The sequence below is a fragment of the Paramormyrops kingsleyae genome, chromosome 14, assembly GCF_048594095.1.
Source record: "Paramormyrops kingsleyae isolate MSU_618 chromosome 14, PKINGS_0.4, whole genome shotgun sequence".
In the NCBI taxonomy this organism is placed as follows: Eukaryota; Metazoa; Chordata; class Actinopteri; order Osteoglossiformes; family Mormyridae; genus Paramormyrops; species Paramormyrops kingsleyae.
The window spans coordinates 137,127-260,000 of NC_132810.1; the positions used below are offsets into that span (position 1 = coordinate 137,127).

At 41.2% G+C, this 122,874-nt stretch overlaps 7 protein-coding genes across 24 annotated transcripts in view; 3 read left to right on the forward strand and 4 right to left on the reverse strand.

Moving 5' to 3' along the window:
• LOC111855380 (translocating chain-associated membrane protein 2) overlaps window positions 1–1,619 on the forward strand; it is a 6,233-nt gene extending 4,614 nt beyond the window's left edge. Inside the window, exons 8-11 of the mRNA XM_023834343.2 lie at window positions 1–61; window positions 177–320; window positions 459–616; window positions 713–1,619. The exon at window positions 1–61 is cut by the window's left edge and continues 44 nt beyond it. Coding sequence (XP_023690111.1) covers window positions 1–61; window positions 177–320; window positions 459–616; window positions 713–786 — 437 coding nt within the window. The 3' untranslated portion in view covers window positions 787–1,619. The remainder of the gene's footprint in view (window positions 62–176; window positions 321–458; window positions 617–712) is intronic.
• Window positions 1,620–5,071: 3,452 nt separating this feature from the next.
• Window positions 5,072–10,893, reverse strand: LOC111855369 (histone H3.3A-like). 7 transcript variants are annotated; one of them, XM_023834320.2, is made up of 4 exons: window positions 10,659–10,893; window positions 7,809–7,953; window positions 7,142–7,295; window positions 5,072–5,651 (listed from the first exon to the last, which is right to left on the reverse strand). In XM_023834320.2, the coding sequence occupies exons 2-4, from the start codon at window positions 7,934–7,936 to the stop codon at window positions 5,523–5,525; spliced, it is 411 nt and encodes a 136-aa protein (XP_023690088.1). In that variant the 5' UTR covers window positions 7,937–7,953; window positions 10,659–10,893; the 3' UTR covers window positions 5,072–5,522. The 7 variants fall into 7 exon arrangements, with proteins under 7 accessions (XP_023690088.1, XP_023690086.1, XP_023690091.1 ...); XM_023834318.2 differs by having other exon boundaries at window positions 7,809–7,956; XM_023834323.2 differs by lacking the exon at window positions 10,659–10,893 and adding an exon at window positions 9,831–10,239.
• An 863-nt stretch (window positions 10,894–11,756) lies between these two features.
• Window positions 11,757–34,274, reverse strand: LOC111855368 (protein eva-1 homolog A-like). 5 transcript variants are annotated; one of them, XM_023834311.2, is made up of 6 exons: window positions 33,202–34,267; window positions 32,932–32,974; window positions 26,003–26,263; window positions 16,797–16,916; window positions 13,570–13,724; window positions 11,757–12,889 (listed from the first exon to the last, which is right to left on the reverse strand). In XM_023834311.2, exons 5-6 carry the CDS (start codon window positions 13,640–13,642, stop codon window positions 12,510–12,512), a joined length of 453 nt encoding a protein of 150 aa, XP_023690079.1. In that variant the 5' UTR covers window positions 13,643–13,724; window positions 16,797–16,916; window positions 26,003–26,263; window positions 32,932–32,974; window positions 33,202–34,267; the 3' UTR covers window positions 11,757–12,509. The 5 variants fall into 5 exon arrangements, with proteins under 5 accessions (XP_023690079.1, XP_023690082.1, XP_023690081.1 ...); XM_023834314.2 differs by lacking the exon at window positions 26,003–26,263; XM_023834313.2 differs by lacking the exons at window positions 32,932–32,974; window positions 33,202–34,267 and adding an exon at window positions 28,431–29,523.
• A 7,075-nt stretch (window positions 34,275–41,349) lies between these two features.
• gcfc2 (GC-rich sequence DNA-binding factor 2) lies at window positions 41,350–48,788 on the reverse strand. The gene is made up of 18 exons (XM_023834292.2): window positions 48,322–48,788; window positions 48,086–48,187; window positions 47,856–47,996; window positions 47,412–47,657; window positions 47,086–47,186; window positions 46,042–46,154; window positions 45,600–45,783; window positions 44,566–44,689; window positions 44,322–44,385; window positions 43,990–44,081; window positions 43,671–43,870; window positions 43,011–43,155; window positions 42,769–42,890; window positions 42,578–42,654; window positions 42,207–42,273; window positions 41,971–42,117; window positions 41,677–41,816; window positions 41,350–41,601 (listed from the first exon to the last, which is right to left on the reverse strand). The coding sequence occupies exons 1-18, from the start codon at window positions 48,590–48,592 to the stop codon at window positions 41,505–41,507; spliced, it is 2,433 nt and encodes an 810-aa protein (XP_023690060.1). The 5' UTR covers window positions 48,593–48,788; the 3' UTR covers window positions 41,350–41,504.
• Window positions 48,789–50,020: 1,232 nt separating this feature from the next.
• itsn2b (intersectin 2b) lies at window positions 50,021–92,893 on the forward strand. Of its 3 annotated transcripts, none has more exons than XM_023834326.2 (41): window positions 50,021–50,279; window positions 58,941–58,995; window positions 59,202–59,275; window positions 62,111–62,203; window positions 63,791–63,854; window positions 64,512–64,663; window positions 65,144–65,359; window positions 65,504–65,600; window positions 65,694–65,836; window positions 65,932–65,995; window positions 66,334–66,471; window positions 66,857–66,960; window positions 67,440–67,702; window positions 68,534–68,683; window positions 69,284–69,424; window positions 72,010–72,097; window positions 72,192–72,331; window positions 73,083–73,163; window positions 73,647–73,783; window positions 74,851–75,188; window positions 75,742–75,866; window positions 76,428–76,582; window positions 77,782–77,878; window positions 78,447–78,643; window positions 78,992–79,050; window positions 80,562–80,728; window positions 81,282–81,327; window positions 81,533–81,654; window positions 82,085–82,181; window positions 82,265–82,459; window positions 86,492–86,613; window positions 87,100–87,206; window positions 87,792–87,975; window positions 88,411–88,509; window positions 88,637–88,804; window positions 89,170–89,238; window positions 89,395–89,516; window positions 89,670–89,752; window positions 91,026–91,109; window positions 91,214–91,387; window positions 91,522–92,893. In XM_023834326.2, exons 3-41 carry the CDS (start codon window positions 59,269–59,271, stop codon window positions 91,671–91,673), a joined length of 5,040 nt encoding a protein of 1,679 aa, XP_023690094.2. In that variant the 5' UTR covers window positions 50,021–50,279; window positions 58,941–58,995; window positions 59,202–59,268; the 3' UTR covers window positions 91,674–92,893. The 3 variants fall into 3 exon arrangements, with proteins under 3 accessions (XP_023690094.2, XP_023690092.2, XP_023690095.2); XM_023834324.2 differs by having other exon boundaries at window positions 50,022–50,279; window positions 89,026–89,238; XM_023834327.2 differs by lacking the exon at window positions 73,083–73,163 and having other exon boundaries at window positions 50,022–50,279; window positions 89,026–89,238.
• A 149-nt stretch (window positions 92,894–93,042) lies between these two features.
• pfn4 (profilin family member 4) lies at window positions 93,043–95,656 on the forward strand. The gene is made up of 4 exons (XM_023834333.2): window positions 93,043–93,870; window positions 94,369–94,500; window positions 94,597–94,702; window positions 94,791–95,656. Exons 1-4 carry the CDS (start codon window positions 93,754–93,756, stop codon window positions 94,817–94,819), a joined length of 384 nt encoding a protein of 127 aa, XP_023690101.2. The 5' UTR covers window positions 93,043–93,753; the 3' UTR covers window positions 94,820–95,656.
• lpin1a (lipin 1a) lies at window positions 95,292–121,668 on the reverse strand. Of its 6 annotated transcripts, none has more exons than XM_072698985.1 (21): window positions 121,381–121,668; window positions 115,843–116,043; window positions 115,566–115,661; window positions 113,615–113,907; window positions 112,262–112,378; window positions 111,426–111,533; window positions 110,659–110,779; window positions 109,371–109,650; window positions 109,187–109,280; window positions 108,589–108,776; window positions 108,205–108,298; window positions 108,052–108,121; window positions 107,043–107,135; window positions 106,717–106,781; window positions 100,331–100,469; window positions 99,920–100,068; window positions 99,724–99,810; window positions 99,159–99,311; window positions 98,953–99,067; window positions 98,161–98,264; window positions 95,292–97,885 (listed from the first exon to the last, which is right to left on the reverse strand). In XM_072698985.1, the coding sequence occupies exons 1-21, from the start codon at window positions 121,483–121,485 to the stop codon at window positions 97,708–97,710; spliced, it is 2,850 nt and encodes a 949-aa protein (XP_072555086.1). In that variant the 5' UTR covers window positions 121,486–121,668; the 3' UTR covers window positions 95,292–97,707. The 6 variants fall into 6 exon arrangements, with proteins under 6 accessions (XP_072555086.1, XP_023690096.2, XP_023690098.2 ...); XM_023834328.2 differs by having other exon boundaries at window positions 113,615–113,910; window positions 121,381–121,667; XM_023834330.2 differs by lacking the exon at window positions 121,381–121,668 and adding an exon at window positions 118,424–118,655 and having other exon boundaries at window positions 113,615–113,910.
• Window positions 121,669–122,874: the final 1,206 nt, after the last annotated feature.

Below are 122,874 nucleotides of genomic sequence, written 5' to 3' on the forward strand. Positions count from 1 at the left end.
CCGAGTTAGGCTTCCATGTCTCCCGGCTGTTCTACTTCATCGACGAGAACCATCACAAGCTGTGAGTGACCGACTTGGTGGCTCTGTCTCAGTGTCTTGACCCAGTCGGTACTGACCTGCGGCTTGCCTCTCCTAAAACATTCAGCGAGAGTTTTGTCAAATGATATCGTCAACAGATTTGATGTGTGGGCCGTGAGCTTTGTGTTCACCCGCATGGTGACCCTGACCTTGACGGTTCTGGCGGTGGGTTTCGGGTTGGCGCGGGCGGAAAACCAGGGCTTGGACTTGGAAGCAGGGAATTTCAACACCATTCTAATCAGGTGCGATCCACAGTTACCAGGGCTATCAGAAACCAACACCTCTGTCCATCTTCCTCCTGGCTTCTGACAAATGTTCTGCTTCCTCTTGCCCTTCGGGTTGACATCTCCTTCTCCTTTGCTTGTCTTTTGCTTCTGAAGGCTAACAGTACTCCTGACCGTGTGCTTCACCCAAGCCTGGCTCCTATGGAAGTTCATCCGCTTCCAGCTCCGGCGGTGGCGGGAATATCGGCGGGAGCAGCCAGCGCGCAAACGGCTGGCGCCTAAGCTTCCCCTGCGGACACTCAAGCGGGACGTAGGTAAGCTCCTAGCTAATGATGCAGACCTTTAGCCCCGTAGCTTCCTTGCTAAGTTCGGCTAACCGTCTTACCCTTATGTGTTGCCACACTTGCCAGGACATCACGAAAATGGCATTATCAAGGCGGAGAACGGAGCCTCTCCACGAACCAAAAAGATCAAAGCTCCCTAACTCCTGTCGTCCTGTGCTGGACCCGATTTGTGCCTTATGAATGCAATAGGAGACTGGTTTATCGTTTTAATACCTGCCTGGATGTCTGAAGATGTGGCAGGTGCCAGACCTCTGGGGAATTGAGAGCCATATTGGGAACGGTATCCAATTCCCCCACTCTGACAGATATTTCATTCTCTCATCAGTATTTTTCATGTCAATACGCCTGGCTGTTTTCTAAAGTTCCCTGTAGTCTTTTTTTAAAAATGTTGGTCATACTGTGTTGTCATTTTACCTTTTCAGTACCTTTTTAAAAAAAAAAAAACACAAAAATTTGTATACTATACCTGTAAGCACTTTTTCCGTGTTTCACCCCACATGTCCCAATATTAGTGTGAACCTTTCCAGCTGTAATGGCAAAGCAGGAGAAGAGGGTAGGAATTATGTGCCCATCCCCCACCCCCAAATGTATGCTTTCTTGCAAGTTCTGGTGCTGCCTAGCGTCTGGGTCCAACAAGGGAAGAGGATTGTCAAGCAGAGCAGCCAAGATGCCTTTCAGGTTTAAATGTCAGCTTGGAGAGCGGGCCATTGCGTCGCTTGCAAGACTATGCAACTTCACAGCCCCCCCACCCCACCTCTGGCCAGTTACAGACCTGCAATGAATGAGTCAGTAAAACAGAACATTTACTGTGACTGAAGTCGACGCGTTGAAGCGTTTGTTTTGAGTAAGTGTGCCTTGTGAAAACTCTGGCAGAGTGTGACTGTTTCATCAGGTGTTTTAAGTATCTGATATCTGATCTTAAAATAAGCACCTTTTCATAGCTTCTGGTAATAAATCTTTAAGAAAAAACAAATGCTTATGTCTGTGAACATTTGTTTAATCTTTACTCTCCTGCAAATCAGTCGCACAGGTTGATTTCATTGTAGCCTTTTTTCATTATAGCAAAATGTCAGAAATGCATAACCTTGGACATATCCATCCATCCATTTTCCACCACTTATCCAGGATCGGTTCGTGGGGGCAGCAGTCTAAGCAGGGATGCCCAGACCTCTTTCTCACCAGCCACCTCCTCCAGCTCCAGCGGGGGAATCCCAAGGTGTTCTCAGACCTGCCGAGAGATATAATCTCTCCAGTGTGTCCTGGGTCTGCCCCGGGCTCTCCTCCCGGTTGAACATGCCCAAAACACCTCCACAGGAAGGCATCCTAGATAGATGCCCGAACCACCTCACCTGGTTCTTTTCGATGCAGAGGAACAGTGACTCTCCGCTCCCAAATGCCTGAGCTCCTCATCCTATCTCTAAGGCTAAGCCCAGACAACCTGTGGAGCAAATTCATTTCTGTTGCTTGTATCTGTAATCTCATTTTTTCAGTCACTACCCAAAGCTCATGATCATAGGTGAGGGAAGGAATGTAAACTGGTAAATTGGAAGCTTTGTCTTCCGGCTCAGCTCTTCTTTTACCATCCATATTGCTGTCGATGCTGCACTGATCCGTCTGTTGATCTCCCACTCATGAACAAGAGCCCGAGATACTTAAACTCCTCTTGAGGCAGCAACTCATCCCCCACCACAAGAGGGCAATCTACTCTTTTCTGGTCAAGAAACTTGGCCTCAGATTGGAGGAGCTGATCCTCATCCTGGTCACCTCACATTCAGTTGCAAACCACCCCAGTGCATACTGCAGGTCATAGCCTGACAACACCAACAGAACCATATTATCTGCAAAAAGCAAAGACGTGATCCTGAAGCCCCCCAACCGGACACCCACATGTCCTTGGCTATGCCTAGATATTCTGTCCATAGAAGTTATAAACAGAATAGGTGAAAAAGGGCAGCCCTGCCGGATTCCAGCACTCACCAGAAATGAGTCTGACACTGCTGGGAATGCAAACCAAACTCTTGCTCCAATAAAACAGGGATTCTGTTTTCAGAATCACTTGAGGTGGCTGCTCATCTAGGACCAATTTGCCTCAGAAATGACCCTATGTTATTTCAGTACCAAAATGTCTAATGATGTCGTTGACCAATTTTTTGTTTGATGTAGCATGTTTTTACCCATTGATCCATTAGATCAAGACTGGATATTTAATAAGAGATGTTCTTTTCATGAGAGTTAAATAAGTCATGGTGTAATACTGTATACAAAATTTGCACGTATTGCTGCAACATCACTGTGGTTTAGGCCTAAACTTTTCTTAGGCCAGTTCAGTCATTGGCTTTATTATGACAGGGTCACTGTGAACCTGGAGTTTCTCTAAGACTGGGTCCACTTTGGATGGAGTACCAGTAACAGGACAGACATTTTAAGAACATAAGAACTATACAAATGAGAGGAGGCCATTCGGCCCATCGAGCTCGCTTGGGGAGAACTTAACTAATAGCTCAGAGTTGTTAAAATCTTATCTAGCTCTGATTTAAAGGAACCCAAGGATTCAGCTTGCACTATGTTATCAGGAAGACTATTCCATACTCTGACTACACACTGTGTAAAGAAGTCCTTCCTTAAATCCAGTTTGAAATGTTCTCCCGCTAATTTCCACCTGTTGTCTTCCTTCATTTTCTAGCCATATTACTGAATGAAACAGCTGTGCTTCACCTTCTGAAGGTTAATAGTTTAAATCCCAATTTCAGTGGAGTTGTAGTATAAACAAGCACCTCAGCCCCTACAACTCCAGGATGCTAGATGCTAGCTGACTCCAAAATTGCTCTCACTTGTATATATGTCTGTGTCTCTCTTAGAGAGCAAGATGGGATATGTGAAAACGGGCATTTTCCCCACAGGGATGAATGAATTCTGTCTGGGACCTTATGTAGTAAAGTACTGCGATTACTATGATACTACAATCACCATATGCTTTCAACAGACATAGGCCAGGTAAGCCAACAAATTCCTCTGACACATCAGCTCAAAGAATGTTTTAGAAGTCAAAAAAACATACAGATGCTTTTCGGCAAACTTGTGACGTGTTCGTGTTTTCCGTAGCTTAGCTCTGTCTTGCTATTCTCCAGTATATACTCTTTATATTTTTGCCTTTTGATGGTGGAGACGTGAACAAATCTCTGCTAAGGCAAAATTCCTGGACGTTGTTCTTGGGTACTATTAACTTCACTGTTATTTCTTCACTTGATTTTGTCAGACAGACCTCACCTGGGACCATTTTACTGGCCCTGTCTCTATTTGGAAAATATGGCTTTGACTAGTTTCTTTGGTGCCCCAAAAGCTAAAAATGGCTTGGAATCCTAAGTTGGCTCCCTGACAGCTGTATGCCTATGATGTATTATCTGACTCATTCGTACGTCACTTTGGTCAAAAGAGTCTGCTATATAAATAAGTGTAAATGGAACCCTTTTAAGAGGACTTGGCCTCAATGACTTAATTCCCCCTGCAGGCACCTTTACACATTTTTGTTTGCTTATTTTGTCCTACTAGATGTGCTTTGATTTTCACTTCCAATCAAATCAACCAAAGTCACTCAAATTTATATTAGGGTGGAATAGACGAAATTAGGCCAAAGTCTTCCAACATCTGGACCTAATTATCTTTTATTTGGGCTGATATAAGTCACAGGGGTTACTTTCTCCCCGAAACATTTCATGAAAGCCGACACTTTGCTTTTGGTAAGCAAATGAAAGCAGATGATTTCATGTTTTTTTTTTTCTTGTGATTCCTTCCATATCCCACAACCAATGAATGCATCTTACCAAAGTCTTTGTGAGAAATGTGCCACTGTGATGAAGATCTATTACAACAACATTGTTTTTTTTCCTGAATTCCTGTTGTATTTTTTTAAAAATTGAAAATACTGATTAAATCTTCTGTCTTTGATGGTGATGACATTCCACATATTCCCTGGTGGTGTGGGTTTCAGTTTTTAAGTTCCTAAATGACTATAAAACACTATTTTTAGAATTTCATGTTTTTGGTACATTATGATTTTTAACTTTTGGTGTAGTATCTTACCTACCTTGATGATGCAGTAACATGCCTTTTTTAGAATAATGTCAGCCTATCCTGTCAAGATTTAGATGTCAATAATTAATTTCTTGTTCTACTTACATTTTCAGGTTATTACACAGCTGTTGCATTTCCAGTGTCAGCTATTAAAATGATTTAGACAATTTATAATTATATAATGTAATCCACATATTGTAGGTTTTGTTTGGTGGAAGTCTTGAAGCTGAACTCAAAAATAGTATGGTTTTGACACAGAATGCTGTTTTAGTGTGATGTACCCAAGTTATGTACATCTATATATAGTGATATAATACTCAGTTAAGATGCATCTCAATTAACTATAACCAATAATTTTCTTGAATAATGCTTTACTAGCAAATTTGCATGAAATGTGCAAACATTAAAACCACTATTATATACTTTTTCTCTGGAGCTTAAACATGAAAATGGTTTTAGACCTTGACATTACTTATACAAAATATTTAAATAAAAGCACTTGCTTATTTTAAAATCCAGCTAGTTCATGGTGGTATATTCTGAAAAACATGTCACTGTATTAAACTTCAACAGTTCTCCTAGTTTTTCTTTTTTTGCAAAGCTACACTTTTGTTGGTTACAAAACAGATATCAAAAGGGAAAATAATACACAAATAAAAATGCTACATCACCATTCCAACTTGTTCTCAATTTACCTAAATGTCAGTGTGGTCTTATGAGAGAAATATATCTAACATTCATGGCTACAAAATGAAAGGAAGAATAGATTTTATAAATGTAAACACTGTTGTTGGACGCTAAAGGTTTAGGCCCGTTCACCACGGATACGACGTGCCAGTTGGATGTCTTTGGGCATGATGGTGACGCGTTTCGCGTGGATGGCGCACAGGTTGGTGTCTTCAAAGAGGCCTACCAGGTACGCCTCGCTGGCTTCCTGAAATGCAACAGGCCACACGCTAGCTAGCAAGTCACTGTCACAGAGCCCTGGTGAACATTCTCTCTCAATCGTTTATGTGAAGAAGGACAATAAACTCAATTTTGCCTTATGAATTGGAGCCATTTTTAAAACCCAAAAAAAGCGAAGACAGGGCTGGGGCACCCTGGACAGGATGCGATAACCACGCTATATGCTATATTATTATACTGTATTTTAATGTGGCTCAGACGATAAAACTAGTAACTAGTTCTTTAATCTTTTTAATATATTAACATTTCATGTGGGGTGCCATGGTGGTGCACTGTTGCCTCCCACTGCTGGGACCAGGCTTCGAGTTTCTGCCAGGGTTCCATGTATGTGGAGTTTGCATGTTATTCCCGCGTTATCATGGCTTTGAGTTTCTGCCAGGGCTCCATGTGTGTGGAATTTGCATGTTCTCCCCGAGTTATCATGGCTTCGAGTTTCTGCCAGGGCTCCATGTGTGTGGAGTTTGCATGTTCTTCCCGAGTTATCATGGCTTCGAGTTTCTGCCAGGGCTCCATGTGTGTGGAGTTGCATGTTCTTCCCGTGTTATCATGGCTTCGAGTTTCTGCCAGGGCTCCATGTGTGTGGAGTTTGCATGTTTTCCCCATGTTATCATGGGATTTCCTGTGGGAGTTTGCATGTTCTCCCCATGTTATCATGGGATTTCCTGTGGGAGTTTGCATGTTCTCCCCATGTTATCATGGGATTTCCTGTAATAGTTTGCATGTTCTCCCCGTGTTATCATGGGATTTCCTGTGGGAGTTTGCATGTTCTCCCCATGTCATCATGGGATTTCCTGCGGGTACTTCGGTTTTTCCCCCCACAATCAAAAAACATACAGATGTTAATTGGAGTTGCTATGTGTGTGACGGGTGTGTGAGTGTGAGGGGGTGTACAGTATGTGTGTGACGGGTGTGTGAGTGTAAGGGGGTGTATGTGTGTGATGGGTGTGTGAGTGTGAGGGGAGTGCCCTGTGAGGAGGTGTTTGAGTGTGAGGGGGAGTGCCCTGTGAGGAGGTGTGTGAGTGTGAGGGGTTGGCACCCCATCCTGGGTTGTTCCCTGCCTTGTGCCCATTGGGTCCAGACCCCCTGTGACCCTGAATAGGACAAGTGGTTACAGAAGATAAATGGATGGAATATATTATGTATTTGATCTTTACTCTGGAGGCATGAACAGAGTAAGTCCATGAACAAAGTAATACCATTGTCACCAACTAGAAAACTTTGGTTTGTGTCTGGACTGAAATATAACTGAATACAGACCGTCCAATCAATCCCCTGCTCCTCCTGACTGGTTGAATTTCATTGTTGGAAGACCCCTGGAAGGCAGATTTTTTCAACAAAGGAGACCTTGGCTTTGGGTTGCTGATGGAATTTGGCCCTTGCAGAAAAACAGCCGGGAACCCCTGCCCTAGGATCTGTGGACGTTAAAATTGCTTCTGAGCCTAGATGTTTGGATCTCACCTGCAGGGCACCGATGGCTGCCCCCTGAAAGCGCAGGTCGGTTTTGAAGTCTTGGGCGATCTCACGCACCAGGCGCTGGAATGGCAGCTTGCGGATGAGCAGCTCAGTGGACTTCTGGTACCGCCGGATCTCACGCAGGGCCACGGTACCAGGCCTGGATGTCATGGAGAAGAGGGTTAGTTCATGTGGGCTCCTAGTCGGCTTACCTCTACTCTCTTTTTTGCACAGTTGCAGGAACAGGCCAGATTCTCATTTCATTGTAAGTTGTACCAGTAACACTGTGCATGTGACAAATAAAATCTTGATTCTTGCCACCCCCTGGTTCTTGGGGGCCTTCATTTGAACTAATTATTATGGTAGCTGAACCAACATGACCTACTTGGCGCTAAGGCTGTTTCATTCCTTCAAAATACCTTCACACATGGGTCAAGAGCACTGATGTTACCTCTGAACTGAGTGAATTATAATACTAGATTATGTCAATCAAGTGTGGCAGGAGACTTGTGATTTTTGTAAATATTTTGGATCGGTCCACACCACGTTGTTTTTTTACTCCTGGCTTGGACGGGAATCAATTAGGTCAAAGAGTTGGCACCTTCTCTGTCTACGTTTCACAGTGTAACTAAAACAAGGAACAGGGAGCGAGCTAAAGTTGCTTCCAGCACACCTGTAACGGTGGGGCTTCTTCACCCCTCCAGTAGAGGGCGCACTCTTGCGGGCCGCTTTGGTGGCCAGCTGCTTCCTTGGTGCCTTCCCACCAGTGGACTTACGGGCCGTCTGCTTGGTACGAGCCATACTCCTTCACACTGCAGCTACTGGAACAACGGCAGACACTTTCCACAAAACTAACCCACAAAACATACCCAGAGATGCTATCTATCTATCTATCTATATATATATATATATATATATATAGAGGGCAGCAGGTAAGGTAGTGTGTAAGGTCATGGACAGTCCAACATGATAATGTACCAATCAATTTCTAATTCAAAGGTAAAGACTTTGTGACACAATGTTTCTGCATCACAGAACAGGATTTCTGGCTTATCTGAACAACTTGTCAGATTTAAGGTAGTCTGGGCGGAAGTTTAAGTGAATGAAGATAAAGTACATTTAAACTGGGGGACCTTACATCTGACAAGTTATCCAGCTAAGCAAGAAATCCTGCTTTGTGATACAAGCCCCTGGTGATTCTCATTTATGACTGAACATTCTGAAACTTTACCAGGACTGAGAGTGATAGGAACATTTCATAACCTTCTGCATTTTAACCATTTCATTCTCTGCATATGCAGGCTTAAATTACCGGTACAAATTTTTTTTGAAAAATATTTTCTTGGTGTCAGTTTAAAATTTTTAAATCAATCTTCATCTATTTGTTTTCGAGAATGTTTATCAGGCAAACAGTATACTAATCATTTACCTAGAATGGCAATCAAAATAAACTGTTCATTTTTAGGTATTTGGTATCAGTCAGAAACCAGCTAGACCTTATGTCATAGAAAATATTGTTAGAAATCAAGGTTAGCATCTAAACCTTAGTAAACAAAAAAAGTGTGGCATTTTTCTCTGTTTATGGTTCCACTCCCTTATGTTATATCCGCAGAAATGGTAGCTCTGTCGTGTTTTTTGTATTTGTAGTCACAGATATTTTTGGTTTACTGTGTATATAGAACAGTAAACAGAGTGGATATATTAAATCATATATTGATTAATGTTATACATCGTTTTTCTGATTGTCAACTACCGGGCGTCTACGCACCGAAAAAGTCGGGCAATTGGTTTCGCAGTTAAACGAGCTACGTATTAATAGAAATGGCACATTTCTTCTTATTAATAGAGATGGCACCTTAATAAAATAACACATATTTTCTGTATAACTTGCATTAACAGAAACTCGGCGCGTGTTTATCAGTAACTAAAACTAAAGAAAATAAATTATTTCTACCGTATGCGTCAAATATTTCTGCAGCGACTGTAGCCGATTACTTACGTTTTTGTCGACCGACGCTACTGGGCTACAATATCTACGCAACGCAAATCATAGGGAATTAAAGTAGATTTCCTTTCATTAACTTGTACCCTCGAAGGCACCCGCCAAAACAGTATGTCATATATGCCAACAGTCTAAATGGGCTTTAACGCTATACAAAACACACGTTTATTTAAAGAAAAACAAATATTACTCAAATATGATGTTGTTTTCTGTTGGTTTACAATAACAGATACTGTCCAAGAAAAAGACTGCAGTAAAATTCTGCATATAATTGGGATACACCACCTCCTTACGGCTACAAGGCAAAGCTTTGTAAAATAGGCTGCTGTGATAAGACAAAATGGTGAATACCCCCCAATATCATCACGGAAAACATGAATAACAGACATTATATTTTGATCAATGGCATGTTTCAACTCATGATCCAGTTTAATTGAAGTGTCCATGTCAAGCAGTTTTTTTTATACCATTAGAATAGAAAGTAAACAATAATAAGCTTAACGAAACACGCATCTTTCTTATAAAATGTTACACATTATAACCCCTTGAATTCTCATAAACGTTTCTGCCTAACTTCAGCGTTTAACATTTTAAAAAATACAATTTTAACACAGTCTTCTTAACGTTTTTTTTTTATACGTACCAACAATCTAATATTGCATTTGTGCAAAATCGACCGTCAACAAAACTTACCCCTGGTGTCTCTCTATAAAAGCACTACTTAAAAAAAAAAACCTTACGGCGCAAACACAATTGAAAGATGGCTGCCAGGGGTGATATCCCACTATAAGCTCCTCTTTCGCAGCCAATCGGACCGAGCTAAAATTGTCTTTACAACTCTGTGTACAAACAATGCAGGCATGCTTGGGACCGGAACAAGAGCATCAAGTCCCTGTAAAAACCCAGCTACAGTATGCTGCATTTACATTAAGGACGTACTGTTTCAGTCATTGCACATATAAAATCTGTTCTTCATATGTGCACATAGAAATTCAAGAATATTTTGAATGTAGACGGTGTCACTGTAAACACGGTATTGGCACGATGATGGAAAGATATTGTGCGCACTCCCACTGATTTTTAGAAATGTCTGTACATTTCATTTATATTTAGTATTGTCATTGCATCATTCTTTCACTGAAAATTATGTAAACGTGTACAAAAACAGATGTAGGCCGACCTGGTATACGTAAGTTCGAGTGCCCGAGTTTGTGATTCAATTTACAGAGTATACAGGCATGGTTTTTGGTCAATCCTGAGAGACAGTAAACCATATCGGCTTTGCGCATTATTATTCATTTGCCAGATGAATGTGACCCTGACTGATTCAGTGGTGTGTCTGTCTGTCTCTCTGTCATCTATCTTCCAGAGTCGCTTTCTGCTGATTGTAACTGCCACACAAAGCAAGGAGTGGGGAAATTGTGGGGATAATGGCAGGCAATCCATATGCGCTGGCATAGGGTGTCATCTTCTAGGACTTAAAAAACGGCCAACAAAGTTAAATTCGACGGTGAAATTTACCCGGAGGGCGACAGCGGCGAAGCTTGCCTAGGGCGCCATTTGGCTTCGTTCGGCCCTGAGGAGAAATGCTTTAAAAGTTACGATGTGAACAAATGATTACTATTTTATCAATTAGTGACGTAACACAAGGCTACACCGCGGCTCAGCAGGCAGTGTTCTTATCTTATAGCTTTTCAGCTAGAACTTCACATATAACCGCCGTTCTCCGTGGTTTGCATTCCCGCTGTTAATTTTAACCGAATCTCACCAGCAGATGGCGATACAAATTCATTTTTAGGCGGTAGAGCGCTGTACCCTGGTCTCTAGCGTCACAGTCGCTTGGATGAACTTGTTAGTTCATTTGTTGCCTTTATGGTTACATCTTAAATGTGCTGGTGAACTCACATTTGCCATTAAATGCCACTGCGTTAGATAAAAGACATTAGTGGTATAATTGTGTACTGCTAAATACATATATTGCATGGACAAATTAAGTTACCATTAAATAGACAAAGTACTTTATTTTAGGCTTATGTGTATGTATTTGATCTGCTACCAGCTTTTGTCATATTTGTGACTGAATTTTGGGTCCTTTTCTGGAACAAAAGTTTTCTGAAAAAAAATGGGAAGCATAGTGTAAAATTTCTATGGTAAACTAGGGACCATGGAAACTTGTGACATCTTACTGTGGGGATTTAAAAATCAGGGGTAGTAAAATTGGTTTATTTGAAATCTTAAATATTTTTCCACTTAACCCTTAACATGAAATGCATTTGAGTTCACTGCATTATATGACAGACCTAAAACAAGCAAGCGTGATGAACTGTACCCTAAATCAGGAATATGAGTTACTGGTAAGTCCCCAAATTACAAAATAAACCTCAGGTTATAATCAGATCCATCAATACCCAGCACAACATTATCAGAATCTCTGTGTCAGCTGTTACATCTTTTTAGGGGATATTTTTCTCACCACTTTCCAAGCCACATGTACCATCTTCTTGTGTGCTGATTGGCTATTTTATAGAACCTTCCCTAAAATGTCAATATTTGCTTGTCTTTCATTTTCTTTTCACATCTTCACAAAACCACTGAGTATGGGAAGTTCCAGGGGAAATGTATGGAATATTTTATATTTTATTTTGGGTTGATACTTGACATCTTCACATTATTGTAATATCAATATTTGGATGCATTTTCTATGTCCTCTGTATTCTACCTTGTTTGACAGATAAGGCACACCTTTTTTTTTTTTTTTTTTTTTTAAATTCCCTAAATGCTTTCTCAAAAAGAAAAAAAACCAAATGACTGAAAATACTAGGATGTTATCCCTGAGATGCCAGACAAAACATTGCAGTTCTAAAAAAAAGCATTATATAACAAAATTAAATATTAATATAGATTTCAAGAAGGCTGAGATGAAAATGTTTTTGGTTCATAGTCTGATTCGCACGTAGCGTTTTTCTTTCAAAGGTTATTCGTACACAGATGCCTATCACAGAGGCCTGTGTACAGGAGCCTTATTTGCGTCCAGAGTTTTAAATCTCTCATTTCTGAATCAATATACCTCAAGGGAAGTTCATTCGCATTCAGAGAGGCACATTCAGTCCCATCTTATCTAACATCATAGTCAGCAAACGGCTCTGCGTCCCTACGCAGAATACAGTCACTTGCCACCGCAGAGTTGCTTAAGTTTTCTGCATCTTTAGAGGTCTGTTAAAGGTCGAGAGGTTCTCTATAAATTATTCTGCAATACATGTGCAGACTCCCGACCTTAAGGAACACACTGCAGCTCACGCTGTTAATGGCAAAACGGGGTGGCTCCCTCAAAAGGCACCGAACAGAGGAGTCTTTCAAGATGTCTTCCAAGACTCAGTAGTAGTGGCTGATGCCGAGCGTGCCGGGGACGTCAGGCTGCCCGTTCATCCAGATCTCGCGGATGATGCGCTCCCTCTCCTCCAGCCGCTGCGCGCGTTCCAGCTCCTCTGCTGACACGAAGACATTTGTGCGTAGCGTGCGCTCGAAACGCCGGTGGCGCCGCGCTGACAGGTCCGAGGCCGAGTCTGAATCCGAGTCGGAGTTGCTCCCCTCACTGTCCTCTTTGGCAACCCGTGGGTGTGACCTGGGCTGACGTTTCGGACCGGTCCGACACTCCTTCCGACAAGAGATTTGCACCACCAAAGCGAGGAGTGTGAAGAACAGGCCCAGGCACACCCCGCACATGAAGAAGAGGGCCGCACGCTCCAGGTGGTCTGCGGGGGGGAGATGTGAGGAAAAAACACCGCAGCTGTGATGACCTGTAGCAGGATGTAGCTACTCGTAGATAGCGAACGTGCACAGGAAACCATGCTTATCTATGAACAAAAACAGGTTTTATTATTTTATGCCTGAGGTCTAACGTATTTACACAGATGTATGGGGCTTTAAGTAAGTAAACAAATAAAGAAACAAACAAGATTTTGCAATGATGCCTCTTGCATATCTTCAGTTACTGCATGGTTGTGTCCTAAGAATGGGTGGGGATGTTATTTTAGCAAGGTAGTGAAAAGATAAATAAATAGAGACTTAGGGTGAGATGTGGAGGGTGGTGGTATTGAGAGATCAAATTATATTAAATTAAGTAGCTTCCTCCCGAACAATAAAAGTATACAAATATATTAATATTACATTTGCATTTATTTTATTAGGCAGATGTTTTTTCCCAAAAGTGACATACAAGACAGACAACTAGCACAATTTAGAATTAGAATTTCAAACATATGTCTGTTGAGGAGTGCTTGTTCATGGGCCCAAAGATGACATCATGCCTCCTGGCTGGGTGGGAGCAAAGACGTGGACTGTCTGGCAGGGAGCAAAGACGTGGACTGTGTGGAGGTCCCTGAAGACTGGGTTGGGAAATACTGCGGTAGATTGCTGAGCTGCCAGTCCATACCTGCAATAAAGGTGTAGGCTGCCAGGACATTGCTGATCAGGGCCATCTCCTTGTTCACTGCCCTGGTGTCCATGCTGGATCTTAGCGTCTCGGCTCGTTTCTCATTTATGTTGTGTGACACACTCTTCTAGCCCCCTTTACTTCACTCTTCTTCTCTGTTTATATTGATTAGAGATGATTAATTGTGTTTGAATATATGATGTACATATACATTACACATCTGGCACAGACACAAACACTGGTTTGCTTCTTCTCTTTCATTATTTTTCGCTAACGTACACAGAGCAGTTTTCATTAACAAAAATACACGCCTTGTGGCATCTACCCTTCAGCTTGAAGCTCCTTGACATAAATGTGGCTGATGTTGTTTTTCTGGGGAAAAGAGCAAAGTTTTCAAGAAACCACAGCACCCACACGGAACGGGACAGAGTGTGCTGGGTATGACTATTGTTTTAGTAGCATTGCAGACGTTATGGATCATGGTCACCCTCTGAGCTTTTTTTTCATCCTGAAGTTGAAAAGGCAACATCAATGTTATATGTATTTATTCAGGCCATGCAGACACATGTTGAAAGGTCACTGAAATGGGCCATATATGGGAAAAAACTGAACCATAATCAATGTCAGGTGGCATTTTTGGGCAGTATTGTTGGCTTGTATCCCCAGGGTTTGGGTTTTGAGTCCTGCTTTGGGGGTGGAATTTGCATATTCCCCGCATGTTCTGTTAGTGTTTTTGCTGCAGTGTAAAGAACTTAAAAAAACGTAAAAAAGACTGGCAGCTAAAATTGGTGTGTGTGTGAGATGGGCTAGTATCCTGTCCTGGATGGCATCCTCTGTGCTCTGGGTTAGGCTTCATGCTCGCTGGGACCACTTATTAAATAAGCTGTTCGAAGACTGATTAGTAGTGCACCAATGTGGAAGTTTTGGCTGAGACCAATAACCGGTTGCAATCATCGTCATTATTTTAGTAATCATATCTTTAGCTCTGGTGCTGCTAACTTTGAATATTGCTAAAGCTTAAATATCGGCTGCCAGCATCAGCCAGGACTGACACCTTGGACCGATGCCGATATCTTGACTTTTAATGAACATCGGCCTGTACTGATACGTTCATTGATATGCTGTGCATTTCTAAGACTGATGGATAATCAGCGCTTCGTTTATCTATGCACACTACGATATACTGCCACCCTATGCTGCCTGGAATCTCGTGGCCAGAGCAACAATTTAACCTGGAATCCCTTGAGCAAGGCCCTTAACCCGTCACTATAGGAACTAGCTGAACTGCCTCTCTCTATTGTAAGTCACTTTGGATAAAAAGCATCTGTTAAATAAAAAAATGTAAATGCATGGAGTAGACTCCAGGCCCCTCATGACCCTGATTATGATAAGCAGTTGTAAGATGGGTTAGGGTTAGTCTAAGATGTAAATTAGGGGGTACATGGAGAATCTGACACATTGTCGGTTGGACACAGTCCTGGACAGGAGTTAAGCCCATCGCTGGACTCACCTAACAGGAGCTCTGGTCGAAAGTGGGCAGCCCACTTAGTCTTTGGCATGATAGGACCAGTGACTGAAGGCACTCTCCTTGGGTGCCCCTTCAGGGATGGAGGCGGGGGCAGACTACACAGAGTGTTTATACAGAACCATGGGGCTGAATTTACTTTGGGCAGAAGTCAGATCTGTAGATTTTTTTGACTACAAAATACAGTCTGGATAATTTAAGAAATGTGTCATTATTTGCTTTTGAATTATTTTATGTTCTAAATAAAGCAAAACAAAACTTATCTGAAGTAAAAGAAACAAAAATGACACCTTGTTTTACTGTTATAAATTTCTTTGCCACAACACAAAATATAACCATACACAACATAAAATAACCATAAAGTATCTTGGGGCTTTTTAACACAGTATAAACACTCTGCAGAAGTTTATATTTCTAATGGTATATTACATATGCTGGCTATCAAACGTAGCTCAGGAGGAGACTTTTGCAGTAAAAAACATCGATTTAATATTGTTTTTATTGTTCAGGTAGCTGGTTTTAGTTCATGATATAACTTGCTCTCAGTTTAGTGTCTTTTACTTGGCTGCATATACATCCTCAGTATCGGTACTAATCTGCTCCTCCTTGTCATACTTTACACCTCCCTCAATTACACCGCTGATATACACCACAGGTTGACTTGCTGATCTGCCAGCCATTGATGCCTGCCTTACGCAGAGCAGAGCAGATGACCGATTCTTATTCAGACCCTTTGTTCTAGCAACACTTGCACACACTTCGGAGTTAGATAAGGATAATGTGCCCTGTGAGGTTGGGAGGCCAGATAGTAAGGATCCCCAGAGGTCTTCCATTCTACAACTATCATTGTAGCTTTAGCGTTCTCTCCTTCGTCATCAGCTTTCCCTTAATGTATGACATTAACGGCTGTAACAACTGACCATTACTACTTTTCCATTTACTCTTTGTTAAGTCTATGAATAGTTCCGCACAACTGTCTTGGGTAGGCAGCTATATAAAAATAAAGACAAATGGATCTGAAGTGAACACTTGAGATGACTGAGAAGATTAAAACAGCACAGTCATTATAGGGTGTGGGAGTCTACAGGGAGAACTGTAGTTCAGAGTCATGTACTTAAATAACAAGAAACAAGTAACAAGAGAAACAGTTATTTGGTTTTCTTTTTAGTCTCAAAAGGAATCTCAAAGAACAACATCATTACTTTGCACCCAAACTATTGATGATCATGGAAGGTACTGACTAATGAAGGCAATGAAGAAATCAAAACACGTACAAAGCACATGATTGCTGCAAGGCCTATCTGAGTAAGCATAGAGGAAAACCATTAATCAGACCTTGAAGCAACAGTAAAACACAGAAAATGCTGGAAGCTGACCTATGGGGAGACAGAAAGGGTCAGGGGACGGAGTTTTCCAACGTTTTTAGTCAGCTTTGTTATTGGAAGAGGCCATTCCACCCACATAAAAATGAGTAGGAGGCCATCTGGAGAACAGCACAACTCGAAACCAGGAAAAACAGGTCAACATCCGAGAATCAATGTGTCCATCGGAAAGGATAAAACACAACGGGCTGGATGATGTTATTTGAAAGATAAGATAAGCTATAATACAGGCAAAATCTTTTTGTTGTCAAAGTACATGAGGTGACATCAGCATCATAGGAGAGCCAGAAGTGCTCAGTAGGTTACAGAGATAACTGTACCTTCTGCAGATTCACTATTTATCAGTGTTGCTCCCACAGCAAAAGCGTTGCCTCCTACGATGGCAGGGTTACAGGTATGTAGATAATACAGAGACGAGTAAGAGACCAGCGTTTTTAGACCTGAGGAAGAAAAAAAAGTGGATGAATGACATGATGAGTCACACTAGGAATGAATCACAGACTTTAGGTATCATAGTTAAACCCATCATGTTTCCCCCATGTGTGCAAATGAGTCATACGGGCTGAGATGACTAGAGTCTGTTTCTCATATGTGAGCCATAAATGGTTACTGACTAGCGGAGCAAATATCGGGATTTAAGATCTGTCTAAAAACTAAATCGAGAACTGGGACTTCTGTGCTGCTTAGAAAAAGAGACTTGAGTTTTTTTTGTTTTTCTGTACCACACACAAAGAACACTGAATTAACAAGCAGGCACACAAAGAACACTGAATTAACAAGCAGACACACAAAGAACAGTGAATTAACAAGCACACACAAAGAACACTGAATTAACAAGCACACACAAAGAACACTGAATTAACAAGCAGGCACACAAAGAACACTGAATTAACAAACACACACACAAAGAACACTGAATTAACAAGCAGGCATACAAAGAACACTGAATTAACAAGCAGGCACACAAAGAACACTGAATTAACAAGCAGACACACAAAGAACACTGAATTAACAAGCAGGCACACAAAGAACACTGAATTAACAAACACACACACAAAGAACACTGAATTAACAAACACACACACAAAGAACACTGAATTAACAAGCACACACAAAGAACACTGAATTAACAAGCAGACACAAAGAACACTGAATTAACAAGCAGGCACACAAAGAACACTGAATTAACAAGCAGGCAAACAAAGAACACTGAATTAACAAGCACACACACAAAGAACACTGAATTAACAAGCAGGCATACAAAGAACACTGAATTAACAAGCAGACACACAAAGAACACTGAATTAACAAGCAGACACACAAAGAACACTGAATTAACAAGCAGACACACAAAGAACTCTGAATTAACAAGCAGGCACACAAAGAACACTGAATTAACAAGCAGACACACAAAGAACACTGAATTAACAAGCAGGCACACAAAGAACAGTGAATTAACAAGCAGACACACAAAGAACAGTGAATTAACAAGCAGACACACAAAGAACACTGAATTAACAAGCAGGCACACAAAGAACACTGAATTAACAAGCAGGCCCACAAAGAACACTGAATTAACAAGCAGACACACAAAGAACACTGAATTAACAAGCAGACACACAAAGAACAGTGAATTAACAAGCAGACACACAAAGAACACTGAATTAACAAGCAGGCACACAAAGAACACTGACTTAACAAGCAGACACACAAAGAACACTGAATTAACAAGCAGGCACACAAAGAACACTGAATTAACAAGCAGGCACACAAAGAACACTGAATTAACAAGCAGGCCCACAAAGAACACTGAATTAACAAGCAGACACACAAAGAACACTGAATTAACAAGCAGGCCCACAAAGAACACTGAATTAACAAGCAGACACACAAAGAACACTGAATTAATAAGCAGACACACAAAGAACACTGAATTAACAAGCAGACACACAAAGAACACTGAATTAACAAGCAGACACACAAAGAACACTGAATTAACAAGCAGGCCCACAAAGAACACTGAATTAACAAGCAGGCACACAAAGAACACTGACTTAACAAGCAGACACACAAAGAACAGTGAATTAACAAGCAGACACACAAAGAACACTGAATTAACAAGCAGACACACAAAGAACACTGAATTAACAAGCAGGCACACAAAGAACACTGAATTAACAAGCAGGCCCACAAAGAACACTGAATTAACAAGCAGACACACAAAGAACACTGAATTAACAAGCAGGCCCACAAAGAACACTGAATTAACAAGCAGACACACAAAGAACACTGAATTAACAAGCAGACACACAAAGAACAGTGAATTAACAAGCAGACACACAAAGAACACTGAATTAACAAGCAGGCACACAAAGAACACTGAATTAACAAGCAGGCCCACAAAGAACACTGAATTAACAAGCAGACACACAAAGAACACTGAATTAACAAGCAGGCACACAAAGAACAGTGAATTAACAAGCAGACACACAAAGAACACTGAATTAACAAGCAGGCACACAAAGAACACTGACTTAACAAGCAGACACACAAAGAACACTGAATTAACAAGCAGGCACACAAAGAACACTGAATTAACAAGCAGGCACACAAAGAACACTGAATTAACAAGCAGGCCCACAAAGAACACTGAATTAACAAGCAGACACACAAAGAACACTGAATTAACAAGCAGGCCCACAAAGAACACTGAATTAACAAGCAGACACACAAAGAACACTGAATTAATAAGCAGACACACAAAGAACACTGAATTAACAAGCAGACACACAAAGAACACTGAATTAACAAGCAGACACACAAAGAACACTGAATTAACAAGCAGGCCCACAAAGAACACTGAATTAACAAGCAGGCACACAAAGAACACTGACTTAACAAGCAGACACACAAAGAACAGTGAATTAACAAGCAGACACACAAAGAACACTGAATTAACAAGCAGACACACAAAGAACACTGAATTAACAAGCAGGCACACAAAGAACACTGAATTAACAAGCAGGCCCACAAAGAACACTGAATTAACAAGCAGACACACAAAGAACACTGAATTAACAAGCAGGCCCACAAAGAACACTGAATTAACAAGCAGACACACAAAGAACACTGAATTAATAAGCAGACACACAAAGAACACTGAATTAACAAGCAGGCACACAAAGAACACTGAATTAACAAGCAGACACAAGAACACTTCTGACTGTGTGGCCACGCATGACTCCAACACCATCGTTAAGTTTGCTGGGCCTCATCACCAACAATGATGAGTCGGTCTACACAGACGAAGTGGAGAACCTGGCACTATAGTGTCAGGAAAACTGCCTGCAGCTGAACGTCAACAAGACTAAGGAGCTGGTGGTGGCCTTCAGAAGGAGACAACATGACCACAGACCCCTCACCATCAATGGAGCTCCAGTGGAGAGGGTGAGCAGTTTTAAATACCTGGGCATCCACATCTTGGAGGACCTGACATAGACTGAGCATATCTGTGCTCTGACAAAAAGGGTGAAGCAGCGCCTGTACCATTTGAGGAAGTTTGGGGTTTCCCCTGCTGTCCTTAAGGCTTTCTACTCGGGCAATGCTGAGAGCGTCCTCGCACAGAACATCTCACCCTGGTTTGGGAACAGCTGTGTGCAGGACCGGAAAGCCCACCAGAGAGTGATCCGGGCAGCCGAACGCTGCTGCAGGTTAGCTCTCCCCTCCATGCAGGACATTTACATCAGGAGATGTAAGACCAGGGCAGCTGGGATTATTAAGGACTTGTCTCACCCCAATAACAGACTGTTCAAACTCCTGCATTCAGGCAGAAGGTTCCGCGTCATTATGGCCAGACGGAGAGACTCAGGAGGAGTTTCTATCCCCAGGTGATTCGACTCCTCAACCAAGACATGCCACTCTCCCGGTCATAGTGTTATGGTTATTAGTTCACCTTACACTGCTGTGCTGACACTGCACACTGCATTTTAACTGGCTATCATGCCACTCTCCCGGTCATAGTGTTATGGTTATTAGTTCACCTTACACTGCTGTGCTGACACTGCACACTGCATTTTAACTGGCTATCATGCCACTCTCCCGGTCATAGTGTTATGGTTATTAGTTCACCTTACACTGCTGTGCTGACACTGCACACTGCATTTTAACTGGCTATCATGCCACTCTCCCGGTCATAGTGTTATGGTTATTAGTTCACCTTACACTGCTGTGCTGACACTGCACACTGCATTTTAACTGGCTATCATGCCACTCTCCTGGTCATAGTGTTATGGTTATCAGTTCACCTTACACTGCTGTGCTGACACTGCACACTGCACTTTAACTGGCTATAAGCATTTCTTGCACAGTATTTAATTTCATCCTGTAATTTGTATATACTCTCTTGTAAATTCATAGGTTATTTTTCTTTTTTCTGTTTGCACTCTATATAATTTATTTACAGTCTATTTTACAATTTATTTTCAAGTTCAATTTTCTATTTCAATTTATTTTCTAGTTTCTCTGTTATTTGCACAAAGTATGAGCGGTTCAGGATACATTTCACTGCATGTTGTACCTGTATAACTATGCATGTGACAAATAAATAATCTTGAATCTTGAATTAACAGGCAGACAGATCCTCCACAGATGTTAAGAATTAACATCATGACCAAATTAACACTTATAATAAAAGATCATTCTGGTATTACATGTATTATGTATAAAAATAACTGAATCTCATGTACATGAAATTTCCTCCATAATGATTGTTCATTCATTTACTCTCTAAAGGAGCTAAATATCTTGAATTTAACCAGCAGAACGGGCATCAGTAAATACCAGCGGAGCCCATGTAGCAATACAGATGCTGCCTATTTGCCGTGTAAATTGATTGATGGTGTGTTTTGCTAGGGAAGTGAATCGAAATCGAATACATCTTTTCATTTTCAGTCATACACAGCGCTCACTCTGGCAAACGACACATCTCCATTAGGGTCCAGAAGGTTCCAGAATTGTAGATGGAGAAGGGCCAGGTGAACACAATGACCTTGTACCCTGCATCTCACCAAAAGGCTTAACTGCAGTCATTTGTCACAGCTTGGAGGGAAGAAAGTAAGTAATTTTGCCTGAGCTGTATATATGTGTTTGAGTGATTAAACATGAAATTAAGACCGTTGTTTGATGGCCTTTTAATGAAACAAGAAAGAGAAAGAAAGGGAGAAAGAAAGGAAGATGCATGAAAAGAAAAGAAGGAATGAAAGAAGGGTGGAATGAAAGAAAGAAAGGAGAAACTTTACTGATCCCCTGGGAAATTTAGGAGTGGAAGAAAGACTAACAACTTTCTGTTCAAACTCATACATCTAAACTACAAACAGTGGAAAACATCTGTCTGTCCATCAATCTTTTGACTGCTTATTCTAGCCAGGGTCATGGAGGATAAATTTATTACAGCAGAAAATTTGGACAGCACTACAATGTCAAATGGGCCTTTTACAATATATTTCAATTTTCCATCCACAGGTAATTCTATAGCCTCCAAATTGTTTAAAAGAATATCGCTAAATTGCCAGAAGGCTGATGATGGCAGATCATGGCAGTCACAGGGCAGTAAACAATGACTAATGGCTTCCTGTAAATACGAAAACTGCAGGGAAGCAGTCCGAGGTGCTCCAGACTTGGACACGGAAATATTTCCCAAACTACGGAATGTGGGCAGTACAGAGTGCAAGTTGTTAGCTTTGATCTGCGATTTACTGGAATGGTCGGCAAAAAGTGATTCATATCATTACCATAATCAAACTGATACATTTACAGATTAGAAAACCAGCAGAAATGAGCCATTTTATTTAGCTTGAGATCCTATGATACAGTACGAAAGGTATGCACCCAAACTGAAATGGTCATTTGTTCCTCATCTACCCCTGTGTCTCAGTGATTCCATATTTTATCATTTACTTTTTGTTTTTTCAACTCTTAAACAAGCATACATACAAAGAGAAAGACTACATAAATAGAATACCTGGGGACGTACATACACACTGATATTACATTAAAATCACATTTTAAAGGGTAACAATTCCAAAGTGTATACCATCTTAAATGTCTTCACACCATACCATGCCACACCACACCATCATACCATATCAAGCCATTTCCCAGTTTCCCAAAAACTCTAGGATATTTCGTAAGAAATACTTCTGGTCATTTCAGTCACTCAATGATTCAGTTTTAGTTGATGACATCACCAGTAAAATTCTTCTTTCTGTTTTGGCTTTGACATGTACATGACAGTGACTGTACAGAGCCTACACAGGTATAGAATGAATGGGGCATTGTGTTTGACCATGAACAGGTTATTACTAAATCAAGATAAAAAAAGAAGTATTTCAGTGTTTTGGACTAGGCCAATGTATGATCACTAAGATAAATCTCAAAAAAGTGCCAGGAGATTAATATATATATATGAGGCCGTAACAACCAGACAACATTTCTGGCGGCCCCAGGCAACAGCGCTGGTTTGCCCGTGCATGTGCCCTGCCTTAGTTGTCTTAATTGATAAGCTTTTTGTATTTGTCCCACTGGAGGAAAAGCAGCAAGCCCTGTCCCCTTAATTAAAGAGAACGGGCCAGCCAGCCAAAAGCAGAGCTAAGGAAATGACTGGGTCTCGTGTCTTCTTTCACCGGGAAAGCACAATGCCAGCTTATCTCAATCAGCTGCACGGTGACTCCGAAAGGCCACCGATTCAGGTCTGCACGTTGCCGGTTTCTAATTGCTGCCTTGTCAGCTGCCTGGGAAGTGAGAGGGGATTTGTGCTGAGGGGGCTGAAAGTAAGACTTTAAACTTCAGAGGAGAGAGGAAAAAGCATGCATACATACATAAGAATGCCTTTTTATATATAGCCACACAGCGCAGCTTAGGAATCTCTGTCCGTGTTTGGAAGGCTGCTGGTTTGAATCCCACGGCTGGAAGGATGATAATATTGCTGTTGGGCCACACGGGCGGGGCCCTAACCCTGCAAACTGGGTCAACGTATGTGTAGATTACATGACAAAAAAGATTCCTATGTACGGGAGCATAGCTAAAAATTCTGGGCCCCCTGGCAAAATGAGATTTAGATGAATATTTCACACAGACACCAGCAGTATCTGAGAGTGGCGCACTTTCTAAACTTTTCACATTTGAAAAAATACCTTATAGGACTATATTTAAGCAATGTGAGGTAAAATCTGAATGAAGTTCACTTTCACACCAAAATGAACTTTGCCAAAATACATATTATGTAACTTTGGCACCATGTGTAATTTTAGTTACAGGTTTATACTGAACTCAAGGGCCACAAATTATTATTTAATGGACACATTATATAGGCCCCTAACCTCCACTATCAGTCAACCTTGACTAGAAGCAACCAGGCAACTGCATCAAGAATAAAATTATGCCAGAAGTTTTCATCCTAGGGTATAAAACTTCTGCTCCATTGAACTACGGTGCTGGCCAACCTCCCTGTAAGATCCACATATACGGCTCACTGCGCCATGCCTCCCTATGACAAGTGCGTCTGTTTTGGTTGCTATATTAAACCCAGTGGGAGAAGGTTACTGAGGAATGCACTGCATCATTGGTGTTGTTTGTCTATGACAGTGCAGGAGACTTTCAGACTGCGGACCAATGAGCTTGTCTTTAAAAATTATGTTTCAATAAAGAACTGCTTTACACCAGAAACACAAGATGATGTCACCTCCAGCATAAATAAAGCAGCGAGCGATATTAAACTGGCAGGAGGTAAGATTGAATGGAGTTGTGGTCCACAGAAGTTGCAGTTTCCCATCCTAGTTGGACAATCTACTACATCAACATGGGGCCGATGCTTTGTTGATGATGTCAGCAAGTAATTTGGACCACGATGCCTTCCCACATTCACAAGGCTCCAGTCTGTCTCATATTACTATGTACAGATTGTTCTTCTGTTTATTATTACTGTGATCTGATCATTATCAGCACGTACAGGATGTACTCCTAATATCCACGTGCATAAAACAGCAAAATTTCTCAAAGCACATTATGAAATGAGTGATTGGTTTGTTTCTACATAAGTTTTATATGTATACTATATGTGCCTTTACACCATTGGCAGCTTAGCTAAGGATGTTTTTATAATCCATTTAGTTTGTCTTTAATTTTCAATGTAAAACTCAGGCCTACTCCACGGGTGGAACAGAAATGAACACTGGTTAAAACCCTCTAGCCTTTGGTAGGTTCTGGAATGAGGTGAGAATGGCTGGAGTCTTTGAGATCTTTAAATAAAATAAATATGTTTGATTTCAGCACTCCCTAAAACCTTGGGCTATGCAACAAATTACAAAATCCAATTTTGTAGTTCAGAGGAAAGAACTTTAGACTGAATGTTTTAGTCCAGTTCCAAATGGCAGTAACACTCACATGTTATGAGCTGTAAGCTTGAACCAATGTTGACTGATGGATTGAACATGGTGAAAAAAATAAGTGAAACAAGCTATCAATCCAGTTGAAACTCTATTTTACACGCAAAGTCATAAATTTTAATGTTAAGAAATAACCGTGGCTTGCATAGATTAATAGAAAGTCTTTGTCTTTGCACACTTGAGCGAATCTAGAAAATGCAAAGTCATTTTGTATCATTTTAATGAATTCCATTGCATCTTGAGCTGTCTTCTAAATGCCATTTCCTACCATTTCAGACTCCGCTTGGCTTGACTAACACACGCCTATTCATTGAAAAATCTATGTCATGGCACCAGCCATTCATCTCCCTTTGCCTGCCATTCCAAAAAACTGCATGCTGATGGGGACACAGCGACTGCTGGCTCTCAGCAACAAATTGTGCTTAGGGAGGGGAGAGTCTGTCATTGAAACACATCATAAGCTTAGGGGCCAGGCATCTCTTATGGAGTGTAAACAGGGAACTGGGACAGTGAATGTTCCGTCTGCTTCTGGTGGGACACGTCTGCCCAAACTCAATCAAGTGCTCGACAATAAAACGAGGTGATAAGTGGCCAGAGAAACACCCCCCTCAATAAAAACGTCGAAGGGCTCACCGAATTTATCTGGTTTCATTAAGAAAACTTTCAGCTATCTGATACTTGTCCTCGTAAGAAACTATTAAAAAAATAGTTTAATTTTAGGTACCTTCCATCTGTGATAGCTTGAGATAGCAGCAGACTGTGATTAAGGAAGTGAGCTTGTGACCTAAGGATTGGAGATCCAGGGATTTGCTGTCTTGTAATCTTAAAGAGCAAAATGTAAGATATAAAATGTCTAATTATACAAACCAAGTAGCTGAGCTCTGGTGCAACAAGCTGTAATCCATCTTGTATAAACCACATTGTATTTTGGCTTCTAGTCAAATTGAGTATATATCAGGTCCAAATATACAACCAGTGAATCAAATAACTTCATGCACTTCATGTACATGTCAATTCCATTTCAAGCAGTCCACAGACAACGGTACTCAACAGACAATGTCACAGCAGCAGGTCAAAGAACTTACCACTGTGTCACTGACCAGCCAGGTACCAAGGTGTCACTTCTATCTCAGCATTTCTTCACCTCCTTGGATCCTGCTCTAGTATCAGAATCAGATTTGCAGAAATCCCACATCCGGCCACCAGAGTCGTGGTCGGTCGAGCAGGGAGCAGCATCCAGATACTGACACAGAGCAGCAGCCTGTTACCCACGGTGTGCTGGGAAGGCGTCCACGTCCGCCCACCCCTCTAGGCCTTGAGGAACTTCCGAGCGCAGAAGTTCAGCACTTGGGAAAAGGAGATGGAACGCATGAGAGGGAGAGAGAGAGAGAGAGAGAGAGAGAGGAAACCAGCCTGGAGAGATCTTGAAGAAACACTGGCCACAAAAAGAACACTGAGATAGTTTGGGGGGGGACAAGTGTGGCCAAATCAGACAGATTCCATGCAGGCTGACTATACTAAATTGAAACATTTGGATGGGAATCTGGTTACGACAAAACAGGAGGGAGGACCCACAGGGGGGTGGGAAATGGTTGTGGGGGTGGGGGATGGTCCCAAGGACCGGGAAAAAAGAAAAGGAGGTCATATTTCAGGTGCTGACAGGAGAGAGGGATATGAACATACACAGAGAAGCTTCTGTTATCAAAGGGAGGACAGAGATTCCTGGAGATAACAAACTCAGATCTTATCTCACTGGGATTCTAGCTTCTTTTCTCTTTTTACTTCTCTCTTTGTGTTTTAAGAGACTCCTGGAATTTTATTTCTAAATAAATTTTCAGATTTAGAAAAAGTACTATACAGTGTTTTTACAATTAGTGATAGTTACTTTTTTCCACTGGATTTCTCTTGATCCATGGATTCCTAACTTTCAAGTGGAAAAAAAAAAAAACAGGCTCACTCATAAATTACGCCTCATGAATCTCTCGTGCCGATTCAAAGGGGCAATTAACCCACAAAGCAGTGCTGCAGGCAACAATACTGCTAACTTTAAAGGGGAATATTGATAGTGGTCTAGTTGAACAAACAAAGTTTTGAGAACTCCTGGGACTTAGCAGCACTGAAATAAAACATCAACATTGTTTAATCAAAACAAACGAAGCCACAGCTACCACAACAAACTGCTTTTAGCAAAATTCTAATATTACTTAGAAATTAGCAGTGGTCCCTAAATGCATAGTGAGAAACCTGCCTGAATGGTTGTCAGGTTTGGAGAATAGATGTACTTCTAGAGTGATTTAGCATAGCTTGTATTTTGCATTTAAACTGCAGGTGGTATCTCTCTAGCTATACATTGAAGCAGAAGGCAATAGGGTGATTTGAGAGACAGTGGAGATGATCAGCAAGAGCACTTCTCTCATTTCCTTTTGCCAGTTTCAGCCAAATGCCTCTGCTATCTGGAGACGGTGACAAGTGAACGCTGAACATCCCATTAGACAAATACGGGGGAGAGGTTGGTGAGCGGAACGAATGAACGCAAGCCACACAAGATACAGAATGCAATTAAGAAAGGCATTTATCTCTATTACATGCTAATAAGGTGGGACCACACTTAGGAAAACAGACTGAAAACAAAGGAGGAGTGCCGTCAACTAAAGACAGTTTAATTTTGTGCCTTCCGTGATCTGCATACCTGCCTGCTGCATAGATTACAGCTGCCATGACAGTTTTGTACAGGTTACATGACTACATGTGTGCCACATCACTACCAATAACTGGCAGAGTGATTTTGTGCATTTACATTGAGAGGGCTAAAAAAGCGACGCCGTAGTGGGGGGAATCCGTGCAAATTAGTTTATGGAAATATGATTAAAACCAAATCTGTAAGGACAATAGCTGAGTGACGTGATGAAAGATGCTGGAACTAAAGAACAGTGAAAAGCCTTCCACTGAGAAAACAGGAAAATCCCACATAAATGGCTTTAAGGGGAATTTTCCCTGGATAAACACATTCACACTGGCTGTAATAGTAGATCTTCATTGAAAAAACAGATTTATACAAAGCATTAGTCACTCAATTATCTTACAGACCCACTGATAAAAACAGACTTGCTATTTAAGTTCTATTTACAGTTTATAATTAGTAAGTGCACCACAATTCAAGCCAAACCCACATCTTTCATAATAACTATAACTGAATACCATTACAGCATGCACATTGATGATGTATTGTTTTCAACAAGATAAAACATTGAGTGAATGGCTGTTTTTAAACTCTGTAACTGATGCACAGTTCAGTCAATTAGGTGAGTTACCTTATGCTGCTGAGTAAAAACCAGCCGTGTCCTTGAGCTGTCAGCTGTAAAACACCTCAGTAACTTCTAATCACAAGGTGCTGACAGCACTGTTGCACACCAGTAAGTAAATGTCATTTCATTCGTTCAGAACAAAGCAATGAATAAACATCTAAACAAAATCAATGATGTTCCTGAGTGACTGAATTTAAATTCCTTTTACCTTCATGCCAGGTTAAGAAGATTATCCAGATATGTGCTGACCTTCCAACACCTGAATCAAGACAACCTGCACCCAGGAGATTTATGCCTATCTGTAGGCTACTGTACATGGACCCAAAGTGTTCCCACCCTGTCCTCGGGCTGGCAAAGCTGACGGCCTCAGTTCCCCTGGCCCCTGTGGTAGGATGACAACTCGTGCGGCGGATCTGCTGAATTAGCAGAGTTCAGTTGCACAGCATCAGCACTTCAATGAGGGAGTTACCATCCAGGCCAGACCTCCCCAGCTGGCTGTGGGTATAGGGGTGTCTTGTGACACCAGGGCCAAATGTGTCAGGACTAAGAGGGTGATGGACTGCTGTAACATTTGTGAAAATTTCAATGAGTTCGGGATTCTAGAAGAGCTTTAGGACAGGTTTAGAACTTTGAAATGCTCTCTAAAATGAAGCCCACTCCTTCACCCCTAAACATCCTGAAAATTATTTACATGTATTTTATTTAGCAAACAGTTTTGTCCAGAGAAACATCCAAGTGAGGTAAATAACACATCATGAACATACTGGCAGTCAAGTAGTTGACTAGGCATAAGTGCAGTATCCAGGTACAAGCATAAGCAGTATTTGTGCAAGAGGTACACATCTTCCAAACAAAACAAGAACTTAATAAGACTAATGTTCAACTGGCAGAAAGTGAAACATAAAGAATATTCAGGGAACATGCAGTGGTGTCAGACTAGTGGAGGAACTCGTGGAACAGATGAGTTTCACGACATTGCTTGGAAGTGGATTATAATATAAATAGTAAGGTCTTACCAACTGAGAATGCATGGGCAGTCATTAGTTGTATGTGAGCAATTAGTACGTAATTGGTCACATTCCTATCAGTAGGAACCACAATAAGTTTGTGTCTCGAGTGTGACTAAAAAGCTTGGCACTGCAGGGAGATGCTGTAGGGATTGCGAGATGTACTGTTTACAGATCTGCCCACGCCAGAAATCCACAACCTCCTCTTTCCTTTTCCTGGAATGGTGACAGACATGCGATTCAGAGACTTCAGCTGGAGGCCCTCAACCCTTGGAAGGAATCGGGCTAAACCACCTAGAGCGGAAAGACGGGGTGCGAGGTGGAGATGTGAGGATCCATTCACCAAAGGCAAAGAGCGGCTTTACGCTTACAAACTGTAACATCAGACAGACACTGCTGCCATAATGGCCAGATGCCACCGCGTGCCGGCCTGTAATAAATCGGCCATATAATTTAATCTCGTGTGTTAAAAGCTTGCATAGTTCTCTTGCCCAGATATACTGACTTAAACATCTTAAAGTTTGCCTGAAACCATTCTACTCAGAGTGCTCTATAGTTGAATTCACACTGAACAAAAATTGATGGTTTCATTAGAGAGAGGGGGCCTTTTGAGACATGGACAGCCTCACATAAAATGCTGCCATGTCTTACTTTGCCAGTCAAGCAGCCAAAAGGAAGTAGTCTAAAAATAATAGGATTCCTAACCAACATAAAATGAGAGATCCTCTTTGAGACATCACTCAGAATCCTAGCTCTGTTCCTCGAGGAAACTCTTTTATTCTTGTCTGAAGCAAGCTTTTATTCTGCTTCATTCCCAATAAATAACAGGATGTGAATGATGTCCAAGACTAAATAGACTATTTAAACTGTTTTGTTGCACTTGTACTTTTCACAGTAGGATATAAGGTCTGTGAATGGGGGGCGGGGGGGAGGTGATACTCATTTGTTGCATGTGTGGCTGGACAGAAACAAGAAGGCTATTTATGCTGTTGGAAGTTCATTGTTAATCGCAGATAGCTAATGTGCTACGTCTGTTTTAATTAACCTGCCTGAATTAACTTTGGATCGTAACATGGTGCTATCAGATGTGTTGATAATACACTTTACATGCTGTGCTGAGCATAAGTTGCCATCGGTACCCGTGTATAGGCTACGCAGTGGCCTGACGCTGTAAGCATGTCTGGGCACGTGTGCGTCAGGCTATGGCATATGCTGCAGCGTAGGGTACGTAGCTACAGTACACCATACCTAATGCCCAGTATATATCAGCCTTGCGGCAGTCAAAGACGAGGTTTAAAGTTATTTATTGGGGGTAGGAGTATATCTGTCCAGAAAAAAACATTACCAGGCTCATATTTCACATTTCACACTTCAAATTCAGTAACAATAAAAACTAAAAAACAACTTCTGTTCCCCAAAAAGTCAGTCATATCTTTTTGGCCGACTAGATGAACACCGCTTTGGTTCCCAAACCTCTCCTCAGGGGCACCCCAGTCATTCCATATATACATTAAATCTCACCACCAGCTCAATTTTTTTTTTACTGAATTAGTGAAATAACTCACTGAGGTATTGATTAGTCATTTGAGGTGTGCTAGTGGTCGAGTCAAAAAAAAATGCAAGGGCATTTTGGATGATTACTGCAAAAACTGGGTGATATCAGGAGAGGTTTTGAAATGGCTAAGCTGACACACTTTGACAGACATAATAAAGTTTAGACCGACAGGAAGATCATTTAAACATCATTTTCTTTGACTGCCCAAGACTTTTGAACAGTACACTGTATTATTGATGTTTTTTTCTTTTCATTTGTTATTTACATCCATCCATCCATCCTTCCATCTATCTTCCATAATGCCTATGTGGTACGTGGTTATGTTGAGCCTGAAGCCCATTCCAGGCAGCACAGGTCACACCTTGGACAGGATGCCAGGTCTTCAAATGGCAGTAGCACACTCTATGCACCTGACCGCACAGAAATCCATACATACAGGAAAAAACAGCCAGATTCCATGACCGAGGGGGCTGAATTTGAACCTCCAATCCTAGAGGTATGAGGCAACAGAACTATACATGGAGAATCTGTGCCAACCGCATGCTTTATATGTCTTACCAAAATTATATATTACAAGGAGCTTAAAAAGGTCACATCAGCAGAGAGACCCATTTTAATTCCAGCTATGAAAATGGAAAAAATCCTCATAGTTCACCATCTACATAATGGCTTTCAGACAGCCCAGGATTAGCATTTGTTCCAGTGTTTGTTTGTGCCGTTATCTAGTAACTGCACCTTTAGCTCGTGTCTCAGTGCACTGCAGTCATGTCCCCATCGAGAGGCGCTTTAATGCAATATGACATTTGGAGACCTTCTGGCCATTGTGCACGGTCTAAAACACGGCCACATTGGTCCTGGCCAATCCACAGCCCCGTTCTGACTCTGACTGCATATGGCCTTTATGTTACGAACTGTAATTTACATTTAGAAAATGGTATTGGGGGACATAGAACGCAACTCAGCCTAACACCAAGTACAATTACATTTACAACCCTACATTTAAATGAAAACTTTCAATGGGAAAAAATTATTGAAATATAAGAACCTTGAAGAAAAATTAAAGTACCTCAAGGGAAGTATACAGATGTATAGTCACCGCTGGGGTTTGCGTCCCATATGTCTGTGTGGAGTTTGTGACATTTCGCTGTGCTTGTGTGGGTTTTCTCCAGGTATTTGGGTCTCTTTCCATGCTCCAAAACATGTGATTAGGTGAAATGGTCCTTCTAAAGTGCTTGTAGTGAGATCTTTGGTAAATAAATGCCTTTAGCTAGCAATGCATCTACAGAGGAACCTCGGTTAATGCTGGACTAGATGAAAGTATGAAACTGCCTTTCATAGTACTTGTAAGTACAAGCTGATACTTTCTAATCATATCAGCAAGTCCATTATTTTAGCATATTACTCTGGGTTTTAAATTAATCACAAGGACTGATCACAGCTGCATGCCATATAAAATACTTAAAAACAAACACCAAACTGAATTAAAAATACTCTTCAGGTTAAAAAGACATGTTCCCTCAGAGACATTCTGAACTTTTTCACATTGACCAGGTGTGACTGTGTCATCTACAGATCTATAATAATCATGTGATCATCCCTTCTTTTAATTGTGACAGTTAAATCTTTAGCAATACTAAGGGATATCAATAGATTGTACTGCCATTTCTGGTTGGCACGATATCCCAGAGAGCAGCCGCGTGCATGTTCTCCCCATGTGGGGCTTCCCCCAGTACTCTCATGCCCCCCTGCGATCCAAAAACACACAGTTAGGCTTAATAGCATCCCTAAACTGCCCACGGTAGGATGAGTTTGAGCCCTGTGATGGACTGGTGTAGCGATCGGTGATTCGACCAGAACGGGCACGCAGTAGTAGTTGTGGAAGCCGTAATTTATTTTCGTAAAATGAATCGATCAGCGACGTACAGCCTGTCCTCAGGTTACACAGCGCCAAATCCAAGTGGATTCTGACAGGAATCGTACATCGCGCAACACACGTGTGACAGAAAGAGTAATAATAATAAAAAATATTCATACAGAATGAAATATAAACACAAAACTTCCCTATTAACTTACAACCAAATGGCTAACTTACAGTCAAAACACCATGTTAAACAATAATACCTCTCGAACATAATACATAACCTTACCTAAAATGAACGGCGCAATCAGCGACGTACAGCCTCCCCTCAGCTTACAATAATCGTGGGAAAGGGAAAAGTTTATTACAAATTTTACAAAGGTTTTGTCCAGAAAAAAAACCTTTACAAAGGTTCCTTTTCGATATAGTAATAAATTATAACGTGGGGGGATATAATCAATATTGCTAAAGGAGATTTTATTCTAATAATTTAAACAGAATTTACAAATGATTAATTCTTTGGGTTGAAGTTGGCGGAGAGCTGAATTACATGTCTTACCAGCACCAAATCCAAGTGGATTCTGACAGGAATTGGCGCAAAAAAAAAAATGCGACGCTGACTGCTGCCACACCTACAGCACTCAAGTAGTAACCTTTGTGGCGGAACCAAAAAGTACAAACCAAACCAACGAAATGCAATTTTAAGTACAAACAGTCACAAATAACACGTCATAAATAATAATTACATTTAAAATAAAAAAACAAAGGACTGAAGGAGTTCATAAAATCAATAGCTACACATTAACATGGCTACACTGGCACACCCTGCGGTGTGTTGGCAACTGCCCGGGGTTGGTTCCCACCTGCACCCATTGTTCCCGGGATAGGCTCCAGTCCCCCCCGCGACTCTGTTGGGATTAAGCGGTTTCAGAAAATGGATGGATGGATGTACTGGTATCCTATTCAAGGTGCTCCCCCGCCTTAAGCAGCCCGCAATGGGATGCCCACAACCCTGTTAAGCAGTTAGAAGATGGATGGATGACTTTTCCATTTTTCCTCCTCATATTTCACGGTACATGCCATGCCGAAAATTGCTAGTGTACATGTCTCCTCCCCAAATCCAGATGCAAGCAAGCAGCTTCACTTCTTTCTCATCCTTGGTCTTTAAAAAAAAAATAAAACACCGTCTATAAACACTCCTTATATGGCTGGGAAAGTGGTATCGTGAAGTTAAAGGCAGGCCAAGACCTCACATTCTCTCTCTGGCACTCTGGATGTCTGGGAGCACAAAAAGCCGTGCCCCCCCTTCCGATGAGACGGATTTATACTGTCTAGAGATTACGGCCCCCTCATTTGGTCAGGTTAAAGGGTGAAACCTGTTCATCATCCCCGGGGAGGAGTTTTTCCTTTCTAATTTAAACTTAAGAAACATGATTAACTTTTAGTTTTCCTAAGCAGAACATTTTATGTATGAAAAAAGTAATCCCATAGGAAAATTATGGGTATGTACATCTCTTGAGATGGATATTCTGGGCACTATACAGAATATGCCTGAGATTACATTCAGTCTCCTTAAGTGTTCCCACGGACCTCATAATTTGGCTTTAAAAAGCACCCAACCAGTCATGTCATTAACCGAATGCCCCTTAAAGTACTCATTAACAGCACTGCGGGAAGGATAAAATCATCACAAGCCTTTGCAGACTCAAAGCACATCCCTGCGGTTCCTGTAGGCTTTCTCTGGGGAGCGATGTTTAGACTGAGTTGAGCTTCTGGGTTTTCTGTTTCCCTGTCTGGTTTTCAGGGGATGTTAAACGCGGTCATACTTGGTCACACGTCTTGCTCCCTGGATATTGTAATTCTGGTCTAGAAATACAAAACAAGACTTTAAAAAACACAATAATAAAAGAAATTTACATCAAAATTAATTTTATTATTTCTCTCTATATTTAGTAACACCAATGCAAAACTTATCACTGTTTTAATAAATTAAATTATTTTTATTTATGTATTATGTTGCCTGATAAAATATGGAATTTATCATAGGCATGGCAATCAAACAAATTAAATTATTGTACCATATGATATACAAATGGGATTGTTGTTAATCTCTGAAACCTGAGAAATTAATCTTATGCAGAGATTAAAATCAAATTGTACACTGTGGAGCCCCCTAGTGACAGTATGTGGAAATATTCATCTTTGATCTTTTCTTGGGGACAAAAGAACTCTTTGTGTGGCATTTTCATGTCCTGGTCTGAGGTAGACTGTGAAAGGGATGCAAAGTGACTGAGTGGCTGGCCTTTGTATCACAAACCAAGACCTGGCCAGATGCTTCCTTTACTGACTATTCCTCTATCCCAGTGTTTCCCAATCCAGTTCTCGGGGACCCACAGTCGGTCCACGTTTTTGCTCCTTCCGAGCTCCCAAAAACATTAGCTGTCTCTCAGTTGCCAAGGACCAGAATGGGAAACACTGTTCTATCCTACCTGATGGGTTTCTATCTGTCTGAGATCAGGTGTGGTTCATCAGAGACCGAGTAGGACAGAAAACTTGCTGGATACCAGCACTCCAGGATCAGGGTTGTCTACCCCTGTTCTGTGGCATAAACCAAAGCAAGAACCTAGCGGGCTAGTCCACCCTATGGGCAACACAGGCGATCACCTAGGGTGCCATTTGATTAGGGGGCACAAAAGAGTGAGTGAAAAAAATCAGAAGAAATACCTCTGGTTGCATTCTGTGACATTACAGCTATTTAAACTAGTTTAATATTTCACTATTTTTCTTGCAAACAGACGCGAGCTAGCGGCAGCAGTGAGGGGGGGGCCTCTAGAACAACCAGGGTTGACCCGGACAGCATATCTGTGTTTAATGGAAAAGCAGGCGAATTTCACTCTATGAGCCATAAATACAAAAGTAGGTCCAAACACTACTGATATACATAAGTAACTTCATTGATTAAGTTGAAGACTATAAGTCAGTGAGTTGAAAACAAGCGATAGGCAAACCATCTGGGCGTCTCTCATATCATGGTACTGTAAGTCTCTCAACAAAATATAACTCCAAAAGTAAACCAAGAGTTACTATAATCCAAGCTATGTTTTCACACCATGAAGTCACACCATCAGCAATTTATAGCCAAACAGAAAAATGACATTTCTGGAATACTTCATCCCTAATAAGGAGATCTTTCAGAATTTAAACCCACAGACTACAGACACAATCCATTGAATTTAACTCTGTTGCAACATTTACCCAACTATCTGAGCTCATTTCAGAATCCATTTTGGATACAAGGTGGATCTGTCCAATAGCACCTGTAAAAACAACCTGTAATCTATTTCATGCCTCTGTCACAGATTTTTTTCCACTGGTTTTTCCTAAGATATAATACCTGAAGCTTATTTAGATCTTAATAAGAATTACAATTGCACCTGTATTTTTAGCACAATTTCATTATTTTGGATGAGGTACAACTTTTCTTACTTCTGCCTTCTTCCATAAGTCGAGTAAATCGAGGCCTTATTGCCGCCCTTGAAGAGGCATACAGAGGCCTAGCTTTCCAAAAAATAATCGGCCAAAGACAGCAACGGCATGCAGATAATCCCACTGTTCCCTGCTTGTGTCCCCCGATGAAAATCTTGGGCCCAGCTGTCAATTTTTTTTCTGGTGCCAACACTGTGCACCATACAGATAAAAGGGGTTATAATCATCTGCACTTATGTGCAAATCAGAAAGACAGTGTACAGAACATAAGACTAAAAAAGACTGCAAGGATTAAAAGACAAGACTTGTGCAACAACACACAGTATATTCATATGGAGTATTTTAAGTACAATTATCAACAGTGGAAATACAGAGCAGAAAAATAGACAATGTGTAATTAGATAAACTGTATACCTTAATTTTAGCAGCAACAGAATGCAATTAGCAATAAAATGCATGGGGAGTCTATCGGTCCCCAACGACGCTCTTCCACATAACTGTCCGTATATGTTTATCCTTTGTGTATATTTGCATGTGTCTGTCCTCATTGCCTACAATGTTTGCTTTAACTTAATTGCAATCCCCCCTCCTAACTTGGAGTAAGATAATAAAAATGCTTTTAGACTGTACAGTGCAATGAAATGAACAGCTTGATTAGTCAAGGTGATAATTAGGAGGTGTCTCAACATCTGCACAGCCCATCTGTAGTAAGTCACTGTCAGTGCCTCCGACCTTCCCCACGGGAGAGCAGCCAGTGAAATTGGTCAGTATGTCGTTAATGAAGGAGGGAAACTCTTATCGAACCAGATGCTGATAATTTGACATACCAGTCTTGCAGAAAAAGTGAAATTATTACTAATTTCCTAATTTAATTAATCAATTGATTTATTTTATTTTTAGCACAAAGGCAACAGTATCCTTCTTTCAAAACACCTCCATAAGGCAATGCAGGTCATGATAAGAAAAAATGTCCTGGTATTTAAGCTGGCATTTGTACTACATAATGAGGTATTTGCTGTTGCTGGGACAAGGGTATGTCCTGTGGAGTCAGCCATTGCCAAGGACAAAGAGACTCCTCCTGTCTTGGCCACCTTCCAGAATGTTCCGAGGGACAGAGAATCTGTGCTCTATTTTAGCTTTGCTGAATTAAAACACAATTAAACCATTTGTGATTAGTAATAGCTTTCTCGTTTTATTGTTCTTCATAAAATTTGCATTGCCTAAAATTAGCAAAGCATTAATAATTACCAACCTTTGTCTTTTGAGCATTTTAATAAAACTATCCTTAGACATTTGGCTAATTGTGAGTGAATTCCTCAACACTGAAAGATTTTCATCAATCCAATTTTTTGCTTCATGATGCTGATCCAGTATAAGGATTGTGGTGACATGGGGCCAATCCCACAGGGATAATCTCACGCACAAGATCAGGGACACCCTGGATGGGATGCAAGTCCATTGCAAGGTGCAGGGAAACATTTACTGAACACAATTTATAAACACAGATTCATCTAAGTTCTTGTCTATGTCATAGTCAGTAAGGAATGTTTTACACTCTGTAAGATACGCTTCATACCTAATCCTCCAATCTTACTTATGTTTAGCTCTAAAGCATCTTAACTGCTTAGAAACAAGAACATGTCAGAATGTTCCCTTGTTCACGAGTAAGTATCAAAGGAGCACTCTTTCTTCAGGGACACAATTCAGTGTGTGGTTTAATTAACTTCCTGGATTAATCTTTCTGCACCTCTGACCAAGATAAGCGGTGAGAAGATGGATGTATTAATCTTTGGAAGAGGAGTATGATATTCTACTGAATTTAGAAGGACTGATATCATATCACCAAGATGGCAATGTTTTTGGTTATTTTATTTGCACGTTTTGCTCATTTCACAATAATAACCTGTTTTCTAATGATTAGGTAAAGGGCAGTACTCTGCTGAACATAAGATACAACAGAACCAGACCATTTCCTAAGCTCCCACAGGAACCTTGAGATGCTCCCTTTAAAGAAACAGCAGCTTCTCAAATGTACACATCAATCCACAGAATTTAAAAAAACGAATGCAGCTACTTAATGAACAGAGAAAATACTGTCTGTCTGTGACTGCTACTTGAGTTTGTTCTCTTCACCTTGAGCCTCCTATCCTAAAATAAGTGTTGTCATTTAAGTAAATGCATTAATTTAATGCCCCTCTTATGAATGAAGATCTGATCTAAAAATGTCCCAAAAACAGATGGGTGTCATTTTTAGGCACTTTTTGGAATTACTGTGAGCCTATTGTCTGGTGCCTGATAATTGAAAACAATCTGGCCGTCTTACTTTTTTAGATGCCCACGGAGCTAATGTGCATAGGTTGAACCCCCTGGTAGATGTAACACATTGTTTGTTATAATCTTAGATCCACTTACTGCTCCTGTTGCACTGGGCGTTTTGTCAAATTTGAGATTTGACACTTGGCGGCTGTAGAATAGAAATGAATATACTTCCATTCATGAAAAAGTAGCCCTTGTTTCTCCAAATTCCATCTATCCATCCATTATCCGCCGCTTATCCAGGGTCGGGTCGCGGGGACAGCAGTCAAAGCAGGGATGCCCAGACCTCCCTCTCCCCAGCCACCTCCTCCAGCTCCAGCGGGGGAATCCCAAGGCATTCTCAGGCCAGCCCAGAGATATAATCTCTCCGGCGTGTCCTGGGTCTGCCCCGGGGTCTCTTCCCGGTTGGACTTGCGCAGAGACATGCCCAGGGGGGCATCCTAGATAGGTGCCCGAACCACCTCAACTGGCTCCTTTTGGTCTGGAGGAGCAGCGGCCTGAGTTTGAGCTCCTCACCCAAATGTTTCCAAATTACTTACTGGAACTCTGGTGGTCTTTTCCAGATCCAGGAAACTGTTAAGTTCATTTTGAACTAGAAAATAAATAACTGAACTTTCTCTAGAAAGTACGTTATCTTATTGCACACAGCCAACCCCGAAACGGTCATTTTGATGGACTAAGATGGGGAGCATACACTCCTTATTCCTGCCTCTGCCACATAAAACATCAATTAAGCTGAATAACAATTTTGCATCTTAAGAAAACCTAGGCATTAAATTAGAAAGAAAATTTTAATAGAAATATTAAGTATAAAACTAAGATTTCATGTGTATTAGAAAAAATGAGAAGCTGAGGTAACATTATATTTCATCCCAGATTCCACCCTTACTAGGTCTTCACCTGGATTACATCTATACACATCTCCTGTCTCCTGGCACTCTGCCCAAAGCCTTCCCTACTTCTCACACCACAGTGACCTGGGTGCTGGTGGACTCTCCTTACCTCGCCTCAGACAAAAGCTCCCCAACATCAAGCAAGCTGCCGTAAAGCTCAAAGACCGGCATTGTCTTCACCAGAGCAGCGTTTTAAGGCTCTCGTCTGGGCCTGCAGTCTCAGAGGCTTGGGTTTAATTACACTGTACTGCAGCCCTGCTGTCACGTGATTCTCAGCACGTTACTCAGAAGGTTCTAGATGCAAAAAAGATGATAGTGTTTGTGGGACTCAAAAGTCAACTTCCTGCACGTTTCTCCAGATAAAAGAAAGTGAGCAAAGGCTTCCTGTACCTAAGCCAGTATGGAGTATATAGTAATAAATAAATAAACACATTATTCCATGTAATAATTGGAAATGACTTTCTTCGAAACAGCGATATAATGAATCCTCATTAAACTCATGCGGTCCCACAATTTTAAAAATACTAGGGCCGGTATGCATAGAAATTTCACTCTTAAATGCATCACAATTCTAAGAGTGACGTGATTTTGCTCCTACTCCCAGACTTAAGAATAAGTGGCATGCATAAACATTATTAAGTGTTAAGACTTGGTCTCAGCTCCTAAATTATTTAAGAGAGCTGGAGAGGACCCCTAAGCCAGTTAGGAGTTGAATGACGGCAGCTGCACTACGCGCACCCAGACGGAGACCGCGCACTTTACGTCAACGAAAGGACGTCCTGCAGACGTACGACAATAATGAATTGATGAAAAGGTACAGGCTCGATCATGAGGGCATTCTTTTTGTTAGCAACCTAATTAGGAACCGGATACAATCTCCTACGTCACCTAAAAATGCACTTACAGTTGAACTGAAGGTGATAATGATGCTACGTTTTTGGCAACTGGAAAAATATAATAATAATAATTATTATTATTATCATAATCACCTATTATAGCGAGGGTCATGACAGCAATATAAGTAATGACACAAACCTGTAGCTTGCATGCTTGCTTTATAAACTGTGATTTCTTTTCGCGAGGTCGATAAAACATTATACCACCTTCTTTTTCACATTCCTCTGCTGAACGCCTTGTCCGAGGTGACGCAGCATTTACGGAGCTTGCAATAGCTTCCTAAGCTTTTTTTGTCCGTGCTTGTAACAGCTGGGCCAAACTTTCCTCGCACTACCTCCTTCCATTTAAGCACCAACTGTGCCAAAAAAACCGTTTTGTTTGTCGTCCAGTTTGGCTTTCTGTTAGGATCCAATGTCTTGCTATGAGTTTTGCTTTTGACCCATAATTTATACAACATGTGCATCTATTAGTGGAAATTGATCGGTGATGTGCTAGGTATTTTTCCGTACAACCAATTAAAGGTATGATCACAGAAAGGTATGTTGTATAAAGCTCTACATTAACGGTTTAATGCCACTAATATATTCACCGTGCAGCTCCTCTATTGGTTGAACTAGTATTTGGGGCGGGATTTTATTTGTAGTCCTCATTTCACGACACTTAAATGCTGGCTCCGTCGGCACTTAGGAATTGGGCTTAGACTTGGCTGAAAGTTACTTTTAGCAGCTTTATACAATGCTCTTAGGTCCTACTTTTTGCTAAGATTTTTTTAAACTCTTAAGTGCAAGTGTACGACCATTCTTAGGAAGTTTTATGCATACCGGCCCAGGATTCATTATATCTACTCTTACACACACACACACACACACACACACACACATATACACAGATAAAAGGAGACTCCAGCCCCCATCCTCAGAAACATATGACATCATAGCTGCCCATCAGGATACCGTACTACCCAGGCACCACCTCCAGGCGGGACTGCTCAGCTTATATATACTTAAAGTTATAAATAAATAAAACAATCCACATTTTCAAGAAAAGTCTAGCAGAATTACACACTTTCTTTTGTGCCAAGTAACACATTACAAAAATACTCAAACATTTGGAAATGAAATTTTATATAAAAATGTCATTTTATTAACAAAAAAAAAAGAGTTCAATCTGAAGTCAGTTAAAATAGCAAGATAAAGACAAAAACTATACAACATACTACTTGTCAAAATAAAATATCTATACAGTACATGCATTACAAAAAAGCTGAATTTCATACATCTTTGTAATGGTACTTTTCAGTGATACTGGCAATGCTGTCGAGAGCGTTGAGGTTTCTCAGAACAGTCAAAGCGTCTGCAATGACCTCCCTGCAAGACAAAATACTTCAGTGCCGGAACTATCAAGCCCTGATTCCACTGCAATTAAACCCAGGGCACTGTTACCTTTGGCAGGTGATGTCCGGGTTTCTCTCACAGAGCGAATGTGTCGTCTGGAGGAGGTGACGGGTGAAGTTCTGCAGCTGAGGAATGGAAGAGTGACCTTCTGCATTCACAAACCAGGATTCTGGGAAACATGCCACCACCTATTTCAAAACAAATATTTGCAAGAGAATCATCTCACCATTGTCACACAATGCAGAACCATTTAGCTCTGTAACATGACCCATCAACATATGAAATGGAAATTTCAGTTTAGCTTTAAAATTTTTCTGTCAATCAGGAAAGTTCTCTCGATACCTTTTTGCACTTCTCCAGAGATTCCTGTTCAGGTGCTGCATTTAGAAGAACCATCATCAAGTAGCGATTCAGCAGTTTATCTAGTGCCAATTCCATCAGCACATTTTCTGGGACCAACCCATCCCATAAGGTAATGTTTCCAAGGAGCTAATGGATCACAAAACAAGTTTCTGTTGATCCAATCTATGCAATCAGATCAACTTAGATTTTAAAGTTCAACAAAAAGAAATATATACCTTCACAGCTGACCAAAATTGCCTGTCTTGAAATCTATATGCCTGCCAGGTTTTGTCATCCAAAAACCTGTATGAAATGAAATATACTTAAAAAAAAAATCAGTAGTTGTAACTTTAAAAAAAATCAGTAGTTGTAGCTTAGCCTGTAGCTTGAACACAAGGATATCAATAACGAAATTCAACTTGTTCATCATCAGCCTGCAAGAGGTTTTTTTCATCAAGAAAATAATCTGAGGCTTTTAATATCATCTACATTGCATAATTAACATTCATCACATAAAATTTACCATGAGACTGCAACTGAAAATTAACAAATCAATAAATTAATTGGGTAAATTAGTATCAATGACAAAGAGGCTCCGGTGACTTACTTTTTAGGATAAAGAGGAACAAAAACATCTTCATCCACAGCATTCCTCAGTCTTGTAGTAACAGCCTCCAGAAAAGCCTTGCAAGCAGATTTTAACAGGCTTAGAGCCTCATCAAATCAACTTCAGGAAACAGACCACATGAAAACAGCCATGCTAGGTACATAATCACTGTTAGCCAATAAAATCTCCACCTTAGCATTCTTGTTCTGTTCTCCATCAAATACATGGTAATCATTCTGTAACCTCTGGCAAAGGTCTGTAAGGCAGCGAGACTGTCCCGATGACAGAGGGTCCCAGGTAAGTTCCACAAAACCTGTGAGTGAAATAACAAAAACTGAAATCAGCTTGACAGAATGCTATCAAGACCATTTCAAGAAATTTTGTGTAAACAAATATGGAACTACAGATTGTATAAAGATCTGAGAGAGCTGACCTTCTATTTTCGGTAAGATGGTCTTCTGGATGATCGAAGGCAATGTTTCTTTGTCTGTGTTATCAGATTCCTCATATCCCTCGCCATGGCAGAATTTCTCGACTGCAGAATACCAGGGTAAGGACTCAAAGTCCTCACTGTCAACCTCAAATAAAACATAAAATACATTTTGAAAACTTTGCAGAACATTATAGGAAATAGTCATTGTGTATACATATAAAGAAATCAATGCAGAAATATCCATTTTACAGTAACGCTTTACCTGTTGGGGCACAAATACATAGTAACAATTCAGTTACTACTGAAGCACAAATCATGAAGAAATATAATTACTTTAGATAAATGATTCATTAATGATGAACAAACATGAGTAATTTTCAGTTATTCATTACTTCAGTAGTTCAATAATAGTTCCTTCAGTAGTTCACAAAGGTTTACAAAATGAACAGATATAGTAAAAATAGTAACTGCTTAGTATAAAACATGTCACGATTCATTAATGATGAATTAACATGAGACCAGTATGTAACTAAAACTTAGTTTGTGCTTAATTAATACATAAGTAATAGTATAATATTATACTATCAGTGCACCGTCAAATAAAGTGTTACACATTATACAATGTACAGTACTCTCAATTTTTGTTTAAAGATGAAGTACCATTAATGGGTTCCAGCCAATTAACTGATGTCTGATGAGAGGACCCAGGAGTTTGGGTATACAGAGGCTAATGTAAGCATTGTAGTAGGACTCTGGGAACAAGACTTTCCACTCCGCAAACCGACTGAGAATCTTCTTAACATTTGAGAACTCTTCCTGAACATCAGCAAAGATCTCCTGCGACATCCTCAGTATTTCAGCTGGATGACAAAAGCGACAATTAATTAATAATAAAATAAATAATCACTATGCATAAAACAAACTAAGGTGGACTAAGAGAAACACTGATCGCCATCCAGTACATAAGTGACACTCTTACCTCTCTTTCTGTCCAGTTCCACTTTCTCATGTGTTAGTGGTTCACAGTCTGCCAAGTCACCCTCACAACCTGCTTCAAGGTCACTCTTCTGGCTGACAGCATTAAAATATTAACTCGTGTTATTCATGTGAACTGATATCCAAAGTCCAGTCATACACAAAATAAGTATATAATGACCAATAATTAGGCTGAAAAGAACATATTTAAAAACTGATAACCTTAGATATCTAGAACCTAAAAATACTTCCACAGCTGCACTACTTTAAACCTTTCAATGAGTCGGTCACCTCTGATCTATGACAAACACACTGTTCGTCTGACTTCTTGCTTACCTTTGTTCTGAGATCTCTGTGAGGTTTTTCTCTGCAACTTCAGTGATGACTGGATCTGTGTTATCTAGAGGATCATATAAGAATGACAATGACTGAAACAAGGCTTTGAAATAACAAAAAGTAACAAATTTACCAAGACTATTCTTAATGTTAAACAGAAACATATCAAAACAGTCAAGTTAAATTTCTGTTCAAATGTGCTGCATGCATTGTGGCACAGCCCAAAAACACAAAGCACACTCACAGACCAGCTGCTGGAGGTGAGTGGACTGTATCCTCACTGCTTCTCGCCTACGTGACAACAGCGCCTCAGCCTGGTCAATGAGCAGTGTGTGCATTTCCATCTCTGCTGCATTAATGAGTACTATCTGGAAAAAAGCAGAGTCAAATAGCAACAATCAGCTTGTTTTACATGCAAAACAGATCGATTATTTATTCTACAGGCTGGATAGAAAGACCCCTATCCATGATGCAGAAAACGTAGGCTGCAAAATTCCATTTTTATGCTAAATGAATTATGGTACTACATTATGAATTTAACAAAAGGTCAAGTCACCGCAGTTATTTCATCCTGTCAAATTCAGTCCACAAATGAAAGACCAGTAGGGGGCACTCCTTCCTTATACAGACACAGCTGTACAATAGTCTGTGGTACTTTATTTTGACTTCATGACGGGTATGATTATTCAATAAATTGTATATTCAACAATTTCTTATAAAATGAGTTTTGTGTTGATTTTGCCCAACTGCAGGCTAATGTAAGCATTCAAAACATGTTTACGGTAAACTATAGGCCAGACTATGGTGTTTGTTAGGTTACATGTACTTTATTACATTGCATTTTCCCCTTACGATATTTTCACCTTTAGATAGATTTATTAGAATGCAACCCCATCGTAACCTGGGGACAGTCTATCTGTGCACGCACACACACACACACACACACACACACACCAAACAACATTTGAGGTTCTAAAAGTGCCACTTTAAGATTACAGACAATCACAAAAAACTTACTAAAGGGGAGGACCTGCCCCTGAAAAAGTCTCCGTACGGCACCTTTCCATCCTGCTATCCACTTGCTGCAAAGATGCTTTGACAATAATATCTCCAGCTAAGCACCTCTGACACTGATACGTGGCGAGAGTTTTGATGCTAAACATCTTTAGACTGGAGAAGCATGTCAACTACGGCTGAGTAGACGCCACTGAGAAATCAAGGGTTTCATCAAGCGGTATAGGTGCCTGAAACCTAAGAGCGTTCACTGTGGCAGCCCACCTTCTCTGTAAGACACTCAGTCAGGTTCTGCACGTAGACCCTCATGCCTCTGTAGAACTTGTGCTGTTCGTCGGAGGAGCCGCTCTCCAGCAGCTCCGAGGAGGCCTTGGCACTCTCCATGTCAAGCTGCATTCTCCGGTGCTCTGCCTCATGCGCTCGGTGCACCTCTCTCAATGACTCCAGCCTAGAGGAAGAATCCAGATCATCAAGTGGCATGTCAACCAGCATCACGTAGCCAAGCATCCCTGGTCTCTCCTATGTAGCTGCAAGCCTCTTAAGCCCAGCTGGAGAGCTGCAGATCCCCTGAATAAGTTATTAGCCTACAGGAGAGTTAGTCTTTCTTTGTGAACTCAATCTTGATTAACATTTGGGGTTTCCAAAATATCTGATCTAATGCGCATAATTCAAAGAAATCCGAAATTTGTCAGAGTGTGTCACTTACCTCCCGGTTATTCTCTTTTTTATGACATCAATGCTGACTGCCGGAAGGGATTGGGGAATATCGACTTTCTTCTTCGGCTTGACAGTGTCCCGGGAGTCGCTGCTGTCTGGAAACTGAGCATGTACAGAAACTATGCTGAAAGAAAGCCAGAGAGCTTTCACCTGACACTAAAGACAAGTTATTGAGTAACAGACACCGACATTCTCCCCTAAATTTACACGGCCGAGTCAACCATTCATGTGTTGCTTCATCGAATTAAAGACAAACATTTCTGCAGTGTGGATTTTCTGTGTCATTAACAAGCCTGCAGTAGAAACGCATTACATGACAAAGAAGGTCACCAGCACGGCATTTCCCGTCAGCAAACTAAAGCAGAATCAGGCTGTTTAGCAGATTGGAAAAGCTTGATGTGCAAGTTATGCTTGTTCTTCAACAACTGGAAATTAGACGGGGTGGGGGGCAGTGTGTGCCTCAGTGGGTTAGGACTCTTGGCCCATGATCAGAAGGTCACCAGTTAGAATCCTGTGGTCAGCAAACTGATGCCACCACTGGGCCCTTCAGCAAAGACCTTATCCCCCAGCACCAGAGCCGATGCTCATTGACTGACCCTGCGCTGTGACCACCAAGCTTGGTCTCACCTCTACATATGTCTGTGTCTCATGGAGAACAAAAAAGGGGTATGTGGAAAGAGACTTTCCCCATGGGGATAAATAACAACACCATTCCATTCCATTGAATTCTGTTTCTGTTCATTTTTGCTTTAGAAATACATATCCAGCATCACAGAATGCTTACAATGATTCCTGAAAATAGCTTTTTAAAAGTCATTACATATATAATATCACGGCGTTTAACCAGTTACGGAATTCAGAATCAGAAAAGCTGAAGGAACTGAAAGATCATTATACATGAGGTTTAAAACTGCTGGTAGCTTGGAGCCTTGGCACATATGGGGGACGGTGGGGCAGCATGCCAGCGGCTTATTGGCTCACCGTGAAGATAGTACCACGTTGGTACTACCAACTAGTACTCATGGGAGCTCACCTTATGTCTTCTGACTCCTTTCCCAATTTGCTGTTCCTCCCACAGGGTCCGATCATCTTCCTCCTCGCTGTCCGGGCTGCCGCTCTCGCTCTCACTCCCTCCTGCAAAAGCAGTGATCAGAATCACAAGGGAGGCCCAGCCATACAATACAGAACATCAAGCAAAATAGGAAAAAAGTGAAACTATGGTGAAATAAGCAGATGGATGGATGGATGGATCTTGCCCCTAAGGATTCACTTTCTATATATACACACAATACATAATTTTCCCCATGGCTGCACCATTAATGGTGCCCACTTAAGATGTCTCTAAAATGACAGCCTCACCAATCTTCTCAGCTATCCTTTCCCTGATACTTTTCGACTTGGGCGCAAACTGGATGCGACGCTGGTGGTCATCAGGCTCGTCATCGCTGTGCTTCCCGACAAAATCATCATCATCCTCCTCTTCATCCTCCCCTTCACCAGAGCTGCCCCCCTGATTGCCATCTAGGGGGATGTAGTCCTTCTGGGTTCTTGCTTTCCTCCGATGTTTTCTAGCTGCACGGATTTGTCGAGCGTCCGGGATGACACCTACACTGAACACAAAGCACTGCTACTTACAGAACACACAGAACTGTAATGCAACTTAAATATTATAAATGTAATCTTATGTGATTTAACACACTTTCGATGCAAAATTATTTTATCTGATTACCATTATATATCAAATTATTGATGTATGATAAGGATAGGTATCAGTATTATGAGTATACTTCAGTCACAACAAACCTGGCCTTGGTTCTGATGTTCTGGAGGGGGTAGATCGTGGAGAACTAGAGTCATTTTCACTCCTTCGCATCTCTTCATCCACTTCAAGGCACTTGGAGTCCTCTTCGGAGGACAGGTTCATCGCATCTGCATCTTTTTGTACTTAAAAAAAGAACCGCGAAGACAAATTCCGTGTTAGGTACGCAGATGAAAAAGTTATATTTTGTAGATGCATACATCTTTGCGATTACCTTTGGGATGCAATTCTTTCGCAGGAGAATCGTCTTTCTTCCTTGCTTTGAAGACGACCTCTTTTTCGGCGGACTTTTTCACTTTAAATTCACAAACATCCGCTGTCCAGAAACAGACAGGTCATTATATGTGTCTGTTTGAACACATGGTTGAACCGTGTACCAATAGATTGGTATATAATGTAGACCAGAAGTCGTTGTCATCTATTATATGTGCCCCTGGGAAATAAACTTACCTTCTTTGTCATCGGAGAAGCTGAAAATGTTTCTCTCCAGCTTCGCCGGATCGTCTGTCTTGGATCGGGCATCTTCGCAGTCACTGGAATCCGCCTTAGGGATCACTACCTCCGGCCGCGAACTGCAAGAAACTCCCCTGTCTTGGCTTCTATGGGAGGCCAGCGCCTCTTTTCCGTCTTCCGCACCGTTCTCATCTTTATTGCCTTCTTCTTCGTCACTCGATTCATGTTGCCTCTGCCTGAAATTTCTTTTAGGCCTTTTATTAAACATGGTCCAGTAAATAGTAACTTGCTGTAATTCTGGTGCTTTCAGTATGAAACCACTTTGGGAAACATCTAAAATGAAACAACGGGGGAGTAGCCTACCTAAATTATTTATTTGGTGTTATTCTGAAATACAAGTCTACGATTTTTTTACAGGTGATATAAATGATAAACATTAACTTCTCGATATATGGATAATCACACTCAAAATAATCCGTCTGGCATATATATAAATATATAGTAATATTGGTATGTCAGACTTGCACTGCATTGTGGGAGATGTAGTTTGGTTCTGTTGCTTTACAGATTATCAACTACTGTTATACGATTTTTAATCATATATATTAATTAATAGTACATTTTATTCTTACGCTAGTCTTTATGTTAGTATAAAGCCAGCAATTAAATACGCAACCAAAATGTAACTTTATTTTACTGCTTTGAGTTAAATCTTCATTTACATTTTTGTTTCAAAATGCACAGACAAAATCGCTGAGCTCAAGGTTAAGACTGGTGCAATATTGACACACAAAAACATCATTCGTGCATATATTTGATTTAAGCACATTCTCTGATTATTTTAAAATGGCTAGAGACCGTAATAAACTGTTCAGGTCCATTGTATTCGAACTATAGTTTTGAGTTAAACCACGTTTTATACAAACTAATTGTTTAGACTCCCAATGTAACTGCATTTAAAATTGTCTTAGAAATCATTATTCAACGTCATATGATTGGTCTAAAGCAGATTACACAAAGACAAGGCTTTCATATGCAACACAGTGTAGATGGCAAGGTCAATAATTGCAGTAGCAAGTTTATAAAGACCCCGCCTCGCGACCCTGACCAAGAGGCAGTAGCTAGTAGAAAACGAATGGATGTTGCATCTTGTAAAGACATGACGGGAGGGTGAACTTGGTTTGTCGCTCCAATAGTGGGCAGTAACCGCCACCGAAATAGTTCCAAATGACGAGAAAAAAACATCCAGTAACTTAGATAAATATAGGAAGCATTGGTTAAGTTATATTTTAAAGTGGTCGTTTTAAGAATGCATGTTTTACGTTTTACGGTATTCATTTCTATGTTTACAAGTGATGGTCATGTGGAATCCACCAACCATGAAGGATCTCCCCCGAAAGCAGTAAAAATGTTACCATCACGTACAAAACACCATAATAACATTAAAAAGTTCATTCTTAATCCAGAATGCGGGGATTATTCATCACAGAATGTGCGTATTGTAGTCTAACAAACTGGTAAATTGCGATTACTTCCAGCAAATTTTAATATTTTGATCTAGATGTTCATTGTGGTGCTTAACGCCGGAGCTGTTGATACCCCGATTTTTTCCACACTGATGATTTAGGACTTTGGGGTGTGACCAGTAAATGAAAAGGGGGCGGTATGCGGCATGTATGCTACTGGTTCTACGAGACAGATTACTCTCCTCCCAGTTCGTGGCTGGATTAAAATCATGCGCTGTGCAAAACTCAGTAATTGTCAGCCATGTTTTTGCTTACATATTGTCATCAGCAACAGGTTCAACAGCAGATTAGAAATGTAATTCTTGTAATCAGCTGTTGCTCCTGTAGGTTATCAGTGATTCTCTTAGACGATTCTTGACGTAGCACCTGGCGCTGGGATTAAAGACTTCAGAAGGCCAATACTGCATGTTTTTCCTCTATCTTATAAATGTGAGTATTACCCGACTTATAGTTTAGCTATTATGACATAAAATGTACCCGATTAATATTTGTTTTCCGGAGGGAAATGTTGATGCTGTTTTGTTCGATCAGTTGTTTGCAGTGCCGCCCGACTAAATAATAATGACTGAAATGGAAGTATCTTAAGGAAGTAGAGAAATTAAACAGTGTCGTTTGCTATTAGTGGTTAAGTAAATATGCATATTTCTCGGAAATGAAGAAGACGTTGTCTTACATCAGCAAGAGGGGAGTTTTACTCAAAATATGCCAAAGTGGACGTTTGAAGTCGAATAGATGGCCAATGTTAATATTGTAAATGAGGTACGCAAGTGTCGCAGTTTACAAAGTTTAGACGAGGATAGTTTTAAAGAATTACGACTGCTGTAATTTACAGTTCATCAATAGGACATCGTGCGGATAATTTCGAAACGTCAGCGCTACACTGCAGGAAGAAACAATCACCAATTAAGCGAGTGAACATATTGATATGTTTGGTTTTTAATGCCTTATTCTTTGACGTTAGAGGGCATATGCTGGCATACAGCGTTGCAGGAAAGTCAATATTGCAGTGTTCCGGTACAAGTGGATTTAAAATAAATAATTCGCGGAAAAAACAAACGTGGTATATTGTTTGTGTTTCTGACGTGTCTGTATCTTTTAGATGTTTTAAATATCCTGCTGTTTGGCACCACGCAACGCCATTTTCGCAAATTAAATGACTTGTAATCCTTGATTCTTGTTTTGATAACCATTCGACCCAAATGTGGCGTAAAATGACGTGTGTGTGTGTGTGTGTGCGCCCTTCGAGATAAATGCTTCCTTGTTTGTTGAAAGACATCTTTCATGTCATGATCATTATTTATGCAGTGACTTATTGGGGAACACATCACGAAGTGTTTAAGTATATATGACTATCGTGATTAAACATGATTAATTGGCCTCTTAGCGGTAATTGCATGTGGATAATGCGATATCAAATACTTGGGTGATTTAATTGCAGCTTTTATTATACATTACCTGATGCATTTTATGATGGTAGTGAGTCAGTACTTTGTGAATGTCTCCTCCTCAAGAACAATATAAATAAGGAATGGGATAGCATAATCACACTGTATATGTGGACATATTTCTTTCATCATGTAGTGATATTTGCTTTAGAAAGAACTGCTTAATGAATGCAGAATGAACAGCAGGATGTACTTATGCATTAGGACTCCACATTGTACACAAGTGCTGGAAGTGTAAATACAATTTTAAATAGCATTTACAAATCTGTGGAATGTCTGTTCAGTGTTTTTGCATACGGTACTTTGTTTCAGTCACTATACTATCGACTCCAGCGTCAGATCGACTTATTTGACTCAGCAATTCAGCAGTCAGTGAATGTGGTTTAGGTGCATTCTTCGTGTCATTTTCCTTTTTGTGTTTCTAACATATTTATTAGAGGCTGGAACATTCATTTATGGATAGTGACACCCTGCTTGGATGTGTCTGGGTGGAGCGTGTCCATTTTAAAAGAACTGATGTTGTGTTTTAGTAGAGAAATAATGAATGTATGTATGTATGTATGTAAGAACAACAAGGTTTTTGGGATGTACCTTTTCACTATTATTTAAAGTAAAAAAAATGTATGAATTAATTTCTCCTTGGTTCTTGTATGAGAATTCTGAGTAATGGCCTTCCTCGTTTAATGGTTGTTAAACGTGTGCAGTATTTCATTTCCTGTTGTAATACTTGGTCACCAATTATACTTGTTTGCTTATATGAGGGAGGAGACAACTCTTGTGTGTGATATGTCCTTAAGGTAGATTGTTTCAGTTTCCTTGTCTGTGATCAGTATGTAAAAATAAACAAATATTGCTATATTGGGTTACCTTTTCACAATTGCATTTAGGTATAAGCTCATCACATAGGATTCACTATATTTTTATGATGATTTGGAGCTTTGCAGTTTGACCTTACTCTCAGTGAAAATGATTTTATTGCGTTATTTTTCTGACTTGTTGTGTTACCCTTTATCTTCAGTGGGACTCCTAATCATAATTAAAGATTCCAGACTTGCCCCAGTTTTGCTTAAAAACATTTAATTAAAAAAGTATAAATGTCTCTATTCCATCACTTGTGACTGTTTGGCTGAAACAGCACCTATTGAAATTTTGTGCATATTATTCTACCTATATTAAATTAGCATATTGTTGGCATTGAATGTGTTTCTTGAAAATATATTGAAAGCTACATATACATAAATGGTTTATGCTAGTGTTTTAAATCATTTTTGGAATATCCTTTGCAGCAGTGGTAGGGAAATCATTTTTGCATGGAAGACTGGAGTGATTACAGTTTTTTGGGTTACCTTTCTGTTAGCGACTGATTTACACCTTGGGCATCCGATGAACTTGGATCCTATTCTAATAATAGTCTTACTAAAGCAATTAAGAGCTGACGTGGAGTTAAATTCAGCATGCCCTGTGGCCCTCCGTGGGCCGTGGTCGCTTTCCAATGTGACAGAGGTTGCCTTTATTTCATACAGTCTAGACTGAAGAAAATTATTGGTGGCTGGATATTTTAAAATTTAAAGACAGTCCCTTTTTGGAAGTGGTCTTTATTCTTATTGTCCAGCATCTTGGTCATAGGCTTTTAATCATCTGATTTAATGCTGTAACAACAGACATCCATCCTTGAAGCCAATAAAGACAATAATTCTGACATCCACCCTGGGAGATCCAAGGACTCTGTCCTGAATTTAAAAGAAGTGTATCCATTGTCAAGCACTTAAAAATGTAAAGGTAAATTGCAAGGTTTCTCACTAATATTAAATTAGAAAGGGACCGGTTAGGGAACATTACAGCGGCTCATTAGGTAACATTGTGAGCTTACACCTTCAGGGCAGGGAATTTGATTACTGACCCTTCTGCAGTCCAAAAACATATAGTTAGGTGGATTTGTGTCTCTAAATTGCCCATTCAGTGTGTGTGGCTTTGTGTACATTGTGTGATTGGCCCTTTGCTCACGGTGATAGGTTCCATGCCCACTGCAGCCCTGTATTGAATATGCAGTTATGGAAAATGTATGTATGGATGGGGGTGCATTAAACGAACCTGCCCAGTGGATCATATGTTTGCATGTACAAAATCCATATAGTGAAGAAAAGACTTGTCCAGAATTTGCATTTCTTGGTATATACTCCCGATTCCTGGCTTCAGTAGTGCAATATAATCTGTGCATTAAAATATGTGTAAATGAACTCAAATCACATACTAAAATTGCCGCTGTGGGGTTTTATGATAAATCTAATTAAACTTTTATACCACAGTCCTCCTGTGATGATTTTTAACAATTATGCCTCCTCCATAAAGCTGTTCTGAAATGACTAGATTCAAGCTGATTTCAGGTCCTTTTTTTGTATAGGCAAGGCATGTGTAGATGTTACTACTTAAAATTATGCCTGAATCACTTTTTGTTTGCACATATACCTGTATGATAATGTCAGTAATAATAGATGCATTTGGAAAGGGCATTGCAGTATTACTGTGATAGCTTGACTGGGAAAAGTTACAGCAAACAAATAACTAGTTTGTTCTTTGCAGTTGGATTTTATTTGTTTTGTCAATAGTTCACAGATCACTAATTAAGAATTTGTTGGGAGTGGGAATCAGCATGCAACAGTGTAGTAGTAGGACCAGGGCTGGTCATATATGTTGTATGTCATCATCGTCCATAGCTGAAGGTATGCAGCACTGACGCTTGGTACTGCACTTACATTTAAATAGTCCTGGTTGGCTTTCATGTAAGTTTGATTTTGTGCAGTAGTCAGTGTTTGAGTGGGAGGGATTTTGGTCAAGAGTTCCATCAAGTCTTGAATAAGTCTTTAGTCTTATTCAGCTGTCAGCATTGTGTCTGTATTTCTTAGTGGGTATATGCCAAGTTTATTAGTTAGGTGGTTAGAAAGAACTGAAATCGGCGGGGAATAAAACTGATAAGCTTTTGTTTTCCTTTTTTAACACAAATTTGAGATGGTTTCCGGATGATTGGTTGTGTTATGTAAGCCCACAGAATGAGAATTAGAATGTGCTGCCTGATAGGCCAAGCTTGAGCAAGCTTATGTGTACTGGGATCTCACACGATAGCCTGGAACAGGACGGTCAATGCGTACTGTGCCTGTCTCGTTATGATGATATTCATAGCTCAGCTTTTGTATTAGGAGTCATGTAATTAAGGGATTCCAATGGTCCTCAAAGGTCAGATAAATCTAGCATCCAATTGATGCCTTGCAATCGGGGTAATTGCATTAAATAATGTCAGAGAGTGCACAGATGTTTTTTGAAATAGGTTATGCTGATGTTCCAAAATACAATAGCAGGGTTCCACAGCAGAGCAAGAACCCTATGCTAAATGTCACCCCCCCCCAACCCCCGACCAATTTTTATTAATTTTTTTACCAGGGGGCAGTGGCCCTTGGTTTTGTCTTATTGCTAGAATTTGGCACTTGGGGGGAAATAATTGGGGAACACTGTGCTATAGGGTATGCTACCCCTCCCAGGAGAGGATCCATAGGGTAGTGTTACCCCCACCTCCAAACTCGTCAGAGCGAAAAATATACAAGGTGGACCCCCTTGGTGTGTGTCTTACAGCACCTAAAAAAATAACAGCAGTCCGCTTCTGCCATGTAGTGCCCTAATCAGAGGTCTCACTGAATGGTTTGGAAGGGGAAACAGGCCCTAAAGAGAATAATAAAAATGGCAGAAAAGATTATTGGTACAGGTTTCCGCATGATGGACTCTCTGTTCACTAGTCATGGCCAGAGCAAAGCACAGTGAATTATCAGAGTCCCTCTCCACCCTGCCTACCACCTATTCACCTGGCATGACACCAAACATCATTTTAGGTGTCACAGACCAAAAAGTTCCAAAGATCAGGTTCACTAATAGCTGCTTCTGCTTCCCTGTGTGTTCTGTGTGTAATTAACAGGCTGTGTGATCTCCACAAAAGGCTTCCTTTATAACTATACTCGTACAGATGCTTCCTGGGTCCTGAAGGCCCGTGTTACGATATTTGGACTTTACGATGGGTATCCAGTTCCATTCTATTTTTCACTTTCAGTACATTATTCAATAAATTACATGAGATATTCAGCACTTTTTTTTATAAAACAGGCTTTGTGTTAATGATTTTGTAGGCTAATGTAAGTGTTCTAATCATGTTTAAGGTAGGCTAGGCTAGGCTAGGATGCCTGTTAGGTTAGGTGTACTGTCTTAAAATGCATTTTCACTTTACGATATTTTCACCATACGATAGGTTTATCGGAACGTAACCCCATCGTAATCTGGGGCCTGTACTACGAAGTGGGTAACTTGTCAGATTTAAGGTAGTCTGGGCAAAATGTACATGAACAAATATGAAGTCCATTTGAACTTTGGTACCTTAAATCTGATAAGTTACCCCGATAAGCCAGTAACCATCTTTAAAAGGCCATCTTTTTATAAGCTTATGGATAACAGAGATGCTTTTGAGGAAAAAAGTTGTTAGAATTAAGTTACGTGTGGATGATATGTTTGTCAGTGACCTGCATGTGGAAGTTGTCCCAGAATAAGGAATCCCCTGCTTCAGAGGCCGTTGGCTTCCCCAGCTGCTGATTACTGCAAGCACGACTGGATCAGCATTTATAGGAAAACCTATGAAAATATTGCAAAGTCTGGGGCTATTTAAAGAAACAGTACTTGTTCACAACAGCCAGTGTCTGTGTCAGGCATTTTTCAGGTTTCTTTTGTCTCGCAATACCAATGTTTCCCTCTGATGTCATCCACCACTCCAGGGAGAAAATGGGAGGAAGTTGCAGGATATGATCATGTCAGCCTTTTTACTGTATTCCTTTACTGCTAACAACATTTCAATGCTAATTTATGGAATAATAAGCAGCTCATCAGTTTAGGTATTCCTATATGTCTCTCTTTTGCCAGCTTCACATAAAAAACCTAAATTAATTAGCCTCTGCTGCCAATGCCAATTTGTGTGTACCAGGCAAAACTCAGCGGTTGATTAATAGATTGGCTGTGGTCTGAACTGGGTATGTAAGGTACACGGCACTACAGATTGCAGTTCGGTGTCAAAACCCCAATTTTATGCATTTTCTTTCTTGGCTGGAGGCACTTCATATTGCTTTACGGCTTTTCTGAATTGCTAAAACACTAAACCCCATTTTAAAAACGAAACTGTCAACTATCAAAACTCCTTCATCAAATCAATCCCACAGGTGATCCCCCTAAACACTGTTCATCAGGTTAGACCCAATTTGCAAATCTGAATCTCCTATTCAGCAAAGTTCTAAACACATTCTCACTCACGAGACATATTTGGCAATGTGGTGCACTTATACCCCGAATGGCACACAAAGACTCCAAACGTTACGCACAACTAACACCCTGTTTTCAACATTAACGCAATACCACTCAAAATTGCCTACCCATGTCCAATCGGTGGTGTGTAGAACCCAATCAATAAACAGGATATAAGCCTAGTCAAATGCAAGTGGCATGAGTTAATTCAATGATGGAGCTCTACAACTATAGAGGAAGAGGAGGAAGATCAAGAAGAAAAGCTATAATTTCAAATGAAATTGGAGCAACAATCATAGATTATGTTCTGGTTCATGGCATGACTGATGGAAGCAGGGCAACATGTGGAACCAAATCTAAGTAGGTTCTCAGTGGCCTCCACAATCAAGACTTTCAGTGAAGAAAACAGGTAAAATGTATTTCTGTCTCTGAGAGTTACAGCATGATTTTAGTCTCAGTTAATCATTCCACCAATTTCTAGAAAGGGGACAGAGAAAAATAATTTCTTTATGGTACTATATCTATTTGTGTACAATAGAGAACATTTACAATACAGCATATATGCTTCCAAAAAAATTATCTTTTTGTAGAATTGAAAGACAGCCACATGAGGATGGAAAGACACGTGTTCACACATCAACAGGAGACACTTATTGTTGATATGTTCCATCAAAGTCATGCACGTCGATTGTGTGAAATGCAACAGCAGATTAATCAAGACAATATGCATTTTGAAGGAATAAACAGTGAGTCAGTCAACAATTGACCATGTCTTGCAACGCAACCAGATAAGGATGAAACAAGGCTATAGGGTACTGTTTGAGCGGAACTCTGAAAGAGTGAAAGAGCAATGATATCAATATGTGCAAGTAAACTTTTATAGTGAACTCAGCACTAGCATGTATACTGTGCTCTACGTAAGCAGCACGTGTACAGAGACAAAGTACATCATACTGTGTCATTTACAGAACTGAGTAGTCTAGTTTTACTGTGTATAGAGAATTTTTGAACTTGTATCCATGAGGCTTCTCCATTGAGTCATCTTCATGGAGGAAGATGGATAGTCTCTGGCAAAAGGGAGAAGGACAGGTCGCAACATTTGGTCAACGCGCCATGATGGAAGTGCCTGGCCAGTGTGGTGGACATGTGAGTGCATGTGCTGCCATCAGCAGCTATGGGGTTGGCCACCACCATATATGACCCACTAGTAACACTGAACTTCTGTTAACATTCCTGGTTGGTCTAAAGGATGCTTTGCTTGAATATGAGCAGAGAGGTCATGAGCAGAGAGGTCACAAGCAGGCAGAGCATCCCATGTATGTTATGTCTGCCTTCCACCATACTATCCCTTTTTAAACTCTACTGAGGATTTTTTCTCAGCATGGCAGTGAAAAGCATATGACTGGATCCCCTACACACAGGAAAATCTAATCCAAGCAATGGATGCAGCATGTAATGATGTAGGAGCGCAGTCTTGCCAAGGCTGTATTCGGCACGCCAAAGAACTCATTCCATGTTGCCTTTCAAGGGAGAACCTTGCCTGTGATGTAGATGCAGTCCTGTGACCTGACCCAGTGCAGAGACATGATGCTGTGGTAGAATGAATGATTGATTTTGCTGTAAAAATATATAAAATCATATAGTGCAATTTTTTGTTTTGCTGCAAGTTTTTTTTTGTTTAAATGTAAGCTTTCATACGTACGGGAATATCCTAAATAAAGATTATTTTCCTGTTACCCAGAGTGTTTTGCATTTATTTATGTAGTGTGTAATGATAGCTGAGTAGTGTTTATACATTGGCTGGTTTTGTGTATTTTGTGTAATGCTGCTTGATTTTGAGTAAAGCTAAAATATTTTTGGGTCAACCGTTTGATTTTGCAAGACAAGTCGAAGGTTTTGTGAGTGTAGCAAGAATTTTAAGGTTTGTGCCTAGTGTTTTGAGAAAAGGAGAGGAGATTTTAGGAAATTCAACAATTCAGAAAAACTGTAAAAGAACAAAGGAATCGGAACAAATTCTGCGACAACTTTAGTTACTTTTTCATGATAATTGATTATACACGGGAGAGCTATCTTTGCGCCAGGTTTAAATAGTGAGCGGAATCGTCTGTAAAATCTTGTCAGTTTTCACTGTTCTTCCTACAATTGCAATTATTTGTTTTCCCTCCTTATTTATCAAAGAAGAGGTGAAGGAATCGTACGAAGACCCATGGAGGTCCGTGACCATGAAATAACGTCCTTCTGCCTTGTTCACTTGTCCCATTTCTTTTTTTCACATTTCTCTCTCCTCTCTCTGTCTGTGTGTGTTTCGCGGATCATGCAGGACTGGCCCCCGGCGGCGTACCGTTTGCTGATTGGAAATTCATGCGAGGCTGGAGGTCTGTCTTTCTTCCCCTCCCTTTTTCGCTGTGCTCTTTCTCCCTCTCCCTCTTTTCCAAACCCCCCTCCTCCTTTATTCATAGAGCCGGAGTAAGCTGCGCTCTGCCCTCCTTGCATTATTAATGGCAGGATGTTTCTCTCTCTTCGTCCCTCCGTCCGTGTGTGTGTGTGCGCGTGCGGGCGCGCCTGTGTGTGTACATTGCAGATGACTGCAAGCTAGCCAGCTGAGCGGAGCTCCGGGACGGCCGGCTCACTCCTCCCCACCTGCAGCCATGAATGGTAAGAACACTGTGCCAGTGTGCAGCGGAGCGTGTGTGTGTGTGCGCGCGCGCGTGTGTCCGTACGTGTGTGAGCGCGACGGAGTGAGACGCCGCGTTTACTCCTTCCTGAGTGCCTCAAGGACAGAAATGAGAAATTAGCGTGTGTATCATGGTGTCCCTCTTACCTATGGTGGGGCTTGGAGTGATACTTACTGCAGAGTGCTGGCTAGCCTTATAAAATGCTCGTGCCTTGGGGCTTGGGATCCCCTGGGCTTTTAACCGGCGGCGCTGTTCTGGTGGCGTTTACCTGGCTGAAAAGTGAAGCGGTCTAGATTAATGAACAAGCAGCAGCCTCCTGACATTGTAACGAATATCGTTTATTTATTTGTTTTTTTTTACTGTTTGCGTTATTAGCAGAAGCAAAAATCACAGTTGTGCTGCCGACCCTATATTTTCCATGGCAGTAGGAAAAAAAACTGTGAACCTGTGAAGCTGCTGCTGTGTGAAAAATGATGCTGTCCCCTTTTTTTTCAAAAGGGACGGTGGAATTAGTTGAGACGGTTTGGGATTGGAGGGGCTAGGAGCTGCTTTGTGATGCTGGACGGATTGAGGGTGTGTTGGGGAAAAACGTTTGCTCACTTCTAGGAAACGTCCTTGTAGGCTTTATGCTAGCAGATCTGTTTGTTTCTGCTGTCGGATAATTCTAGAAACAGGGCTTTCTGAGCTGTTTTGGGTAATTTAAATAGAAAATAAAAAATAGTGCAGCTGAAAATTGCGAACTACTGATCAGAACAGTGATTGTCTGCTGTGGGGAACAGCACTTGCATTTATGAAAAACAGGTTTGTATTCATAAGTAATTATTGATTGGCAGTCTTGATTTGATGAGTTATTTTATAACTAACTTTAATAGCACATCTTAGATGCAGGTCCTTGCAGGCCAAGGTGTGATGGTCGGTGAAAATTAATTACTTGTCCAATCAGCTGTACAGAATCCCTTGAAACATAACAAATTATCAGATTTATTTATTTATTTATTTTGCTTCTATGTTCAATTAATCATAGTGTCCTCTTTTTCTCACCATGAAAGTGGTCGTGGTGCTAAAAATAAGATTACTGAAAACTGCCAGCTTTGCTCTGGAGGGAGTTACCCAGGGTCCAACCAAACAGGTGTCAGTGAATGGAGTGTGTGAATATGGGTACGTGTTTGGGTCCTCGGCGAAGATGTTAAGGTAGCTGATAATGTCTTTTTTTTTAACACCGTAGTTTTGAACCTTTCCTTTGGCTCCCTCCCTTGTAGCCTCCCTTGCTAGCTAGGTCTACCAGTAGGGCAGCTGGGAATCTTTGCTGTGTTTCTCTTCCTGCATTCCAGCAGGAAGAGAAACAGGGGTGAATTGGTTTTTATTTATTGTGCGTTGGATTACTGACAGAAGCTGGTTCATTCTTCCGCTGGCCCCTTTAAAGGTGGTATTATTTGTGAGCATCTGATGTTGAGGAACAGGAACTACAGTGTGGTAATGGGCGTCCCACCAAGCATGGAGATGTGGAGGACATGTTTAGAACAGGAAACTTGGTGAAACATTTCTGTTGGGTTGTGGTCATTTGCACAGGGAGGCCTGTGCGAGTCTGTCTGAATATGGAAAGTATTAATCAGACTGGTCAGGATGACCCTTTATTGTATTACTGTTCTTTGACCTTGTCGACACCATGTTACATAGTGATGTGTGTCTCAGATGTTTAATGGTGGGCACATAAGTTGGCACCTGGTTCTATCACCTGGTGGTGTTCAGGGTGTTTGGGTAGGCTAGTGTTTGTACTACAAGGATGAGATATCATTGCAGTTAAAAAAACCGACTGTGTTTGAGGTCAGGAGAAAGTCATACTGGTCACTCAATGGTTCATTTGCTTGGGGTGATGAGCTTTAATCCACTGTCAAGACTTTCTGAGAAGAAAACGGGTAAAATGTATTGAAAAGTGTTGTAAGAAACTATTTTTATTGTATGCTATAGAGACGTGTAAGTAATAGACTCTTCGGCTGTGCAGTTTTCTAATACCTCAGTTTTTTTCCCCCTCTTTTCCGAGCTGGTGACTAAGGAAAATTAAATTAAATGTTGACATTCCAAACATTAAGTATCAGTATTATAAAATAAATGGATTAATTAATCAGCTTTTGGCTTACTGTACAGTGAGCAGACAGAAACTAAAATACCCACAGAAAATTAATTAAAAGGAAATATTTCTTGTCTTGCAATAGTTCTGTGATAAGAGAATGAGCCATTCAGTAGCTATATCATGTAAGTTTTTTTTGTTTTTAGCATATAATGGTTCCTATTCACAGGGGCTTTTAAGTTAGCATTATTTTCATAAAACTACTGTATAAACGTTCTCTGATATACAGTGTAGTGTGAAATGTGTGACTTGTTTTCTTTATTGTAAATATAAAAAATTGCGTATGTTGGCAATTTATGGCAAAGAACTTCAATTACTTGAAAAAGGAGAGACTTTCGTTTCCCTTTTGCAGTTTCTATATGATTTTGCGTAATGTTTGTGTTTACAGGAAAATAAGGGACATGATGTCACTCGTGGTATTTCCTGTAAGCACATATTCATATGCTGTATAAGAGTGTATCGGTTTTTTGCATAAATGTACGTCCTCAAGATATTTTTGTTGCCAGTTTGTGTTTTTTTTGTTTGAATAATACTTCTCTCTACATCTTTCTTTACTTGTCTTCCCTCCAACTTCTTTTCTTGCTTCCCCCCTGCTCTTTGCTTTCGATCTCGTTCCCTCTTTCATGCCTGGTCTCTGTCTCTCTCTTTCTCTCTTCCCTTCTCCCTCACTCTCTCTCTTTCCCCCAGGTCCTCACAGTATTTGGGCCATCACTACAGAAGAGAGGGGCAAGCACGACAAGCAGTTTGACGCTCTCTCACCCACTCTGGGATATGTGTCAGGTGTGTACGCCCCATTCACTAATAACCTTAACAGTCCGGTTGATATTGCAGGTTGCACCTACAGTTTGGTATTATAGCTGTGCTCTAATTACTGTGTTCTCGACCCCCCCCCCCCACAAGGTTAACTTCATATTACATTTGTATTTCTTGATTTAGTGATGGCTTGCCTAATGTATGGTATGATTACCTGAATCAGGTAGAAGGTAGGCTGTGTATTCGTAGCATAATTTTTTGTAAATCTGTAATATCATTCTGAATGCCAGTTACGAATGGGCCAGTCTTATTTAGCTAGGAGGAAAACAGGTGCATTGCAACTGTAGCCATTTAATGCATAGGGGCTTTGATGTGGAGCATTGTGGTGAGGACACATTTAAGATAGATGTGCCACAATTTCAATTCCATCAGCAAGGGGTCGTTCACTTAACACAAACAAATAATCTCTGGATGTTGAGTTTATATATTTTTCCCCCTTACCCTAGTCTGTCCGTCAAAACGATTAAATCTGATACAGTGGCCGATTCACTTGTATTTCATGGTTTATATGAATCTTTTGCAGGGCACAGTGTGGCAGTGTATTCTGCTGCGCTGTCTGAAATAGTGCGCAGTGGTGCAATTGATAACGACAGAAGGCCTTAATTTCGTTTGAACTCCCATGTGAAGCTGCATGGGTGCTATAGAGATCGGCTTCAAGGAATGCGCGCAAGGAATGCGTGTTCTCTCATGGTACTGGGAAAAGGGTGATCGATCGTCTCACTGAGATGTAATTGGATAAAATTCCTGGCTGCTTGAGGAAGGAACCAGAAGCTGGGCACCATTTTCATTTTTAATTTTTTTAAAATGCCACTCCCCTATGCGATCCCGCCCACCCCGACTCGATAATGCCACCCGGCCTGCATTGTACTCTGCCAGCAACGCTTTCCCCATGTTCCCTCAAGTCCTTGCCTGGACATTTTGTTTGCTTAGCTTTTTTTTTCTTCTTCTTCTTCCCTCGCTCCTTATGCCTGCATTTCTTGTCTGCTTGTTCTCTTTCTCCGCCATCGATCCCTCTTCATATCCAAATTCCCCGCCGCCTTTCTTACTCGATCTGCTTCAGACAGCTTTCCCGTTTCAGGTTTACAGTTTTTGGTGTCGCCCCATGTCACGCAGCACCATAAATAAGTTTAGTTTTTATATCATTCCTAATACTGGATCTCGCAGGGTAATGCAGTTCGGAAAGTGGCTGGCTCATCATGTTCTCCTGTGTTGGGAGGGGGGGGGGGTAGTTTTCCTCTGTCGCGTGCAGGTGTGCAAAACCCCAAGCTTCCTGTATAAGTCACTGGGCTTCTCACTTGCAAATGGTGTCAGACCGCCAGCTTCTGTCTAAATACAGATATATGATGGTAAAGTAAAGATGACCCAGTTTATTAGCCTTGCCGTTCTCTGTTTAACATTGGCTGGCTCCTCAACCCATGGTGGGTCAGTACTTCACCAAGCGAGGCCTGAGAGGATGGTAGAGGGCAGCATACCTGACGGCTGGAGCAGCTCGATGTTCCAGGAGAGTAAAGTCTCTGTGAATCTCATACTCTTTACTGTCCTCCTTTTATGCAGGGGATCTGGCACGCAAGTTCTTCCAGCAGTCCGGCCTTCCTGCCTCTGTGTTGACAGAAATATGGTGAGTCGCTCTTCTGCTTCTCAGCTGGGAATCCTGAGGCTGTTTGCTCCTTAACCATTAATATGTGATGATTACATAATTGAGCCCTGTTGTATGTTTTTACTGTATTGTATGGTCTAAAAATTGTATTTATCAGTCCAGTTCATATTTATTTTGTGTGCCTTTTTAATGTTTAATTGGCACTGATGAATTATAATCTCTTGCCTGTCCTAATTTGAAATAAATAAGCCCACAAGGCTATGTGTTTAAAAAAAGCTGTCACCCAGTATGAATTCTCAGCAAAACTAGGAGTTATTTCAAAATGCTGATGTCCACATTTTTTGGCTGGTAAATTGAGACGGCGTATGACATTTCTGGTAAAACGCTCTTATGTTTTAAGGCATTGTGGAGCACATCAGCTACATGTTTTTCGAGAGAATGGATATAGTCCTTTTGTTTATCCAGACCGAATACACCTGACACTGATTTCAGGCCAGAACCATATTGAATGTTAACCATATTAGCTGTTGTTTTGTTTCAATTTAGCCATCAGAATGAACTGACAGCCATAAAATTTCAAGATAATAAAATGGGCTGTGTATGAAAATGTTACAGATTTCAGTTGTTCCAGAATGTTACAGAAGGGAAGAGTAAATAGGCCTGATGTTTCTGTCACAGGACTCTCGCAGACGTCACCAAGGATGGGAAGATGGACAGGCTGGAGTTCTCCATCGCCATGAAGCTGATCAAGCTTAAACTGCAAGGCCAGAGCCTCCCCTCTTCGATTCCGATTGTTATGAAGCAGGCGTCCCTGCCAGGCCTCAGCTTCGGTATGTCCCCACACTGGGGGCCAAAATCGCCGTCATTCCCATTCCCAACTGACCTACGCAAAATGGTCTGACGCTGGGTAGTTTTTTGACCTGACGTCCTTTCTTCGGCTGTAGATTTGAAGACCTGGGTTGCTTGGATTTGGGAATTAGATGCTGAACAGTTACAGTGCCAGGGTGTGAAATGTGTCAATGAGGGAGAAAAAGGCAATTTGAGTATAATTAATGCAATTACTTTTCCTTAACAGATTGGCGTTGCTTAGAATAGCAATATTTTGAAGAAACAAGTTGTAATAAGTGATTTGTCTATATAAAATGAGGATTCTTTTGTATAAGGTATCTTTTAAATTTGGATAATTTGCATAAGAAGCTGGGGTAAAAATAAACTGTTGCCTTCTTTTACATATCTTCTGATAAATGGCAATATGTCAACTGGAAACTTTCATTTGCTAATTATCAATCTTCTTGAATGAAAACGCCTAGGAATTGGATCCATCCCAAACCATTCGCTGATGTCCAGCATGTCCGGGACACCAACCATGCCCATTGCATCCTCAGTGACCTCGATGGATCCAGTAGGTGCTGTCCCTCCACCAATAGCTTCCCTTCCGTTGAATATGCTGCCATCTCTTAGCTCGCACCCTCTGCCAAACGGGACAGCTGGTATCCTCCAGCCTTCCACCACCACCCTCAACTCAAGTAAGCAACATGGTCTATCAGCATCAGGTTACCACCTTGAGTTGGTTTCTCCCAAGTTTATGAGTAGACACCTGATTGTGGAACAACTGAAAAGAAGGTGATTACAGTATCTTCCACTGTTGATGGTCTGCTGCTGTCTTACAGCTCTCCCCAACTCAAACTCCTTTTCTTCCTCTCCACTGGGGTTTAACAACACTGAGATGACTAAAGCACAGTCTTTGCTGGACCTTGGATCAAGCAGGTAAAAATCCCCTAAAGGTATCTTCTGGGTCTTGTGGTTGGAAAGGTCTGAAACTTGAAATTCAAGATCGAAATCTGACCCAATTTATTTCAGCTCCAACTCGTCGTCCACAAGCTCCCCGGTGAGCAGTTCTCCCAAAGTGGGCGGTTCGGACTGGGCGGTACCACAGTCTTCTCGGCTCCGATATCGGCAGCAGTTTAATAGTCTTGACAAACAGATGACCGGTTACCTCTCAGGTAGGCCTCCTTACAATCCATTTGGTGCGCATTGAAATTCATTATGCTGTTGGCCCCAGGTTCTCATTTGTGCTGACTGTCAAATTTGATTAAAGGTCCTCAGGTGAGGAATGTACTTACTGCATCGCAGCTCACTCAGACGCAGCTGGCTAACATTTGGTAAGTGTGATGGTAGTCCTTTTAAATTCATTTTTATATGGAAACCCTTCAGCAATGTTGCTAAATATCTATTCAATGTGGCTGTTTATCGCAGATATTACTGTTTCAGTTGTTCCTGCCTGTACCTGCGTCTAGTAGCAACAATGATTCACCCCCATTGCAAATTTTTAAACATTCAAACCTGCGCCTTGCAGCCATTAAATAGGTCGCAACTCTCCGTTCCCTGTTATATTTTGTGAGATCTTTATTTTATTTGATAATGGGATCTTGCTTTTGCCGACAGTGAGGCCGTGTTCATTATCTGAACGGTGACAGTGTTAGGTTTTCATCCCCCGCAGGAATCTGGCGGACGTGGATAAGGATGGCAAGCTGAAAGCTGAGGAATTCATCCTGGCCATGCATCTGGTGGACGTGGCCAAAATTGGCCAGCCGCTGCCCCTTACACTGCCTCTGGACCTCGTGCCGCCTTCATTTAGGTATGAAAAATCTAGGTTCGAGACACGCTCTGCATGCTAGCAGTTTTTACGCTGTTATCATAATTAAATATTCCTTAAGGAAGAACTGAAGCAGTTTAAATTTTTCAACACGAGATTTTAATTTTATTCTTAAATATTTTAATTTATTTTTCTCCCCAAACATTCCATCTTAGCGTATTTTGTCAATCGTCATATTGATGTTTGAATTTTAAAACTGACCAAAATTCAAGATATATTTTAATGACCAGTATTTTGTTTTGTATCATAAATCGATACTGTGCTGCTGAATGTTATTTATTTCACCTTATATATAATACTGTGCAAATATTGTATAATCTGTATACAAATCATTATCATTTGCATTTTTTTAATTTTACTTCCTCAGGAGTGGAAACTTGAATGATATATCAAATGGAAACATTCCTTCTATCTATATTGGAGCCACTGAGAACTTTGAGGCAACGACGACGCAGAAAGCTAAGAACAACGGTACGTGTCATTCATACACGTAACGCAATAATCATCTTCCAAGCTGTTTCAGATCCACCTGTCTGCAGAAATGTTGGTGAATTCATGCGTAGCCTCAATTTAGATTGTGGTATTAATCCAAAATAAAACCACTAAAATAAACTGTACTGTCAGTACTTGGTGTCTTAAACTCGGTGTTTATTAAGTTACACAGAGCTGCAAAGATTTTAAGTTCCTCTACAATCAGGGCATGTGTTGGGGATGATTCTATTATTTGACCCTTAGGGGGGGCCCAGCTCCCAGTGAGATGTACAAAGTCATAGTTATGATTCGCTACTGCATTTCCCGTGGGTTCTAGCATTCTAGCCTAGCTCTAGGTCTTAGAAGACTCTGTCACAAAGGCCCTCTAACAGAGCCCTAGAAATGCGCCTGGTCGATTGTTAAGGATTTTGAAGGACAATGAGCTGAGGCTCCATGGTGGCTCGCTCTCATTGGCTCAGCGACGTTTGAGGACAAGCGCAAGGAGAACTTTGACCGGGGCAACGCAGAGCTAGAGAAGCGGCGGCAGGCCCTGCTGGAGCAGCAGCGCCGGGACGAGGAGCGCCGGGCCCAGGAGGCACGTGAGGAGCAGGAGCGACGTGAGCAGGAGGCCCTGGAGCTGGACAGGAGGCGGCTACTGGAGCAGGAGCGGAGGCTGGAGCGCATGCGGGAGCTCGAGAGGCAGAAGGAGGAGGAGCGGCAGAAGGAGCTGGAGCGCAAGGAAGTGAGTGAAAGGCCTGTCTGAAGGAACCAAACTGAGGTCTCCTTTTTACACCCGGGGCCAGTGGGCTCCTTCATCCTGAAAAGATCCAAATTCATCTACAGTGTTAGACAGTGTGGGCAGGATTTCAGTAAAACTCACCTCCTCTATCTTTAGAGCTGGTGACTCCTCTATATGTACTGCATAATGATCCCGTGATGTTCCATAAAGGGTGGGCTGGTCCTCCACCATATATGAAACATTATAGTGTGATTATTTTATTTATATTCATTTTATATACATTCATCTGTTCGTTTTGAATATCTTCCACCTTTTGTTATTCTTGAGAGGGTCGGGGGGGGGGGGGGGAGGGGGGGTACTTAAGCCTATTAGAGGCAGCATAGGGTATAAGAGTTTCAACCCGGGCAGGGTGTTAGTGTGTCTTAATGGTTACTGGTTAATGGTTAATGAAATGAGTAATGAGCTGAGCATATTTACAAGACTTGTCATAACACATAAAACGTAATGGCTTTACAGAACTCATTTTCAGCATAATTGTTTTTCAGATTCCTTGTGGAAATACTTACTATGCTTGTCATCATATAGCCTTTGATTTTAGTGATCAAAGTAAATAAAAGATTGCTCTCCAACTTGGGAAAAACTTTAAATGGTTTGTGTTAAATCATAATGATGTAGTCTATACGCAGTGTGTTATATGTGTTTATGTGTGATATATTATTCTCTTTCAAAACCATCACTGAAGTTTTAAAGCCTAAATCAGCATCCAGTGCTTTATCTACACCGTTGGACAGTAGCGCTTAAGCGCAAGTTGTGTCTCTGTCCCCATGGCTGCAGGCAGCCAGGCTTGAGCTGGAACGGCAGAGGCAGCAGGACTGGGAGCAAAGGAAACGGCACGAGCTGCTGAGCCGCAAAAACCAGGAGCTGGAAGACATCATGCGGTTAAAGGCCAAGAAGAGGAACCTGGAGATGGAGCTGGAGGCTGTGGTGAGGATCACGCTTATTCATGTGACCTTTTCCATTTACTAAACCTTATATACTTGGTAGTATTTAGCATATCAGCATTTTGAAGTATCTTAAAAATTTATATGAATGTTAAAAGTTCAGTCGCTAACATTTCATTAGCTGAACTGTGCGGCGTAGAGCAGTTGTTGCTCCGTGAAGCAGGATTTCTCAGTTAGCTGGGTTAACTTGAGCTACAAGTCATGATCGTCCAATAGGAATGCTCCTTACCTAGACTCTTATTGGACCATCATTAGTTCTATCTTAAGTTAACCCAGCTAACAGAAGTTCTGCTTTATGGAATGGAACACCCTCAAGAGATCGGCCCTTTACGGACAAGATTGCCTGTGTGTATGCAGGTTTTTGGGATTTAGGTCAGCTGTTCAAACCCAGGTGTGAGGACTCTTCAGTCAATCAGTCCTCTAATTGGGGAGTTGCAGCGAAAATCCACATTCACAACAGCCCTTTCTGGATAAGATTGCCCACCCCTGGTGTAGAGTGTAACTCAATAGCGGACATTTGCATGTTCAATGGCCTTGCAAAAATGCTCCTAGTAAAAGAAGTGATGCTTTGCACACTTAACAGGGGGACAAGCACAAGCAGATCTCTGATCACCTCCGGGACGCACAGAGTAAGAAAAAGATCCAGAAGGCTGAACTGGACCTGGTTAACCAGAGGCGGGACTGCCACATCATGGAGATAAACACCCTACAGAAGCAGTTTGAGGTTGAGTCACTGCGTTCAGTTCTTTTTTTTTTGTACTGGCCTTTTATAGGAAGCAGTGAACAATGTTTAGCAACAGTGTTTCCAGTTGATCAGAGCCAAAGTTAAAACCAGATCCACCCATCTTTCAGCTGCATATCTAGTATAGGGTCATGGGAGGTCTGGAGCATAGGGCATAAGCTGGGGAACTTTCGGGAAGCGATCATGGTCTGTGGAAGGGCACGTACACACAGTCACACTCTGTGGGTGATTTTCAGAGGCACCAGACTGCAGGAAGAAGGAGATGGCCAGAGGAAACGCGTGCGACACAGCTAGAGCATGCAAACTCTGCACATACATAGTCAGGGGAGGAATTGAATTGTAGACCATGAGGTCTGAGGCAAAGGAGCCAGTCACTAAAACACAGCCCAACAGCAGTTACACAATAAGAGGAGGTGAATTCTCACCTCCTCTTTCAACACATAAAACCTGGTCTTTTCATCCTGCTGATAATACCATATATATACACAAAACTGGCAGAGCTGTACAGTAACGTAAATTGTAAACATTTGGCACCCCATGGACTTTGACCAGTACAGCACATACAGTACCAAATATGCATTATTTTCAGTGGTGGGCATTTCAGGTCCAGAAACTACAAATCTGGACCAGGATTTTGTTTCTAGCAACTAGTTCAGTGTGACTGTCACCCTTTATGCTCAACTGGTTGCTTGAAACAATATCTTGGTCTGGATTAGAGGTCGACCGATATGGGTTTTTCAATAGCCGATGCCGATGACGATATTTAGGAGTCAGGGTCAGCCGATGGCCGATATATGCTGCCGATATTTTTTGGCCGAAAATTGGACGTTTTCCCCTCTATTTGCATGATAAAATATCACATTAATAATAACAAACGATACACAAAATTTCTCAACTTAGCATTTATTGAATACTGACTTGTGTAAATTTAAATATAAACTTAACAAAAACACAATACAACTTATAAACAACTTAAACTTATAAACAATAAAGATAGCAGCATCAGAATCTCTTTAGCAGCAAACTCATTCTTCAGCTCCCAAGCTCACCAGTCTGCTGCAGATATTGCACATGGCTTTTCCTGGTGTTGGCTTTGTGTATGCTGCCATACAGGATTAGATTTTTGTTCAGCCATCAGACAGCAATTACTAAAACGGAAGAATAAATGCAAGGTTAGAATTTTTATTATAGTACCTTCATCTTCAATTCATTCTACAATTCCAGTATTCCATGCACATTAAAACAATTACACTCTAATACATTTTGAAGAAAAAAAAACACGAAGTGCATCATGGTATGATGAGTAGTGTACACTAACATGTTGTTTCTGTTGTTAGCAGACAGATAGCTTAAAGCCAAATTCACAATCAGAATCTAGTGATCCCGGAAAATAAAATAAAATAACTGTCGTCCTTGCATACAAGGCTGTGCAATACAACATAAGCCCCTAGTGATTGTGACGTTGTCTACGTATAAGCCCGTATATTAAGGATAGACATGTTTAATGAGGAAACTAACTGCGCAAAGTCATGCACTTTTTATCTAGACGTCTGACAAATTGTTTGAATCTCCGGTCTCAAATGAAAAAAAGTTGCACAGAAGGACCATTGTCAGCATCAGCTCAAGTAAATGGTAACCACGCTTTCGAACAAACACTTTTCTCCGCCATGCATTGTTCTTAGCAGCTCTGTGTCTCCGAGGACGGCGCTGTCTGTGATCAGGGCAGAGTAACGCAACTCTCACACACGCTGCATTATTTCAGAGCTGCCTGCTCCGCCCCACACACTCACAGAGTGAAACTCTCCGACACAAGAAAAAAAACATAGCTGATAACATCGGGCTGATATGGTAATAATTAAAATGTTAACAATTAAAATGATTTTTAACGATTAAAAAACGTCTGTGAGCCCACCAATAAGCGCACAAAACGAACTCTATTAGAATCAATGATTCTTTAAGCTACAGTTGGTTGAAGGCTCATTATCATTACCCCAGTTCCCAATAGCGTAATTCGCGTTCTCTTTTAAAGCAACATTTCATAGCAAACTACTTAAATAAACAGGTCATTGAAAGATCAGAATTTAAGGCTTACCGTTTTATCCCAGGACTCTTCCAAAACTTCTGGCTGTGGTCCTGCACAAGGCAGCATGGGTCACGTGTTCCACAGCAACAATAACACTGGGCTGCCCGCAGACGTGCCTGTCTGAAAATCGGCGTAGTGCACTCGGATATCGGCCGATGCCGATACCTTAAAAAATGCTAAATATCGGCCCGATATATCGGCCGGCCGATATATCGGTCGACCTCTAGTCTGGATTAGTAGTTTTTGGACCTGAAATTCCCAGCACTGATTATTTTGTAATAATGCTTTGGCTGCAGTTTTCACATAGAGCATGTTTAAGTTCTTTCGTGTCAATAATTAGACATATGTGCTAGCAGACAGTTAGTTACTTAGCATTTTGAATGTGGCTCATTAGATTCCCATTAGAGTCTTCAGCTACACTAGCTGCTGAAATTAGAAGAGCTTTTCAGCATTCCAGGTCTGATTTTTCCTTTTTGAAATCTAGGACTATCAAAAGAAGCTCTCTCTGCTGGTTCCAGAACATCATAGGCTGAAGGAAAAACTGAACAACATCGGCTTTGACAACCTCCCCAGTAAGACTGATCTCTTGCAATTCCCATTGTAGTGAACAGCAGCAAAACTTGAGTCTGCTCAAAAAAGCGTGGCCTCTCTTTATGTTCTCCATAGTATCATCTATGGCAACTTTAAAGAAAAGTGTGGAAGACAAGGACATAACATGTCGGAAACTGAAGGAGCAGCTGGATGCCCTAGAGAAGGAGACGTCAGCAAAGCTTCTGGAGATGGACGATTATAACAAGACCATCAAGGTAGATTTAGGAATAAGATGTCACATGTTTTCTCAGACTGCATTCAAATGTTGTTTTTCCCAGAATGCATTGCTCCTGTACAGTTCTGTAAAGGTTTTTTTTTATAGGCTAATATTATAACTGTTTTTTATCTACTCCTTCTGCATCAGTGAGCACTGGTCAATTTAAATTTCCTTATTCTGTATTCCTGAAATGTGTAGATTTGTTCCCTAAGAGAGATTTGGGCTGCCAGGCTTGTGGTTATTTGAAGTGCTGTAACACTCGCTCCAGCATCGAGGCTCTAATTCCTGGCTGCTAATTGCTGGTGTAGCTAATGGCCTCAGGAACGCGCAGCTTGAATAAATACATAAGGTTGACGTGGCATCCTCTCCCTGTCAGTCTTTGTAACATAGCCACCTTTAGATAAACACTGCCCCGGGTCTGTCCCAGTGATTTAGCACTGCTGAAATGCTAAGCTATGTAGGTCAGATAACAATGCTGTCTGACCTGAAATTCTGCTTTCACTCTATTGTAAGTCTCCGGCCGTCGGCTCCTTCACAGAATGAATGCACAAGCAATCAAGCACATTAGCAGGAAAACGCCCTTGTTACGAACTAACAAGCTAACTGTAAACTGTGTGTATGATGCTAAATGTGGAAATGCTAACGTTTCAGCTTGTTTCCCTCTTTTTGAACTTTCTGCTAGTGCCCTTTTTTCTATCTTTATCTCTCTCTCTTTCTCTTTCTCTCTTCTTCCCTCGCTTCCCCTGCAGTCTGACGATATGGACGACTGTGTGCTTCAGGGCCTTCTGTCTTTGCTGGGCTGTCTTAGCAATCTCTTCCTCCTCATCAAGGTCACCCTAACTCATTTTTCTCACACTTAACCCTGTCGTACAGTTTGGACATTTGTCAATACCAGTGTATAAAAACAAAAGTTTTAATATCTGCATTATATTTTGGGTACGGTAAATGTACAAATTGGAATAATAATAATATTATTATAGCAACGATGTTTAACGCACAATCGCTGTAACTATTGAAGATTTAGCTCCCCTACACAATGCTAGCTACTGGTTGGTAATTATCTGATAATGAGCGGATTATCAGTAATTAAGAGGATTATCACATGTTCTGTTGTTTAATGTGCGTTTAATTATTTATCATGTCCTGCTTCCATTTTTTTTTTTATGCTTTGAAAGTGAAGGCCTGTTGTCTCCCGGGCAAGTAGGCCTGTCTCTCTGATGTTTGGGTAGCAGAGGTCATGTAGAGGTGTCAGGTGTGCGCGCCCCCCCCCTTCGGTGGCCCCGTTGCTGATGGCTGTGTGTCTGTTATCTCAGGAGCTGCGAGAGAGCCAGAGGAAGCAGCAGTCAGCCTTGGACAAGCTGTACATCGTCAAGGAGGGCAAACTCCGCGAGCTGCAGAGACACCGAGAGCGGCTTTTTGAGAAGCGGAAGGAGGAAGAGGAGGCAATCAGGTGACCTGCTGGCTGCCTTAACATGACTTTGTGGTATTTTAGGGGGTGGTGACATCACTGGTTTACACGTCTCTTTTTCCCATGGTTAGACAAAAAAAGACCCAACTCTAGTAGTGATAATATACTAAACATTGTACTGCGTAGGGATGTCCCGATCCGATATTGATATCGGAAATAGGTCCGATATCAGCCCAAAGAAACTCTATCGGATTATATTGGACTGCGTTAAAAATCTCCGATATAAGCAGTCCGTTCCGCTCTAAACTCCGTTACAGCTATTCTATCCAGCAGCGTCCAGAGCCAGCGTGCAAAGCCCACGTGATCACAACACTGCTTGCTAGCGAAGTAGCAAAGAAAAAGACCGATGTCGGCCGTGTGACAGTATTTTTCATTAGAGTTATATTTATTTTGTTTGCACTATTTTTTGTGGATAGTAAATGCAACGATCTCATTCTTTCGGGCAGCGTGTGTGAAATTGAAACTTTGGACATTCAACCTTTAGTAGTTGGTCAATTTGCAATATTTTTTTTTTTTCTTATGTTCCTGCTCTCAGCTGTTCCTACCATTTGCTGATGGTAAAAAATAAATAACTGAAGTGACCTTTAATTAGTATTTTGCACTTTAAAAAATATATTTTTGTTTATTTAATTAAGATATTTTTCAGGGTCTTAATATTTATTCTTTAATTCTTTTTTATATATTCTTATGTAAAAGGTTCACATTTATGCAGCCAATAGTTAATAAATTGGTCGTCTTTTTCCATACTTACTGTTGCTGACTTTTGTTCTCAGTTTGATCTACCCGTTCATACATTCCACACAACGAAATGGGTAAAAGTATTCATGATTTGTGCTGATTATTGTATCGGATTTGTATCGGTATCGTATCGGAAGTTAAAACGTTGCATCGGGACATCCCTAGTACTGCGCAGAGTAATCTGTCAAATACCAAATTAACAGTTTTGTCGCTGTTTATCATTGAGGTTTGTGTTGGTGTGTACACATAAATGTAAATACAGATCATACTTTTTTTTAAAGTTGTCTTGTTACCGACAAAATAACATGCAGGAGGGCTAAGATGGAGAAGGACCGGCAGTGGCAGGAGAAACTGCAGCGAGATGAGGAGGCTCGCCAGAGGCACCTGAGGGAGGAGAGGGAGGCCAAACTCCAAGCAGAGGAGTTCCAGGATCGCCTGCAAGCGGCCAGGAAGCAGGTGGACGGTGACCGTTGGCCGTTGGAGGAGGAGGAGGAGGAGAAAGGGAGGGAGGCAGGGAAGGAGACGAAAGAAGAGGAAAGGAAACAAGAGGAAAAGCCGCAGGAGGATGTCTCTGATGGACGAGGAGGCGATGTGGCGGCACCACAACCGCAAAATGATGTGGTGACAGGGACTCGTGAGGATGGAAGAGGTAAAAGGCCTGGCTGGCCGGGACAGGTGCCTGAAGGTGCCGCTCGAAGGCCGTGTAGCAGCCTAGGCAGGCTTTACTGCCGGCATACCTGGCAACCTCAACCCCCCCAGCAAACTACACTAACCGCTTTCATTTTATCTGGGGTGCTGGGTGCCAGGGGTTGCTCCGACTTTGCAGCTTGCTGGGGGGGAAGGTGGCTCCCTCTCAGAAGATGCGGTCCGGGGCAATTGCTCATCTTGCCCTTGCCAGTAGCCACCCAGGAACAAAATTTACAAAGTCATTAAGGTGTTTTAGGTAGCCTGGAGCTAAGGCTGGGAGGAAGGTGGCACTCTCCCAATTCAACCATGATGGGCTCCGCCCCCTGGTAGAGAACGATGCAAAAATGATTTTTCAGAACTGGATTGTTTATTCTGTGATCACACAGAAATATTTAACTGCATGGTGTGCAGGGCCAAGGGTTATCCTTTATGCACAAATAGTACAAGAAGGATACAAATCATGGATATCTGAACTTGCATCAGTAGAACAATGATGGTTTAATTGTCTGTTTCAGATGCTTTAGCATCCGTCACTTCTGCACACATGGAACCTGAGACTTTGACGACCTACAGAGCTCTGTACCCCTTTGCAGCACGGACTGTAGACGAGCTGACCTTTGAGGCTGATGACCTTATAGAGGTGCGCCCAGTCATGTGACTTACGAATGAAGAATATTAGCTGGCTTTTTCCTTGTTAGGGTACATCTGTCACAGCCCATGTATGCAGCACGGTAACATGTTTGTGCTCCTGTAGCTGAACAAGCAAAGCATTGTGCTAACTATGCAACGGTCATGGGTTCAAATCCAAGGGTTTACCCACAAAAAAAAAGGTGTTTTGGTTGAAAGTGTCAGATTGAGTAAATGTGTAGTCTTGTGTACTTCTAAGAACCTCTTTTGTTTGCTGTATAGTCAGTGGTTTTAAAGCTGTGCTACCAATTAGTGGTTTAGTAGCCCACTTCTGACACATCTTTGTCTGGTGATGTGTGGCTCAGCAGATCACATGTCCGTTGGGCCCATGAATGAGGCCCTTAGTGCCCCATAGTGCTCTAGGATCGCCGGATAATAGGCTGACCCTGCGCTCGGACCCCATATTCAGATATGTGAATAGAAGCATTACATTGTACCTATGCTCATACTTGTGCATATGGTGAAATAAACCATCAAAATTGTCATTGTCTTATTATTTTTTCCTGCCCACTAGGTGGACAAAACAACGGAAGGTGAGCAGGGCTGGCTGTATGGCAGTTGCCGGGGTAAGACAGGCTGGTTCCCAGAGACCTACGTGGGCAGAGAGTCTAAGCCAGAGGAACTGTCCCGTGTCCAGCAGGGCCTGGTGCCCCAGACCCTGCCCACCATGTGAGTCTCCATTCTCTGTGCTGGCATCCTCCCTCTTCCAACCCCTGGTTTGCCTTAAATGTTAGACATTTTGGCTGCTTATGGATGAAATGAAAAACAAAATTATTTGATGTTAATCAGTTCTGGATCAGGTTTATTAGCCATGTATGTTCTCACACATAATTTATCTGGGTAACGGGGTGATGAGGGGTAACTGTGCCGCTGACGGGTAACTGTGCCGCTGACGGGTATCGGGGTAATGCGGGGTAACGGTGCCACTGACAGGTAACGGTGCCACTGACGGGTAACGGTGCCACTGACGGGTAACGGTGCCACTGACGGGTAACGGTGCCACTGACGGGTAACGGTGCCACTGACGGGTAACGGGGTGATGTGGGGTAACGGTGCCACTGACGGGTAACGGGCTGATGTGGGGTAACTGTGCCACTGACGGGTAACGGGCTGATGCGGGGTAACGGTGCCACTGACGGGTAACGGGGTGATGTGGGGTAACGGAGTGATGTGGGGTAACGGTGCCTCTGACGGGTAACGGGGTGATGTGGGGTAACGGGGTGATGTGGGGTAACGGGGTGATGTGGGGTAACGGAGTGATGTGGGGTAACGGTGCCTCTGACGGGTAACGGGCTGATGTGGGGTAACGGTGCCACTGACGGGTAACGGGCTGATGTGGGGTAACGGTGCCACTGACGGGGAACGGGCTGATGTGGGGTAACGGGGTGATGTGGGGTAACGATGCCACTGACAGGTAATGGGGTAAGGCAGGGTAACGTTGCGCCTGGGTTCTTGAGGTATGGCGTGTCAGTATAAACTGTTCTTGTGCTTCTTTGTTTTGGCTCATGGTGTTCTGTAGCATTCATCATAATTCATCATAATGGTTCTTTTATGACACTGACTTTATTTAGCAGGCCCTTTTGTCCAAAGCGACGTACAAGTGAGGCAAACGGCAAATTACAAACAACCATCACTCATCATTTTTGTTGTTCATTGTATTTTTTTTCCCCCGAGTTTATCATTCTAGTGTAAAGCTGGTTTTCTCCAATAGCTGCTGGTGTTTTGGTGGCTAATGGCCTTTGCAGAACATAAACAAACAAGTGCTTCGCAACATGCTATTTTTGGATTTGGACTTGTGCTAGCTGTGCTATTCGCCTCCCACGCCTCACTCCTGTGAACATCACCTGCGCTTCTCTGCGCTCCTGCAGAGTGGAGATGGAGGCCGGCACCCCCAGCACCAGGAGGCCGAGCTCCACCTTCTCTCCGACCCATATGCCACGTGTGTCCACTGAGGAGCAGTCACAGGTCAGGAAATGCCGAGGTCCATGTCACCTGGCTGGTCGACTTGATGGCAGACGACCCCACTCGCAGCACGCCATGGACTGTCAGCACTTTAAATACTTGGCTCGTTCTATAATTAATTGCATATAATTAAACTTAATAATAAATTCACTTCTGCTTAATTAACTCAGTAATTAAATTGTTATACTCTTGTCCCCACATGGTGACATGAGTGTAACTGATTTTCCTTGATTTCAATCTGCTTTTAATTGACTCATGAGCAGAAATGAACTGATAGAACAATCAACTGATTTTTATCATGTAGTCAAAATAATTGTAAATAAGTGTCATTTGACAATTCTAAGCAGGTGTATTTCTGTATTTAATGAACAGCTTTAGTTCAGAGCAATAAACTGTAAGTGGTAGTAAGAATAAAGAATTCAGTACAGTACACAAAGTATACATAGGCTGTTGCAAGAAATTACTGCTATATGCAAATTTACCCTTTGGTGCAGTGAAACAGGACTGTGATGGCTGTTGACTCTATATAGCATTTTTCCAGGAAGGCTTGATTATTGGTGATTTCTCTCAGGTTGTGGGTGACCTCCAGGCCCAGGCACTGTGCTCTTGGACGGCAAAGAAGGACAGTCACCTGAATTTCTCCAAGGATGATGTCATCACTGTATTGGAGCAGCAGGAGAATTGGTGGCAGGGGGAGCTCAGCGGGGCCCGGGGCTGGTTTCCTAGGACCTACGTCACCCTGCTGACTGAAGGAGAAGCCAGCCCAGAGTAAACTTTGCCTTTAGTCTGGAGAGATTTAGCAATAAGGCTATTACCTCAATTAGCTCAAAGCTAAGCTAGCTCTGAGAGCCATGCTCAGGCAGTCACACATGATTGTAATCAAACCACTAAACCATTTATTGTCATCCATGCCTTTTTTTTGGGTAAATGGCCAAAGAAGAATGCATGTAAACTGATTTCTTGACACAGTACTGTGGCAAAGAATAGCTGACAGACTCGTAGGGCAATACCTTTGCATGTGGTGTGTCTTAATTAGGCATAAGAATGTTCCGCAGTTTTCTGCAGACTCTGATCAGCAATTGGGTTTAATATCTAACTTTTGTTTTGCTTTGATAGTAGTTCAATGAACACATCAACAGATGGAGGGGAAATGACAGAGACGTCTCAGCTAGAAGGTAGGATTTACTGTTAACTCGTATAAAAAGATCTTTACATTTATAGAGGGATGTATGTTCTGATTTTAGGGTTTGTATTGCTGGTGGGTGGATGCATAGAAAAATTATTTGCATTGGATGCTAAGGTGCTGTGTTTTGTATTCAGAATTTGAGTGTTAAGTGATTGTTTTGGATGCCAACTAGATGGGGAAGTATTATTTAAATTAGAGATGCACCGATTGACCGGCTAGTGATCGGAATCGGCCGATTTTTTGTATGATCGACCCACATCGGTGACCGGCCGGTCAGTCTCACGTCTGCCGATCCTTTTATTGCCAGCAGCAGCGCAGGCAATTACGTCACAACTACGCGCACACTTACAGTCTGGTGATAACATGTCGTTGGTGTGGAAGTTCTTTTCTGTGAGTGGAGATGACACAAAGATCGCAGTTTGTAACGTTTGTAAAGCAAAAATACATCGTGGGGGAACAAGCTCAAAAACGTTCGGAACAACAAACCTAATAAGACACTTAAAACGCTATCATTTAGCTGAATATGCCCAGTTTGAAAAGGGGAAAGTGGCTAAAGCTAGCGCGCCGAGTTGCCCAGCAGCAGAGGCGAAAATGCTTTGACCTACTGGAGGATCAACAAAGATCGTTACCCTGCACTTGCTCAACTTGCCCAAGCCTATCTCTCTGCTCCATGTACAAGTGTCGAAAGTGAGCGCTTGTTTAGCTTGGCTGGACATGTGGTAGATGAAAGGAGAAACCGATTAACTGGTGACAATGCAGAAATGCTTCTCTTGGTCAAGAAAAACTTGCCTTTAATGTTCAAGTAATAGCATTTAGTACTAGCATTGTTATTTCTACCTGTTTTAAGAGAGTGCACTCTTTGTTATTAAAGTTATTGTTGTGAGAGTAATTACATGTAATTAATGTTTAAAAAATTCTTCCATAATAATAGTCATTGAGGAAAAGTAGATATTTGTTAGTAAGTTGTTAGTTATATATTTCTACATTTTCAAGGTGCAGAGCACTTTATTCTGTTGAGAAGATCTGTAATGTTTATGGATTTCTTTTATTATAAAAAATTTCATTGGGGAAAAGATTTTTGTTAGTATAACTATACTAATGTTATATACCGGAATTTATTTTATACCTTACAACACACTTTATTTTATATTTTTATTTTGTTGAGAAGATCCTGTCATGTTTAATAATTTATTTTATTATAAAATAAATTTAAATGAATGTCATGCTTTCATTACAGTTCTTTAAAAAAATCGGAATCGGCAAAAATCGGAATCGGCAGGTCACACTTACTGTAAAATCGGAATCGGCCAAGAAATTTGCAATCGGTGCATCTCTAATTTAAATACATTTTGTTCATTATATTTTAACTGCATAGTAAATATATATGTTATATTTGTCTCAAAACCTGGATGCACTTTATCTCACATTAGTTGAAGAATGTAATTCAAAGTCACTAGAAAGTTCAATCTGGTGACTAACCGATGTATTACATCCAATCAGAGTATGTAGCCCTATACACTTACGAGAGCCCAGAACCGGGAGACTTGGCCTTCAACCAGGGGGAGAGTATCCTTGTTATGGAACGAGACGGAGAATGGTGGAGGGGCTGCATCGGGGACAGGACTGGCGTCTTTCCCTCCACCTACGTCAAATCAAGAGAGCCTGACGTAAATGGAAAAATTATTTGTATATATTGTCAACATTTGTATGGTATTTGACTTTCCATGGATTTTTTGCTATTTTGTCTTGAATTGTTGCATATTTCTGTATATTTTGCTTATATTAGCTAAGGGGTGGCACAGTGGTTGGCACTGTTGCCTCACACCTCTGGGACCTGCGTTTGAGTCTCCCCCAGGGCTCCCTGTGTGTGGAGTTTGCGTGTTCTCCACATGTCATGGGGTTTCCTCCGGGTGCTCCGCTTTCTCCCCACGCTCCAAAAACATGCTGCGGTTAAATGAAGTTGCCAAATTGCCCATAGATGTGCATGTGTGAGTATGCACTGTGATGAGTTAGCTCCCCATCCTGGCTAATACCCTTCCTTGTGCCCATGGCCTCTGGGATAGGCTCAGATCCCCCACAACCCTGAATAGCATAAGTGGATATAGGAAAGGGATGGATTGATACTTTATATTTTCACATTTTGATTACTATTGTATGGCGCAAATGTTATAAGAAAAGCCGATGCTAAAACCAATAACATCGACGCCTCTGTCTTTTCAGATCTCCAGTAATAATGGCAGACCTGGTGCCTCTGGCAAGAAAGCAGGTGTGGCTGTGTACATATTTCAGGCAGTTGTACAAATGGCTGGCTGGTAGTTATGTAGAATATGCAGGGCAGTGCGAGTAAGGAGGAAAAAAACTGGTGTTTATCAGTTTAATCATCAGCAGAATATGCTTGGTGTAAGAATGCCTTATCTAGCTGCCAGATGAACACGTGCTGGTCATGCTTCGTCTTGCTCTGTGCTTTCCAGAGGTGGCCCAGGTGTCCAGTGCTTACACAGCCACTGGAGCAGAGCAACTGAGCCTGTCGCCCGGCCAGCTGATTCTGATCCTCACCAAAAACCCCACGGGATGGTGGCTTGGCGAGCTGCAGGTCAGTCGTGCTGGTTATGAGCAAAGTCACGGGACAGACTTTTTTTGGTCAGATTTCATAGAAACCGTTTTGTTTCTAAATGGGTTTATTCTTGTTAATTCCAGAATTGGAGGTTGTTTTGTCATTGATTACGTTAGTGATTTCCAAAGCCAGTATGATACAAATATGATGTAATGGGTATGTAAAAAATGTAAGCAATATACAAAAGAAATAACTATATATATCAAAATAAGCACATATTTAGGTAAACAAACTATAAAAGAGAAATTATAAAGAGACACTATGTAACAACATAAAGTACAGGAGTGACAAGTGTTTTTGAAGGTTATTGCATGTACTTGTATATTTCACAATGAAAATGAATCAATGTAACATGCTCAAAAAATGTCGTGTTTTGGATGTTTTTATACTTGACATTTCTTCTGTCCAGGCGAGAGGTAAAAAGCGCCAGAAGGGCTGGTTCCCTGCCTCCCATGTTAAACTGCTTGGTCCCAGTAGTGGGACGTCCACCCCAGCTCCTCTCCCTAGTAAGAGCACTTCTACTGTAAGCCTACAGCAGCCTTATAACCTATTAGCCCCTCTCACCTTCTGGGCCTCTTGTGTCCACCAGTCTGCCAGGTCATTTCGTTGTATGACTACACGGCCGTCAATGAGGATGAGATGAGCTTCTCCAAGGGTCAGCCAATCAATGTCCTGGAAAAGATGAGCCCAGATTGGTGGAAAGGCGAAATCAATGGAGTTACAGGGCTCATCCCCACCAACTACATCAAAATGAGTACCAATGAGTCTGACACCAGTCAGCAATGTAAGTACCAGCTTAAAACTGGTAAAAAAAAAAAAATGCTTATCAGCCAGGGTGTTTGAATGAATACAGAGGGGGGAGGACTGTTTATATTAATGCAAAGCTGGCTCTTACATTAGCATGTTAATTAATGTATATTTCAGTACCTAAGTCACTAAGAAACCTTCTAATGGAAGATTAGACCAGGGTATTTTTCTTTTTATTGTAGTGAGCTTGTCAAAGGATTGAATTATGAGGTTTTCTTGGAAATGAACAAAGTCCTGTGTCTGTGACAGCAGGGTGGTCTGCATTTACTGCTTACTGTTTCCTTGACTAATCAAGGGATTCATTTGTTACCATCTGTTCTTAGATGCAGATCTTTCTACTCAGGGATGTGTTTTTATACAGGGGAATAATATTTTTGTACCTCCAGACCTTTAGCTGATTTTAAGTCTGTTAAGAATATAAAATATCAGAAGCCAAATCTGACATAGCACCATAACTACAGGCAAGCTGGGTCTCTAACATTAGTTCAGATTAATTTTTATGTATACGCATATGTATACATAATAATTAATTTGAATTAAGCGTTAATATTAAACCATCCATTATGGAAAGTGTGTTGGACCACCTGCTCTGAAAATAAGGTCAATGCAGATTTTCTGCTTTTAGATTTTAAATGGAAAATTTGGGTTTTAGTATTTAACGTTTGCCAAAAGGTGTACCAATAAAAGCCACATACTGCATTGACTTGCACAAAAATCTATGAATTCTAGCAGTTGTCTTGTATGTTTAAAAGGTATGACACTGTTTTGGTCCAGTTTATAAGCAATATAGTCTCTGCCTGTCTGACAGAATATTGTCAAATAAGTTATATCACACTTATGTGTGTCTTTGTGTGTGAGAGAGGAAGTGGGTGCGATTCAAATGTAAAGATTTATTATAAAATACTAGATAGTTTGGAAGTGTGCATTGTCTTTAATGGTGCATAAAATAGTTTTTAAAGCTTTTTGACTAGAATGTATTAAATTTGAGCATGTGCATTTTGAAGTTTCTGGGTACAGTAAGGAATCTTATTCTATGTGCTTAACCATACCAATAAACCAGATAATTCCTGATTTTACTTTGAAACTAATATTAAGAACTAAAAGTATTCCCACATTGCTTCTGTGAAGACTATAGCACTTAATCTTTAGTGTTATAGTTAAGTTCACAGTCAACTTAATTTCTTCCATCTCTCTCCATTCATCATCCATCTTTCTTGTTATTTTCTGTCATTTTTCCCCCTGTTGTTTTGTTCTCCTCCTTTCCCTTCCATCTCTGTTTCTCTATAGGATGATAGGGTTTCCTCCTCTTCTCCTTCGCACCTATCAGAGACCTGGTTTTACGTAGGCTCTGGGACAACGACGGCGACCCACCTCACCCATTGGATAGGGCCTTCTCAGCTCAGTGATTTTTAATATATATATTTTTTACCCATAAACCCCTTTTTGGCCTCTTTTGATTGGCTATGCCAGCTATGCTAAACCTTCGTGCTCTGCACCGAATTCCTTACTCTCTTGAGAAATTAGCAGGAAGGTAGTTTGAAACCGCCTGAGACTTGGGTCCTGTTAACATGTTTGTTTGTGCCGCTGATCTAGTTATTTGTGGACTGTTATTTTAGCAGAGGTTTAGTGGGTCTTTCGGTGGCTTTTTCTTCTGTGAGTATCCTGTCTGCTTTTGGTTTATTATTCCTGAGATGGATGGAATGTTGATGGACGTCTTTCGTCCTATTGATTTTGCCCAATGTGGGTCCTCCATCATACAAAAACTCATTCTCTTTATACAGTTTGAGTTGAAATGCTTTTTAAAAGATGTCACCCCTTTTGGATACTGTGTGTGTGGGGAGGGTCTAGAATTTTGAAAATGGCCTTTTGTTTTGTTCTAAGTTCTAGTGTTTTTCTCTTTTACAATAATTTCTCTGTATGAATAAAAGTGTCACACCTCATTGTTACTTTAACCTGAACATGTCTGGCTGTTACTGCCAACAATGCGAGATTTTCATTTAGCCCCGTTGTTGTTAACAGTGTTTATGAGTGTTTATGATTGCTAACTTTGCAAATGACTGCCAAATCGATTAATAGCCTTCATGCTGCAATGTAATTAATAAGACTTTTTAATCTTTTGCCCCAATTGAATTTTCAGAATTAACAATGCTGAAACTATTACTCAAAGAGCAGCCATCTAATATTTAAATGTAATTTGGTCATGGTTTGTTCAGGAGATTTTGTCTTGGATATTCTTTACATTTAAGAAGATAAGATTCTGCAAACTATATTACATTGTGGCACGATCACTACATTTTACCTTGGAAAACTGAATACAAATACAAACGACTGATACAAACCCAAGGAAGCACAAATGTAGGCAAACTAACAGTCTTTTTGACTTTTTTGTTATCTAGAATATATATAATACCTTCTCATGTTTTGTGTCATGCGAACTACATTTGGATTTTACAATCATTTTGAGCTTGTTGTTGCTTAAGTGTCAGATATGGAATAACTACAATTTTTTGCCATCTTTTTATGAAATGTTCATTTCTGGACATTAAAATAAACCTCTTCTGTTAACACCAGTCAAGTTCAACTAATTATCTGTGCAGTCCAACTACTAACTGCATGGTTATATTTAATATAGCACCACGTGACACAATTATGCATAACATTTTTAACAAAATAATGATTGCAGTGTTTTTAAAGAGTGTACAAATGGTAGTATTTGTACAGAGATGCTACTGTATTCAAGGCTGTTAACTTCCTTGGAATGCTGTGACTGATTTTGCATTTTATTGGCCCTTTTGAAGTTGGTGTCTGGTTGTTCTAACACATTCAGTATTATCTTGTTTTTTTTCTTTTCTTTAAAACTGTGCTTTAGATTGTGACTTACCCTTAGGTTTATACACAAACTCATGTATACATATAAATATGTATATAAAATAAAACTTAATTTCATTATTTTGCTTTATGTGGGTCAGTTCTTGCTGCACAGACACTGTGAGCTTGTTTTGATGAGGCTGTCCTGGAATGCTGATAGGAGTTTCTTTTAACGTGAGCAGAATTTGAGTTTTATTCCAGTAACGGTGAAGCAGAAGACTGCGGAAACACCCGTGATCCGTCTTTTCCTTTTTTAAAAGGGGAAAAGGTCTTGGAAATGTGGTACACGAATAATTCCATTGTTCTAATCATATGATTCTGCACAGTTCAGCTTGTTATTTTAGGATGTGAAGACACTTCATATTTTTAACACTTCCTGCATGGCCTTGTAATCCTATAAGTGTGTGTGTGTGTGTGTGTGTGTGGGGGGGGGGGTGTATATTTTGATGTTGTATGACCATTTTTTTGGTGCCCACAAGGGGAGACTCATTTTATAAAAATCTGTTACTGTTTACTCATGGTTAACATTAGAGCTGGGTTGGGGGTAAGGTTGTCAAACCTGTGTGTGTGGATTATGTTTATATTGCATTGTGGGGACCAAATGTTCTCCTCAATGTAATATGAACCTGTTATTTTGACATTGTGGGGACCATTTTTCAGGTCACCACAAAGATTTGTGAATGCAATCAAAAAACTAAAAATACGTATGTTGTTTGGTTACTTATGGTTAAGGTTAGGGCTGGGTAGGGGTTAAGGTCGTCATGTTGTTATTATAGTTTTCCCCCATAGAAATGAATGGAGAGTCCCCACAAAGATATAATTGCAAACCTGTGTGTGTGTGTGTGTGTGTGTGTATATGTATGTATGTATTACAAGCTTATTTTAAAGACCTCAGTGGGAGCTCATGGCCACATTTGCGGTTTCGTCATCAGGTGAGGCTGAATGCTATAATGTTTATTGGTGCTCGTCCTGCAGGGAGTTCTTTGGCATTTCAAGGCAGAGAAAATGTACGATTCCTGCCAGAAGCTTGATTCTGGGCCAGAAATGTTTGACGGTGTCTTGATGCTTTTCTTTGCGCTGCATCCAGCCTCATTCCACCTGCCCCTGGACCTCCCTGTGATGCTCCATCCTTGTCCTGTAGGGAATGGGGACCTGATGAGGCTGGAGAGCATGAGCCCGCTGGAGAGGAAGCGACAAGGCTACATCCACGAGCTCATCGAGACTGAGGAGCGCTATGTAGAAGACCTTCAGCTGGCCCTGCAGGTGTCGCAGCACTGCTTTAGCTCAGTGTTTCCCAATCTGGTCCTTGGGGTCCCTCAGTCAGTACATGTTTTTGCTCTCTCCGAGCTCCCTACTCCAATTTTACCCCCTCTCAGCAATGTGGTCTGTCTAGCAGGGAGCTTGGAAGGAGCAAAAACATGGACTGACTTTTGGTGCCTGAGGACCAGGTTGAGAAATGTTGCTTTAGCTGATTGAAACGAACACGGGTTTATTGCTATAGCCACTCAGCCTTAGAACATGCCAGATTTCTCAGTTTCAGGTAGCAGATGCTGTGCAAAAAAAACAAGTGTGTTTAGTGTCATTTTTTTAATGATTTTTATAATTGCTGATGTGAAGTTTTTGAATTTCTTGTGATTTGATTTTATGTAAATTAGCTATTTTGCGTATACGCAAATAATAACAGTATCTTTGCAAGCGTCTATTTGTGGATCGCTTGTGTGTATCGTTTTATCGTTGTCATCATTTCAGGTTTTTCACAAGCCCATGTCTGAATCTGGCCGCCTGACAGACACAGAGATGAACATGATCTTTGTCAACTGGAATGAGCTCATTGCCTCCAACACTGAACTTCTCAAGTAAATGCTCCTCTGTCAGCCTCTCAGCTGTAACAGCTAAAGCACTCTCACTTATTTCTAGGAAGTGTCTTTTGAAATGGGTTCATTTATTTTCATCCATGCTTCCATTTTCTGTACTCGCCTGTCCTATTTGGGGTCGCGGGGGATCATTTATTTTCATTACTTAAGAATTTCAATGGAGATTTAATAACTGCAAGTGTATACAAAGTGTATCTCGGTATACAAATGGCTGCCATTATTTTAATGAAAGAACAATATTAATGCTCTTTCAGTTAAATGATAAATTAATATGTTGCATAAACAGAGCAAAAGGATTTAATAACCAACTGCACACTAGTGTGTTTATAACTGCAAAATAAATACTGCAGACGTGCAGTGAACAGGGTCAAGTCGTCAAACTTTGCCTGGTGTGATGATGGGAAAAAAAAGAAGCTTTTGGAAGCTTGCTGGAACAGAGACTGCATGTCGCCTGCTGAGACAGAAACGCTGGCATTGAGCAGCATGGGGGTAGATGAGGTTGGGTTGCTGGTGCTGGGATGGGGGGTGGGTCTTGTGCGAGCTCAGCGCTTCGTGTGTCTCTGTCAGGGCCCTGCAGGCACGGAAGTCGGCCGCCGGGGAAGAGGTGCCTGTGCAGATGATGGGCGACGTCCTGGCTTCCCACCTGTCCTCCATGCAGGCGTACATACTGTTCTGCAGCTGTCAGCTTAATGCAGCCGCTCTGTTGCAGCACAAGACTGACCAAGAGCCCGACTTCAAGAGCTTCCTAAAGGTAGAGAGGAGTGCAGTGCTAAGCTAATGAGCTAGACTGAGGGCAATGGAGAAATGGGGGTGCATATTAGGGCAAATGTCAAATGTATTTATTATTTCGCCTTATTTAGCAGGTGCTTTTATCTAAAACGATGTACAGTTGAAAAAGCAGGGTAAGCTAGTCAATAGGGCAATTGGGAATTAAGGGCCCAACAGTGAAATGACTCTGCTGACCATGGGATCTGAACTGGTAACCTTCCGAATGGACAATATTTGTGAGTCATACCTTGCTGAGCCACACCCCATCCCAAAAAGAATGAACCATATCTTTTGTAGGATGGTTATATATTTAGAAAGAAACATGTCCTGAAAGTCTTCTGTATGTTAATGGATGTTTGCATCTGTTCTCCAACGGAATCTTTTGTAAAAGACTAATTCCCAGCTGTCTGTCATGCAGAAAATTGCCACTGATTATCGGTGCAAAGGCATGCCACTGTCTAGCTTCCTGCTGAAACCCATGCAGAGGATCACCCGCTATCCTCTCATCATCAAGAACGTGAGTCTCCTCCCGTACTCTGACTGTATTGAAAAAGTGTGCTTTTGAGGTTTTTTTTTTTTTTTTCTTCAAGCTTTTTTATGTAGTAAATTACCTACCTGCTGAGAGTCCCTTGGCTGCTTGACAGATCCTGGAAAGCACGCCTGAGACACACATGGACCACAGCTATCTGCATGACGCCCTGGAGAAGGCAGAGGAGCTCTGTTTGCAGGTCAATGAGGGGGTACGGGAGAAGGAGAATTCGGACCGACTGGAGTGGATCCAGGCCCATGTGCAGCGTGAAGTTATCATTGAGGTGAGAGTGCTTTCTGTACTTGGATATCCAAATTCTAATCTTTATTTTTTTGATAGGTGGAGTTCGCCAAAGTTTAGGTTAAATCATCTTCTGATCTGTAATTGTGGCACAGGTGCTATGGTTACCAGTAACCTTGGGTATAAAATCCCAGAAAATCCTTATATTAACATGCACAGAGTCATTTGCCCAAATACCATAATAAAACTAATCTCCACCCACAGAATTTGACCTTCAACTCCCTGACGAATTGCATGGGTCCTCGTAAACTTCTGCACAGCGGGAAGTTGTGCAAGACTAAGAGCAACAAGGAGCTGCATGTGTTCCTCTTCAATGACTTCCTTCTCTTTACCCAACTCATCAAGCAGTTTTCTTCATCTGGGGGAGATAGACTGTTCAGCTCCAAGTCTAATGCACAGTTCAAGATATATAAGACGGTGAATGACTCTTCTCCCTCATCCTAATACTATTTCTCTAAAATGCTTTATGTCATGCATGTAGCAGTTGACTTCAGCCACTGTTGCGAATTCATCAATGGGGCATGTCTATATCACTCCCTATTCTCATTGTCTTCTCGTCTGTCCCAAACCCAGCCAGTGTTTCTGAACGAGGTCCTGGTGAAACTTCCCTCTGATCCTTCCAGTGATGACCCAATCTTCCACATCTTGCACGTCGAACGAATCTATTCCTTCAAGACCGAGAACATCAATGAAAGGTGTGAGAAGTCAGAGCGGTAGATCGAGATGCAATGGGATTTTCTTTTTGTAACCAGTGGGTCGACATTCAGCTGAAATATCACATAGGAAGTATCACTTGTTACTAAATTCTCAAAATAAGTTTTCAGAGCATTTCAATTTTATCTTTTCAGGACATCCTGGGTGCAGAAGATTAAAGCTGCATCAGATAATTTCCTTGACATGGAAAAGAAAAGGCGAGAAAAGGCCTATCAAGGTGAGGTTTTTCATGGTTTATCTTGGTTCTGTGCCAGTTGCTAAGATATCAGAATTAAAGGCAAAACTCATATGTTAAATTCAGGTTATGCAGTGCAGGCGTTTTTGGTTTGCCATACAAATAAACAATAAATTATACTCTCTTCAAACTTTCTGCTGGCTGATGTGTGTGATTAGACCCTAGAGCTCATTGCCTGTTAATCTGATCACCTGCGTATACAGTTGCCTGCCAGCACAGTAACAGCTCTTGTTTTTGTTGCTGTACTTATCTGTCCATTTACCTGAATAATTCTTCCCATGTTAATATATACCAGGGTTATTCAACTCACGGTCCTCGAGGTCCGAGCACTGCTGCCGCTACAGGTGGCTGCCCTTCGCTGACAGCTTACTCTACAAAGAGCAAGTTGAGGGAGGCGTAAAGACAATTTCCCCACAGGGATCAATAAAGTATCAATTATTATTAATTATTATTATTATTCCTTTACCTGTCAGTAAGGTGTGAAGCCTCTGACCAATCAGAATCAGTAATTATTAAACGACTACCTGGGAAAACTGAAAACACGGCCTGGATTTGGAATCGAGGTCCAGAGTTGAAGAACCCTGATATATACACCTTCTCTTACTGCTATGTGAGCCCCAGGCAGAAACAAATGGCCCAAATTCTGAGGCCTTGGAAAAGAAAGTGGGGCATTACTCTGGGGGTGGGCCTTGCATTTCTTTATTGTATATAGCACCTTTCCATGCTCATATATCAAAGCAATTTAATGGGGGGGACTTCAGTAACCCACAGATAAGCAGAGTTGATAGCTGAGGTTAATCCAGGGCAGGGTGGGGTTACCTGGAACGAAACGGAAGAATTTTTGCAGTGTCTTGTTAAAGAACTGAAATTTAAAAATGTCATTGACAAATAACTCTTTTCTCTTGGATTTTTATGTCTTAGAAAATATGGAGGATTTTTGGCCCACTGTCCTAGTATTGCTTAGCTAAATGTGGATCCATGCATTACAACGTAACCGTGGGCCTCGTTAGCCCCGAGTATTTTAAGCCTAGCCCTGAGTACTTATTGCTTAACCCCGAGTATTTTAAGCCTAGCCCTGAGTACTTATTGCTTAACCCTGAGTATTTTATCCCCGATGCCATTCTTCTAAACTTGATTAAGCCCCGGGTTTTTTCAATAGCTAGAAATTCCCCTGAACATAACCCATTGTCTTGGTTCTTACTTCAGTGGTTCTTTTGGTTCTTGGTTCTTAATTCTTTGTTCTTCACATTTCAAGCACGCTCTGTAAAGACCAGTGGTATTGGACGTCTGCTTGTGACCGTGCAGGAGGCCGTAGAGCTAAAGTCGTCGAAAACCACCGGTAGGGCCTAACAGCATTTTAATTGAATTATGAATTTCATCAACATGATGAAGTCCATAAGCTGAAATTCTGTAAACGGTTTTATGTCTTCTGCTTTCCTGCAGGAAAATGTAACCCATACTGTGAGGTATCGGTGGGAGTGCAGAGTTATACCTCTCGTACCCTGACAGACACACTCAATCCAAAATGGAATTTCAATTGCCAGTTCTTCATCAGAGACCTCTATCAGGATGTCCTGTGTATTACAATCTTTGAAAAGAACCAGTTTTCCCCTGACGGTCAGTGCAGTTTCAGTGCATGCGCCGCTACCTGCACACTTTATGAAACAGTATCTTCAGTGTTCACCTTATTTTTTCTGTATATTCAGTTTTTTCAGGATGCAATGGAATTTTCTCTGAACTTCCCTCCACAGATTTCCTGGGTCGTGCAGAGCTTCCTGTGGCAACAATCAAGAAGGAGTTTGAGAACAAGGGCCCGTCAAACCGTCGGCTGCTGCTACACGAGGTGCCAACTGGGGAAGTTATGATCCGGCTGGATCTGCAGCTCTTTGATCAGAAGACGTGATGTTTGAGCAGAAAACAATATGTGTCCAGAGTCTATCATTGTTCCTAAACAACACAAACCTATGTTTCCTGGTCATTGGTTTTTGACCATCACACTAATGTGAATTAAGTAAAATATTAGTGCACTTTTTGCCAAATCTATTTGAAGGCCTCAAAAATTATTATATATATTAATTAATATGAGGTAAACGAAGGTACTTGTATGAAGGAAAGTATTATAAAAGTGCAGTTTTGGAAAGTATACTTATTCCATTTGCACGTTACCGCCTGACATGAGAGAATCTCAGGATTTTGGTTTACTTTTGCTTTTAAATCCCAGTATTTTTTACCACATTTGCATAATTTTGTGTTGCACTGATACTCCTAAAGGGAATTAAATGCAACTATGAAATGCCTTATATTATCTTTTTTCCACTCTTTGTCTTAAAATGTGTGAATGTGTTCTGTAAATTCACGTAGAACATCGTTCATTTCCTTTCCTATAATAACTAGACTAATTGTCAAAGGGCTTTTAGGTTTTCTGAAACGGATTGTGAATGGGATTGCATTTAATTCTTCATGCCTTTTATCTATTCTAAGTGCTTGAGAATCATTGAATGTAAGATTAAATCATTCAGTTATATAACTGCACGCTTGGAAATGTAATATTTATATTAATTTATGCAAATGACTGTGACCATTCATAGGTCGCAGTAACGTTCTAACTTAGAATCATGGTTTTATGTGGCACGACATCTTGAGCTGCTTGTCCTCTATCTTTAACGAGAGGTTTACACCCATTTCACATGCCAGATGTATTGGAAGGTAGATTGTTATTTTGTGCCAAGTAGCATCACATGTTTTTAACATTTCATTAAAATGATCATTGGTGTAATGTAATTTAGTGATGGGAGTAATGATTGGTGGGAAGAATGTGCATTGTCTGTCACTGACTGACTGGTTTCCAAGCTTCCTCGTTAACTTCTAAACCAGGCAGTAACTGGCAATAATTGGTAAATCCCACCCACCACTATTCTACTGTGATTTCCATTACTAGTGTTACTATTTTGTCTCTGTGTGTGTGTGTGTGGGGGGGGGGGGTTGGGTTTTTATAATTACTTTGAAATAATACTACCTTTTAAATTGTCTAACATACATGTGATTCATGAAGGGCCATGTTGAGATAAATCTGGTATCTACTGTAGATTGTATGATTGATTAAACATTGTGCCTTGATGCAGATTCAGAATACGTTATTGATCCCTGAGGAAATTATGTGGTTACAGTTGCTTCCGGACAGTAAGAAAATAATTAACAAGTTAAAATACGAATAATAATAACAAATACAAATATTACAAATACCAAAATTACAAATGGCTAAAATACAAGGAAATCAATATACAAACAATATATATTGTATAAATATAATACATATTATATGTATTATATGAACAACACATAAGCAATATCCTAATAAATTATGAATATTATGACTGAATAATAAACTATGAAGTGCTATACAGTTCAGAACTTCAGAGAAGTGTATTGGTGATATGCTAATTGAATATAGTTTTTAAACATGAGGAGTACCTCAAGCATGTTGCATGGTCTAGAAATCATCCCCTGTGGTTCAGGTTGTATAGCAGGAGGCTTGGGGTGCCTTACCACCTGCCTGTTTTGCCCAAATTATTTAATGAACGTGAACCTGTGCACCAGAGTGCCCCCTTTTCAACTTTTGAGCACCTGCCTCTCAAAAAGTCTGTGCACAACGATGCAGCACTCCCTCGCCATCAGTATTGTAACAAAAACAGGAAATACTAATAAAAAATTAATAAATGATCACTTTAATTAGTTTGGAGGTTTTGGAACTGAACACTAGGAAAACAAATCGGTCTGACATTCTGCTTCTTGCCAGGTAGGGAAGCAGGTTACTATATTAGTTTACATGCATACAAAATAAATACGGCACGTAACAATGCGCTTCCCTAAAGGACTACAGCGTCAGTGTTGTTGCCATGGTAACCAGGGTTACGGTTCGTTTTCGCACGGAAATAAAACCTGAAAATCGGACTTGTAACTTCGCCAAATAGCGATCTTCTAAGATGAATCGGTTGCAAATTCTTATTGATGATTGCCTAATAGGAACTAAACATGTAGGAAGCGCTGCAATCTTGACCATAAAAAACGCGAATGTCGCCGCAGCGACGGCTAGATTTAATGTAAGTATGTGCAGCAAACACTGTGCACTTTGTACTTTGTATTACATCTTTCTTTGTTACTAATGTTTACTTTTGTTAGCATTTAGTTTACAAAAGCCTTGTGTTATTGCTTTTACTGTCGGATACGCGGATTGTTATTAATTGTGGAAGTGTAAGCTGCATAAAAATGTCAAATTATTTGACAGGTGCATTATGTATAATATATAGGGATAAATAATTTTATCATTACAGACAAAGTTTGTGAATAAATGTACACATTGCCCATTGCAACCTTTGCTAATAGTTTAGTCAGTAAAGCAATAATATTTCTCAGTTATGCTAATGCTTAGCTCAATTTTGATTATTTTCACTGCTCTATGTCCAAGAAATGTTCCAAGCCAAACAAAAACAAATAAATATAACAAACATATTGAATTGGCAGAAGTGCATAAGTTATTTGTTGTTTGACCTATCTGGATTGCCTAATTCATTGATTATAGTATTTCTATATTGCTTCAGATTCTTCCACAGGTCCAGATGTTTATTGATTGTTTCAAGCACTCTGAAGTCACTAGGGAAAGGGGTCTCTCCTTCCAGGACAAATCCTACACATGTGTCAGAGCTGACAGGAACTCCGTGTACTCCAAATCCGTCTGTATTCATCCATCTGTATTTAAATTATGTCAGAAGATGTACACATGAACACATGACTAGACTGATCACTTTCTCACCATCCTTTTGTTTTAGAATGCACAAGGTCTCATACTTGTGAAGACATCATTATACATCATTGTGGCCACCTACAATGAAAACATGTACCCTAGTGTTTGTGTTGAAGCCGTTGAGAAGCTAGGTATGATGCCATACCATTATCATTGTCCTGGAAGATACAATTTAATTTTGCAGCCATGGTAACCTTACTTTATGTGTGTTCATTACAGCTGACTATCTTAGAGAAAAAGAAAAATGAAGATGTGGATGTTGGATTCATTGATAAGACGGTGAATATGGAAGAGTCATTGTAGAAGATGTGTGTATTACATGCTGTGTTACATTCTGAGAGAAAAAGCAGATTCATTCATACAGTATGTCACACACACAGTAAATGCTAACATTTAGTGTACAATGGGAGAATGCTGTAGCCATACAGGTTTTTCATAAAACTGCAATTTTAACACTTGTAGACTCCAAAAAATCCACTGCAAACCAGTAATTTAATGTATTATACATTTTACTTTTAATTCATGCTGTAATCATGACACAATATTACAGATCTGATATTTATGTAAATGTTATGTATTTCCATGGTTAATTCAACCTGAGTGTGGAATATGTGAATTCATATAGGCTTGCTTAAAACCTTTGCTTTAGATTTTAGATAATTTTATTAACATGCATAAAAATGCCATTATTTGTGAACACAGGAACACCAGATCATCTGCTAATAATTATTGCTTATATTTATTGACACAAATAACAGTACAAATATTTGACAATCTAACATTTCACAATACAATAATCTAAATACATCTGAAATTAATTAATAGATAAATCATTTAAGTTTATGACTTTTTTTCTTTCTTTATTCTGCTCTTTCACAGAAAGAATGTGATAATTGTGGGTGGTTTGTGCCTCTATGGGGTTGGGGGTCTGTTCTCCTCGTTGGTTTGAATCCCACGGCCACCAGAATGATCATATCACTGTTGGGCCCTTGAGCAAAGTCCTTAACCCCAAAAAGTGCTTGTGCACTTTAACCAAATGTCACCCTCTTAGGTGAGCAAGATGTAATATATGAAAACAGAAGAATTCCTCTGTACTTGTGCTTCTACAAATGACAAATATAATTACATCTGCATTATAATATAAAATGGCCATTATGGAAAACAAAGGTGAAGGTGCAGATCTGGCAAGTAACGTAGGCAAAATAACACTAAGGGCTGAGCTCTGCAAAAATGGAAAATATGAATGAACATATTTTTAAAGAACTCAACAATGAACAATAAAGTAAATTATATGACTAGGAACATGATCACTTAAAGTACAATTTAACTACTCAGCTACTATTACTATGCAATGAATCATAATCAAGTATCAATATGATAAAAGAAAAGATCAATGGCTGTCCAATGCCATTTAAAGTAGTACACTTCAGAAAACAATGTGGAATTCACCAATCTGGTATGCACATTTATCATAAACAATACACACTCAATGAATGTATTACATGTTTTTGTACACACAACATATAAATACATACAGACAAGGATGTAATGCACACTAGTGTTCAAGTGTTAAAGGGAAAATGTATAAGTTTGAACTCTGAGAAAAACAATTTCACACAACAGGGTGATTCTGCTTCTTCTATCTGACAGGCCTTTGACTGGCGAGGTCATTCCTCGGACAGGGAAGGCTGATCATTACATACAAGGCTTGAAGGGTCTATGAGCTTCTGTAACCCAGCATTCACCTGATTATTTGAAGTCACCGTTTGGTCAGATCACATTGCCTACCATCTCTAACCCACTGTGTGTTTGCACACTATCCATCAGCAGCTAATTGTTACCTTAATTATCCATGTAGCAACGCACAAGAAAAGGCTATAGATGCAAACGCTGCCAAGGGTTTCCATCATTTTTGTGTTAATGTTGCACAAGACTGACATAAGAATGAAATCTTAAACAACTGGCTTTATACATCACAGTTACACAAAGAATCTCTTAACAGCTCAAAAACAACTCTGCAGTTAATCACTAGTTAGCCAAATTTTCAATATCCAAAAATAAACCTATACTCTACTCTCAGTTTGCTACGGCTTGTTCTCTAAATAAACTGCATGTCCCATTAAACTTAAACTGACTAAAATACAGTGAACACTGCAGGTTCCCATTATGGTCACATGTTGGCACAATTATCTTTAAAAATGCAAATGCTTCATAATTTATTTCATAAATAATATTGCGTTATGAATTTAAATAGATATAATTTTTCTAAGCAAGGCTTGAGAAATAGTTATATATACACACACACACAAAATATATAAAATGAATTCAGGTGAAATATTAGAAATGTCAGTGTTGCTACCACCAGGTGAAAAAACGTCATCTGGGTAAGTTGATGTCATTTAAATACAGAAAATCATCTCATCTGCATGAAGGAGGAGAAGACAGCAGACAAACATTGTTCTGAATCTGACTTGAAAATCTATAAAGTCCTGAGTTTCCCTTAAATTAGCAAGTACATTATGTCTTCAGTACTTGCTTAACTTACTCACGTGATTGTGCATTGCTAATGTGTGTATTTAAAGTCATTTAGTAAGTGTTTCTCCTCTACTGTTACTCAAAGTAACAGTGCCTGGTGCATGCTATTGATATGTTAATTGATGCCAACCATCGCAAACCAAGACTGAGTATGTTGTAACCCTGCAAATGATAATGGAGGAATTTCATGAACCTATATATAGTATAATATATATTGTTTTTCAGATGTTGCAGCAGTATCCTGTTTAAAGGTAATTTTTCAGAGCAATAGCTATATGAAACAAAATGTAACAGAGTAATTTCTCAGCATCGACAAAATTGGTAATGAACAAAATTAAAATGACAAATGTGCACAATTCACTTGCAACTGCAATGATGATGCTAAAGTGATGCAATGTGACCCTGAAACCCAAGTCTCACATATTGAGACAGAGTGTTTGTCTTTTGTTTGTGTGTGTCGGTTTGTTTATGCGGCAATCACTTGTACATGTATGTATGTGTTCACACGTTCATTAAACGGCACAGTTCTGCAATAAGTCAGTGAAAAGCTGCTCTCCACACATCGACCTGCATTTTCCGATATATGTGCCTGGCCATTTGGTCAAATGGCTTCAGTGTGTGGATCTGGGTTATCGCCAGTGCACTGTGCTGGACACTGCATTTCCTGCTCCGCACTGTGGCCCACCTGACCAAAGGGGTCAGAAAAGGACGGGTCAGAGAATTTGCCATCGCTGATGGGAGGGAAGACGTGATCGACCCCGTCGCACAGGCGCCCGTACCTTTGTGTGAAAATAGAAAAGATGGAACCGAGGGGGGGGAGCGAGAGAGAGAGAGAGCGAGAGCAAGAGAGAGAGAGAAAGCAGAGTGTGGACAGATGGAGGTAAATGGAAAAACATGGTCTAAAGGCAGCTTGAAATCAACCCTGAAAAGATCAAGTGAGGACACACGGCTGGCTATGAGAAAGCAGCTTTCGGTAATTTAAATCTCAGGTGCCGACATTAAAAACCCACCAAAATGACTAAATGTTGCCTTCGGGGGGCTTCTTTATACTCACGATGAAATATTTGTCTTGGCATGTTCTTGAATTAGTTCTCCTTTTGGGTTGACTGTAAATATTCTATTTAAAGGAACTCCAACTTCCTTATATGCATAAACATCCTATAAGACAGTCAACAGTCCAATTACATCTCAACAAATAAAACTGATTGAATATCACAGTTTTTTTTGTAATAATCTCACATAATTTAGAATTTACAGACAGTAAGTTTTACTTTCTTGATCATGTCATATCAAAGCACTGTACATATAGAAAATAGTACTAAAAAGGTAAGCAATTCTATATATAATTCAGTTGTAAGCTGTGTACCTGACATTTTACAGTCTAACTTTATAGCAAATCAGAAAGACGTGCACATCAGATTGTCCTGTAACAACATCGTAATGAGAACTACATGAATAATTAACAGCAGATTAGTCAATAAGATTTATTTGAATGATTTATTTGATATGAATTCACATGCTAATCCAACAAACCAAAGGATTTTTGCACAAGCTTTTACTACACTAAAACATTCAAAAGAAATAATCTTGATTACATAGTAGAAATTTAATTAGAAACTTGAAAATTGAATCCATCATAATTTTAATACCACAGTGTAGCAAGATCATAAATGATCTACTGATTGAGGACCATTGTGCAAAGTGGTCAAAACATTTTCAAACCAGACATATGAAAACATCTAAGTACAGATCACAGTATGATTACTGGACAGTAACACAATCATGCTGAATTCTGTCCCTTCCCATAACACTGTGGTCTATTGTTGTCATGGTGCAATCCACTTACCGTAGCTCTGTTTCCAAACGCTGCATAGAAGGGCTCAGTGTTTGGATGGAACAGATTCTTAATATCAGTCAGACATTCAATTTTAAATTTCTCTGGTTTCTTTTCAATGACTTCCCTGAAGAGAGATGGAATAAAATTAGACCTTTAAACCATGAAAATGTGGAAATTCCAGGGATATAGCAGTTTGATGAGTCAGGGTCACTTGCCTGTGTAAGGCAGAGAAGAGACTGCTGGGACTGAGCAGGACGGGGCCCTGTGGTAGCATGGTGCCCCTCTCCTTCACCCAGTGCAGGTACCCTCGAGTCATGTCCGCCATACCGATGGCCCGGGCAGAGCAGTACACAAACTTATATCCGTTTCTACAGAAATACAGAGACCGTGATCAATGATGAAAGACCAAAACACCCTGGTAAATGACAGTTTGATTCATCTAGATGTGGACTACAAAGATTTGAGTTACGAGAAGAGGTGAGCTAGATAATTATGAATTCCAAGCTTTAACTGAGGTTTAAGTCGACAACTTTTCCCCGATGGTGGGATGATCTGCCAAATCACGTCTGGTCATCACATTTCCACTCAATACAGTAGCGCTGTCAATGTCTAGTGTTGCTTGTTGGTGATTTTCAATCAAGTTATCTTGAGAAGTAAAAAATGCCTTGGAAATGCCAACCCGAATCATATCAATGCAGATTCACAAAAGCTGTATCTGAGGGAGCAAAGCCGCTGGTCTTCTGTAATGATGTACAGCATGCAATGAAACGTCATACTCACAGGCTAACATTGTGGTATAGGCGAGCGATGCCCTGGTGTGTCCAGTCTTTACCCAATGTTGGAAGGATATGCCCAAGGGTGTCAGACCTTCAGGAGATATACCACATACACTAGTGAATGGTCGGTTCAGTGTTCAGCCAAACACCTTTGTTCCAAACGCAAAGAGATGCATTTGCATCCATTGACATCACTGTACCTGGTGATGGTGCCGTCAATGTCAGAAACGATAATCTTATCATCCCATCTCCACAAGTAAATGGTGCCCTCACACCGACAAGTGCCCTGGTACTGTGTGGTGACGCTGAAGACAACATCATTGGGTCCTTCCTTCAGCTGCAGACTCCTCTGGGAGACAGTGGGCAAAGTTACTGTACTATTCTGAAATTCTGCGACATTCTCACAGGCATTGTAGCCACAACAAATCCACAGTGCCCTAGTCAGAATGTTATTGAGATAAAAACTAATATAAACAATGCCAATATGTATATTGTATCTAATTAAAATGACATTCTTTCCTTGTGTTTTATGGTAAATAACTTGGCTGGCATCTGTAAAGAATTAGGCACAGGTGCAACGATGGAACACAAAATGTAAGTGTAGTCCTCACCAGCTGCTCAGAGCTCAGACGAAGCGTCTTTTTGTAGCAAGTTCCCCCTGGAGGAAGCAAGGCCTCAGGCTGGATGGAACAAGGGTTGGATTTAGCTCCTTGGTGTTCCTCATCACTGGAGGACGATTCGTCTTTATGCCTGAAGAAGTGCGTGAAAAGCAAATATAAAATACTCATGTATATTTCTTCACGTGTGTAAGAAACAAAACACACATTTACGGAGGTTACATTTATAATACACCACTCTCAGGCAGAGTTCTAGGACAACTATGTGTGCTTTGAACTTTATTCACCCTATTTCCTTAATTGGTCCAATTTGTCAAAATGCCACTACAGCTACACAAAATAAAACCAATTCTTCACATTATGAACAGCAAGTGTAGGTTATAATTCAACCAAACTACTAAATTAAACAAACAGTTGTACCCCTGCCTTGTGCCCTATGCTGTCTGGGATGGGCTCCAGGTATGGTGACCACCTAATCAATGTCAGGGGGCTCTATAAGCTACTTCAGATTTTACAAACTACGTTAAAACTGAAATTCTCCTGTGCTCGGCTAAACTGTTTGGCTCACAGGTCCAGAGGCTTAGCCCATTAAGTTAAAGTAGGGGGGTGGCTTTGTAGGGTCGTGGTTTGTTAGGGTAATGGTTAGCAACGTTGCCTCACACTCCCAGGACCAGGGTTCAAGCCTTCCCCCCCCCCCATGCTATCATGCACAACTGCCACCTCAACAACATGTGGAGGCCAAGACAAATAACCACCACTCTCAGCTCTTCCCCCCCCCCCCCAGTTAGGAAAAAGCCAATTACCGCACTTAAGGCCACCACCATATTGTTAAACAAGTGTGAGAGCAGCAAGACTTATAATAATAATACACAACCCTTAACCCATCTTTTCCTATAAACCAACAGATAGACCAAGGCTGGGCTTGAACCCATGACCTTCTGATCACAAACACAGACACTTAGCCCACTAAGCCACACAGGCCAGTACAGAAACTCAACAACTTGGTCTCCTAGTTTAGCTGAAACAGCACCGGTGCATAACTAATGGTGAGGAAGGAACCTCCAGGCAAAATCAAAATAAAGGAGGGGGGTGGCTTGGTAGGGTAGTGGTTAGCAACAGTGCCTCACACTCCCTGGACCAGGGTTCAAGCCTCTCTTCCCCATGCACAACAACCACCCCAAGACTTGGAGGCCAAGACAGATGACCACCACCCTCAGGGTCCCCCCCCCCCCCAAAATATACAGTTAAGAAAAAGCCAATTACCACACTTAGGGCCACCACCATATTATTAAACAAGTGTGAGAGCAGCAAGACTTATAATAATAATAACCCATCTTTTCCTATAAACCAACAGATAGACCAAGGCTGGGCTTGAACCCATGACCACCTGATCACAAGCATAGACACTTAGCCCACTAAGCCACACAGGCCAATACAGAAACTCAACAACTTGGTCTCCTAGTTTAGCTGAAACAGCACCGGTGCATAACTAATGGTGAGGAAGGAACCTCCAGGCAAAATCAAAATAAAGGAGGGGGGTGGCTTGGTAGGGTAGTGGTTAGCAACAGTGCCTCACACTCCCTGGACCAGGGTTCAAGCCTCTCTTCCCCATGCACAACAACCACCCCAAGACTTGGAGGCCAAGACAGATGACCACCACCCTCAGGGTCCCCCCCCCCAAAATATACAGTTAAGAAAAAGCCAATTACCACACTTAGGGCCACCACCATATTATTAAACAAGTGTGAGAGCAGCAAGACTTATAATAATAATAACCCATCTTTTCCTATAAACCAACAGATAGACCAAGACTGGGCTTGAACCCATGACCACCTGATCACAAGCATAGACACTTAGCCCACTAAGCCACACAGGCCAATACAGAAACTCAACAACTTGGTCTCCTAGTTTAGCTGAAACAGCACCGGTGCATAACTAATGGTGAGGAAGGAACATCCAGGCAAAATCAAAATAAAGGAGGGGGGTGGCTTGGTAGGGTAGTGGTTAGCAACAGTGCCTCACACTCCCAGGACCAGGGTTCAAGCCTCTCTTCCCCATGCACAACAACCACCCCAAGACTTGGAGGCCAAGACAGATGACCACCACCCTCAGGGTCCCCCCCCCAAAATATACAGTTAAGAAAAAGCCAATTACCACACTTAGGGCCACCACCATACTATTAAACAAGTGTGAGAGCAGCAAGACTTATAATAATAATAACCCATCTTTTCCTATAAACCAACAGATAGACCAAGGCTGGGCTTGAACCCATGACCTTCTGATCACAAACACAGACATTTAGCCCACTAAGCCACACAGGCCAGTACAGAAACTCAACAACTTGGTCTCCTAGTTTAGCTGAAACAGCACCAGTGCATAACTAATGGTGAGGAAGGAACCTCCAGGCAAAATCAAAATAAAGGAGGGGGGTGGCTTGGTAGGGTAGTGGTTAGCAACAGTGCCTCACACTCCCTGGACCAGGGTTCAAGCCTCTCTTCCCCATGCACAACAACCACCCCAAGACTTGGAGGCCAAGACAGATGACCACAACAACCACCCCAAGACTTGGAGGCCAAGACAGATGACCACAACAACCACCCCAAGACTTGGAGGCCAAGACAGATGACCACAACAACCACCCCAAGACTTGGAGGCCAAGACAGATGACCACAACAACCACCCCAAGACTTGGAGGCCAAGACAGATGACCACAACAACCACCCCAAGACTTGGAGGCCAAGACAGATGACCACAACAACCACCCCAAGACTTGGAGGCCAAGACAGATGACCACAACAACCACCCCAAGACTTGGAGGCCAAGACAGATGACCACAACAACCACCCCAAGACTTGGAGGCCAAGACAGATGACCACAACAACCACCCCAAGACTTGGAGGCCAAGACAGATGACCACAACAACCACCCCAAGACTTGGAGGCCAAGACAGATGACCACAACAACCACCCCAAGACTTGGAGGCCAAGACAGATGACCACAACAACCACCCCAAGACTTGGAGGCCAAGACAGATGACCACAACAACCACCCCAAGACTTGGAGGCCAAGACAGATGACCACAACAACCACCCCAAGACTTGGAGGCCAAGACAGATGACCACAACAACCACCCCAAGACTTGGAGGCCAAGACAGATGACCACAACAACCACCCCAAGACTTGGAGGCCAAGACAGATGACCACAACAACCACCCCAAGACTTGGAGGCCAAGACAGATGACCACAACAACCACCCCAAGACTTGGAGGCCAAGACAGATGACCACAACAACCACCCCAAGACTTGGAGGCCAAGACAGATGACCACAACAACCACCCCAAGACTTGGAGGCCAAGACAGATGACCACAACAACCACCCCAAGACTTGGAGGCCAAGACAGATGACCACCACCCTCAGGGTCCCCCCCCCCAAAATATACAGTTAAGAAAAAGCCAATTACCACACTTAGGGCCACCACCATATTATTAAACAAGTGTGAGAGCAGCAAGACTTATAATAATAATAACCCATCTTTTCCTATAAACCAACAGATAGACCAAGGCTGGGCTTGAACCCATGACCACCTGATCACAAGCATAGACACTTAGCCCACTAAGCCACACAGGCCAATACAGAAACTCAACAACTTGGTCTCCTAGTTTAGCTGAAACAGCACCGGTGCATAACTAATGGTGAGGAAGGAACCTCCAGGCAAAATCAAAATAAAGGAGGGGGGTGGCTTGGTAGGGTAGTGGTTAGCAACAGTGCCTCACACTCCCTGGACCAGGGTTCAAGCCTCTCTTCCCCATGCACAACAACCACCCCAAGACTTGGAGGCCAAGACAGATGACCACCACCCTCAGGGTCCCCCCCCCCCAAAATATACAGTTAAGAAAAAGCCAATTACCACACTTAGGGCCACCACCATATTATTAAACAAGTGTGAGAGCAGCAAGACTTATAATAATAATAACCCATCTTTTCCTATAAACCAACAGATAGACCAAGGCTGGGCTTGAACCCATGACCACCTGATCACAAGCATAGACACTTAGCCCACTAAGCCACACAGGCCAATACAGAAACTCAACAACTTGGTCTCCTAGTTTAGCTGAAACAGCACCGGTGCATAACTAATGGTGAGGAAGGAACATCCAGGCAAAATCAAAATAAAGGAGGGGGGTGGCTTGGTAGGGTAGTGGTTAGCAACAGTGCCTCACACTCCCAGGACCAGGGTTCAAGCCTCTCTTCCCCATGCACAACAACCACCCCAAGACTTGGAGGCCAAGACAGATGACCACCACCCTCAGGGTCCCCCCCCCAAAATATACAGTTAAGAAAAAGCCAATTACCACACTTAGGGCCACCACCATACTATTAAACAAGTGTGAGAGCAGCAAGACTTATAATAATAATAACCCATCTTTTCCTATAAACCAACAGATAGACCAAGGCTGGGCTTGAACCCATGACCACCTGATCACAAGCACAGACACTTAGCCCACTAAGCCACACAAGCCAGTACAGACAATTAGCACTTGGGTCCTGGGTTCAAGCCTCACCTCTCCCACACCCCTCCCCACAGCACATTCACCCCCACCCCTACACACACCTAGGCCAAGTTTCACACCCCCACCCACAATAGTGTGTTCCCCACCACCCCAGTCTGAAAACATCATTTAGACACGAGCCACACAAGACTTTACAGGACCTGTGACACGAGAAGGCAGCCGCACTGCAGGCAGACGAAACCTTGGAGCGAATGCACACGCACGCGGGAGCCTGCCCCCTGTGTGCTTCATGTGTTTATCACCGAAGCAATAATGCTGTTTCCAAAGATTATTTTTTTATTTTTAATTAGTTAGGCGACTGTGATATTCCCTCTCTGTTTTTGCCCCATTAAGGGCTGGGATCATGTCTGGTTTTTTTCAGTACACTATATTTATTTCTTTTCTATTTACTAAAAAATGAACTCTTGAACACTACGATGTATGAGGTTGTGTTTAACTTTACTGTCCATTGTGCAGAATCGTAAGGAATTTTAATTGCTCGGCCATGCGCATAGGCTGAGGTTGGGCCAGTGTCGGAGGGTAGATGTTAAATTGGGTGGACTGGGACAGGCCAGCGCTGTGGGCCGTCTTCCTCGCTAGGGGGCGCCAGTGCTGTGGGCCGTCCTCCTCGCTAGGGGGCGCCAGTGCTGTGGGCCGTCCTCCTCGCTAGGGGGCGCCAGCACTGTGGGCCGTCTTCCTCGCTAGGGGGCGCCAGCGCTGTGGGCCGTCCTCCTTGCTAGGGGGCGCCAGCGCTGTGGGTCACACATTCTCAGTTCACCGAAGTGTCATTTGCTGCCCCCCCCCCTTTCCCAGCATCGTTTTTGCCAATTCTTTTTTTTTTCCCTTTTCTAAGGATATGTACAGTTTTGCATTTAATGCATTTTCACTTTTTTTGTTGGGATTCTGTTCACTTTCTTTCTTTTGCTGTTGCTTTGAGTTGGACGATCCCCACTACAGAGGTTCTTTTTCACACAAAAAAAAAGTTAGAATGATAAAAAAAATGTATGGGATTGGCTGCCACTTTTTTTGTGGAAATTCATTATTGTATTAACCTGACTTTGATGTATTTCAATAAAGGGGGAACTGTTACAATGTTGGCTGCTAAGTGTGACTCCGTGCTGCCTCTTGTGTTTGATGTAATCTGTGTGCAGGACTGTGTCCCGTCTCCAGCCAATGTGGCCTCTGATACTTCATTCATTCCTGCAGGAGAATTGCGTCTTTGCCCACTCTGCTCTCGGTGAGAGACAGCCAGCATCCACACTCCTGGGCCATTGGGGTTGGGCTCTCGCCCCAGGGCTCTGGAGGGAGGCATCGGTCCGCAGGTGGATGAAGGTTCCGGTTCAAAAAGTACAAATCCAGATCATGATTTTTCAACCAACCAGCTTAGTACTCTATGAACGTCACACTTTGTACTCAACTGGTTAGTGGAAAAACTCTTGGTCTGGATCTGAACCTGACCTTTCCATCTCTGGAGTATATATTTCCACGTATAATCTGCGTGTAGCTGAATCAGTTGCCTTCTTGCTGTATGCCAGGAATATTGACCCTTGAACAAACTGACAGTATATCCTGGCTTGAACTACAATCAGCACACAGCAAGGACTAAATTGAAATGGTAGTTTGCAAACCCTATCCGAGCTCATAGTGTCTCCCCCCCAAAGATGGATTAGGTGGTCACCCTAGCTCTAGGCCCCCTACCCCCCCATGACCTTGATTAGGATAAGTTGCTGGAAGATGGATGGATGCATAATGACAGAATTTGCATAGCATCAGTGATAGTATTTGGATTGCTATTAGTCAGGGCTTCATTTCCACATGCCTGATGGTACCTGTGTATAGGGTCACTACTCCCAGGCTGCTCTCTGTCCTCACTGACATGCTCCGCAGAGGTGTCCTGTCAAAATAAAAGATGACGGTTTGTCCAATGCATTCAGCTGACATGCTGGAGACTTAAAACGTTGAAAGTATAAAATGTGCAGATTTATTTAAACCCAATAGCTCTGCAATGCTTCCTTCTAAAAATATTCCTTGGGCACTTGTCCTGCTTTCTGGTGCATTAGCCCAGAGGAGTCAGAAGCTCGTCGCCCCCCAGTGTGTTGTGTTCGGATTCTGAAGTGTGCCACGCGTGTCCGCCGGGCAGCCGGCCCCAGCGTACCGACTTTGAGCCGCTGCTCCTCCCGCGCCACGAGAACCACCATCGGCCGCCTTTCCTTGGCATCTTCTCCTTCATGATGTTCTCCTCCGTGGCCTACAGCGAGCGGAACACAGGCCCTGACCAAAAAGGAAGCTCAACCAAAAAGATGAAATTAAAAAAGTGGAAATCGAGAAGGAGCCAGTCGGGGGGAGTGACGTACAGTTCGGGAAGCCAATACACTGGGCATACAGTAGGACAGGAAATCCATTGCGGAACAGACAAAACCAAAACATGAATACTGAAGACATGGGAAAACGAAAAAGGAAGGAGGGCGATTGAAAACCAGAGGACAGAACAGAGGGGAAAAGACAAGTTTACAAAACAACATTCATAGAACTCTATACACAAAAACATCACAATGCATTTTATTAACGCTGCGGTATAATTTGGGTCACGGCCAAGCTAAACTGTGCCAGGACTGGACATTCCAATGGTTCCTATGGCTTCACATAGGAAAATTAACAGCTGCCCTTCCTCTTTCATGACAGTCATGCTATGCCAATCTCTGAGAAGCTCAGCCTGGATCTGAGGACACTGACCAGACACGAGTACGTAAAGTATGTAGAAATGGGGACAGAGATGGTTATAGTGAACTTATAAAACAAAATCATTTAATGGAATAGAGAGGTCCTTCTACGAATAAATGCTACTGCTCTTAAATAATGATAACGATAAAACAATAATAATGATATTGTCCTTAAAAGCTCCTGTTATCATAGCCCCAGTGAAAATAGTAGCAGTGATAGAACTCAGAACTTGTCTTAATTCAATTGTATTTGTGTAGCGCTTTAAACAAGGACCATTATGACATAGAACGTTATGGAGTTCCAGGCCCAAAGTCCCCAGAGAGAAAGCCTGAAATAAGGAAGAACTCCATCAGGAAGGGGAAGAAACCTTGGGAGGAACCAGACTCAAGGGGGAGCCCATCCTCATCTGAGCAGCATCGAACAGCACGAGAACATACAAGTACCTTAGGCAAGGGCTTCTGAAAGGCCTGCATAGCCAGCATCAGAGGAGCAGCAGTGGTCCAGTTGTAGTACCTGCAAGGTGGAATGACAGGCCTGTTTAGCACCTGCATATTCAGGTACAGGGAATCTGGAACTAGGGCTACCGTACTGCTCACTTGGTTCCAATCTTCACCACCAAGTTCGGGTCGTCGATGAGTGCAGGATTTTCCGCGAACTGATGGTAAGACACCGCCTTTTCTTGAAACTGTTCTGTGATACCAAAAAAAAGGTTTCTCAGTAATGACGGACAATTCATTTGTTTCATAAAATTGTCAAATTGCCTCATTTCTAATACTAATACTGCTACTCTTCTTATCATGTACTTAATCTGTACTGTCATCATACATTTTCCACTAGTGAAATAAGATCCCTTACAAATACAACTAGCAATTTAAAAAAGCTTGATATAAATATGTAGGAACACTGAAAATACTTAGAATATTTAAAATGTAAAAATGCATATGATTTGCAGTTACAAACATGTCACCTTACATGTTTACCTTGGGTAATCTCAATGTTGTCAGTTAGTCCCCCGCACAGGGAGATGGCGACAGAGGGCAGGTCTCCTATCTGGTCAGAGTAACTATCAACACCACTGTCCATGCCAGAGCTGCTAACCGACTGTGGAGAATGGCTGGCACTCCTGGCTCCACACTCGGAGCCACTTCTGACAGCACCTCCCCCATCACTGCAGAAAAAGACACTGTTCATCTCCTGGCCAAGATTACATTGCCTAGGCTACTGGAAATATACATTAGCTTAAAATATACTTACAGGATACACACAGACACACATTTCAAAATCAACCTTTTTTTATTACTGTGCACAAGCACATCAAATTGACCACATCTGTGGTTGTGGGTTTGGTTACTATACATTTTAAAACATGTTCATATAGGTCTCCTTCCACATACCAAGGACATGCTCTTCAGCTGAATTAGTATTTCATAATTTTATTACAGAGCCATTTAACCAAGTGCTATCCCATCCACAGGAATGTTTTAAGTACCTCTTAGAAAGGACTTCAGCTAATTACTGATTGAAATACGTAATGTGATGTAATGTTCTGAAATTTACACAATACTGTATAAGACCTACTTTTTAGGAAAGTACAAAGCAGCCACTTCAGGTTCCAGTTCGGTGATGTCATCCAGGTAAACACCGTCTGCCCCCAGATGTCGACTCCGTTTGTCTGATGCAACAACATACCCAAGAGATCATAATAAATTTTATTTCATGATATTAGCTTTGGAATCCATCTGATGCCACATGTAAATCATACCTTTCTTTTTCGAGGGCGAGTCGATTTTGCTGACTGGCCAGGACACCTGACTGTCCCCGACCTCATCCAGCTCAGAGAGTGGGTGGGGGGCGGCGACTGTCCCCTCCCCTTCCTGCCCTACGGCTTCGTGGCCGCTAGCCTCAGGCATCGAGGGGACGAAGGGGGGGTGCTCAGGAGCAAATTCCCCGGAGATGGCCCGGAAGTGCGTGCTCTCAGACACTGGGACAGACACAGGGGGGGCTGGCGTTTGAACCTCCGCCTCAACTGGGACCAAAGACAGCTGAGGACAAAAGCAAGACATTGAAGCTCATTCATACGACAACAGGCCATATCTAACATGTCACTTTATGCACTTTTATCATCCCATATCATCATTTTACTACTGCTGAACACTGCACTCTATTTTCAGTGTATCTTTATTGTCTATGTAGCTGTTACTTTCTTATTACTGTTGTTATTTTTTATCTTATATATATTATTCAGGGGTGGCATGGTGGTGCAGTGGTTGGCACTGCTGCCTCACACCTGAGACATGTGTTTCAGTCTCCGTCAGGGTTCCGTGTGTGTGCAGTTTGCATGTTCTCCCCGTGTCCTTGTGGGGTTTCCACCGGGTACTCCGGTTTCCCCCCCATAGTCCAAAAACATGGTGAAGCTAACTGGAGTTACCAATTGCCCAAAGGTATGTGTGTGTGTGAGGGGGTGTGCCCTGTGAGGGGTTGGCGCCCCCTCCTGGATCGTTCCCTGCCTTGCGCCTATAGGCTCTGGGCCCCCTGTGACCCTGAATAGATGGATAGATATTTTATTCTTATCTTCCTTGAGCACAATCCAGAGCAAGTAGAAAAGCATTTCACTACACAGCAGTAGTGTATGATTCTATGAAACTACTGCGAAATGATTTCCAAAGACCAACTACAGCATGAAAAGTTCCTGGAAGTCCTGAACTGGCTCAATTTCAATTCATTCACATTACCTGTCCACTAGATTATGCAAGACTTCAAAAAAATTCAGCAATAAAGCACCTACGCTTAGGAATTGGAAAAAAAAACTAATTTCATGGAAGAATCCTAATCCTATAAACAAAATAACATTCCTAAAACTCTTATGTAGCACTGAAATCAAATAAGCAACATTCACCACAAGTTTAGGATGGTTCTGACCACTTGCTGGCTACCAGCAGTATAGCTGAGCAAATGTCATTACAATGGAATCTATTATGGTCATAGGTCATTCATCTGGACAGCAAGTACAGTATGTGACGGTGAGCGCTATGGCAGCACTGCCTCAGTACCCTGGCTGCATGGGGAAGCTCTCCCCACGTCCATAACATCTCAGGGTTGTCCCGTTTGTCTTTGTCCGAGGGCTTGGTGACCAGCTCTGAGTCACTCTTGGGCGTGGAGGACCAGGAGTCGCTGAGGTTTTTGGGAAAAAAGTGTTTGGTTCAAATCTTATTATTTACTCTGCAGTTGTTGACCACTCAGTTGCATTACATACATCTATTTCCAATACCAGTCTGGAGACAGCTACTTTTAATGCAATCGTCTCTATTTTAACCATGTTATTCACTGTATAGTAAAAGGTCTCAAAACAAAAAAGTAATACATATCAAATATTGCAACATATTTTATATATTGCAAATTTTACACTCTTCAAAATAGCCCCCCTTGGCATCAAGGATAGCATTGCAGACTCTTGGCGTTCTTTCAACCAGCTTCCAGATGTAGCCACCTGGAATGCTTCTCCAACAGTCCTGAAGGAGTTTCCACAAGTTCTGGGCACAAGTTGGCTACCTTGTTCTTACTCTTTGATCCAACTCATCCCAAATTGTGGGAGCCAGGTAATCTGTCACAGCACTGCATCTCTTTCTTTGTTTACAAGATAATACTTCCTACATAACCACACGGTGTGATTATAGTCATTATCTTGCTGAAAAATAAATGATGTTCAATAGGTGTGTCCAGACTTTTGACTGGTACTATATGTTTCATAGGCTATTGATAATGGTGGCTCTGAGACAGACTATTGGCAGAGTGATGAGTGAAGGAGTGAATGTCATACCTGTTTGGAGGCTGAAAGAGAGAAGACTGCGGAGGACATGATGCAGACAGCCCCTCGCTGATGGGAATAGGCAGAGGACATGTCTGATGTTTGTGCTCAACTGTCTTGCTGTGGGTGTTTTTTTTAAGAAAGAGACAGATAAAAGATCATCTGAAGTCCAGAAAAAAAGTATTTTGCATGCAATAGACAGGAAGCATTGTGCACCAAAACAGACACAGTAGCTTATTAATATTTTGCAGCTGTCATTCAAGTGACAGCTTGAGAGGAGCACAGCAAATATCAACCCTCATTGTCTCTATGAGAAAAGATGCAGGTCTGTCCCCCCACCGCTACTTAAAAGAAAAAAAAAATCACAGCATGTGGTGGTTTAACATTATATATTATTAGAATGTTTACACACACTCACTGATTCATTTTAATGGTCAAAATACTACTAAAAGTAAACCTGATTGGGAGCATAAAAACTACTAAAGACAGACCCATTACAAATATAACTGTCATCCTTATCCTGTCCACAGGGAACTCTGACCGTTTGTCCTATGCTGCTTGGGATTATTCCAGGACCTGCTGTGACCCTGACTGGGGTAAGCAGTTACAAAATAACCAGCCATCCATCTTCAGATCATTTAACCATGGTTAAATGATAGCCTGCAGCCTATGGCTGGAACCTCAGGGCAAAAGGCAGGGGAACAGCCTGGATAGAATGCCAGTCCATCATAGGCTGACAGACATTGTGGCCATTTTTACAGAACAACAACAGCAACAGCAACAACAACGATGATAAAATAAAACATGTACATGACATTAAATAATAAGTTTTTAAATTGAAAACCTACCCCTGCAGAGGAAAGGAGTCTCCTTTGGGGCGTAAGTACGCTGTGCTTTGTTTGAAAGTACTGTTGGGAAGGTCTCCCATACGTCCCGGTTCTGTGTGAACATCACGCATCAAGGCCCTGAAGAGGCACCATGAAGATGGCAGTCAAGGGACCTGACAAATAAAACGCCACCCATGCAACTACCTCTTGGTTATCTTCCAGCTTAGGTAACCGTTAAGGTGATGTTAGCATTCGCTTTTCCAAGATGGAACTTTTTGCAGACTTGGCTAAGTTATTATTAAGCATGTCAAGCTGACACAAACTCCTGAAGACCACAAAGACAGCATTCCTCCACTTTTTATTCTTTCTCCAATGCTGTAGCAGAGAATCATTACTGGTGATAAAATGCATACAGTGTTTTGTATTTGTGTTTATACTTCATTTTGACAAATGAAAGGTTTGCGATAAGCTGACAGTCGCATGCTGGGTAAGGATGACAGCCAAGTCTTGCCATGGAACTTCTGTGATGCTGCCAATATTTCTTTGCTTTCTGGGAACACATCCTAGCACTTAATCCAAAGGGGAATAGTTGTTTATGCCAGCAGTATAGCTGAGCTAGTATTACATGGTAAGGACTGCCTTCTTCTCTACTACACTTAGAAAGCACAAGTAAATAGACTCCTTACTGTAGGAAAACCAAGCTTTTCTTCTTGACAGATATTATGCAAGAGTAGAGATGACTCACTGATCAGTGCCTTATGTCTTCTCCAAAAGCTGGAGGAACTGTGAAGACACGCATCCAAACTATCTTGGTCCATTTAAGTTAACTAAGATCAAGCTGAGTTACTGTTTAGTGCCGAAGAGGCATTCAGCTCACTCACAATCGACCCTACTGAGCTCCGTTTGTGTGAAACGGTGCCTCACTACTCCCCTTTCCCCACAGCTGCCAAAAACAAGCACAGTGTGGGAAGCTTAGCAGAATAGCACCATTCTGATAAGCTCTGCTACCTAGCCGAGAAAAAGTCCCAGCTTTCATGCTGGTATTCTGAGAATTCTGAAACGTTTACAAAACCAGAAGAAGCAATATTATTATTAAAGCTTGTTTTCTCAGAGTAGCAGACACCTTTAGGCAAAAGAAATGCTGCTAAACATGGTTCCAGTCTTCAAGACCTTAAGTTGTTGTCTCCAAGAGCTAAAGTTAGCCTCCAATGTAAACAAATAAGATGGAAAATGCGGAAACACTGAAAAACATAAACGGCTACTGAAAATAGAGTAAGTCTCTACAGCAGAGAGGACTCAGGAATGCTGTTATTAGAAACTGTTAATGGATTATTGTTAAAATGTCACAGATTTCTCCCAGGTCTCCATACTCACCTGTCATTGTTCGGTTCTGTCTCCTCATCGGAGCTCAAATCGAGTGTAAACATGTCCTCATCCTCAGAGTATTTCCCGTTGTCCTCCCGCTTCATGGTGTCAGCTTTGGTCTTCCTCCGTCTTCTCCTCCTCTTCTTCAGGGTCTCATTCTCCCCTGTCATCTGCGAGGGGCCCAGGCCGTGGACGGGGGACCCAGATTCAGAGTGGCGTGCCAGGCCAGTACCCCGCTGGGCCTCCATGAGGGCAGCACCGTCAGTGAGGATAGGGGACGTGGCCAGGTAGGAGGGCACCACCTCCTATGCCAAAATGGATTAAGCAAGAGAACAAAATACTCACAAACCACAGATGGTTTGGATGTGGCAATACTACAGTATAATGTTTCTTTCAAGGCTAAAGGTTTTATTGTTGTTGTATTACACAAAATGTGATTACACTAGTGACTTTTATAGTAGATGCAATACAAATATGAAGCAAATAATCTATAAATTACGCAAAGACAGGCTGCAGTATGTAACAGTAACATAAAATGCAGGAATGACAAGTGACCATTATCACAGATTATTGCACACAACTGCATACTGCGCAATAAACACTGATTTCTGTAAAACTGCGATGGTCCATTATTGTACTATTTATATAAAATGGATCTTCTTTGGGTCAGATCTGGAAATGAACCTCAAGGCAGCCAAGTGAGCATAACCAGTAAGGACAACTGGGGAGAGAAGGACATTTAAAGACAAAATGTAGCCATTAGCATTTAGACAGACTCACTTTTCTGAGTGGACTTACAAAATGGCAGGAAATCTGAATGTCTTATAAGACACAGGACAAGCCTATTTTTGCACCAGTATTGATAATCTGCTGAGATCTGAGGCAAAACTGTTAAGCCTAGATGCACAGGTATTGCACGACTCTGGTGTGGCTGTTCCCAATAGGCTATTATCCCAAAGAAAGAAGCTTCGCAGATTTCTGTGCATGTGGAAGGAATTATACTTACTAGAACTGAATATTGCTTGGATATACAAGCCTGTAAATCATTAAAGACGGTACAAAAAGCTTTGCATTTAGTAGTAAGAGATATGCTAGAAACAATCGCACTACTTAACAATAATCTAAAATGGTGCCCAAGTCTGAATCTACTTCAGTTGTAACATAGATGTAATACATTTCAAATTAGAATTATTTTATAAGCTTCCTTATAAAAACAGTAACATAAAATTACAGTAGTTATACAGGAAGGCATTAATTTTAGCCCTCTGTAACCCCCATATACTGCACTGCAGTTTTAAATATTCGAAGTATTTCAAGAGATTGCAGTATCATTTTGAAATGCTGATGAAAAAGACATTAGGAGAGCGACGCAGAATAGGGGTAAGAATTTGGTATTTCAGATAAGCGGCACAGTAGAGAGACCAGGGTGTCCTGTCACATGGCACCACAGCAGACCGGGACCAATCTTTTGATGAAGGGAGAGGCTGGCTGGGGGTCTCTGTAAGAGCCTGTATGTGTGCTGCCCATCCTTAAATAGAGTGTTATTGACATGAAGGAGTGCAGTCTGGCCAGCATGTCTTAGAGCAGAGATCATTTGTTTCATGTTAGCGTAGCGCTGGATGTCAACATAGCTACAGTAAGAGGGCATAAGTGAGTGGATATTGAATCATAAACTATCGCCCAAGATGTCATTCATTCCAATGGTGGTTTAAAATTGCCAGTACTTGTGTTATATTATCAACGATAATTTTCCCTGAAGGAACATACATTTTAATGAATTGAATAAAGCCAAACCAATAACTGAGTTATCAATCAACAAAATGTCTAGACCTACCTCAACCGGTTTCCAGTAAATGCAACTCTTACTACTGCATACTGTCGTCTGGAAATTCCTGTCTCAGAACCACATGCCTTCACCTCTGTGGTCCTTCAAGTAAAAGTAGGAGTCCAGGGCACATACCTGGTCATTCTCCGCCTCCTTGACAAAGAAGGCCTCTCCATTCTCGCCCAGCTTCATGTGCAAATCCACAGGCTCCCCATTAATCTCGATGTCCACCTTTATTCCAAAAAAAAAAACAATCAGTGCATGCAATCAGTGCAATTACCACTAAACAACTACTGAGGTTGTGAGTAAGTTTCAGACCATGAGGAGAGTCTGTGGTAGTTCTGTGCTCTATAGAATTCTCCATCTTTCCACCAGCTTCCATCTTCCCATGCATCTACAGGTTGCTCCTCACCACTTTTTCCCGTGACCTCAGCACCCCGATCTTCCCGAAGCGCACATGGAACGGGGAGCACTGGAAGGATCCATCAGCCCGCTGTACCACAATGACGTCGATGCATCCGGACAGGGTAGCAGGGTTAAGGCCGCGGTAGAGCTCCTTCACCTGCACGAACATCTGTCCGGCCAGCTGCCCCACGTAGTTCATGGTCTGTGTCTATGGGACAGCAGTGGGAAATCATGAGCGCCTTCATTTAGCTACAGTAAGATCATGAAGATGGTAGTCAAGGGACCTGATGAGTCTGAAGGTTATGTACTAAATATTATCTTGTGAACAAGGAAATGGATGGGGCAACACTTTATTTGAGGGGGCACAAGTAACTCAGTAACAACTCAAGTACAAATCACAAATAATGATGATTGGTCGTTACAATATTTGATATGTATTACTTCATTGCCTCGGGACCTTTTACTATAAGTTGAATAACAGCTAAAACAGAGACAAGTACATTAAAAGCAGATGTGTCCAGAGTTTTAACTGCTACTGTACATACTGGCATAGCATATGTAAAAAAAAAGGATCAATAAAAACATAAGTATTTTTAACTACAAGTTACAAAAGACATTTTAAGATATGCACTCAACCCTGGGTCATACAAAACCACCACAGGCTGTCATATGACTCGTACACAAAATCTGATGAAGATTGCGGATTACGCAGATCTCTGTAATTACATTACTTTTGTAACCCGCTGTCATAATTGCATGAAATTGTGTTTGCAGCAAACACCCGGGACTCTGCCGTCACTTCTGCCATCCACAGGGACAGATTGCTTATAATAAAGCCAGCCCCCTGGCTGAGAGCTCATCCTGAAGCTCTGGCTTTCAGGCAAGTGCCTGAGAGAATCTTTCTTTTTTTTTGTTCAATCACTGAGCTGAAAGGCAGAAAATTGAAAAGAATATGAGGAAGTGACTCATCCTGGTGACCAAACAAGCAGCGGGTCGCTGTTTATACTACAAGCAAACATATCATGCTGATGACATTTCAGAGCTGAGTGGCGGAATGCCAGTTAATTAAAATAATGTATGAACCAAGTAATTACTATTAAAGCAGGGAATCTATAATAAGCACATGTTCTAATTATGTTGTTTCATTCACTGATTCTCATACATGCCTAAATATTATAACATAAAATTCAATGTGGTTTTTTTCATAAATTTAAAGCCAGCGTTGGGTGGACTTCTTATGTAAACATTGTATGAATCAGTAAAATGCTTCAGACGCTTCAGTGTCATAATAAAAGTAAACTTAAGAACTGTTTTGCCAGTGAAAGTATTTTCTTATTTTTTTTCCATTGGCTAAGAGGTGTCAGTGGAAATAAAGGCCTGCTGGAGAAATTGCTCAATTCAGAGCCCAGTGTTGGGCATTTCAAGTCCAGAAGCTACAAATCCAGACCAATTAGGAAGATGACAGCAAAGTGTCTCGCGAAACCGCGACCCGCAACTGAGCTTCTAAGTGGCACCTTTTCACCTTTCTTTCGAGAGGGAGGAAATGGACACAACGCAAGGAAATGAGCATAAATCTACAGGCAGATCTATTTCTGTGTCACGTGCAAATCCTGGACCTTTGTTCAGTGCTCTGAAATTAACAGCAGCTTTCCTTGAAATCAATGAGACCATCGTTGTCATTTCAGTACATTTCACATTACAACACTATGAGATGAACCCCATGGAGATCACATGCAGGTACATGTCACCATCAACTGTTTTACTGTGTATAAAGAAAAGAATCTTTAAAAAGGACCCCCTCCACGGTCAAAGTAAAAATGTTTAAGCATTAAAACCCTCTAATCCCTCTGTTCTTGACTATTTCTGGCCTCTGGTTTAATAAAGGTTGAAAACCCCACAGTAAGGGTACAGACAGGCAGGTTTAGGTTAGGGGATGGATTTTAAATCTGCTAGTCTCCAAATGCAATGCATTACATTTATAGTAAATCTATCACCATTCCATGGTGCCCCGTGATTCTTGAGAGAGGCTCTATGCTCAGTTTGAACCTAAAGTGGAGGGGTGCTTATGGACAATGGAATGATGGATGGATGGATGGATGAATGGCACAGTCTGGACTAACGGATTCGCCGTCAATACAGTACCGCTGTCAATACACAGAACCAATGCAAATTCATTTAGACTAATCCCTTGATAGCTAATTGTGTATTTTACACGAAGCTTTAACTGGAAATATACATACAACTTAAGTCATTCTGTATTATATACTGCCATTTTTATGGAATCAAGTACGGCCATAAAAAGCGATTCCAAAGAACATTTGGCCAGAAAACAACCTAAACCCAGATTTTTTTTATTTCAACTTGTTTTAAACCACCATAAACATGGTCTTCTCGACTGGCAATTTTAAACAATCGCTATGCTTTCGTTTCGGAACGTAGCCTATATCGACAGTCAACATGAACAGGGATAAATGGCAACAAATACACACGCCACAATTAATTGCATTACACGCATTACATGACAATATATACAGTATACCATCTACTCATCGTTAATTTTGCTGATAACGACGCTGATACGTACGTACTCGGGCCGTTAATCACTTCAGGAACTTGCCGGCGACCATCCAGAATAAACCAATGCGGAAATACAAAAATTATAGCTTAAGTCTGTCAGTAATTCATTGTGAGCTGTTCAGCCTTTAGCCTTTCCTGCATGCATATGGTTTCTTGTAGCTGCTAAACCGTTTAATGCTCTGTTTAAATTCCTTTCCCTGGAAGAAAAATCCCTTGCCTACCAGTGACGTCACCCACGTCATGCCCTCCACCCTCCCCGGCTTCTTCATTAAATCTCACATACACATAGCAGAAATACAATTCCTTTTTAGATGGAAGTAATGGGTAAACAACATGTAGTGACACATGCATACAGTAGACTGACGTTTGGATGAACCAGAACACAACATGAATGATCGCGATCTGATCTATAATTCGGCCGAAATGCATTACTCCCGGAGATCTTGACAGCACCAAATCACCACACTGTCCTGCCAAATTTCACTATCATTTCCTATCTTGATTTACATTTTCTTTACTCGTAATACTTTAATAAACATATTTTAAATGCAGTGTATAGGCAGCGCGTCTCTCAGTACCTCACAAAATACTGCTCAATAGACAACAAGACGCTATTGGACACACTACCCAGAGTTGTACAGCCATCCACATTACTAACAATGAAATAATTGTGTGCTCAATTCCCAAAGGACTACTATTGGATCATCAACGAAATTTATCAAGCATGGTTGTGGGGCTGAGGTTGAGTGGAGGAAACACAAGATGGCAATTGATTTTGATCACGTGGCCTTTTCTAATGCTTTTATCAATAAGAGGTTACTACTGTATTCTTTTGTCAAAATAAGAATACGTAAACACAGATGGAGACACATACACACATTTAAGCACAAACGGATACCACAAGCCAAATACGTATCAAGTGTCAAAATCCCTTATTACCTGATGTAAAATCATTTGTTGATTTTCGTGCAACAACAGAAGTGTTGTCAAACATGACTGAACAATAGCTAAAAGCTAGACAAGGACATCGCTATAAGTTATTGCTACAAGGCCAGTATGTCAATACAAATTAATCTGTAATATATCATGTCATTTACAGACTGGGGAATCATTTTTGTGTATCATTTAATTTAACACAGGTACTTTTCCTGTGAATCCATCCAATAAACAAAGGAAATAAGAAATGGGACTGTGGGGTGTTTGTGAGCAATTAAGTGGTTTAGCATGATGCCAGATATCTGAAATGAAATACCAGACAACTTAAAATAGATTTGGCAGGACACAGACTGTAGAAACGGGACTGCATGTTCCCATGTTGATTTAGACTGATTTATTTAGTAGGTTGAGCAACTAATTCCAACTTGTGGGTGATATGTGTGTGTGTGTGTATATATATATATATATATATATATATATATATATATATATATATAGTGACCAAAATGGAAGTATTTTTTCCCTCTACCATTTACAGAAATTATGAAAAACTGAAATTCAGAGACCCATAACGAGTAGCACCTACACGGTCTGATAAACAGCATTCGTTAATCAATACAAACCACAAAATGTATTTGAACCTAATAATACATTAAATCATTACTTAAACATACCAGACTTTGATGAAAATTGAGTTTTTTCATTTAACAGTTTTGCAACAGTCTGCCAGCAAGAACTGGCTTAGCCTATTGAACACCATTTTATGTTCTAACCGTCTTTAATATTGCATTCTTTGTAAAATTAAGCTCCAGTTAATATCATCCATCATACTGTCAATTTATGTAAGTGAAACATTGTGTGCAGTATATCAGTGCATCACCACTCTTGCACCCTTATATTCAAAGTGAGCTTCGGGTCAATTTCAGTGGAACCTTCCCAAGCACACTAGGTCAAGAATACAAATGTGTTCTCAGAGAAAAGGTGGGAGTTGCCTGGGATGAGCTCTCTCAGCCAATGAGAAGCTGGAATCTTCTCTGACGGGGAGTAAGGAGCAATTAGCATGTGGCTGACACTGAGTATTCATTGGCTGATTCTCAGTAGCTGGGAACGACATGTTCAAGAGGAAATTTCTTTTATTGACTCAGGTATTGCAAAACAGTCTGTTTTAATGTGCCCTTTACAATGAATTACAATGAATTTCAGTTGTGTGGGGAACCCTTTGCTTTTCAAAGAACTTGTGCTGTACCTGGATGACAGTTCTGGAAGCACATTTAAATTGAATTGTAAATTCATCTTTACAGTTTCCATTCTTCGTAATAATGATGCACTAATATACACGCAAATAGCTTGTGTAAAAATGACCAAAATCATTTTTTCTCCCTTCCTCGTCTATTCTAAAAGATAATTACTGGGTTTTCCACAACTGGAGGTTCAGTTTAGGGACATAAATTAGGCATAATATTAGAATGATGCAGGCAAGCTCCCAAAAGCAATGTATTTCAGCCATGACCTATACTATGATAGCCTGAGCTTAAATGGCACAGCAATATTGACACTGCAGAAAATGAGATTAAATCTGTTCTGTCCCACAGTTTTTTTATGACAATTTTGGTCTCATTAATTCATCTGCTCTGACTTGCCTTGAATGTTAAGTGTTAGATTACACAAAGTGCCTAATACCGGTTAAAATATTCCAGTACTTTCTTAGTATGTGAAATGTTAGATTATATGAAGTGCCACATACCACTTAAAAATGTCCCTTCTTAGATCATGCCCCACATTTACACATGGTATACCAGCATCTTGTGCACGAGCAGCAAATACAATGATTCCCACTTTCACTCAGATCTGGAACCAAAACTGAAAGAAATCAATACATGAATGCCCATTTCGCCATGGAGATCTTGGTGTGGGTGCCCACTGTGTTACATGCTCTTGCTTCATTTCACGGTGCAAGTGTCACTCAGCAGCACCCAGCACTTCCTGTAGGAACTCGCATGCAAATGGAAACCAATGGAATAAATGGCATTACCCAGGACCAGCTCGACGCAGTGGGGCTCTCAGTTTCACAGAATCCTTCGGATTGCTTGGCTGATACCATGATCCTGATCTCTGTTTTCTCCTCACACAGTTCCATGTCCAGTGACGTTTTGATCTCCTCTCATGCTGCGTGAAACTTAAAGGTTTGACTCTGTTGCCAACCAAACTCACATCTCTATATAGGAGCACTGGTGGTTGTTTTCTTACTAATTTTATCGACACTTCTCAGGGAAGAGACTTCCAAGTAGAAACACGAGCCGGCCGTATGTCCTTTAAGGAGGACTGCTGACTCTCTGTGTCACCCTTCAAAGGAACTACAACTTCCTGCAACGGCGTGATCGAATGACATAAATCTTTCCAGTGATGATTTTTTTCAAAGCTCCCTAATCTATAGTATTTAAATTGTGATTGAAAATTATTAAGTAGCCTTAAGATATCTCACAAAGGTTGGGGAAATATTACTCAGTTCACGAGCCAGTTAAAAACCTTGATTAACCCTGTAAGCCTAAAAGAAAAAAAAACTAAAAAAAAACAATTTTTCATTAATTCCATATTTTGTTTAAACATTTTGTAACACATGCTTGCAGTATAGTACTGTCCTTGTTTCCTTGACTCCATTCAGACCATACAGGCGCAGGCACATACACAGCAGGGACTGCATTACAGGCCACATTCCAAATCACATGTTATTCCCACTCTTTGGCCAAAAGCGGAACCATCAACCAGCCCTCACGCCCCAAAACCAGCACATACATGCACATTTGGTTAAGCACAAGTTATTATTTTTTCCTTGTTGTTGAATAATGCTTATTGCATATTTACATTCTTGTATATAATTCCTGTTGGATCAAACTGAAGTTCGTCTTAAGAGACAGATCATGCCAAAGGAATTCTGGAGCAGGCTGGTCTTCAAAGTTTTCATCTAGGTGGCTAAACTTTTTGTGTAGTTCAGAAATTAATAAATAATATTTGGTAAAACATCAACACGAGAGACTTATTGTATACACCAGACTCAATATTTTAACAATATTATTCTGAATTAATCTGTAGGCAATCGTTATAATAATATAAAAAGTTTACAAATGTTTTCAGAGCTCAACATTAATGCCAACTGAGATAATCAGAATAGTATTTAAAGGTGTCTGTTAATCAGCTGATTTTGTGACATGAATTGTAATTGAAATACATATTAACATTTTTATACATATATTTAATTTAGCAGATGTTTTTGTACAAAGCAACAAACAATTCAGAAAGCAGGGTAAAACAGTCCCTGGAGCAGATCGGTATTAAGGGTCTTGCTCAGAGCCCCAACGGTGACATCACTATGAGGACTGAAAGCTGAACCAGTGATTTTTCAGTCGCAAGAACAGCGCCATAACCTCTTGAGCCATACACCGCAGCTAGTAATTGCATCTATAAGCATTATATGAATTTCTATAGGCAATGAAACACAAAGTCACTTGTATGTCGTTTTTGTCATAAG

Bases quoted from the DNA above. Each gene is read 5' to 3' on its own strand.
- LOC111855369 (XM_023834320.2), bottom strand. From the start codon at position 7,936: ATGGCTCGTACCAAGCAGACGGCCCGTAAGTCCACTGGTGGGAAGGCA. The intron at 7,296-7,808 runs GTGTGCTGGAAG...CATGACATCCAG, and splicing joins AAGAAGCCCCACCGTTACAG to GCCTGGTACCGTGGCCCTGC. The intron at 5,652-7,141 runs GTGAGATCCAAA...GTTGCATTTCAG, and splicing joins CAGCCATCGGTGCCCTGCAG to GAAGCCAGCGAGGCGTACCT.
- LOC111855368 (XM_023834316.2), bottom strand. From the start codon at position 13,642: ATGGACACCAGGGCAGTGAACAAGGAGATGGCCCTGATCAGCAATGTC. The intron at 12,890-13,569 runs GTATGGACTGGC...TCCCCCCCGCAG, and splicing joins AGCCTACACCTTTATTGCAG to ACCACCTGGAGCGTGCGGCC.
- gcfc2 (XM_023834292.2), bottom strand. From the start codon at position 48,592: ATGTTTAATAAAAGGCCTAAAAGAAATTTCAGGCAGAGGCAACATGAA. The intron at 47,658-47,855 runs GTTTGTTGTGAC...TGTTCAGTGTAG, and splicing joins AACATCAGAACCAAGGCCAG to GTGTCATCCCGGACGCTCGA. The intron at 42,274-42,577 runs GTAAGTCACCGG...CATTTCATACAG, and splicing joins GTTCCTCTTTATCCTAAAAA to GTTTTTGGATGACAAAACCT.
- itsn2b (XM_023834324.2), top strand. The intron at 65,996-66,333 runs GTAAGTGTGATG...CATCCCCCGCAG, and splicing joins ACGCAGCTGGCTAACATTTG to GAATCTGGCGGACGTGGATA. The intron at 78,644-78,991 runs GTAAACTTTGCC...TTGCTTTGATAG, and splicing joins GAAGGAGAAGCCAGCCCAGA to TAGTTCAATGAACACATCAA.
- pfn4 (XM_023834333.2), top strand. From the start codon at position 93,754: ATGAATCGGTTGCAAATTCTTATTGATGATTGCCTAATAGGAACTAAA. The intron at 94,501-94,596 runs GTCTGTATTCAT...CTTTTGTTTTAG, and splicing joins ACTCCGTGTACTCCAAATCC to AATGCACAAGGTCTCATACT. The intron at 94,703-94,790 runs GTATGATGCCAT...TGTTCATTACAG, and splicing joins TGAAGCCGTTGAGAAGCTAG to CTGACTATCTTAGAGAAAAA.
- lpin1a (XM_023834328.2), bottom strand. From the start codon at position 121,485: ATGGAACTGTGTGAGGAGAAAACAGAGATCAGGATCATGGTATCAGCC. The intron at 108,122-108,204 runs GTGAGCAGTACG...TCCACCTTGCAG, and splicing joins GTGGTGAAGATTGGAACCAA to GTACTACAACTGGACCACTG. The intron at 99,312-99,723 runs GTGAGTATGACG...GTATTTCTGTAG, and splicing joins CTATACCACAATGTTAGCCT to AAACGGATATAAGTTTGTGT.